The 144,179-nt window shown below is 40.2% G+C and overlaps 2 protein-coding genes across 2 annotated transcripts in view; one reads left to right on the top strand and one right to left on the bottom strand.

The window, feature by feature from the left end:
- Positions 1-22,689, bottom strand: part of LOC128657920 (zinc finger protein 557-like) — a 41,148-nt gene extending 18,459 nt beyond the window's left edge. The window contains exons 1-4 of the mRNA XM_053712347.1: positions 22,544-22,689; positions 13,345-13,506; positions 11,775-11,901; positions 10,055-10,138 (exon numbers count right to left, since the gene is read on the bottom strand). Of these exons, the coding sequence (XP_053568322.1) occupies positions 10,055-10,138; positions 11,775-11,901; positions 13,345-13,359 (226 nt within the window). The 5' untranslated portion in view covers positions 13,360-13,506; positions 22,544-22,689. The remainder of the gene's footprint in view (positions 1-10,054; positions 10,139-11,774; positions 11,902-13,344; positions 13,507-22,543) is intronic.
- Positions 22,690-27,051: 4,362 nt separating this feature from the next.
- Positions 27,052-142,363, top strand: LOC128657919 (uncharacterized). The gene is made up of 6 exons (XM_053712346.1): positions 27,052-27,103; positions 32,445-32,552; positions 39,130-39,234; positions 39,563-39,676; positions 48,104-48,211; positions 142,248-142,363. Exons 1-6 carry the CDS (start codon positions 27,052-27,054, stop codon positions 142,361-142,363), a joined length of 603 nt encoding a protein of 200 aa, XP_053568321.1.
- The last annotated feature ends 1,816 nt before the right edge of the window (positions 142,364-144,179 follow it).

Below are 144,179 nucleotides of genomic sequence, written 5' to 3'. Positions count from 1 at the left end.
ATAATCCCCATTCCACTGTTTGAGCATGCATAGTTGCAGTGGTCTGAGGTGTAGGCGGGCAAAAGGAACTATGTCAATTGCCGCTACCATGAGTCCGATTACCTCCATACACTGAGCCACTGATGGCCGAGGAATGGAATGAAGAGCTCGGCAAGTGTTTAAGAGTTTTGAATTTCTGACCTCCGTCAGAAATATTTTCATTTCTACCGAGTCTATCAGAGTCCCTAGGAAGGAAACTCTTGTGAGAGGGAAGAGAGAACTCTTTTTTATGTTCACCTTCCACCCGTGAGATCTCAGAAAAGCCAATACTATGTCCGTATGAGACTTGGCTAGCTGGAAAGTCGATGCCTGAATTAAGATGTCTTCTAGATAAGGCGCTACTGCTATGCCCCGCGGTCTTAGAACCGCCAAAAGGGACCCTAGCACCTTTGTGAAAATTCTGGGAGCCGTGGCCAACCCGAAGGGAAGGGCCACGAACTGGTAATGCCTGTCCAGAAAGGCGAATCTGAGGAATTGATGATGATCTCTGTGAATAGGGATGTGTAGATACGCATCCTTTAAGTCCACGGTAGTCATATATTGACCCTCCTGGATCAACGGTAGAATAGTCCGAATAGTCTCCATCTTGAATGATGGTACTCTGAGGAATTTGTTTAGAAATTTGAGATCCAAGATTGGTCTGAAAGTTCCCTCTTTTTGGGAACCACAAACTGGTTTCAAATTATTGAAAGGGTCCATACACCTAGGAGAGGGGGTGATAAAGAAAATATTCTAACCAGGAGGGAAACATACTGGATTAATGAATTATGTACTCTGTGGCCAAAAGGCTTAAATAGGGAATGCAATTGGACTGCCTTTTGGTAACTTAATAAAATAGAATGAAAAATTTCTTTATAGTATTGTACTGTTAAAATCATGTATTGATGAATGTGCAAATATATGTAGATATTAATATGAGATTTGATGTCTCTGGAAATCTGCAAATGAATGCCCTAGTTGAATACCCAATATTGACTAGATATGTAGGTGTGTCTGTCTCTTGATGGATTGTGACTCGTGAGTTAAGATATTATAAAATTGAGTTAACTGATAAAAATAATTTATCCATCTAGAGCTAGACACACCAGACACATATATATGTTTTTAAATTTAAAATATTTTGATTATTGGAAACAATGATTAATTCAATTATGATAAATTTATGATGCATTTTTAAACTTGTATTAATGTAGAAATGTATGTCATTTATATATTGATGAAATGTTTAAAACATTTATTATTCTTAAATATATGAATTTTCACATATGATATGAAATCTATATATTGGTTAGATAACATGATGATTCACTAGGTGGCAGTATCACAGGCCATCAAAATGCACTTTAAAACACATTTTTGTATGTTATATTATTGCTCGCCATTAGAGGGCAACATTGTATCACTTTTAATCACAATATTTGGCGCCAGTATGGCTATTTAAATGTTTGTTCACTAATCTATTGTCAAGCTTGAGAAAGGGCCAAGTTTGGGCCTGAAACGTTGCTTGTTGATCCCTGTTTTGCACAATAAAAGTCTTATTTTGCACCAGCTAGAACAATTTGATTTCTTTGTATCGATGCTGGGTTTGGTGAGCCTGTTCCTGGCTGTGCAGTGAGTGCTGTGCTTCACGCTACATTGTTGCAGTATTATCCTGAGGGAAGGCATAGCCTTTCCCTCCAGTGATGTCTGAGATAATCTCTTTCAGTTCAGGCCCGAATAGGGTCTTTCCTTTGAAAGGGATGTTCAAAAGTTTAGATTTTGATGACACATCAGCAGACCAGGACTTAAGCCATAACGCCCTGCGTGCTAAAATGGCAAAACCTGAATTCTTTGCCGCTAATTTAGCCAGTTGAAAAGCGGCATCTGTAATGAAAGAATTAGCCAACTTAAGGGCCTTAATTCTATCCATAATATCCTCTAATGGAGTCTCCATCTGAAGAGCCTCTTCTAGAGCCTCGAACCAGAAAGCAGCTGCAGTAGTTACAGGAACAATGCACGCAATAGGTTGGAGAAGAAAACCTTGATGAACAAAAATTTTCTTCAGGAGACCCTCTAATTTTTTATCCATAGGATCTTTGAAAGCGCAACTGTCTTCGATGGGTATAGTTGTATGCTTAGCAAGAGTAGAAATAGCTCCCTCCACCTTAGGAACCATCTGCCCCGAGTCCCGCATGGTGTCAGATATGGGAAACATTTTCTTAAAAACAGGAGGGCCTGGTCTATCCCACTCCTTAGTAACAATATTCACAATCCTCTTAGGGACTGGAAAAACATCAGTGTAAACAGGAAGCTCTAAGTATTTGTCCATTTTACACAATTTCTCTGGGACCACTATAGGGTCACAATCATCTAGAGTCGCTAATACCTCCCTGAGCAATAAGCGGAGGTGTTCAAGCTTAAATTTAAAGGCCGTCATATCAGAATCTGTCTGAGGGAGGGGTCTTTCCTGAATCAGAAATGTCTCCCTCAGATAACAAATCCCTTACCCCTACTTCAGAACATTGTGAGGGTATATCGGATACGGCTACTAAAGCGTCAGACGGCTCAGCGTTTGTTCTTAACCCAGAGCTGTCACGCTTTCCTTGTAAACCAGGCAGTTTAGATAAAACCTCTGTGAGGGTTGTATTCATAACTGTGGCCATGTCTTGTAAAGTATATTAATTTGATGCACTAGAGGTACTTGGCGTCACTTGTGCGGGCGTTACTGGTTGTGACACTTGGGGAAAGCTAGAAGGCAAACCCTCATTTCCTTCTGTCTGAGAATCATCTATTGCTATATTTTTAAGTGCTAAAATATGCTCTTTATAATTGATAGACATATTAGTGCAAGTGGGACACATTCTAAGAGGGGGTTCCACAATGGCTTCTAAACACATTGAACAAGGATTTTCCTTGATGTCGGACATGTTAAACAGGCTAGTAATGAAACAAGCAAGCTTGGAAAACACTTTAATCAAAGCAAATAATACTTAGAAAAAAACGGTACTGTGCCTTTAAGTGAAAAAAAGATGCACAAACTCTGCAAAACAGTGTAAAAAAAGCAGTAAACTTTACGAAATTTTTACAGTAGCATCATAAAGCTTTAGTAAATTTGCACAGCTAAACAAATAAACGATTAACCCCTTAATGTAAAAACCGGATTGACAAAACGTCAAAAAACTGTAAAAAACGTTCAGCACCTTGCCACAGCTCTGCTGTGGTGCCTGAAAAAAAGGAGGATAGGGTCCAATGGCACTACTTTCAATGTAATAAAATTATCCCCTTTATTCTTAATTAACTTATGTGCATACAGCACATTAGTATAGTAAAGGAAAACGGTGCTATGTAGTAGAGCAGAATTTAAGCAAAAAACTGACAGATAGGATATGTCACCCTATCTGAGATAGACTACATTTGTAGCACTCAGGGGATTGTTTAATTAAATAACTTGTGGTAACAGAGATAGACGTGCAAAGATGTGCAGAGAACAAAGACAAAACTGTCTGAGTAAACTAAATACCATTAAAAATTAACTTTTATTAAGGCTTGGTTAAAATTGGAAAACACACACTTAAAAACACTCTTAGGAGCCAAGATAATATTACTTGTTGATCGTATATTGGTTGGTGTGGTGGGTAAGAAATTATCTATGAATAGATAACTTGATAACTTGTAAGGTATGGGGGCTACTAACAATTCTATATATTCAATATATACCGGAGGTGGCAACTCAAAATATGATTGATCAGTATGTTGTTGCTGGTAATTTATTGAATAGTTTTATACTTAGGTTCACTGCAGTTAAATTTTGTGAATTTGCTGTGGGATTAGCTCAATACGTTACAGTACACTTGTACATATATAATTAAGAGGCTTAAGTAATTATACTCTTATATTCATTGTGCGTACAGTCAGGGACTTTATATATGATCCCTTTAGCTTTCACTTAATTTTCTATACGTATCTTGTATATGAGGCTATGTTCAAGCCTGCACTACAAAAATAAAGGCTCAATGCTTTATATTTAATAATGTCTTTTATATTAGATATACAAAGTCCGGCGGGTATATACTTTGTTATATAGAGTATCTGTGATATTGGAGATCACCCCTTATTGTGATATACAAAGTCCGGCGGGTATATACTTTGTTATATAGAGTATCTGTGATATTGGAGATCACCCCTTATTGTGGTGTTATCACCGTTAGTAGTAAGGTATTTCGATATTAATGTTTATTGCAGGGTGATAGACACTGGGTAAATAGCGTTCCTGTTCTTATATAGAGCAGACAGATCTAGTAACTTAGTTCGAGATATGCCTTTAAGTAAATGGCAAATTATCAACTGCTCTGAGTGGTAACAAAAATGACCGCTATTTTATAAGCTGCACGGTACCTGCGTAATGTTATAACACTACAGACATATTTGGTAAAAAATATATATAAGATTTCAATTTAGCATAACAAAATGAGACATTATTAGTGCGGTATTGAGCCCTGTGTAGTCACAATTTACTACAAGTGGTATGAGTACTGCTAACGGTTAAATTCTCCAGCAGCTTATGTGAACGTCAGCGTTCTGCCCCCATTAACCACTCGCAACTGTTAAGGTATATAGCGGTTAAATTTATCTTAATCTATCGAGGTTCCTAAGGCTAGCTAAAAATACATGAGCTCCAAGGGCTCATCACCAGTACCCTAGCGTCCCTAACATGTTTCGCCTCGCGGCTTTTTCAAAGGGTGAAAGACATTATTAAATATAAAGCATTGAGCCTTTATTTTTGTAGTGCAGGCTTGAACATAGCCTCATATACAAGATACGTATAGAAAATTAAGTGAAAGCTAAAGGGATCATATATAAAGTCCCTGACTGTACGCACAATGAATATAAGAGTATAATTACTTAAGCCTCTTAATTATATATGTACAAGTGTACTGTAACGTATTGAGCTAATCCCACAGCAAATTCACAAAATTTAACTGCAGTGAACCTAAGTATAAAACTATTCAATAAATTACCAGCAACAACATACTGATCAATCATATTTTGAGTTGCCACCTCCGGTATATATTGAATATATAGAATTGTTAGTAGCCCCCATACCTTACAAGTTATCAAGTTATCTATTCATAGATAATTTCTTACCCACCACACCAACCAATATACGATCAACAAGTAATATTATCTTGGCTCCTAAGAGTGTTTTTAAGTGTGTGTTTTCCAATTTTAACCAAGCCTTAATAAAAGTTAATTTTTAATGGTATTTAGTTTACTCAGACAGTTTTGTCTTTGTTCTCTGCACATCTTTGCACGTCTATCTCTGTTACCACAAGTTATTTAATTAAACAATCCCCTGACTGCTGTGGTGCCTACCTGTCCTTTAGGAAAGATTTGTGGGGAAAAAAACTTCTTTTAAGCTCTCAAACACAACAGGACCCTCTGGAGAAGCAGCTGGATGTCTCTGAGTAAAAGAAACTGCGCAACTGAGGCGCGAAAATAGGCCCCTCTCACCTCACTCAATGTTATGGGGCCTAAAAGAAACACACCAGAGTGTTTCTAAACTAGCCATGTGGGTTAATAACCCTTAAACAAGCCACAATGACCCCTTAAAGTCCCTCAAAAGATTTTATGTTTGCAATAAAAAAACGTTTTTTCCTATCAGTGTCACCAGTAACCAATGAGCCCTTTATGCAAGCTGGGATTCTTACTAAGTGTCTGAATACAGCTTACCCTTCCCTCATGGGGATATTGTCAGCCTTTTCTAGAATTATCACAGTCTGTCTAGAAAAAAATAGACTGAACATACCATAATGCAGCTTAGCAAGCAAACCGTTCCCCCAACTGAAGTTTTCCTGTACTCTTCAGCCCTTGTGAGAACAGCAGTGGATCTTAGTTACAAAGTGCTAAGATCATTATCCTCCTTGCAGAAATCTTCATCCCTTTTCTGCCAGAGAGTGAATAGTACACACCGGTACCATTTAAAATAACAAACTTTTGCTTGAGAAAATAAAAACTAACATTTTGTCACCACACTCACTTTACCTTCCTAGTACTTAGCGTAGGCAAAGAGAATGACTGGGGGTGGAGCTAAGAGAGGAGCTATATAGACAGCTCTGCTGTGGGTGCTCTCTTTGCCACTTCCTGTAAGGAAGGAGAATATCCCACAAGTATGGATGAATCCGTGGACTCGATACATCTTACAAGAGAAAATTTAAAACGGATTTACAAGTTAATGAGGCTTCGTTTTGAAAGAGTTTGAGGTTGGTAATTTTAATTTCATAAATGTAATTTAAAATGTGTTTTAAATCAAACAAAAAAATGGTAAAAGTTTGTAATTCTTTAAGCACTTTAGGTCCAGAATCGGACGGAAAGTTCCCTCCTTTGGGACCACGAAAAGATTTTAATAGTATCCAAAACCTCTGACTGCGATAGGCACCGGGACAATAACTCCTAAGAGGACACATTCCATACACACCCCAGAATGGCTTCCCTCCTTTTTGGTCAGGAAGACGGGAGAGAGAGAGGAGGAATCTGCCCTTGGGTGGCTGAGACTTGAAACCTATCTTGTAACCCTATGCTATGACCTCCAGGGCCCATAGATCCTGCACGTCCCTGAACCAAGCGAGTAAAAAGAGCAACAGTCTGCCACCTACACGATCCATAAGAGGACCGGGGACTGCTCATTCATGCCGACAGACTCAGTCGGCTTCTTTCTCTGCTTAGATTTATTCCAGGACTGTGCTGGCTTCCAAGAGTTCTTGGTTTGCTCTGGCTTAGCGGAGGACTGCTGACATGGGCTTTATTAGAACAAAAATTTCCCTTAGACTAGTTCATATTCTCTTGCGGTAGGAGGGCACCCTTGCCTGTGACCGTGGTGATAAGGTAGTCCAGCTTGGACCAAACAAAATCATTCCCTTAAAGGGGAGGGAAGGAAGTCTAGACTTAGAAGTCATATCCGCAGACCATGACTTAAGCCAGAGCCCAAAGGGCCTGAACAGAAAAAACAAAAGCCTTAGCATTCAGGCGAATAATCTGCCTAATAGCATCACAAATAAAAGAATTAGCAACCCTCAAGGCCGTAAATCTTTCCTGAGTAACGTCGAGGGGACCCTCCACGCCGATCAAATCCTATAAGGAGTCACACCAGAAGGTAGTTTCTCCAGCAACCGTGGCAACAGCCGCCGCCGGTTGAAACAAATATCCTGTATGTTGAAACATCTTTCTTAACAGAGTTTCCATCTTTTTTCCATGGGCTCTTTAAATGAAGAGCTTTCCTCAAGCGGGGTAGTAGTATCTTTAGCAAGAGTAAAGATAGCACCATCCCTTTTAGGAACGGACCCCACAACTCCATTGAGAGTCCAGGACCGGGAACAATTTGTTAAAGAGAGAAGAGGGGAAAAAGGAATCCAATCCTGTCCCATTCATTCTTAATAATGTTCGCCATCTAACAGGTGAAGGGAAGGATAAGGTACCACCCTGTCCTCAAACTCTATCCAATTTAGGAATCAAAGGTTCATCAGGCAATTTGGCCTCTGGGACATCTGAATTCGCCTAAAATGTCCTTTAGAAGAGAGCGCAAATTCCTAAAACTAAAGTCTAGTTCCTCCGCAGCCGGAGGTTTAGAGGCAGCAGACTCCGACCCAGAATGTTCATACTCTGAAGTCTCAGAAAGAACTTAATCCTTGGATAACCCTATCCGTTAAATCCAATAAATTATCTGATGTATTCTGGGAAGGAGTGCAATATGTAACCTTTCACTTGTGCTTAGCAGGGCAAGGTAAAGCATTAAAGGCTGCAGGCACCGCCGTCTGAACTTCGCAGAAATGTCTGGTGAAAAAAAGGTCCCCTCCAGATGGAGGATAAGCAATGCTATGGGAAACTGCATGTGTAGAGAGATCAGAATGTAGGGTACGCACCTCACTGGACGACAACTACTCAGAGGTGGACAGCTCGGTGGTATCAAACATGTTTGATATTATCACGGCATATGGAACATAATTGAGAAGGCGGACCTAAGGCCTCCTCACAATATAAACAGGAATTACTCTTTAGGAATAGAGGGAGTACCTTCTAAAGTAACAGAATCCTCCATCGCTAGTGCAATAACCGGAGAACTATAGAAATAAAACAATCTTATTTTATTGAAAAAACGGCACCTTTATACCCCAATGGCTGTGGCACTCATCACCTCCTATGAAACAGACTCTAGTGAAACACTCTCTCCGTCGCCACACGGTCAGGAATACAGAAATGGAGAACAAAAACGTGACCACGCCCAGTCACAAGGCTGGATTGAAGACTTCTGCTGCTTCCTTAAGGATGGATGTCCAGTCTCCAGAACTGTAAGTCGATCTTCAGGGGGTTAGTGTTAGGTTTTTTTTAATGGTGTATTGGGTGGGTTTTATTTTTAGAGTAGGGTTTGGGCGGAAAAAGAGCTGAATGCCCTTTTAAGGGGAATGCCCATCCAAATGCCCTTTTCAGGGCAATGGGGAGCTTAGGTTTTTTTAGTTAGTTTTTTTTTTTTTGGTGGGGGGGTTGGTTGTGTGGGTGGTGGGTTTTACTGTTGGGGGTGTTTGTATTTTTTTTACAGGTAAAAGAGCTGATTTCTTTGGGGCAATGCCCCGCAAAAGGCCCTTTTAAGGGCTATTGGTAGTTTAGGCTAAGGGTTTTTTTTTATTTTGGGGACTTTTTTTATTTTGATAGGGCTATTAGATTAGGTGTAATTAGTTTAAATATCTTGTAATTTGTTTTTTATTTTCTGTAATTTAGTGGGGTTTTTTGTATTTTAGCTAATTGTATTTAATTTAGATAATTGTATTTAATTTATAGGTAATTTATTTAATTGTATTGTAAGGTTTGGTGTTCGTGTAGAAAAGGTTAGGTTTTATTTTACAGGTAAATTTATAATTATTTTAGCTAGATAGTTATTAAATAGTTCATAACTATTTAATAACTATTCTACCTAGTTCAAATAAATACAAACTTGACTGTAAAATAAAAATAAACCCTAAGCTAGCTACAATGTAACTATTAGTTATATTGTAGCTAGCTTAGGGTTTATTTTACAGGTAAGTATTACGTTTTAAATAGGTTATTTATGTAATAATTGTAAGGTTTATTTAGATTTATTTTAATTATATTTGTTAGGGGGTGTTAGGGTTAGACTTAGGTTTAGGGGTTAATAAATTTAGTATAGAGGTAGCGTCGTTGGGGCGGCAGATTAGGGGTTAATAAATGTAGGTAGGTGGCGGCGATGTTAGGAACAGCAGATTAGGGGTTAATAATATTTAAATAGTGTTTGTGATGCGGGAGTGCAGCGGTTTAGGGGTTAATATGTTTATTCTAATGGCAGTGATGTCCGGATCGGCAGATTAGGGGTTAATATTTTTATTTTAGTGTTTTGATGCGGGAGGGCCTTGGTTTAGTAGTTAATATGTAGTTTATGGGTGTTAATGTACTTTTTAACCCTTTAGTTATGTTTTATGTTACAGCTTTGAAGCGCAAAACTCATAACTACTGCTTTTGGAATGCGTTACGGATATTGGCGGTAAGGGCTGTACCGCTCACTTTTTGGCCTTCCAAAACAAGCTTGTAATACTGGCGCTATGGAAATCCCATGGAAAAAAATCCTTACGGAAATTGCGTAAGCTGATGTGAGGTATTTTCAGGTATGGCCAAAAAAGTGAGCGGTACAGCCTTTTTGCCAAGGCTTATAATAGCAGCGGGCGTTAAAAAGCAGCGTTATGACCTGATAACGCTGCTTTTTACATTACCGCAAAAACTCATAATCTAGCCATAAATATGTTACCACATAATAGTCCTAACTGTCCATTTTATTAGGAGAGAGGAACAAAAAGAATACCATCAGGTATCAGGAGAGGTCCTTTATTTCTGTCCATCCTTCTTAAAAGGAAACAACTCTTTGTTGGTGAGTGCTATTAGGGTGAGCCAAGATATTTGGTCCACAGCAGATCAAGTTACTAAACAAGAAATGTTACTTTATAGTAAACTGTCACTGTAGGAATTTACTACTCACCTTTGGTAATTGGAAAACTGCTCACATACGGCTCCTCTCTATGCTCAATCTTTGTAACAAGTAAAGGTTTCATATGAACATATCCTGTATGGACAGAAATAACAGGTTATGCGAGACAGAAATCACTATATGGAGTCAGTAAAAGTCAGTAAAAGTATCAGTAAAAAGAATTTTTAACCGCAAATAACTTTTGAGTAAAAGAAAAATGTATAGAAAAAAAAATACATTTGCAATTATGCTTCCCACACCTAGAACTATTATGAAGAGCCTATGACTGGGCACTCACTGTGTATTATGACATCACACACAGTACACAAACAGAAAGAGAAGCAGTCTGCCAGGAACAAACAACAGCTCAGTGGTTTGTTCTATGGCCCAGTTACCACCTGAGTGTAGCTTCTTTTAGCCCAAATTGTGCTTTTCACAGAGAAAAAAAGCTCCTGATGTAAATCAGTCTGATCCAGCCTAACAAGGTCAGTCCAGCCCTGAAATACCAGGCAATGCTCCTCTGAAGAAGGGAAATGGCAACCCAAGATGATTGTTTTAGCTTCCTTTGAGCCTCATCAATGAGGTGCATCCATATCCCTTTAAGCACATTGAGCAAGGAGTCCATGTCTCGTTTCTCCCATCGCCCTTAGTGAGACTTTGCCCAGGGTCATAATACTAATAAATACAGAACGAGAAGCAGTCTGCCACACACATGCATGACAGGATCACTATGGGCCAGTAGCACAGTGTGTGATGTATAAATGGTTATGGGACCTCAGCTAGATGAACAAGCAGGGAGCAGTGCAAGGGAAGGTTACACAGGGCTGTGTATCTCATGAATAATTTTATTAAGCAACAAATCCCTGTTATAACCAACTCACAGATTTTATAGATAACAAACATAAACAGGGGCATCACATGGCCAAGTACAGTAGGATCTGGACTATTAGATGATATAAGATAATTTAATGCACTCACATGTAATGTTGCACCAAAAGCAAAAGGTGCAAATCAGACAGGCTGGATTCTTACAGTCATCAAGCAGACTGATCTACTGCAAAACACCAATAACGTTGTCAGTAATCCCCCAGCAGACTTGTGTGTCAGGGGAACGATGAGTTTACAGCAAGTTTTAAAATCAAAACTACATTTATTGAAAACAATTAGGTAAAAAAAACTTACTATACACTCATCGTTCCCCTGACACACACACAAGTCTGCTGGGGGATTGCTGACAACGCTATTGGTGTTTTGCAGTAGACCAGTCTGCTAGATGATTGTGAGAATCCAGCCTGCCTGATGTGCACCTTTCGCTTTTGGTACAACATTGCATGTGAGTGCATTAATTTATGTTATATCATCTAATAGTACAGATCCTACTGTACTTGGCCATGTGAGCCTCTGTTTATGTTTGTTATCTACAGATTACTGATTTTGGGAGATGAACCTTATCCCACTACAGTGAGCAGACTGGGCCTGGACTCATCTTCAAACTTATAAGACTCTGCACATTTTATACTCAGCTCACTGACACATTAGACAGTGTTTGCTATCGCTATTGGGACGGTTTGCTTTTGTAACCATAAGCTTATTTCTTGCTTTCTTATGAGGGCGCACTATAATTTTGTTGTTTGTACCCAGATTGTATACCTGTTTAACACAAGCCCAGCTTATGTGTCACTTATATGTTTCCTCTTTGTCCCATTCCCTGTAGAGTTATATAAATTATTACCTAGAGACCTGAGGGTCTGGTAATTCTCCATCATCACATCCTTATAAAGCTCTTTTTGTTCTTCAGCTAAACAGCCCCACTCCTCCTCCGAGAAATAAACTGCAACTTCATCAAACTCCATTTGTTCCTTAAAATAAAAAAAATCTCAAACCATAAAAACAGGATTTATATTGTAAAGTATAAACCACACAGACTGTGTCAATGACCAAATCCAGAGATTGTCTGATGACCCTGGGGTATTGCTGTGTGTGTTGTATAAAGGGCGCTCAGCATCAGACGATCACCCATATACGCATAAGGCAATTTCAGTGGTGAAACAGTCAATAGAGAACAATCTGAAGAATCACAGACAAGAACCAGGAGAAATGTTTGGGGATATCAGAAATGTAGAGGATCAGATACAGGAAACTGAGACAGGAATTTAAATGGTGATATAAACAGAAGAGAAAATAAGGTTGAGGACAGATGGGAGAAGCAATTAGGCCAACTTAAGTTATTGGGATCTCAAGGAACAAAACAGGAGAGCAAGAGAAGAAATTGAGTTTCTAAAGAAACAGCTGACAGAGCTGGAGTGCTCAACTTAAATAAAAAAATGTAAGCAGGTTTGTTTGCACTGCATTTTTATTATGTAATGTGTACTTTTAGTTTTAAAGACAATGACTATTTTTAAGTTTTTTAATAATTAAAGTGAATGTCAATTTTTATGAATTAGTGCCCGGTTTTTAATAATCCTATTAAAAACAAGGGCACTTTAATTCATCAAAATTGACATTTCACTAGTTTTCTTCAAAAACGTACCTTTTATTCCTGGCAGCTGCTCCACCACTTCCTCCGCCCGTCGAAAGCCGTCTTCGCGGGTCAAAAAGGACGAATCCGGCTTCCTCCAATCACGGCGTTGCAAGATTCCCCTGGGGTAGCCGTGATTGGAAGAAGCCGGATTCGTCATTTCTGACGTCACAGAGGCTTCCGACGGCCGGGGGAATCGCTGGAGCAGCTGCCAGAATTAAAACGTATGTTTTTGAAGAAAACTAGTGAAATGTCAATTTTGATGAATTAAAGTGCCCTTGTTTTTAATAGGTTTATTAAAAACCGGGCACTAATTCATCAAAATTTACATTCACTTTAAGTTTTAAATATGCCAATATTTAGAATGCATAGTTAAAGGGACACTAAACCCAAATTATGTCTTTAATGATTCAGATAGAACATGCAATTTTAAGCAAATTTCTAATTTACTCCTATTATCAATTTATCTTCATTCTCTTGCTAATGTTTTTTAAAAGGCAGGAATGTAAAGCTTAGGAGCTGGCACACTTTTGGTTCAGAACCTGGGTTTTGCTTGCTTATTGGTGGCTAAATGTAGACACCATGAAGCAAGATCTATCCAGGGTGCTGAACCTAAAATGGGACGGCTCTTAAGCTTTACATTTCTGCTTTTTAAATGGTTAAGTGTTTTTTACCATAGACTAAAAATATAAGTAATATTACATTTATAATTCCAGATACTTTAATAACCACACACACACACACACAACAGCAGATAAGTGACAATATGACTTATCATCCTCACCTCCCCAGTCAGCATGTACAGTAGATCTCTGAGGTTCTTCTCAGTCGTCTTCTTGTTGGTCACACGTGAATTAGCACCAATGCTCCAATAACTGGTTTTGATCCTTAATGACACTGAACAACAGGTATTCACCTTGTCAATGAGAGTAACACTGACCTATAACTAGAGAGGAGGGTGTAAATGTCACATATTAATGCACAGATCTGTTTCTACATCTCTCAAACCTCACTTATGTCTCAATAATTCAGGAAAACTGCAGAATGTGTGACGTACAGGTTTAATTTCCTTTTTAATGACATTTCTGTAGATTCTGTAAGACTCGAAAATCCTCTCTGCTCTCTCTAACGTATATTGTTTAAACTTTATTACAAGAAAAGGCTAATAAGCTCTCACATGTCCTGATCCCTGCTACGCCCAATGAGTTCTCACAGTATTAACAAGGTGAGGCCAGATGAGACAGTCCTAAACCCCTTAATAAAGGGATCAGTGAGAAAAATGTTATACCCTGAGTGGGTTTTATTGACCTCTGAGACACTCAGCACTCACCCCAGTAGCAACAGTGTGAGTGACCCTAATAAACAAATTACATACACTGGCAGGGTCTAAAAATACTGTGGTGCTCGGTATTCTGGTTACACTAAACCCTAAAGGTTTATACCCCAATGCCCGATACACACTGTATAAGCACACTGTGTATGAGGCAGAGGGTACCTCTCTATAATATTATATATCTGTACACAGTCCCCTCCCCAGTACCTTATATATAGATATATAATTATAATAGAGAGGTTCCCTCTGACACACACAACACACCCCTCCCCAGTACCTTATACATAGATATATAATATTGTAGAGAGGTTCCCTCTGCCTCACACATAGTCCCCTCCCCAGTACCTTATATATAGATATATAACAATACTGCAGTGTTTGTGTCTCCAGGAACATAAAGGGGAGCCATATTTTGGGGTATAAAGTCCCTGCTTTCCCCATAGACTTTTCCCAGCCTGCTCTGCTCACCTACATGGGTATATTACATCAAACCCTCAGCCTACAGGTCTTTATACATTTGTAACTGTTTACTGTACACAGACACTTACAGTAGCCCTGTCATTACCTACTGTACAAACTGTTGAGAAAATAATGTTCCCACAGCACAGCCTTAAAGGGACAGTCTACACCAAAATTGTTCTTATTTAAAAAGATAGATAATCCCTTTATTACCCATTCCACGTTTTTGCATAACCAACACAATTATAATAATATACTTTTTACCTCTGTGATTACCTTGTATCTAAGCCTTTGCAGACAGCCTCCTTATCTAAGTGCCTTTGACAGACATGCAGTGTAGTCAATCAGTGAAGACTCCTAAATAACTTCACGGGAGTGAGCACAATGTTATCTATATGACACATGTGAACTAGCACAGTCTAACTGTGAAAAACTTTTAAAATGCTCTGAGCTAGGAGGCGATTTTCAACTGTTTAGACATCTTTTGAGCCTAGCTAGGTTTAACTTTTCAAAAATACCACCAAGGGAACAAAGAAAATTTGATGATAAAAGTAAATAGGAAAGTTGTTTAAAATTGCATGCCCTATCTGAATCATGAAAGTTTAGTTTTGACTTTACTGTCCCTTTAAAGGGCAGCTCACTGCGTGGTCACACAGTCTTAAAGTGACAGGCAAAACCCCACACAGCCTTTAAATGGTCAACTAGCACCACATACACACCGTCTTAAAGGGATAGATCACAGTAATCTTCACACAGCACAGTCTTAAAGGGCAGCTCACCGCCTGGTCACACAGTCTTAAAGGGACAGGCAAAAAACACACAGCCTTCAAAGGGTAAACTAGCACCACATGCACAGACAGTATTAAAGGGACAGATCACAGTAATGTTTACACTGTGCAACCTTAAAGGGCAGCTTGGCACCTGCTCACACAGTGTTAAAGGGGCAGGTACACACAAACTTATTGGGTAAACTCACACCACACGCACAGTCTTAAAGAGGCAGGCACACACAACCTTTAGTGGGTAAAGTCACACCACATGCTCAATCTTAAAAGGACCAGTAAGTACCGTAGATTTGCATAATCAACAAATGTATGATAAAAAGGCAATACAATAGCACTTAGTCTGAACTTCAAACGATTAGTTGATTTTGTTTTGACAAATTTCAACATTAAAGGGACACTCAGGTCAAATTAAACTTTCATGATCCAGATACAGCATGTTATTTTAACCCTTTGAGTGCTAATGACGGCTCTGAGCCGTTAGAGTTTCCCACTCTGGTGCACACGCTCAGCACCTTATACACAGACATATAACACTACAGAAAGGTACCACCTGCACACGCTCAGCACCTTATACACAGGCATATAACACTACAGAAAGGTACCACCTGCACATGCTCAGCACCTTATACACAGAAAGGTACCACCTGCACATGCTTAGCACCTTATACACAGACATAACACTACAGAAAGGTACCACCTGCATACGCTCAGCACCTTATACACAGACATATAACACTACAGAAAGGTACCACCTGCACATGCTCAGCACCTTATACACAGAAAGGTACCACCTGCACATGCTCAGCACCTTATACACAGAAAGGTACCACCTGCACATGCTTAGCACCTTATACACAGACATAACACTACAGAAAGGTACGACCTGCATACGCTCAGCACCTTATACACAGACATATAACACTACAGAAAGGTACCATCTGCACATGCTCAGCACCTTATACACAGACATATAACACTACAGAAAGGTACCACCTGCACATGCTCAGCACCTTATACACAGACATATAACACTACAGAAAGGTACCACCTGCACATGCTCAGCACCTTATACACAGACATAAAACACTACAGAAAGGTACCACCTGCACATGCTCAGCACCTTATACACAGACATATAACACTATAAAAAAGTACTATCTTTCACACACACACAAACACCTTATACACAGACATAACACTGTGGAGAGGTACCATTTGTCTCTCACACACACACACACACAACACTGTATACACAGACATATAACACTTTAGAGAGGTACTATCTGTCTCACACACAACCCCTTATACACAGACATATAACACTATAGAGCAGGGGTCGCCAACCTTTCGGGCCTCAGGGACCACTAAACTCACCATTTTGAATCCCGTGGACCACTAACATTACTTTTTTTTTTTATATATATATATACATACACACACATACTGTACATAACTAGTATAACCATAGCTAAGTTTACATTATGAATATATTTACACATTTTTAAGAATTATTTTTTGGAATTAACTAACTGAATGACAGAACTGAGAATACTTCCAAATGACAGATGAAGGGTGAGTGACAACTTTTTAGCTGGAAACAGAGAGGCAGAAAGTGGGGTAAAAGAATATTTAAAGGACCACAAGACTTCCAAGTCACCTCCCCAGTTAGGAATTATTCAAAACTACTTATGATCATGGACAGACATTGGAGTCATAAATTAAGTTTATATCAGAAAACTCTCAATATGGATGTGAGCTAACCACGACTGATGTTACTGGCAATTACTATAATACTGGTGGGATATGGCTGATCAGCTGGATGGCAATTAGTGGAATTCAGGTGGAATGGCTTTGTGCGCTGGAAAATTATTAGAATGAAAAATAATTAATATTAAATAAAAAAAAAAAAGAAGATGGAGGGTAGGAAGACAAACAGTGATGTAAGTCTATCTGAAGGAATTAGGAAAACTACTACAAAGAGACAGGTAAAGGGAAGAAAATAAATGAAATATGAGAAAACATTTTTAAGATTTTCTTTTTTTATAAACTTTAATTCCACTATTTCAAGCCAAGACTATACCAACCTCTGCTGGACTTAGAATGGAAGCATCTTTCTCTGAACAGTGCGCCGGGCGGGAGGAATTAAAAACACAATCTATTTGCGCAGTACTATGCAATGTGCGTAGGGAGATTGTAATTTAACTCCTCCTACGTCGGTTTTCACTGATGTCCAGGCAGGTACTGTAGGGAGTTGCGGCATGACAGGGGTGACACCATCAGAGTAGATTAATTCCTGCTTGATGGTGTCAAGGACTACCAACATCTTCTCGTGGACCACCAGTGGTCCATGGACCACTGGTTGGCGACCGCTGCTATAGAGAGGTACCATCTGCCTCACATACACAGCTCCTCCCCAGCACGTTATAAACAGACACATAACGCTATAAACAAGTGCACCATATGTTACACACACACAGCACCTTATTCACAGGCAAATAACACTATAGAGAGGTACCATCTGTCTCAAACACAGCACCTTATACACAGATATATAACACTACAGAAAGGTACCACCTGCACACGCTCAGCACCTTATACACAGATATATAACACTACAGAAAGGTACCACCTGCACACGCTCAGCACCTTATACACAGACATATAACACTACAGAAAGGTACCACCTGCACACGCTCAGCACCTTATACACAGGCATATAACACTACAGAAAGGTACCACCTGCACACGCTCAGCACCTTATACACAGACATATAACACTACAGAAAGGTACCACCTGCACACGCTCAGCACCTTATACACAAGCATATAACACTACAGAAAGGTACCACCTGCACACGCTCAGCACCTTATACACAGACATATAACACTACAGAAAGGTACCGCCTGCACACGCTCAGCACCTTATACACAGACATATAACACTACAGAAAGGTACCGCCTGCACACGCTCAGCACCTTATACACAAGCATATAACACTACAGAAAGGTACCGCCTGCACACGCTCAGCACCTTATACACAAGCATATAACACTACAGAAAGGTACCATCTGCACACGCTCAGCACCTTATACACAGACATATAACACTACAGAAAGGTACCATCTGCACACGCTCAGCACCTTATACACAAGCATATAACACTACAGAAAGGTACCATCTGCACACGCTCAGCACCTTATACACAAGCATATAACACTACAGAAAGGCACCACCTGCACACGCTCAGTACCTTATACACAGACATATAACACTACAGAAAGGTACCACCTGCACACACTCAGCACCTTATACACAGGCATATAACACTACAGAAAGGTACCACCTGCACATGCTCAGCACCTTATACACAGACATATAACACTACAGAAATGTACCACCTGCACATGCTCAGCACCTTATACACAGACATATAACACTACAGAAATGTACCACCTGCACACGCTCAGAACCTTATACACAGGCATATAACACTACAGAAAGGTACCACCTGCATACGCTCAGCACCTTATACACAGACATATAACACTACAGAAAGGTACCACCTGCACACGCTCAGCACCTTATACACAAGCATATAACACTACAGAAAGGTACCATCTGCACATGCTCAGCACCTTATACACAAGCATATAACACTACAGAAAGGTACCGCCTGCACACGCTCAGCACCTTATACACAAGCATATAACACTACAGAAAGGTACCACCTGCACACGCTCAGCACCTTATACACAGACATATAACACTACAGAAAGGTACCGCCTGCACACGCTCAGCACCTTATACACAGGCAAATAACACTACAGAAAGGTACCACCTGCACATGCTCAGCACCTTATACACAGACATATAACACTACAGAAAGGTACCACCTGCACACGCTCAGCACCTTATACACAGGCATATAACACTACAGAAAGGTACCGCCTGCACACGCTCAGCACCTTATACACAGGCATATAACACTATAGAGAGGTACCATCTGTCACATACACACACACAGCACCTGATACACAGACATATAATGATATAGAGAGGTACCATCTGTCTCTCACACACACATAACACTATAAAGAGGTACAATCTGTCTCTTAGACAAACAGCACCTTATACACAGACATATAACTCTATAGAGAGGTACAATCTATCTCACACAGCACCTTATACGCAGACACATAACACTATAAAGAGGTACCAACTATCTCTCACACACACATCACCTTATACGCAGGTATGTATCTTATAGATAGATAACATCTGTCTCACACACACACAGCACCTTCTACACAGATATATAACACTATAGAGGGGTACCATCTGTCTCACACACACACCCCTTTACCACCACCTTATAACAGACATATAACACTATAGACAGGTGTCTCACACTCAGACCAGGGCGCTCCCCAGTACTTGATACACAGACATATAACACTATAGAGGGGTACCATCTGTCTCACACACACACCCCTTTACCACCACCTTATAACAGACATATAACACTATAGACAGGTGTCTCACACTCAGACCAGGGCTCTCCCCAGTACTTGATACACAGACACATAGCACCTCTCTAAAGTGTTATCTATCTCACATACACATACCCTCACTAGCACCTTATACACAAACATATAACACTATAGAGAGGTATCATTTGTCTCAAACACAGCACCTTATACACAGACATATAATGATATAGAGAGGTACCATCTGTTTTACACATCACCTCTCCCCAGCACATTATACACATTCATATAACACTATAGAGAAGTGCCACCTGTCTCACGCATAGCCCCTCACTGGACCTTATACACAGACATATAATACTATAGAGAGGTACCATCTATCTCAAACACACACAGCCCTTTATACACATACATATTACACTATATAGAGGAACTTTATGTCTCATACACACAACCACTTATACAGACATATAATACTACATAATGGTACAATCTATCATACACACCGCCTCTCCCCAGCACCTTATACACAGACATATAACACTATACAGAGATACCATCTATCTCACACTCACATTACCTCTCCCCAGCACCTTATACAAAGACATATAACACTATACAGAGGTACCATCTATCTAACACTCATATTCCCTCTCCCCCGGCACCATATACACAGACATATAACATTGTAGAGAGGTACCATCTATCTAACACTCACATTCCCTCTCCCCCGGCACCTTATACACAGACATATAACATTGTAGAGAGGTAGCATATATTACACTCACATCCAACCTCTCCCCAGCACCTTATACACAGACATATAACACTGTAGAGAGGTACCATCAATCTCACACTCACATCCCCTCTCCCCAGCACCTTATACACAGACATATAACACTATACAGAGGTACCATCTATCTCACACTCACATCATCTCTCCCCAGCACCTTATACACACACATATAACACTGTAGAGAGGTGCCATCTATCTCTAACACACACAGCCCTTTATTGACATATACCAAACACTATACAGAGGTACCAGCTATCTCACGCTCCCACACCCTCTCCCCAGCACCGTATACACAGACATATTACACTATAGAGAGCTACTTTATGTCTCATACACACAACCACTAATACACAGACATATAATGCATCATGATACAATCATACACACCACCTCTCCCAAGCAACTTATCCACAGACATATAACACTACACAGAGGTACCATCTATCTCACACTCACATCACCTCTCCCCAGCACCTTATACACAGACATATAACACTGTAGAGAGGCACCATCTATTTCACACTAACATCATCTCTCCCCAGCACTTTATACACAGACATATAACACTATAGAGAGGTACTATCTATCTCATAGTCACATCCTCTCTCCCCAGCACCTTATACACAAACTATAACACTGTAGAGAGGTATCATCTATCTCAAACACACACAGCCCTTTATACACATACATAAACACTATAGAGAGGTACTTTAAGTCTCATACACACAACCACTTATACACAGACGGCAGTGTATAAGGTGATGGGAAGAGGTAATGTGAGTATGAGATAGATGGTACCTCTTTATAGTGTTATATGTCTGTGTATAAGGTGTGGGGAGAGGTGGTGTGAGATAGATGGTACCTCTCTATAGTGTTATATTTCTGTGTATAAGGTTCTGGGGAGGGAGGTGTGTGTGATAGCTGTTACCATTGTGTAGTATTAATATGTCTGTGTATAAGAGGTTGTGTGTATAGACAGTACCTCTCTATAGTGTTATATATGTGAATAAAGGGCTGTGTGTGTTTGAGATAGATGGTATGGCTCTATACTGTTATATATCTGTGTATAAGGCCCTGTGAGGGGCTGTGTGTGAGACAGATGGCGCCTCTCTATAGTGTTATATGAATGTGTATAAGGTGCTGAACACAGGAATGGACTGCACTCACAGACTGGACACACATCCTAAGCCACTGACAGCCCTGAACACTGACAGACAGCTGCACATTTGTCAGAAACCCAGGCAGTCAACCCCTGAGTGTTGTGTATAAGGTGCTGGGGAGTGGTGATGTGTGAGACAAATGGTACCTCTAAATATTGTTATATGTCTGTGTATAAATTACTGTGTGTGAGACAGATAGCACCTCTCTATAGTGATATATGTTTGTGTATCAATTACTGGGGAGAGCTTGTCTGAGTGTGAGACACCAGCACCTTATACACATACATATGACTCTATAGAGAGGTGCCATCTGTCTCACACACAGCCCCTCACAGGGCCTTATACACAGAAATATAACACTATAGAGAGGTACCATCTGTCTCACACCACCTCTCCCCAGCACCTTATACACAGACATATAACACTATAGAGAGGTGCCATCTGTCTCTAAAACACACAGCACCTTATACACATACATATAACACTATAGAGAGGTGCCATCTGTCTCACACACAGCCCCTCACAGGGCCTTATACACAGATATATAACAGTATAGAGCCATACCATCTGTCTCACACCACCTCTCCCCAGCACCTTATACACAGACATATAACACTACAGAGAGGTGCCATCTGTCTCTAAAACACACAGCACCTTATACACATACATACATACATCTGTCTCACACACAGCCACTCACAGGGCCTTATACACAGATATATAACAGTATAGAGCCATACCATCTGTCTCACACCACCTCTCCCCAGCCCAGCACCTTATACACAGACATATAACACTACAGAGAGGTGCCATCTATCTCATACTCACATCACCTCTCCCCAGCACCTTAAACACAGAAATATAACACTATACAGAGGTACAATCTATATCTCTCACACACACAGTGATTTACACACATAAGCTACACTCTGTGAATTACACATATCACATCATGTACTTACCACGCTATAAACACACCAGGCAAGAAGGAACAAAGCTGCTGAATCAAATATCTCCACCCACTCCCTTCCCTGTACCATGTGACACATTTAGGTCCTTTAGCTTTATGGGATCTAGCTGCTACCAGACAACTGTGTGTGTGTGTCGTGTATAGTGAGACCTTATAAGTTATTTGAGTTAGCGGCTGTGTGTGACACATGAAGCGGCGTGACGGACAGGTAACGGCGGCAGCTGAGCTTATTGTCTGAGGGTGAGGAGGGGGCTTTTTGTGAGGGAAAGGGGTTAAAGGGTGAGGAGGGGGTTGTTAGAGGTTGAGGACTAGGAGAGAGGTGTGTGTGAGGGGTCTTGAGGAGGTGAAGATGCAGTTATGTGTGAGGGGGCTGTGTGTGAGGTGGAGACTGTGTGAGGGATAGGGGGATTAGAGGTTGAGGGGGGTGGGTTAGAGGGTGAGGAATAGAAGGGAGTTGAGGATGCAGTTGTGTGTGAGGGGGGCGGGAGCTGTGTGTGAGGGAGGGGGTTTATGGATTGGGGGCTGTGTGTAAGAAAGAGGGGGAGGGGGCTGTGTAAGGGATTTTACCAACCTCTCTATAATATTATATATCTGTATATAATGTACTAGAAAGGGGTCTCGGTGTGCATGAGACAGATGGAACCTCTCTATAAAATTATATATCTGCATAGTTGCCAACAGTCCCTGATTTCCAGGGACAGTCCCTGGATTTTGCTGTATGTCCCTGGATTTTTTTTGTCCCTGGAAATGTCCCTGAAAATCTCTTTTGCACAACATTTGTTGTTTGCATATATATATATATATATATATATATATATATATATATATATATATATATATATATATATATACACACATACATATATACAGATAGATAGATGATAAATAGATATAGTGTATTATTTAAATATAATTCATTCCTAATGGAATATTGTTATTATTATTGAATGGGTTCACATATTATTTGTCTTTCTAATTTTGATGCTGTGTTGTAAAAATAACCATATGCCCAGAATATGTTCCAGAGACTGGGTAGGTGTAAGAGCTTGGTACTGTAATCTGTATAATAAACTATGGATAAGCCTTAATTATACTATTAGTTTCAAATGGGTGCGTTTTGATTGCAGAACTGAGTGGGCGGAGCAGTTGAACAGTAGGTCGTTAATACTCCAGTAACCCGCTGGCTTGCTCTGCTGCAAAGTGTCCCTGGAATTTTTTTGGAAATGTTGGCAACTATATATCTGCATATTAAGTAATGGGAAGGGGGCTGTGAGGGGGATGATCTAAAAGGAATGACAAAATAGAATGCCCATAGACTTTAATGGGATGTAAAGTTAAAAGTGATATAGCAATAAAACTATGAGACATATCAAGTAGATATTTACCAGATATGTTCCCTAAAGTAGATATTTACCAGATATGTTCCCTAGATACAGTAGCATATTCTGAAAGTGGGATTATTGCTGATTTCGATGGAATGACAAGGGTGAATGACAAAATGAGATGTCCATAGACTTTAATGGGTTGTAAAGTTAAAAGTCATTCTATAGAAAGCATCTAAAATCCCACATAATCTCACTTTCAGAATATGCTACTGCACACAGGGAATATATCTGGTAAATATCTTCTTGATATCTTCTAATAGTTTTGTTGCTATAGCACTTCTAACTTTACATCCCATTAAAGTCAATGTGCATTCCATGTTGTTATTCACCCTTGTTATTCCAAAGAAAGCAGCACTAATCCCACATATCACTTTCAGAATATGCTACTGTACTTGGGGAACAGATCTGGTAAATATCTATTTGCTATATTGTATGGCTTTGTTGCTATAGCACTTTTAAATAACTTTACATCCCATTGAAGTCTATGGGCATTTCATTTTGTCATTCACCCTTGTCATTCATTTTAGAACATCCCACATAAAGTGCTGAAGGTAGAGCTGTGTATAAGTGAGACAGAGGGATGGAGCTGTGTATGAGTAAATTAGAGGGAACCTCTCTAATATTTCTCAAGGTACTATGGAGGGGGCTATGTGTGAGGCAGAGGGAACCTATCTATAATATTATATATCTGTATATAAGGTATTGGGAACAGCTGAGTGTATAAGGCAGAGGTAACCTCTCTATTATATGTATCTGTATATAATAATGGGGAAGGGGTTGTGTTTGTGAGTAATTAAATGGAACCTCTATATTATCATATATTACATATGTGTGTATATAAGGCACTGGGGAGCCTGAGGGACCCTCTTTCTAATATTAAATATCTATATATAAGGTATTCAGGATGGGACTGTGTGTGTGAGGTAGAGGGAACCTCTCTAATATTATATATATTTATATACAGTACTGGGGAGGGGTTGTGTTTATGAGTCAGAGAGAACCATATAATATAATACATTTGTGTATATGGTACTGGGGAGGGGTTTGTGTGTGTAAGTCTGAGGGAACCACTCAATAATATTATATCTATGTATAAAAGGTACTGGGGAGGGAGCTATATGTGTGTGAGTCAGAGGGAATCTCTTTAATATGCTCATATAGAAGGTACTGGGGAGGGGGTGTGAAGCAGGAGAAACATCTCTATATTATTATATATCTTTATATAAGGTACTGGGCAGGGTGCTTTATGTGTGAGTCAGAGGGAACTACTTTATAAATTATATTCCTGTATATAAGGTACTGGGAGGTAGCTGTATGTATGTGAGTCAGAGGGAACCTCTTTAATATGCTCATATAGAAGGTACTGGGGAGGGGGTATATGTGTGAAGCAGGAGAAAAATCTCTATAATATTATATATCTTTATATAAGGTATTGGGGAGGGCTCTTTATGTGCGAGTCAGATGGAACTACTTTATAATATTATATTCCTGTATATAAGGTGCTGGGTAGGGTGCTGTGTGTGTGTGAGCCAGAGGAAACCGCTGTATAGCTTTAAATGTGTAAATATAAAGTGCTGGAGACATATGGCACCTCTCCATAGTACTGTATATCTCTACATAAGGTAAGATAGGAAAGGTGGTGTATGTGAGGCAGAGAGAATCTCTCTATAATGTTAAGTGTCTGCATATAAGGTGCTAGGGAGGAGGCGTGTGGGAGAGGCAAATAAAGGGGATGTAAAGGACATTAGTGATAGAAGTTGTGGATAAATACATTTATTAGTTATATAAAGATTAATTAAAAATGTTTTATACAAACAACACCAATGTCTCCTATACCCCCTGCAGTTCATCAGCTTTTAGTTTAGTTCTACAGTGTAGCAATGAATAATTAGAGACAATGTGCTGCAATACTAACCATAAAGCCTGATGTGCTGCAGAGGATGATGGGAAATAATAAAGATTTAGTTATTTCTAGTGTCACCCACTGCAGTGTAATGTACAGCTGTATGAGCACAAAATATATTTTTTTAAAGAGGATTATCACCAATTTGGACACGTGCTTTCAAAAAAGATTCACTGCCCTTGAGGAAATAACTCCTGTTCTATTGCATATTATGTACGTTAGTGAAAAATGACTAAAAAATCAAACTTTTTTCTATAAATGCTCGGTCTGAAAAAACTGCTTATAATTTGTGTGGGTAATTCACAAAAAATAAAACACTGGAATTGATATTTAAACATAAAAATGTGCAAATTGTTAGCAAAAGCTTCAACTCAGGGGTGTCAAATGGCTCAGAAAAGAAAGCAATAAAGATCTGCATTTAGTGACATAAATAAAAACTATTTAATTGTTAGAACACTTTGTGTGTGTGTGTGTGTGTGTGTGTATGTATATATATATATATATATACCATTATTTATACTTTTTCTTTTTTCTTTTACATGGACAATCACTGTCACCTGTTGTATTCAATTTAATCTCTTTATGACTAAATTGAGTGATTGTTGTATCTTAGTTTGTGTATGATGCTCAGACACAGGTATTTGTCACCCATAATGCACAGCATCTTCCCCCTATGATAATGATCAGTACAAGAGACCTCTCTCCCTGTCTCTCTCTCTCTGTGTAGGCTCCTGTTACTGTGAAGATCAGGTACAATACACGTCACTGCGTTTGTCAGTAAAGGAGAAACATTATAAGAATATCTGACAAATCAAGTTCTGCTGAACAAGACTAGGGGGCCCATTTATCAAAGGGCTTGCGGACCTGATCCGACACTGCGGATCAGGTCCGCAAGACCTCGCTAAATGCGGAGAGCAATACGCTCTCCACATTTAACATTGCACCAGCAGCTCACAAGAGCTGCTGGTGCAACGCCGCCCCCTGCTGACTCGCGGCCAATCGGCCGCCAGCAGGGAGCTGTCAATCAACCCGATCGTATTCGATCGGGTTGATTTCCGGCGGTTCCTGTCCGCCTGCTCAGAGCAGGCGGACAGGGTTATGAAGCAGCGGTCTTTAGACCGCTGCTTCATAACTTGTGTTTCTGGCGAGTCTGAAGACTCGCCAGAAACACGGCCCTTCAAGCTCCATACGGAGCTTGATAAATGGGCCTGAATGTCTGAAAAGACTGAGACCCAAACCTCAGACCATCCTGATGCACATGGAGGTAAGCAGGACGTCACGTGCATGTCACCTGGTTTTGCTGTATATATGGCAGCAGTGCTTGTCATGAGAGCATACTGAGGTAGGCACAGGAGTGTGCTGTATATATGGCAGCAGTGTTTGTTATGAGAGTATACTGAGGTAGGCACAGGAGTGTGCTGTATATATGGCTGCAGTGCTTGTCATGAGAGCATACTGAGGTAGGCACAGGAGTGTGCTGTATATATGGCTGCAGTGCTTGTCATGAGAGCATACTGAGGTAGGCACAGGAGTGTGCTGTATATATGGCAGCAGTGCTTGTCATGAGAGCATACTGAGGTAGGCACAGGAGTGTGCTGTATATATGACAGCAGTACTTGTCATGAGAGTATACTGAGGTAGGCACAGGAGTGTGCTGTATATAAGGCTGCAGTGCTTGTCATGAGAGTATACTGAGGTAGGCACAGGAGTGTGCTGTATATATGGCAGCAGTGCTTGTTATGAGAGCATACTGAGGTAGGCACAGTAGCGTGCTGTATATATAGCAGCAGTGTTTATCACAAGAGCATACTGTGGTAGGCACAGGAGCGTGCTAAATATATGGCAGCAGTATTTGTCATGAGAGCATACTGAGGTGGGCATAGGCGTGTGCTGTATATATGGCAGAAGTGCTCATCACAAGGGCTTACTGTGGGAGACTCAGGAGTGTGCTTTATATATGGTAGCAGTGCTCATCACAAGAGCATACTGAGGTAGGTTGTGGAGCGTGCTGTATATAAAGTAACAGTGCTCGTCACAAGAGCATACTGAGGTAGGCACAGGAGCGTGCCGAATATATGGCAGCAGTATTTGTCATGAGAGCATACTGAGGTAGGCACAGCAGTGTGCTGTATATATGGCAGCAGTGCTTGTCACAAGAGCATACTGAGGTAGGCACAGGAGTGTGCTGTATATATAGCAGCAGTGCTTGTCATGAGAGCATACTGAGGTAGGCACAGGAGTGTGCTGTATATATGGCAGCAGTGTTTGTCATAAGATCATACTGAGGTAGGCACAGGAGTGTGCTGTATATATGGCAGCAGTATTTGTCATGAGAGCATACTGAGGTAGGCACAGGAGTGTGCTGTATATATAGCAGCAGTGCTGGTTACAAGAGCATACTGAGGTAGTCTCAGGAGTGTGCTTTTATATATGGCAGCAGTTCTCGTCACAAGAGCATACTGTGGTAGACTCAGGAGCGTGCTTTATATATGGCAGCAGTGCTCGTCACAAGAGCATACTGTGGTAGACTCAGGAGCGTGCTTTATATATGGTAGCAGTGCTCATCACAAGAGAATACTGAGGTAGGTTGAGGAGCAAGCTGTATATATGGCAGCAGTGCTTGTCATGAGAGCATACTGAGATAAGCACAAGAACAAACTTTATATTTGGCAACAATGTTTATCATGAGAGTATACTGAAGGAGGCTGAGCAGTGTGCAGTAAATACAGTGCTCCAGACACGTGCACGCTTCTGAGCATACTTAGATATTTTGTCATGGGAAGGAGCTAAATTTAAACAAAGGATACTAAGAGAAAAAAGTAAATGTAATAACATAAGAAGCATTGTTTGTTTTTACCTAGCTGTGTGCGTCTACAGACAACGTCACTATGTGCAGCACTGAGGCAGCTAATATTCTGTTACCGCTGGTTACATAAACTTATTATATACAATATGGTGCAGCTCTTCCGTGCGTAGCTGGGGGCAGAAGTATGTGCGGCACTGAGGCAGCTAATATTCTGTTACCGCTGGTTACATAAACTTATTATATACAATATGGTGCAGCTCTTCCGTGCGTAGCTGGGGGCAGAACTATGTGCAGCACTGAGGCAGCTAATATTCTGTTACCGCTGGTTACATAAACGTATTATATACAATATGGTGCAGCTCTTCAGTGTGTAGCTGGGGCAGAAGTATGTGCAGCACTGAGGCAGCTAATATTCTGTTACCGCTGGTTACATAAACGTATTATATACAATATGGTGCAGCTCTTCAGTGCGTAGCTGGGGGCAGAAGTATGTGCAGCACTGAGGCAGCTAATATTCTGTTACCGCTGGTTACATAAACGTATTATATACAATATGGTGCAGCTCTTCAGTGTGTAGCTGAGGGCAGAAGTATGTGCAGCACTGAGGCAGCTAATATTCTGTTACTGCTGGTTACATAAACGTATTATATACAATATGGTGCAGCTCTTCAGTGTGTAGCTGGGGGCAGAAGTATGTGCAGCACTGAGGCAGCTAATATTCTGTTACCGCTATTTACATAAACATATTATATACAATATGGTGCAGCTCTTCAGTGTGTAGCTGGGGGCAGAAGTATGTGCAGCACTGAGGCAGCTAATATTCTGTTACTGCTGGTTACATAAACGTATTATATACAATATGGTGCAGCTCTTCAGTGAGTTAAAGAGGAACCCCGAGGGGAACCGAGAACGGGGTGCGCTATAAAATGAAATGAAATAAAATCAATCGAAACTATGCACCAACCATGAACCTTCGTGAAAACGGATGGTGCTGGCTAAGTAATGTACAACCAAATGTACAGGCGGCAAAGCTCCTCTGGTCCTCGGAGTGAAGATTTCTGTAAATTAGAAGTAGAAAAGAGGGCGCCACATAGCGTGATACTGTTGACTCAAAGCAATGAGGGTGAATAATAATATAGGCTTACCGAAAGGTTATGCACCGTATTGTAACCGGTGCTAGCAGGCAGACTAACACTCTCAGTGGTTAGCACACTGGGTGGCCTCAGGTGTACTGCATACAGGTGATACTCTGCGTGGCTTAATTGGAAGTGCAAGAACGTCTGTGCAGCTTGTGTGTCAAAGACTGCGTGTCAAAGACTGCGTTCTTGCACTTCCAATTAAGCCACGCAGAGTATCACCTGTATGCAGTACACCTGAGGCCACCCAGTGTGCTAACCACTGAGAGTGTTAGTCTGCCTGCTAGCACCGGTTACAATACGGTGCATAACCTTTCGGTAAGCCTATATTATTATTCACCCTCATTGCTTTGAGTCAACAGTATCACGCTATGTGGCGCCCTCTTTTCTACTTCTAATCTTCAGTGAGTAGCTGGGGGCAGAAGTATGTGCGGCGCTGAGGCAGCTAATATTCTGTTGCCACTGGTTACATAAACTTATTATATGCAATATGGTGCAGCTCTTCAGTGTGTAGCTGGGGCAGAAGTATGTGCAGCACTGAGGCATCTAATATTCTGTTACCGTTAGTTACATAAACTTATTATATGCAATATGGTGCAACTCTTCAGTGTGTAGCTAGGGGCAGAAGTATGTGCAGCACTGAGGCAGCTAATATTCTGTTACCGCTGGTTACATAAACGTATTATATACAATATGGTGCAGCTCTTCAGTACGTAGCTGGGGGCAGAAGTATGTGCAGCACTGAGGCAGCTAATATTCTGTTACCGCTGGTTACATAAACGTATTATATACAATATGGTGCAACTCTTCAGTGTGTAGCTAGGGGCAGAAGTATGTGCAGCACTGAGGCAGCTAATATTCTGTTACCGCTGGTTACATAAACTTATTATATACAATATGGTGCAGCTCTTCAGTACGTAGCTGGGGGCAGAAGTATGTGCGGCGCTGAGGCAGCTAATATTCTGTTACCGCTGGTTACATAAACTTATTATATACAATATGGTGCAGCTCTTCAGTGCGTAGCTGGGGGCAGAAGTATGTGCGGCGCTGAGGAAGCTAATATTCTGTTACCGCTGGTTACGTAAACTTATTATATACAATATGGTGCAGCTCTTCAGTGTGTAGCTGGGGGCAGAAGTATGTGCAGCACTGAGGCAGCTAATATTCTGTTACCGCTGGTTACATTAACTTATTATATACAATATGGTGCAGCTCTTCAGTGCGTAGCTGGGGGCAGAAGTATGTGCAGCACTGAGGCAGCTAATATTCTGTTACCGCTGGTTACATAAACGTATTATATACAATATGGTGCAGCTCTTCAGTGTGTAGCTGGGGGCAGAAGTATGTGCAGCACTGAGGCAGCTAATATTCTGTTACCGCTGGTTACATAAACTTATTATATACAATATGGTGCAGCTCTTCAGTGCGTAGCTGGGGGCAGAAGTATGTGCAGCACTGAGGCAGCTAATATTCTGTTACCGCTGGTTACATAAACGTATTATATACAATATGGTGCAGCTCTTCAGTGTGTAGCTGGGGGCAGAAGTATGTGCAGCACTGAGGCAGCTAATATTCTGTTACAGCTGGTTACGTAAACTTATTATATACAATATGGTGCAGCTCTTCAGTGTGTAGCTGGGGGCAGAAGTATGTGCAGCACTGAGGCAGCTAATATTCTGTTACCGCTGGTTACGTAAACTTATTATATACAATATGGTGCAGCTCTTCAGTGCGTAGCTGGGGGCAGAAGTATGTGCGGCGCTGGAGGTGCTGCTAATATTGTGATGGTGTCTAGCCGGTACTTCCTGTCACTAGTATCCTGCTTGTCTGTCTGATCTTTCTGGTGCACACAACACGCTGACTCCTATTTGTCACTTTTATGTAGTTCTGAGCCGGCCTTTCCTCCTTTTTTAAATGGCACTAATTCTGACTAATTCTCATACAGTGTTATTAGCTATGCAGCTTCCCGGGCTTACTTCATGCTGACTCCTCTATTAGGATCACCTGCTTAGCCCTGTATTGTGTATATCACAAACCACAACTGTTACGTGGGTACAGATACAAAAGTAAAACAGACACCAAGCTCTTCCTTTAGGTTTATTTGTGCAGCTTTTATTATATCAGTCATGTAAACCTCACAGTGCGCTGCTATAGACTCTCTCATGTAAGGTCATTTACCAGAGAGTGTGAGATCAAGGAGTTACAAACAAAATAACTACACTTATCCAAGATGCTGGTTTATTTTTACCCATAGCTGGTTCCTGTTAACTTAAAGGGATATGAAACCCAACATTTTTCTTTTTTAATTCAGAAAATACAAGTTTAAAAAAAGTTTTCATTTTATTTCTATTTTCAGAATTGTTTTGTTCTCATGATTTTCTTTGTTGAAGAGATACCTATGTAGGTGACTGGAGCACTTTATGGCAGGAAATAGTGCTGCCATCTAGTGCTCTTGCAAATAGATAACATTCTTGTAAAACTGCTGCCATGTGTGCTCCAGACACAAACACTCTCCTGATTTATTTATTTGTGTGATACTTTTAGCTAAATGATTAGGTTTTCACTAATTGTGTAATAAACTAGAAAGTACAAACTGCTGTTATATAAGTTTATGTTACACCCTGTACTGTGCTCTATCGGGTAACTTCCTGCTGTAATTACAGGGCGTCTAGAGGAAAACCCGGGCACTGGGCTATTAAATGTGAAGGAAGAGGATGAGACAGATGACATGAATAGTCATCAGACTGAAATACATTGCTCCCTCCCTGCCGGTGAGTAGTAATACGTGAGAGTCTGCCGGGGCTGTGCACACAGTTACTTACTGCTCTCCCTCCCTGCCGGTGAGTAGTAATACGTGAGAGTCTGCCGGGGCTGTGCACACAGTTACTTACTGCTCTCCCTCCCTGCCGGTGAGTAGTAATATGTGAGAGTCTGCCGGGGCTGTGAACACAGTTACTTACTGCTCTCCCTCCCTGCTAGTGAGTAGTAATACGTGAGAGTCTGCCGGGGCTGTGCACACAGTTACTTACTGCTCTCCCTCCCTGCCGGTGAGTAGTAATATGTGAGAGTCTGCCGGGGCTGTGAACACAGTTACTTACTGCTCTCCCTCCCTGCTAGTGAGTAGTAATACGTGAGAGTCTGCCGGGGCTGTGCACACAGTTACTTACTGCTCTCCCTCCCTGCCGGTGAGTAGTAATACGTGAGAGTCTGCCGGGGCTGTATACACGGTTACTGCTCTCCCTCCCTGCTGGTGAGTAGTAATACGTGAGAGTCTGCCGGGGCTGTGCACACAGTTACTTACTGCTCTCCCTCCCTGCTGGTGAGTAGTAATACGTGAGAGTCTGCCGGGGCTGTTTACACGGTTACTGCTCTCCCTCCCTGCTGGTGAGTAGTAATACGTGAGAGTCTGCCGGGGCTGTGCACACAGTTACTTACTGCTCTCCCTCCCTGCTGGTGAGTAGTAATACGTGAGAGTCTGCCGGGGCTGTACACACAGTTACTTACTGCTCTCCCTCCCTGCCGGTGAGTAGTAATACGTGAGTGTCTGCCGGGGCTGTGCACACAGTTACTTACTGCTCTCCCTCCCTGCCGGTGAGTAGTAATACGTGAGAGTCTGCCGGGGCTGTGCACACAGTTACTTACTGCTCTCCCTCCCTGCCGGTGAGTAGTAATACGTGAGAGTCTGCCGGGGCTGTGCACACAGTTACTTACTGCTCTCCCTCCCTGCTGGTGAGTAGTAATACGTGAGAGTCTGCCGGGGCTGTGCACACAGTTACTTACTGCTCTCCCTCCCTGCTGGTGAGTAGTAATACGTGAGAATCTGCCGGGGCTGTTTACACGGTTACTGCTCTCCCTCCCTGCTGGTGAGTAGTAATACGTGAGAGTCTGCCGGGGCTGTGCACACAGTTACTTACTGCTCTCCCTCCCTGCTGGTGAGTAGTAATACGTGAGAGTCTGCCGGGGCTGTACACACAGTTACTTACTGCTCTCCCTCCCTGCCGGTGAGTAGTAATACGTGAGTGTCTGCCGGGGCTGTGCACACAGTTACTTACTGCTCTCCCTCCCTGCCGGTGAGTAGTAATACGTGAGAGTCTGCCGGGGCTGTGCACACAGTTACTTACTGCTCTCCCTCCCTGCCGGTGAGTAGTAATACGTGAGAGTCTGCCGGGGCTGTGCACACAGTTACTTACTGCTCTCCCTCCCTGCCGGTGAGTAGTAATACGTGAGAGTCTGCCGGGGCTGTGCACACAGTTACTTACTGCTCTCCCTCCCTGCTGGTGAGTAGTAATACGTGAGAGTCTGCCGGGGCTGTGCACACAGTTACTTACTGCTCTCCCTCCCTGGCGGTGAGTAGTAATACGTGAGAGTCTGCCGGGGTTGTGCACACAGTTACTTACTGCTCTCCCTCCCTGCCGGTGAGTAGTAATACGTGAGAGTCTGCCGGGGCTGTGCACACAGTTACTTACTGCTCTCCCTCCCTGCCGGTGAGTAGTAATACGTGAGAGTCTGCCGGGGCTGTGCACACAGTTACTTACTGCTCTCCCTCCCTGCCGGTGAGTAGTAATACGTGAGAGTCTGCCGGGGCTGTGCACACAGTTACTTACTGCTCTCCCACCCTGCTGGTGAGTAGTTATATGTGAGAGTCTGCCGGGGCTGTGCACACAGTTACTTACTGCTCTCCCTCCCTGCCGGTGAGTAGTAATACGTGAGAGTCTGCCGGGGCTGTGCACACAGTTACTTACTGCTCTCCCTCCCTGCCGGTGAGTAGTAATACGTGAGAGTCTGCCGGGGCTGTGCACACAGTTACTTACTGCTCTCCCTCCCTGCCGGTGAGTAGTAATACGTGAGAGTCTGCCGGGGCTGTGCACACAGTTACTTACTGCTCTCCCTCCCTGCCGGTGAGTAGTAATACGTGAGAGTCTGCCGGGGCTGTGCACACAGTTACTTACTGCTCTCCCTCCCTGCCGGTGAGTAGTAATACGTGAGAGTCTGCCGGGGCTGTGCACACAGTTACTTACTGCTCTCCCTCCCTGCCGGTGAGTAGTAATACGTGAGAGTCTGCCGGGGCTGTGCACACAGTTACTTACTGCTCTCCCTTTTAGTTTACTGTCTGCTTTATAAAGCGCAGATAACACAATGTTTTTTGTTTTTTTTTATTTATTGAGGTTCTTTTCAAAACAAACAATGGGTAATTGTCAATACAAAATATAAGGTAAAACAAATTTTTAGAGAATATGTTACCAAGCAAATCGGATAAAAACACAATATGGGTAAATGACAAATTACATTCTCAAAGCAAGTAATAAATGTTGCTCAAACAGTATACCCACAATATGATTGGAACGGCCACTCATGGACCATACAATTGCAGTAAGCATAGTACAAAGTAGGTAGACATTAATGTGGAAGGGCCACTCCTGGACCCTAAATGAAGAACCTTTTTTACCTTTTAATGTAATATTTAGGATAAGATGCTTAAAACCTTAAATTCGAAGTATATGGAATGTTGAATAATCTCGTTAAGCTTAAAAAGAGAACAAAAGGTTAACAATAAAGTGTGCTGCATATATGAAAAGGATTAAGGGTGCGGTATAGACTAGAAAAAACGCGTATTGAATTCACCTAAACTAGGTGGTATATTATTGCGTGTGGGTGGGGAGGTGGTCGGTTAAACTATGGTTTCACAGCTCGAGGCTGACAAGTTGTAATAAGACGGAACAACATAGCTATATATCACAAGTGGATACACAGAAATGAGCTAATTCTTGCTAGGGTAATGTTATACTTAACATATTAGAGTCTAGGAAGCTGCTAAACTAGGCATATATTTGGGAGGAGAAACTATACCCAAAGGTTACAGTGCAGGTCCAGCCTGCAGTAAAAAACATATCTAATACTTAGCAGGAGAGCTGCACACTACAGTAAAGCAATGGTCGTAGCCTCAAATTATGAGCTCTGCACTCAATGATACACCCTGAAAGTAGAGAATCCAGGACATGTATGGATATCCGCTGCGTCTCAGTAAACTTGAAAAGTTGCCAAGCATCTGAGCATTAAATGATTATATTCCTGCACTGGGTATGGAGTCCCTAATCTATATAGTCCATCAATCATGATTTCAAATAGAAGAGTGAGAAGGCTCAGACCTCCCGGCCGCTAACGCCTAAGCCCTTAGGGATATTCCAAAAATAACATTGTTATGAAGATACCCAGCGAGGAACATCCTTCCGAATATACTCAAAGGGGATAATACAATATGCTAAGCTTGGTCAGTCTTATACATTATTATAGAGGGTGTGATGGATACCATGGCAAACATTCTCATAATGTATAGACGCAGCAAATAGATTCACAGGAGGGGGCTCACAATATCAATATTAATTTACTAGATTATAAGCTAGAAATGCTTTGCCCCTAACATAATTTCCATGTCCATAAAAGCAAACAAATAGATAAGTAATAGAATAATACAGCAACCACAGGAAAGTTATATCTTTTAAAACTAGTAACTTCTGTAGGGAAAGCTATAATGGGGTTAACCGCCCTAGACCCCAAAAGCTTACCAACCAACAAGTAAAAACAAAATAAGACAAGTTTCTACCGGGATTCAGTGAGTTATTGTTTGCTTTGAAATATAGAATGATAGCTGCTCTGTCTCATTAATATATGGTATTAGAGCTATGTTTCTTTAATCATGAGCAGCTCAGAGCTTATAGGAGGAACCCATATATAAAAGTCTTGATATAGTGTAAGGTATATTTTTAGGCTAAATAAACCAAAAAGAAAAAAGTTTGTGAGTAATCAGGAAAATTAAGTGCTAAGGCTGCAAACAGTATTGGATTCAACATTGGAACACACCTTAGTCACTAGATAAACAGTTCCAGTTAGCATTCTATGGGATAGAGCCCTTTATAACAATAGAACAATATAGTGTGTAATGAATAAAACAGAATGCAATACATATTAACCTATCTAGATAGCACAAAACTGGGGATATTTAAGACGACTAATCAATAGTGAGCAGGCTGTAGGGGAGTTGGTAGCCACCAGAGCAATACCTAGGGGAACAAACAAATATTTCCAACCTGTGTTTATCGTAAAATGGCTGTTATATTATGGAAAGCAGTCAAAACAACAAGGTGCATTCTTTCTAAACCTCACATCTAACAGGAAAGCTGTACTATAGAATAAGAACAGTTGGGGTTAAAGTAGAAGAATATGTGCTTTTGCTGTAAAACACACTGTGGTATAAATACAGTCACATATTACCTTATCTATGTGGTGCAGCACTTCATGAATGCTCAATATCTACCATTATATAGTTACTTGTACTGTGGGAGGTACTCTCCACAAATGTGACAGATTATGACTGAAGTTTAATTTAGTGAAACAAAGAGGCTAGAATCTCTATAGATTAAGATTATAACAAAAGACATCTGACCAACACCGAGAGCAGAATGGGCCTCTATCACTTAGTGTGGGCTAAATATGGTAAAACAAACAACTCCTTAAGCAATTCCATTCATAACCTCATGAAATAGTTATATATAATGATCCTCATTTTGTGCTATTAACATTTTTAAGGTAACATAAAACTAAAAAGTAAGCAAGTGCATAGAGAGATGTCTAGAGACTTGTTAGAAAATTCTATAGAGAGGGTAGACAGTGCAAATCTAAAACGCTCCCAGAAATAGTGTTACTGTGAGGTTATCAATGTACGGTATCGCAAGCAATATTTAGACATAGAGTGGGACCCAGAGTAGGAAACGATCAAATAGACAATATAAATCAACCAGTCACAGGCATATTAAACAGTATAAACATTAGAAATAAAGTTAAGGTATTGCCTCAGAGTTAACGCATTAAAAATAAGATTATACACTGAATTGTTGCAGCTTAACCTAACATGTAAATACACACACATATATATATAGGGATCAAATCCTCATGCCCTAGTTAACAAAGGTATGATATATGAGCAAGATTGAACTGAAAATAGGGCACTAACTGAGTAAACTAACCAATATTTTTCGAGCATTATCTTGTCTAGAGACCTACATATAAGTGGTTTGTGAAAGACTGCAGGCATAGAGTTGTCTGTTGTTTGTTCCATAATAATGATACTATAACTAGCACTAAATAAAATAACCTGAACACTAGTCAAGTTAGACAGGTGCATAAACTTAAAGTGAAATGTCTCTTATTACAAGCAGAGAACGGCTAATACCCAACTTTGCTACAATGATGTCCATGAGTTGGAGAACAGTTATCAGTCCAAGTCAGAATTTATGCTATAGATTTAGCATGAGGAGTCTGTCCTAGAGACACCGCAAATTGCCATCCTAGCCCACTCCTAACCGCACTTTTAGGGCTGAAGGATCCAGCAGCCATTCCAAATCAGCATAAGGGTCGCAGATTAGATTCCTAGGAGGGTAGGTTAGTAGTAATAGTTCAAAATTTCTTAGTAGTAGGTCTATATTTTTCACCGCATTGCAATGAACCTGCAGCTGGGCCAGACAAAAATGCGGAGCAAAGCGAGCCCCAGGATCTATTTCATGGGTGCGCCATGTGGTTTTCTTTGGGGTTAACACCAGGCTATAGTGCTCCTCTGGACTGTCCCCTCCACGGAAAGTCACTGTGTGATCAGTGTCTACTGTTTCATAAGACACCAATATTCCATGTACCGTAGCTGTAGATGATTGAGGTGAGTTAGGTGTACTTGGGTCCTCGCTTCCACAAACACCACCAAAGGCCTCTAGCAAAACTCCAGTTTCGAGAAGTTCGCTTGTAGCATCTGTGCAATATTTTCTTTCAACGCAGTAAGGGGCATGGTGGTCACCTGTAATGTCATCAGTGTGTTGTGAGCCATCTGTAGTTGAGCGTAGGCAATCAGTATGCTATGGCGGCATCTCACTGCGCGTTGCAATCTGCTCCGGTATAAATATTCAGTGCACCTTAGTTCTCCGGACACCACAGTCACCACTTAGTGTGTACCAGACTCCCCTGGGCTATTTCCAGTCCTCCGTATATAATTTGTTCCATTTATAGGCAGTAATAAAGTACATTAGATTACTTGTAGCTCAGAGCTCCCATGAGATGCGACCATCTTGGTCGCTAGTTGGCTCCGCCTCCCCATAACTCAATGAGTTTAACCCTTGTTTAGTTCATGTTGTAGTTTTATACTGGATCATAGAGGCTCACAAAAAAATAGGATGAGAGGTGAAAGGAGGAGAATGTGTGAATTTGGTGCTATTGTCTGTCAGGGAAATAAACAAACTGTTTTATGGTAAAGTTATAAAAAAAACTAGATCATGTGATATAAAAACTGAATCTGCTTTATTTGTACAGATGAAGATAACGCTGATATAGTGAAAGTTGAGATAACAGAAGATCTGTGTGTGAGGCATCAGCTAGAAGCACCAGATGAGGAAACCAGGGACAGTATCAGTCAAGGTGAGTGTGCACGTGTGGTGTGTCTGAGGGACACAGGATACAGATGAGTGTGCTTGTGTGTTAAGTCTGAGGGACACAGGTTACAGGTGAGTGTGCACATGTATTGTATGTAAGGTAAGTGAGTTACCGGTGAGTGTGCACATATATTGTGTGTGTGAGGTATGTGGGTTACAGGTGAGTGTGCATAGTAAGTGTGATAGTCTACTAAATAATAGTCATTTTTGAATCATCACATGATTTGTATTTATATATAATGAGAGAGAAATTTATATATCCCATGAGCACTACAAATAACTTACACATATGCATGTGTATTCTTATTGTACAGGCCATATGACTGTGACACCTTCAGATGGCTCAGCAGTTGAGTACGGAGCAGAACCATATGTGTGTGATCACGTGAAGACTGAGGAGGATGAAGTTCCTATCAATATGGCTACAGGTGATTTGCACTAATTAACTCATTACCCTCAAATATCCGCCGGATATAGCGCAGGTCTTGCCTCCGGTGAAGCTGCGCTAGTTAAACCCTTAATGACCATGGACGTACAGGGTACGTCTGTCATTAAGGGGTTAAGTAAAGGGAATATTCTGTGATGGTGACATTTTGTCTCATGTAAATAAGTTATATTTCTCAGATGGTTACACAGCAGACACAAGTCAGTGAGCAGCTCATGTATGAATAACTAAGGGCTAGATTACAAATAAAGCCCAAAAATATAATCACTACTGAGTGCTAACACTGCTCAAGTTAAATCCATAGTGCTCCTATTCTTGTACTCGTATTACAAGTTTAAAGTAAAATGTTACAGCAATAGCCAAAGCGTCAGGCACGGTAATATCTAGCGGTTGGATATTGTGACCTCGCTGAGTCCCTTTCCCCATAGACATCTGTATATTTATACATATTTAAATAAAAACACACACATATATACACCTTTGTGCACCAGATCATAGACCATATCCCTTTAAATCACTGTTAGAACATTGATTTCAATAATAAACCTTGTTTTGTGTTAAATATGTATAACTATGAGTGAAATAGTTGATTTTAATATATTATACTTGTTTTATTGTACATATAAACATTTTAAACATACGTTTTAAAAAACTATCCAATTTACTTCTATTATATAATTTTCTGTGTTCTCTTGGTATCCTTTTTTGAAAAGTATACCTAGGTAGGCTCAGGGGCAGCAATGCACTACTAGCTAGCTGATGCTTGGTGTCTGCACATATATGCCTCTTCTCATTGGCTCACTAGATGTGTACAGCTAGCTCCTAGTAGTGCTTTGCTGCTCCTTCAACAAAAGATAACAAAATATGTTTCATTCTCTTGGTATCAGAAGTACATTGTAAAGTTGTATAAAATTACTCTCTGGAACCCTCGAGGCGGGAAAACTCTGCATGTCGACCCAAAATGGAGTTTATCCCACGCCACTGCCAACAGACAACTTCCGACACCGCCACAACACACAGGGATGTGTGGGGAACCAGCTTCTACAAGCGACAGAAGCAGGGATACACTGTATTTGCGGCTGTAAGTGCATCTAGTTTCCTGCCTCAAATAACCCATCCGAGCAAGACCCCGGACACCGCATTCTATGAAGGAGGACTAGCTATGAAACCGGGCATTACACCTGATCTATACTCCAAGATGGCCCTGTGTGAGCACCCGGACATGAACTATACTAACCAGGGGAAAAGATGTGTTGATGATACACCGCACATTAGTATGGCGGTCACAGAGGTTGATTTACCCTTTCTGTCACATTTTGAAGGGGGCTAATTTTTTCATGAGGGCTGGCTGGGTACGGACAAACATCGATAAAAGAAAATGACAAAATAAGTATTAATCAAGTTTGTTTTCTTTGTTTACGTGTCCTTTCTAAAATATAATTGTTAAGAGTTGTTATGCATGTATTTATTTAGACACTAGCTGCGTGGTTTGATAAATATTCTTCCTTGGGAGGCGCTGAAATGTTAGCAACACTGTTCTGTGACCCTGAATGCTATCTCCGGGGGAAGGGGAGGCCCCCATAGGGACTTTAACAGCCTGAGAGGGATCACATATGCAGAATATAGCCTTGGCTGGGGCTGCTCCTGGGTTCACAGCAATAAACTTTACACTTGTAAGGAAAGGAGCCAAACACTGTTGGTGCACCTTAGGAAAAACTGCTTAGTTCTGGCTCAATATAAAACACTGCCTGGAATCTTGACTCAGAAATAGCGCACTACTTTTTACATGTAGAATATAAACATAGCTAATTTAAAGCATACAAAGCAGCAGGATAAGGGAGATGCAGCTACGGTCTCCTTGTTGATTATCTGTATGTCTTAAGAAGTTACGAAGGCCATACAAATGTTTATGTGAGAGTCTAGTTAAAATGTGGAGACCAGCTCCGGTTTATGCATCTATAATATCAAAAGATGTTATGCTTTATATACTTTTTCTATTTTACTTAAGATGCATATTGTTTTCTGTTTGTTTTTTGTTTTTGTTTCTCTAGTGTTATGTAGGTATAATATAACCCCCTGGACATTCGCAAGAAAGCAGAAAGGGTCCAAAAGCGGTCTGTAATGATGGTATTAGGGGTAGAAAAATGAGGATTAGCATTATTCTTGTACATCAAATGATTGCTATATGGTTGACTTTATATGTCCTGTACACACTTGTATACTTATTTTTTCCTCAATAAAAAAATTGATATTAAAAAAAAATAAAAAAAATTACTCTCTATCTGAATCATGAAAGTTTAGTTTTTTACATTTTACTTCAGGTCTCTAAAAGCACTAAGTTTCCAGTGCTATTTTGTAATGTGCTCGAGTGTAACACTTATGTCGCCAATGTAATATGAGCGTTAGTAGCAAATCCTGCGCTCTTCATTCAAAGTATAGGCTCTGCTAAATAAATGTCAGCCTCGTTAAAGGGACATGAAACCCTTCATTTTCTTTCATGATTCAGAGATAGAGGGGTAGTTATCAACATGTCTACTTTTCCTGCCTTCGCCGGCCCAATACGCCCGCCTAAGCTCGCCTCACATCGCCACCACGGACCTGCAAAAATTTGCCTAAGTTATCAAAAAAGCTGTCAAAAAGCCGCGCACCAAGTACGGGGCGATGAGCAGCGGACTGTGAGAGTTATCACTCATCCGATCTCGCTGCTCTTCGGCTTTTTTACAGCTTTTTTGCTAGCCTGTCACTAAGCACCCACACTATACTATACTGTTCTACCCCCTATACCGGCGCCCCCGGAGCCTCCCGCAACTAAATAAAGTTACTAACCCCATAACCGCCACTCCTAGACCCCGCCGCAAACTCTTATAAATGTGTTAACCCCTAAACCGCCGCTCCTAGACCCCGCCGCAACTCTTATAAATGTATTAACCCCTAAACCGCCGCTCCCGGACACCGCTGCCACCTACATTATACCTAGTAACCCCTATCCTGCCCCCTTATACCGTCGCCCTCTATAATAAAGTTATTAACCCCTATCCAACCGATCAGCCAATAGAATGCAAGCTCAATCTGATTGGCTGATTGGATCAGCCAATCGGATTGAACTTGAATCTGATTGGCTGATTCAGTCAGCCAATCAGATTTTTCCTACCTTAATTCCGATTGGCTGATAGAATCCTATCAGCCAATCGGAATTGAAGGGACGCCATCTTGGATGACGTCCCTTAAAGGAGCCTTCATTCGTCGGTAGTCCGTCGGTAAAGAAGGATGTTCCGCGTCGGCGGGATGAAGATTGAAGACCCGGCTTGGAAGATGACATCGCCCGGATAGAAGACTTCTTCAGCGCCTCTTGGAAGATGACATCGCCCGGATGGAAGACTTCTTCAGCGCCGCTTGGAGGATCACTTCATCGGATGGAAGATTTCTTCAGCGCCCCTTGGATGATCACTTCTGCCGCTCCGGATGTCCTCTTCGGTTCCATCGCTGCTCGGCTGAGTGAACACGACTCAAGGTAGGATGATCTTCAGGGGATTAGTGTTAGGTTATTTTAAGGGGGGTTTGGGTTAGATTAGGGGTATGTGGGTGGTGGGTTTTAATGTTGGGGGGGTTGTATTTTTCTTTTACAGGCAAAAGAGCTGAATTCTTTTGGGGCATGCCCCACAAAAGGTCCTTTTAAGGGCTGGTAAGGTAAAAGAGCTTTGAACTTTTTAAATTTAGAATAGGGTAGGGCATTTTTTTATTTTGGGGGGCTTTGTTATTTTATTAGGGGGCTTAGATTAGGTGTAAGTAGCTTAACATTGTTGTAATATTTTTAAAATGTTTGTAACTTATTTTTTTTATTTTTTGTAACTTAGCTTTTTTTATTTTTTGTACTTTAGTTAGTTTATGTAATTGTATTTAATTGTAATTATTTGTAGTTAATTTATTTAATTAATGTAATGATAGTGTAGTGTTAGGTTTAATTGTAACTTAGGTTAGGATTTATTTTACAAGTAATTTTGTATTTCTTTTAGCTAGGTAGTTATTAAATAGTTAATAACTATTTAATAACTATTCTAACTAGCTAAAATAAATACAAAGTTACCTGTAAAATAAATATAAATCCTAAGATAGCTACAATGTAATAATTAATTATATTGTAGCTATCTTAGGGTTTATTTTACAGGTAAGTATTTAGTTTTAAATAGGAATAATTTATTTAAGTATAGTGTAGTGTTAGGTGTAATTGTAACTTAGGTTAGTTTTTAGTTTACAGGTACATTTCTCTTTATTTTAGCTAGGTAAGCTATTAAATAGTTAATAACTATTTAATAGCTATTGTACCTAGTTAAAATAAATTGAAAACCTGTAAAATAAAAATAAATCCTAAGATAGCTACAATATAATTATTATTTATATTGTAGCTATATTAGGGTTTATTTTAAAGTTAAGTATTTAGTTTTAAATAGGATTAACTTAGTTAATAAGAGAAATATTATTTAGATTTATTTAATTAATATTCAAGTTAGGGGGGTGTTAGGGTTAGTGTTAGACTTAGGTTTAGGGGTTAATAAATTTATTACAGTGGCGGCGGTGTAGTGGGGGGCAGGATAGGGGTTAATAAATGTATTTTAGGTGGCGACGGTGTAGGGGGGGCAGATTAGGGGTTAATAAATTTAATATAGGTTGCGGCAGGGTCCGGGAGCGGCGGTTTAGGGGTTAAACTATTTAGTTGCGGCGAGGTGCGGGATCGGCAGGATAGGGGTTAATAACTTTATTATAGAGGGCGGCGGTATAGGGGGGGCAGGATAGGGGTTACTAGGTATAATGTAGGTGGCGGTGGGCTCCGGGAGCGGCGGTTTAGGGGTTAATACATTTATTATAGTTGTGGTGGGCTCCGGGAGCGGCGGTTTAGAGGTTAATATGTATAGAGTAGCTTGCGGTGGGCTCCGGGAGCGGCGGTTTAGGGGTTAATATGTATAGAGTAGCTTGCGGTGGGCTCCGGGAGCGGCGGTTTAGGGGGTAATAACTTTATTTAGTTGCGGCGGTGTAGGGGGGACAGATTAGGGGTGTTTAGACTCGGGGTACATGTTAGGGTGTTAGGTGTAGACATCTCCCATAGGAATCAATGGGATGTCTGGCAGCAGCGAACTTGTACTTTCGCTATGGTTAGACACCCATTGATTCCTATGGGATCCGCCGCCTCCAGGGTGGCGGTTTAAATACCAGGTACGCTGGGCCGTAAAAGTGCCGAGCGTACCTGCTAGTTTTTTGATAACTAGCAAAAGTAGTCAGATTTTGCCGCACTTTTGTGCGGAACATCTGTAGTGACGTAAGAATCGATCTGTGTCGGACTGAGTCCGGCGGATCGAAGTTTACGTCACAAAATTCTACTTTTGACGGTCTCTAGCCTTTGATAACTAAGGCGAATCAGCCTCGCCACAAATACGTTGCGGAATTCCAGCATATTTGAGGTTGACGGCTTGATAACTAGGCCCCATAGAATGAAGAACAGAACTGTTAACGTTACCCTTAGTGTGACCTTGTGCACAATCATCAGACACATGAAATTTTCAGATAGTTTTAGAGAGAATACAATTTTAAATAACTTTCCAATTTACTTCTATAATCTAATTTTCTTCATTCTCTTGTTATCAAAGGATACCAAGAGAACAAAACAAATTAGATAATAAAAATAAATTAGAAAGTTGTTTAAAATTGTATTCTCTCTGAATCTATCTGAAAGCTTCATGTCTCTAATGATGATTCTGCACAAGATCACACTAAGGGTAACGTTAACAGTTTTATTCCACTTGTGCTTCATGAATGCAGCGCACAGGTGAGTGTACGTGTGTGATATGTCTGAGGGATACAGGGCACAGGTGAGTGTATGTGTGTGATGTGTCTGAGGGATACAGGGCACAGGTGAGTGTATGTGTGTGATGTGTCTGAGGGATACAAGGCACAGGTGAGTGTACGTGTGTGATGTGTCTGAGGGATACAGGACACAGGTAAGTGTACATATGTGATGTGCCTGAGGGATACAGTCCACAGGTGATTGTACTTGTGTGATGTTTTTGAGGGATACAGGGCACAGGTGTGTGTACGTGTGTGATGTGTCTGAGGGATACAGGGTACAGGTGAGTGTACATGTGTGATGTGTCTGAGGGATACAGGGTACAGGTGAGTGTACATGTGTGATATGTCTGAGGGATACAGGGCACAGGTGAGTGTACGTGTGTGATGTGTCTGAGGGATACAGGGCAGAGGTGAGTGTACGTGTGTGATATGTCTGAGAGATGCAGGGCACAGGTGAGTGTACGTGTGTGATATGTCTGAGGGATACAGGGCAGAGGTGAGTGTACATGTGTTATGTGTCTGAGGAATACAGTGCACAAGTTAGTGTACGTGTGTGATGTCTCTGAGGGATACTGGGTACAGGTCAGTGTACGTGTGTGATGTGTCTGAGGGATACAGGGCACAGGTCAGTGTACGTGTGTGATGTGTCTGAGGGATACAGGGCACAGGTGAGTGTACGTGTGTGATGTGTCTGAGGGATACAGGGCACAGGTGAGTGTACGTGTGTGATTTCTCTGAGGGATACTGGGTACAGGTGAGTGTACATGTGTGATGTCTCTGAGTGATACTGGGTACAGGTCAGTGTACGTGTGATGTGTGAGGGATACAGGGCACAGGTGAGTGTACGTGTGTGATGTGTCTGAGGGATACAGGGTACAGGTGAGTGTACATGTGTGACGTGTCTCAGTGATGCAGGGCACAGATGAGTTTACATGTAATGCATCCAATATAAGTAGAGCACAGGGGCGTGTATGTGTGACGTGTCTGAGGGATGTCGGGCTCTGGTGAGGTGTACATGAATTATATGTCTTGGGCACGCAGGATAAACGTGAATATATGTTTATGATGTGTCTGAGGGATGCAGGGTACAGGTGACTGAGGGGTGCAGGTGAGTGTATGTTGTCTGAGGGGTGCAGGGTTATTATTTTATATATAAATTATAGTTTATATATAACCCTGTCATGTTTCTGAAGCTTCTATTAAAGGCACATGTAAGTGTATTCATGTGAGGTGCCTGAGGGAAGCAGGTCACAGGTGAGTGTAAGTGTGGTACATGTCTGAAGGTTGCAGAGTACAGGTGAGTGTACGTGTGTGATGTGTCTAAGTGATACAGGGTACAGGTGAGTGTACATGTGTGATGTGTCTGAGTGATACAGGGTACAGGTGAGTGTACGTGTGTGTGTCTGAGGGATACAGGGCACAGGTGAGTGTACGTGTGTGATGTGTCTGAGGGATACAGGGCACAGGTGAGTGTACATGTGTGATGTGTCTGAGGGATACAGGGCACAGGTGAGTGTACATGTGATGTGTTTGAGGGATACAGGGCACAGGTGAGTGTACATGTGTGATGTGTCTGAGGGATACAGGGCACAGGTGAGTGTACGTGTGTGATGTGTCTGAGGGATACAGGGCACAGGTGAGTGTATGTGTGTGATGTGTCTGAGGGATACAGGGCACAGGTGAGTGTATGTGTGTGATGTGTCTGAGGGATACAGGGCACAGGTTAGTGTACGTGTGTGATGTGTGAGGGATACAGGGTACAGATGTGTGTACGTATGTGATGTGTCTGAGGGATACAGGGTACAGGTGAGTGTACGTGTGTGATGTGTCTGAGGGATACAGGGCACAGGTGAGTGTACATGTGTGACATGTCTGAGGGATGTCGGGCTCTGATGAGGTGTACATGAATTATGTGTCTTGGGCACGCAGGATAAACGTGAATATATGTTTATGATGTGTCTGAGGGATGCAGGGTACAGGTGACTGAGGGGTGCAGGTGAGTGTATGCTGTCTGAGGGGTGCAGGGTTATTATTTTATATATAAATTATAGTTTATATATAACCCTGTCATGTTTCTGAAGCTTCTATTAAAGGCACATGTAAATGTATTCATGTGAGGTGTCTGAGGGAAGCAGGTCACAGGTGAGTGTACGTGTGGTACAGGTGAGTGTATGTGTGTGATGTGTCCAAGGGACGCAGGGCGCAGGTGAGTGTATATATGTGTGTGTCTAATATTACAACTTTCTTGTGCAGTGCTAAACTGTGACCATATTTATACGATTTTAAGACTGAAGTCACACTTAATACGGATCAGACTAATGACCTGGATGCTCTGAAGCAGGAAATCAGTGACAATATCAGAATTGGTGAATGTACATGTGTGATTTGTCTAAGGGGCGCATTGTGCAGTTGAGTGTACGTGTGTGATGTGTCTGAGTGGTGCATGGACCAAGTGAGTGTATGTGTGTGATGTGTCTAAAGTATGAAGGTCACATGTGTGTGTCTAATATTACAACTTCCTTGTGCAGTTTTAAAAAGCTAAAATGGGACCATATTTATATAATCTCTGCAGGTGATGTTAAGACTGAAGTTACACTTAATGCTGAACAAACAAATGATCTGTATGTAAAGAGTCCACTGGAAGCTGTGAAGCAGGAAATCAGTGACAATATCAGTACAGGTGAGTGCACATGTGTGATGGGTCTGAGAGATCTAGATCATCTGCCTCATCTCTTTCCAGTAAAACACACAGGTGAAAACGTCCCTGTTATTTGTAGGTGATTGTGATATAATTTATATATGACTGAAATCCCAGTCTAAATTATTAAAGAAAAGTAAATATTTTTGTCTGAACTTTATTAAATCCCTTAACATGTTCTGTCATATAACTGTGTTCTATTCTCCCCCACTAGTAACACGTCAACATAACTTAACCCTTTGTTGTTTTTTTATTTTATTTAAATAATAAATTATAGTTAAGAAACTCTGTCATGTTTTAATAGCTTCTATTAAAGGGACATAAAACCCAAACTTTTTCTTTCATTATTCAGATTTAGCATACAATTTTAAAAAGGTTTCCAATTTACTTTTATTATCAAGATTGCTTTGTTGAAGAGATATCTAGGTAGGTAGCGTACACATGACTAGAGCACTTCATGGCTGTAAAAGAAAATGTGCTACCATCTTGTGCTCTTGCTATAATATTCTTGCTAAACTGCTGCCATATAGTTCTGCAGACTCGTGCACGCTTCTGAGCTTACCTCCCTCCTTTTTTAAAAAAAGAATACGAAGCGAACAAAGAAAATGTAATAATAGAAGTAAATTGGAACGGTGTTTAAAATTGGATGGTGTGTCTAAAATATGAAAGAGAACAATTTTAGAGGTTTAATATCCTTAAATAATATGTGTAATGTATTTGTAAAAATGTTGTTGGATCTGTGCACAGTATACAAGGTGTGATAAAGTGATGGGAATAAAGACATTTCTAGGTACTCACAATATTGCAAAACAATCTCACAATTAATATAATCAAAAATATATTTACAATCTTCTTTGGACCAATACCCAAGTTAGCATACTGTAATATGCTTATTACTATGATGTGACGTGCAGAAACAAAAAAGGCAACAAAACAATTGTCAAACCGTCCAAATACTAAGAAATATCATTAGACTCTTCTCATACTCTCGAAGCTCTTGGCTCATGCCTGACGTGCGTTTCACCAGTCAGAGCTTTCTCAAAGCCACCTTTGAGAATCCTAAGTTTATTGGATTTCACAGAATCATAGTGCTAATGGTATAGGGAATGTCCCCCGGTAGACTGTTTGTGCAGTAAACTTTGATATGTGATTAAATGAAGACCAGACAACTTTCCCTTTTATTGTCAATAGACTCAAAATAATTGCCTGTTAATTATTTTGTAGTTTGGTTATTTTAATTATTGTATTTTAAAATGTGTTGTGTTATCATTTTTATAGCTCTATTAATTAAAAGTTAAAGGGACATGAAATCCAAATGTTTTCTTTTGTGATTCAGATCGAGCATACAGTTTCTTTCTTTCATGTAATTGGCAAGAGTCCATGAGCTAGTGATGTATGGGATATACATTCCTATCAGGAGGGGCAAAGTTTCCCAAACCTCAAAATGCCTACAAATACACCCCAACCACACCCACAATTCATTTTTACAAACTTTGCCTCCTATGGAGGTGATGAAGTAAGTTTGTGCTAGATTTCTACGTTGATATGCGCTTCTCAGCATGCTGAAGCCCGGTTCCTCTCAGAGTGCAGTGAACGACAGAGGGATGTGAAGGGAGTATTACCTATTGAATACAATGGTCATCCTAACGGGGATCTATTTCATAGGTTCTCTGTTATCGGTCATAGAGATTCATCTCCTACCTCCCTTTTCAGATCGACGATATACTCTTATATACCGTTACCTCTACTGATTCTCGTTTCAGTACTGGTTTGGCTATCTACTTTATGTAGATGAGTGTCTTTTGGTAAGTATGTTTTCTTTTATTTAAGACACTCTCAGCTATGGTTTGGCACTTTATATGTAAAGTTCTAAATATATGTTTTGTACTTATATTTGCCATGATTCAGGTTAATCAGTATATTTCCTTCTTGCAGACTGTCAGTTTCATTTTGGGAAATGCAAATTAAAAAAAAAAAAAAAATTCTTACCTGAAATTTTTCAAATTGACTCTCTTTTCTAAATTGCGGGCTGTTAGGCTCGCAGGAGCACAAAATGCTATAATTTATTGCATCATTCTTGGCGTGAGACTTTTTTTGGCGCGAGAATAACGTTTATTGACATAATTTCGTCATTTCCGGCGTCTTAGTTGGCGCCGAGAGTTTTCACGTAGTTGCGTCATCTATGACACTCGTGTGTGTTGCAGACATTCTTGGCGCCAAAAAATATTTTGTCAGTTGTGGGCGTCATACTTGGCGCCAGATTTTTGACATTATTTAAGTCTTTATTTCATTTTGCTTCTGGTTTCCAGAGGCTTATTTTGTTTGCATTTTTTCCCATTCCTGAAACTGTCATATAAGGAAATTGATAATTTTGCTTTTTATGTTATTTTTTCTATTACATATTGCAAGATGTCTCAATCTGACCCTGTCTCAGAATCTACTACTGGAATCCTGCTGCCTGATGTCGGTTCTACCAAAGCTAAGTTCTTTTTGTTGTAAACTTGTGGTAACTGTTCCTCCGGCTGTAGTTTGTGTTAGTTGTCATGTTAAACTTTTAAATACAGACAATATTTCCATTAGAAGTAATCCATTACCTGTTGTTTTTCCTTCAACATCTAATGCTCTGGATATTGCTGTTAATGTAAGAGAATTTGTTTCTAATTCCATTCAGAAGGCTTTGTCTGTCATACCACCTTCTAATAAACGTAAAAGGTCTTTTAAAACTTCTCATAAATTCAATGAATTTTTAAATGACCGACAGCATTCTGATTTATCTATCTCTGATGAGGATCTATCTGGTTCAGAAGAGTCTGCCTCAGATATTGACACTGACAAATCTTCATACTTATTTAAAATGGAGTATATTTGTTCCTTATTAAAAGAGGTGTTGATTGCATTAGATATGGAGGAGACTAGTCCTCTTGATATTAAAACCAGTAAATGTTTAAATTCGTTTTTTAAACCTCATGTAGTTATTCCAGAGATTTTTCCAGTTCCTGATGCTATTTCAGATGTAATTTCTAGGGAATGGAATAGACTGGGTACTTCTTTTACTCCTTCTTCAAGGTTTAAGAAACTGTATCCTTTGCCGACTGATAGATTGGAGTTTTGGGAAAAGATCCCCAAAGTTGATGGGGCCATCTCTACTCTTGCTAAACGTACTACTATTCCTACGGCAGATAGTACTTCTTTTAAAGATCCTTTAGATAGGAAACTTGAATCTTATCTAAGGAAGGCTTATTTATGTTCAGGTCATCTCCTTAGGCCTGCTATTTCTTTGGCTGATGTTGCTGCTGCTTCAACTTTTTGGTTGGAAACTTTAGCACAACAAGTACCAGTTCATAATGTGTATAGCATTGTTAAGCTAATTCAACATGCTAATAATTTCATTTGTGATGCCATTTCTCCTGTTAAGTGTAGTCAGTCCACGGGTCATCATTACTTATGGGATATTAACTCCTCCCCAACAGGAAGTGCAAGAGGATCACCCAAGCAGAGCTGCTATATAGCTCCTCCCCTCTACGTCACACCCAGTCATTCTCTTGCACCCAACTAATAGATAGGATGTGTGAGAGGACTGTGGTGATTATACTTAGTTTTTATATCTTCAATCAAAAGTTTGTTATTTTAAAACAGCACCGGAGTGTGTTGTTCCTTCTTAGGTAGAATTTGAAGAAGAATCTACCTGAGTTTTTGTATGATCTTAGTCGGCGTAACTAAGATTCATCTTGCTGTTCTCGGCCATTCTGAGGAGTGAGGTAAACTTCAGATCAGGGGACAGCGGGCAGGTTCACCTGCAAAGAGGTATGTTGCAGTATATTATTTTCTGAGAAATGGAATTGACTGAGAAAATACTGCCAATACCGATATAATGTAAGTTCAGCCTTAAATGCAGTAGTAGCAACTGGTATCAGGCTGTTATGTATATATGTTTACACTTCAGTATTCTGGGGAATGGCACTTCACTGGGACAATACTGTATGCATATAACTTTTAGCCTAACTTGCAGTGGGAACGACTAGCAGCAGGCTTTTAATGACATTTCATATTATTAGATTTTAAACGTTTGCTGGCATGTTAAATCGTTTAATTATCTGAGGTACTGGGTGAAAAATTGTTTTGGGCACTTTTTTCCACTTTGCTGTCGTTTATTTTAAATTAAGACAGTTCACTGAACTTCCCTCACTGTTGTGTGTGGGGGGAGGGGCCTATTTTGGCGCTTTTGCTACGCATCAGAAATTCAGTCACAAGTCTGTTTCTCTCCCTGCATGATCCGGATCGTCTCTACAGAGCTCAAGGGTCTTTAAAAATTATTTTGAGGGAGGTAATCACTCACAGCAGATCTGTGAGATTGTGCATTTGACTGTGATAAAAAACGTTTATATTTTATACATTTTTTCTGCTATTAAGGGTTAGTTATCCATTACTAATGGGGGCAATCCTTTGCTAAATTTATGCCTTTACTGGGAAAAATTTGGTTTTTATAACTTCTCCGGTTCATTGTTATTCAACTGTCATAGTTTTTTGCTGTGCTTCTTAAAGGCACAGTACGTTTTACATATTACTTGTAAATTGAGTTGAAAAGTATTTCCAAGCTTGCTAGTCTAATTGCTAGTTTGTTAAACATGTCTGACTCAGAGGAATATCTCTGTGCTATATGTGCAAAAGCCAAGGTGGAGCCCAATAGAAATTTATGTACTAATTGCATTGATGCTACTTTAAATAAAAGTCAATCTGTACAAATTGAACATCATTCACCAAACAACGAGGGGGAAGTTATGCCGACTAACTTGCCTCACGTGTCAGTACCTGCATCTCCCGCTCGGGAGGTGCGTGATATTGTAACGCCGAGTACTTCAGGGCGGCCATTACAAATCACCCTACAGGACATGGCTAATGTTATGACTGAAGTTTTGTCTAAATTACCAGAACTTAGGGGTAAGCGAGATCACTCTGGGGTGAGAACAGAGTGCGCTGATAATAATAGGGCCATGTCAGATACTGCGTCACAATTTGCAGAACATGAGGACGGAGAGCTTCAATCTGCAGGTGACGGATCTGATCCAAATAGAGTGGATTCAGACATTTCAAATTTTAAGTTTAAACTAGAAAACCTCCGTGTACTGCTAGGGGAGGTGTTAGCGGCTCTGAATGATTGTAACACCGTTGCAATCCCAGAGAAATTATGTAGGCTGGATAGATACTATGCGGTACCAGCGAGTACTGACGTATTTCCTATACCTAAGAGGCTTACAGAGATAATTACTAAGGAGTGGGATAGGCCCGGTGTACCCTTTTCCCCCCCTCCTGTATTTAGAAAAATGTTTCCAATAGACGCCACCACACGGGACTTATGGCAGACGGTCCCTAAGGTGGAGGGAGCGGTTTCTACTCTGGCTAAGCGTACCACTATCCCGGTGGAGGATAGCTGTGCTTTTTCAGATCCAATGGATAAAAAATTAGAGGGTTACCTTAAGAAAATGTTTGTTCAACAAGGTTTTATATTGCAACCCCTTGCATGCATTGCGTCTGTCACGGCTGAGGCCGCATTTTGGTCCGAGTCTCTGGAAGAGACTCTTGACTCAGTAACTATAGATGAGATTTCAAATAAGCTTAAAACCCTTAAGCTAGCTAATTCATTTATTTCAGATGCCGTAGTACATTTAACTAAACTTACGGCTAAGAATTCCGGATTCGCCATTCAGGCACGTAGAGCACTGTGGCTAAAATCCTGGTCAGCTGATGTTACTTCTAAATCTAAATTACTTAACATACCTTTCAAGGGGCAGACCTTATTCGGGCCCGGTTTGAAAGAAATTATCGCTGACATTACAGGAGGTAAAGGCCATGCCCTGCCTCAAGACAGAGCCAAACCTAGGGCTAGACAGTCTAATTTTCGTGCCTTTCGTAACTTCAAGGCAGGAGCAGCATCAACCTCCTCTGCACCAAAACAGGAAGGAGCTGTTGCTCGCTACAGACAAGGCTGGAAACCTAACCAGTCCTGGAACAAGGGCAAGCAGGTCAGAAAACCTGCTGCTGCCCCTAAGACAGCATGAATTGAGGGCCCCCGATCCGGGAACGGATCTAGTGGTGGGCAGACTTTCTCTCTTCGCCCAGGCTTGGGCAAGAGATGTCCAGGATCCCTGGGCGTTAGAGATCATATCTCAGGGATATCTTCTGGACTTCAAGACCTCTCCCCCAAAAGGGAGATTTCATCTTTCAAGGTTGTCAACAAACCAAATAAAGAAAGAGGCGTTTCTACGCTGTGTACAAGATCTTTTACTAATGGGAGTGATCCATCCGGTTCCGCGTTCGGAACACGGACAAGGGTTTTACTCCAATCTGTTTGTGGTTCCCAAGAAAGAAGGAACCTTCAGACCAATCTTGGATTTAAAGATCCTAAACAAATTCCTAAGAGTTCCATCGTTCAAAATGGAAACTATTCGGACAATCTTACCCATGATCCAAAAGGGTCAGTACATGACCACAGTGGATTTAAAGGATGCCTACCTTCACATACCGATTCACAAAGATCATTACCGGTATCTAAGGTTTGCCTTCCTAGACAGGCATTACCAGTTTGTAGCTCTTCCATTCGGATTGGCTATGGCTCCAAGAATCTTCACAAAGGTTCTGGGCTCTCTTCTGGCGGTGCTAAGACCGCGAGGAATTTCGGTGGCTCCGTACCTAGACGACATTCTGATTCAAGCGTCAAGCTTTCAAACTGCCAAGTCTCATACAGAGTTAGTACTGGCATTTCTAAGGTCGCATGGGTGGAAGGTGAACGAAGAGAAGAGTTCTCTCTTTCCACTCACAAGAGTTCCCTTCTTGGGGACTCTTATAGATTCTGTAGAAATGAAGATTTACCTGACAGAAGACAGGTTAACAAAGCTCCAAAATGCTTGCCGTGTCCTTCTTTCCATTCAACACCCGTCAGTGGCTCAATGCATGGAGGTAATCGGCTTAATGGTAGCGGCAATGGACATAGTACCCTTTGCACGCCTGCATCTCAGACCGCTGCAATTGTGCATGCTAAGTCAGTGGAATGGGGATTACTCAGATTTGTCCCCTACTCTGAATCTGGATCAAGAGACCAGAAATTCTCTTCTATGGTGGCTTTCTCGGCCACATCTGTCCAGGGGGATGCCCTTCAGCAGGCCAGACTGGACAATTGTAACAACAGACGCCAGCCTACTAGGTTGGGGCGCTGTCTGGAATTCCCTGAAGGCTCAGAGATCATGGACTCAGGAGGAGAGTCTCCTTCCAATAAACATTCTGGAATTGAGAGCAGTTCTCAATGCCCTTCTGGCTTGGCCTCAGTTAACAACTCGGAGGTTCATCAGGTTTCAGTCGGACAACATCACGACTGTAGCTTACATCAACCATCAAGGAGGGACAAGAAGCTCCCTAGCGATGATGGAAGTATCAAAGATAATTCGCTGGGCAGAGTCTCACTCTTGCCACCTGTCAGCGATCCACATTCCGGGTGTGGAGAACTGGGAGGCGGATTTCCTAAGTCGTCAGACTTTTCATCCGGGGGAGTGGGAAATTCATCCGGAGGTCTTTGCCCAAATACTTCGACGTTGGGGCAAACCAGAGATAGATCTCATGGCGTCTCGCCAGAACGCCAAGCTTCCTTGTTAGGGGTCCAGGTCCAGGGACCCGGGAGCGGTCCTGGTAGATGCTTTGACAGCACCTTGGACCTTCGGGATGGCTTATGTGTTTCCACCCTTCCCGATGCTTCCTCGATTGATTGCCAGGATCAAACAGGAGAGAGCATCGGTGATTCTAATAGCGCCTGCGTGGCCACGCAGGACCTGGTATGCAGATCTAGTGGGCATGTCATCCTGTCCACCTTGGTCTCTGCCGCTGAGACAGGACCTTCTGATTCAGGGTCCTTTCAAACATCAAAATCTAATTTCTCTGAAGCTGACTGCTTGGAAATTGAACGCTTGATTTTATCAAAGCGTGGATTTTCGGAGTCAGTAATTGATACCTTAATACAGGCTAGGAAACCTGTTACCAGAAAGATTTACCATAAAATATGGCGTAAATACTTACATTGGTGCGAATCCAAGAGTTACTCATGGAGTAAGGTTAGGATTCCTAGGATATTGTCTTTTCTACAAGAAGGTTTAGAAAAGGGTTTATCTGCTAGTTCCTTAAAGGGACAGATCTCAGCTCTGTCCATTCTTTTACACAAACGTCTGTCAGAAGTTCCAGACGTTCAGGCTTTTTGTCAGGCTTTGGCCAGGATTAAGCCTGTGTTTAAAACTATTGCTCCACCATGGAGCTTAAATTTAGTTCTTAACGTTTTACAGGGTGTTCCGTTTGAACCCCTTCATTCCATTGATATCAAATTGTTATCTTGGAAAGTTCTGTTTTTGATGGCTATTTCCTCGGCTCGAAGAGTCTCTGAGTTATCGGCCTTACATTGTGATTCTCCTTATCTGATTTTTCATTCAGACAAGGTTGTTCTGCGTACTAAACCTGGGTTCTTACCTAAGGTAGTCACTAATAGGAATATCAATCAAGAGATTGTTGTTCCATCATTGTGTCCTAATCCTTCTTCAAAGAAGGAACGACTTCTACACAATCTGGATGTAGTCCGTGCCCTGAAATTTTATTTACAGGCAAATAAAGATTTTCGACAAACTTCTTCCCTGTTTGTCGTTTATTCTGGACAGAGGAGAGGTCAAAAAGCTTCTGCTACCTCTCTCTCTTTTTGGCTTCGTAGCATAATACGTTTAGCCTATGAGACTGCTGGACAGCAGCCTCCTGAAAGAATTACAGCTCATTCTACTAGAGCTGTGGCTTCCACTTGGGCCTTTAAGAATGAGGCCTCTGTTGAACAGATTTGCAAAGCTGCAACTTGGTCTTCTCTTCATACTTTTTCCAAATTTTACAAATTTGACACTTTTGCTTCTTCGGAGGCTGTTTTTGGGAGAAAGGTTCTTCAGGCAGTGGTTCCTTCCGTATAAAGATCCTGCCCGTCCCTCCCGTCATCCGTGTACTTAGCTTTGGTATTGGTAACCCATAAGTAATGATGACCCGTGGACTGACTACACTTAACAGGAGAAAACATAATTTATGCTTACCTGATAAATTCCTTTCTCCTGTAGTGTAGTCAGTCCACGGCCCGCCCTGTTTTTTATGGCAGGTCTAAATTTTTAAATCATACTCCAGTCACCACTGCACCCTATAGTTTCTCCTTTCTCGTTTGGTTCTCGGTCGAATGACTGGGTGTGACGTAGAGGGGAGGAGCTATATAGCAGCTCTGCTTGGGTGATCCTCTTGCACTTCCTGTTGGGGAGGAGTTAATATCCCATAAGTAATGATGACCCGTGGACTGACTACACTACAGGAGAAAGGAATTTATCAGGTAAGCATAAATTATGTTTTTTGATATCATTAGAATTGATGTCAGATATATGTCTTTAGCTATTTTAGCTTTATGGCTTAAGAGCTTTATGGCTTAAATCTTGGAATGCTGATATGACTTCTAAATCAAAGTTGCTATCTCTCTCCAAGGTAATAAATTATTTGGTTCTAAGTTGGATTCTATTATTTCAACTGTCACTGGGGGGAAGGGAGCTTTTTTGCCTTTCATCAAAATAAGGAACAGAAACCTGACCCTTCCCCTAAGGGAATGGTTTCCAATTGGAAGCCTTCTCCAGTCTGGAACAAATCCAAGCCATTTAAAAGATTAAAATCAGCCCCCAAGTCTGCATGAAGGTGCGGCCCTCATTCCAGCGCAGCTGGTAGGGGGCAGACTAAGATTTTACTAGGATGTTTGGATCAATTGAATCCAAAATCATTGGATTCAGAACATTGTTTCTCAAGGGTACAGAGTAGGTTTCAAAGTAAGACCGCCTGTGAAAAGTTTCTTTCTCTCACGCATTCCAGTGAACCCAGTAAAGGCTCAGGCTTTCCTGAAGTGTGTTTCAGACCTGGAGTTATCTGGGGTAATTGTGCCAGTTCCTTTTCAGGAACGGGGTCAGGGGTTTTATTCAAATCTGTTCATTGTTCCAAAGAAGGAGAATTCTTTCAGACCAGTTCTGGATCTAAAAATTTTGAATCGTTATGTAAGAATACCAACATTCAAGATGGTGACTATAATGACTATTCTGCCTTTTGTTCAGCAAGGGCATTATATGTCCACAATAGACTTACAGGATGCATATCTTCATATTCCGATTCATCCAGATCACTATCAGTTTTAGCAAACAAACGAAGACAAGTGTACTCACTGGGAAACTTCTGTAATGAAATTAAGCTTGTAATAAATCCTGCAGCGTTGTTGTTCCAGGTAAGCATGTGAAGTCACAGTTTTAAGTGATCAGGAGTTGGTTGTTGTTTCAGCGTTGTCTCAGCAGGTGTGCTGTTGGAGTTGAAAGACTTGTGCTGTGATAGAGAAAATACTCTGTTAATTCTGTTACAAAAGATTTAAAGGCTTGTATCTTTTAGCTAGGTGCTTGCAGGAAACTCCCTAGTTGCTCAATACTAAAGCAGTGTGGAAAGGGGCGTGTCCAGGTTATATAGACTTGGTTCAGGTAAGTTGAGAATTTAAAGAGACAGCGTCTAGTAAACAAAAGTATGTGCATGATAGCAAAGATAGTGAAATGAATAAGAGTCATGACAGAGTGTAAATAAGTTTTTTTGCAGATTCAATTTCTATTCACAATCATGCTGTTACTTTACACCTGTTTTTAGTGGTATTAGAGGGAATAACTTCCTCAAAACAAATCAGTAGAGAACTGAAAAAAGAGTACAAATATAGCACTCATAACGTTTGATAGAGATATAGTATGATATGCTAGAAGCAAAATATTTGAAAATTATAAAACTTAACTTTTACTTAGTATCTTAAAAACAAGGGGTACAAAAAATTCATGCATTTAAAATAAGCATATGCCTGCTAAGGTAGAACAAGGTCAGATCATAATTTGGAACCAAAATAATCAAGGAACCCCTAAATGGTATAAGACAGAAAGTCCCACTAAGTGTCCATTGTCTAATAACTCTGTAGGAGTTTCTAAGACCTATATAATCAAGTTTGTCAGATATATTAGATGGAAGAGCATATCTGTCTATGTATATTTATGAGTGGATATCTCTCTGGAAATACCAGAGTTACCAGAATATGTAAGGGTGGATACCTCTCTGGGAATCACCTGATTTGAATAAAAGTCTTGGAGATAGAATCTCTATCTGTTATAGAAGATCCAGAAACCTCAAGGATCGATTAGTCCAAAGTCATTTTGTTCAAAAAACAAAACAAAAATTACATATCCTGGTAACTATCCTTGTAGCAATAGCACTTATTGTTCTCATGCTGTTCAAACTGACCAAATCATAGATAGATTTTGTAAAGTACGCAAAATAAAACAACACATCACTTGTAACACCTGTGGCGTTATATACGCACTAAAATGTAATTGTGATTTGTACTATATTGGCATGACCACTCGACCACTGAAGAGAAGAGTAGGTGAACATATGAGCAATATAAGAAATGCAGAATCTGACTCACGTAAAGGCAAAAAAATCACACAGGTAGCCAAACACTTCTTGCAAAAACATAGATCCAATGTTGAGGCTTTATCATATTTTGGTCTAGAGAAAATTTCACTTGGCATCTGGGGCGGTGATTTAGAGCAGGCATTATTACAAGCAGAATGTAAATGGATTTATTTCCTAAACACTGTCAATCCCAATGGATGAAATGAAAATAATAACTACTACGTATTTTTACCTAAATAAGTACTCATATTTATTCAAGCATTGCTAAAACAACATTGCCATAAATATTTTTAAAAAATTCTAAAGTCCAAATTTAATTAAGGATCATCAGGGACAACAAACATATTAATAGTTAACCATACTTGTTTTTGGGAATATAGGGTTCTTTGTCAATAATATTTATATGAGGATATTTTCTCATCACTTATAATTGATGTTTTCAAGAAGGTTGTGCTATATTTGCACATTCCTTTTTCTTATGAATATTTTTATGTAATATTTTTTTATCACCACTTGTAATTGATGTCCTCCAACATATGTGGACAATATCTACACTCACTTTTCTTCTATCATGTTCACAAAGCATTTCAGATTTATTCCAAGATTCACAAATTATGAATACACAACATTAGAGGATTATCATTACATTATAACCTAAATTCACACATTTTGACACATTGTTTCTACTCATTTTTATTTTTTGCACTTACATTACTTCAGCAGTACATTTGAAATATATCACCATGTACAGGCTGTGTAATTTTTTAGTATCAGCACATACACCAACATTGTTTTTTCACTTCTTTTATATCTTCTACCTAGTTAATTTGTTTTAATCACACACATTGGTATTTTTTCTTCTCCTTTTTATTTTCTCCATGTCCTCCATGACTGATTTTTTTCTTGTCTGTTCTCTCCCCTTTTTTTACTTACCTGAATTTTGTATATCACACGCTCACTTCATAACAATAGTCATCCAGCTATATAGCAATTCTTTATATCAATCACTATGATTGACAGCAGCAAGACCAATAAAAAACAATGATACTCCAAAGAATAAAGATGAGATATATATTTAATATACTTCTTTTTCCAAGTAGTATGTTACATACACATATACCCCTTACACATATCGGTCTCATTTTTATTTTTATTCCACTTTCGGTAGATTGTGTATGTATAAAATATAATTTGGGATGGTAGGGTTATCTCAGCCAATTACAGAGGACTAAGATGATTGAAAGCTAAAACGCTCCAGTAGGAACAATGAATGACAAGTATCTGCACCAATGAGAACGGTTCTCATACAAATATTGATTATTTGGAGTTTATAGTCACCACACTATTCACTGTTAACCGATAGGCAATATTGCTACGCAATGCTGATTTTGGCATATATATATATATATTTCTGTCGTTTAATCGTTACTACACAAGATTGCATGATTACGTCATCTAATCACAATGTGCTACCATGATTGACATGTGTCTTATCCAATCCCTGTGTCAATGACATGACAGGTGATAAATCCAGCCAATCCTGATCAATCTTAGGGTATATAAATCCCACGAGAAGTAAGTGAGATTGCCCTTTGATACAGCCACTACGGCGAAACATTTAATTTACATAAATGTGAAAAAAGAGAAAGAGAACAGAGTGCTGTTCTCTTTCTCTTTTTTCACATTTATGTAAATTACTCTTGGGTCTCCCTAAGAGTAATGGGTAAGCCAGACGTGGAGCCCGTGCACACATGCCCTTAGAGAGATACAACTGCACCTCACTGACGAGGCCTACAGAAGGACGAAACGATCGTCTGGGGTATTTGCTTCCCTTGTTCAGAGAAGAATTGCCTGGTATTTCGGCGCTGGACTGTCATTGGGCAGGATCAGACTGATGTCCTACAGGATATTTTTTCTCTGTGAAGGGGCATAGTGTGCTAAAAGAACCTGCACCCTGAGTTGCAAATATAAATGAACAGGCATGGAAGTTATTCTAGCTTTTGTTCTATCTCAGCAGTGCTGTTCTCTTTCTCTTTTCTCCAACATAGGTGTGTCCGGTCCACGGCGTCATCCTTACTTGTGGGATATTCTCTTCCCCAACAGGAAATGGCAAAGAGCCCAGCAAAGCTGGTCACATGATCCCTCCTAGGCTCCGCCTACCCCAGTCATTCTCTTTGCCGTTGTACAGGCAACATCTCCACGGAGATGGCTTAGAGTTTTTTAGTGTTTAACTGTAGTTTTTATTATTCAATCAAGAGTTTGTTATTTTAAAATAGTGCTGGTATGTACTATTTACTCTGAAACAGAAAAGAGATGAAGATTTCTGTTTGTAAGAGGAAAATGATTTTAGCAACCGTTACTAAAATCGATGGCTGTTCCACACAGGACTGTTGAGAGGAATTAACTTCAGTTGGGGGAACAGTGAGCAGACTTTTGCTGCTTGAGGTATGACACATTCTAACAAGACGATGTAATGCTGGAAGCTGTCATTTTCCCTATGGGATCCGGTAAGCCATTTTTATTACAGACGGTAAATAAGGGCTTCACAAGGGCTTTTTAAGACTGTAGACATTTTCTGGGCTAAATCGATTCATATATAAACATATTTAGCCTTGAGGAATCATTTTAATCTGGGTATTTTGTAAAATAATATCGGCAGGCACTGTTTTGGACACCTTATTCTCTAGGGGCTTTCCCTAATCATAGGCAGAGCCTCATTTTCGCGCCGGTATTGCGCACTTGTTTTTGAGAAGCATGACATGCAGTCGCATGTGTGAGGAGCTCTGATACATAGAAAAGACTTTCTGAAGGCGTCATTTGGTATCGTATTCCCCTTTGGGCTTGGTTGGGTCTCAGCAAAGCAGATACCAGGGACTGTAAAGGGGTTAAAGATAAAAACGGCTCCGGTTCCGTTATTTTAAGGGTTAAAGCTTCCAAATTTGGTGTGCAATACTTTTAAGGCTTTAAGACACTGTGGTGAAATTTTGGTGAATTTTGAACAATTCCTTCATACTTTTTCGCAATTGCAGTAATAAAGTGTGTTCAGTTTAAAATTTAAAGTGACAGTAACGGTTTTATTTTAAAACGTTTTTTGGACTTTGTTATCAAGTTTATGCCTGTTTAACATGTCTGAACTGCCAGATAGACTGTGTTCTGAATGTGGGGAAGCCAAGGTTCCTTCTCATTTAAATAGATGTGATTTATGTGACACAAAATTTAGAGAAAATGATGCCCAAGATGATTCCTCAAGTGAGGGGAGTAAGCATGGTACTGCATCATCTCCTCCTTCGTCTACACCAGTCTTGCCCACTCAGGAGGCCCCTAGTACATCTAGCGCGCCAATACTCCTTACTATGCAACAATTAACGGCTGTAATGGATAATTCTATCAAAAACATTTTAGCCAAAATGCCCACTTATCAGCGTAAGCGCGACTGCTCTGTTTTAGAAAATACTGAAGAGCATGAGGACGCTGATGATATTGGTTCTGAAGTGCCCCTACACCAGTCTGAGGGGGCCAGGGAGGTTTTGTCTGAGGGAGAAATTTCAGATTCAGGGAAAATTTCTCAACAAGCTGAACCTGATGTGATTACATTTAAATTTAAGTTGGAACATCTCCGCGCTCTGCTTAAGGAGGTGTTATCCACTCTGGATGATTGTGAGAATTTGATCATCCCAGAGAAACTATGTAAAATGGACAAGTTCCTAGAGGTCCCGGGGCCCCCAGAAGCTTTTCCTATACCCAAGCGGGTGGCGGACATTGTAAATAAAGAATGGGAAAGGCCCGGTATACCTTTCGTCCCTCCCCCCATATTTAAAAAATTGTTTCCTATGGTCGACCCCAGAAAGGACTTATGGCAGACAGTCCCCAAGGTCGAGGGGGCGGTTTCTACTTTAAACAAACGCACCACTATACCCATAGAAGATAGTTGTGCTTTCAAAGATCCTATGGATAAAAAATTAGAAGGTTTGCTTAAAAAGATGTTTGTTCAGCAAGGTTACCTTCTACAACCAATTTCATGCATTGTCCCTGTCACTACAGCCGCGTGTTTCTGGTTCGATGAGCTAGAAAAGGCGATCACTAGTGATTCTCCTCCTTATGAGGAGATTATGGACAGAATCCGTGCTCTCAAATTGGCTAATTCTTTCACCCTAGACGCCACTTTGCAATTGGCTAGGTTAGCGGCGAAGAACTCTGGGTTTGCTATTGTGGCGCGCAGAGCGCTTTGGTTGAAATCTTGGTCAGCGGATGCGTCTTCCAAGAACAAATTGCTTAACATTCCTTTCAAGGGGAAAACGCTGTTTGGCCCTGACTTGAAAGAGATTATCTCGGATATCACTGGGGGTAAGGGCCACGCCCTTCCTCAGGATAGGGCTTTCAAGGCCAAAAATAAACCTAATTTTCGTCCCTTTCGTAGAAACGGACCAGCCCCAAGTGCTACGTCCTCTAAGCAAGAGGGTAATACTTCTCAAGCCAAGCCAGCCTGGAGACCAATGCAAGGCTGGAACAAGGGAAAGCAGGCCAAGAAACCTGCCACTGCTACCAAGACAGCATGAAATGTTGGCCCCCGATCCGGGACCGGATCTGGTGGGGGGCAGACTCTCTCTCTTCGCTCAGGCTTGGGCAAGAGATGTTCTGGATCCTTGGGCACTAGAAATAGTCTCCCAAGGTTATCTTCTGGAATTCAAGGGGCTTCCCCCAAGGGGGAGGTTCCACAGGTCTCAATTGTCTTCAGACCACATAAAGAGACAGGCATTCTTACATTGTGTAGAAGACCTGTTAAAAATGGGAGTGATTCATCCTGTTCCATTAGGAGAACTAGGGATGGGGTTCTACTCCAATCTGTTCGTAGTTCCCAAAAAAGAGGGAACGTTCAGACCAATCTTAGATCTCAAGATCCTAAACCAGTTTCTCAAGGTTCCATCGTTCAAAATGGAAACCATTCGAACAATTCTTCCTTCCATCCAGGAAGGTCAATTCATGACCACGGTGGATTTAAAGGATGCGTATCTACATATTCCTATCCACAAGGAACATCATCGGTTCCTAAGGTTCGCATTCCTGGACAAGCATTACCAGTTCGTGGCACTTCCTTTCGGATTAGCCACTGCTCCAAGGATTTTCACAAAGGTACTAGGGTCCCTTCTAGCGGTGCTAAGACCAAGGGGCATTGTAGTAGTACCTTACTTGGACGACATTCTGATTCAAGCGTCGTCCCTTCCTCAAGCAAAGGCTCACACGGACATAGTCCTGGCCTTTCTCAGATCTCACGGATGGAAAGTGAACGTAGAAAAGAGTTCTCTATCTCCGTCAACAAGGGTTCCCTTCTTGGGAACAATAATAGACTCCTTAGAAATGAGGATTTTTCTGACAGAGGCCAGAAAAACAAAACTTCTAAACTCTTGTCAAATACTTCATTCCGTTCCTCTTCCTTCCATAGCGCAGTGCATGGAAGTAATAGGTTTGATGGTAACGGCAATGGACATAGTTCCTTTTGCGCGCATTCATCTAAGACCATTACAACTGTGCATGCTCAGTCAGTGGAATGGGGACTATACAGACTTGTCTCCGACGATACAAGTAAATCAGAGGACCAGAGATTCACTCCGTTGGTGGCTGTCCCTGGACAACCTGTCACAAGGGATGAACTTCCGCAGACCAGAGTGGGTCATTGTCACGACCGACGCCAGTCTGATGGGCTGGGGCGCGGTCTGGGGACCCCTGAAAGCTCAGGGTCTTTGGTCTCTGGAAGAATCTCTTCTACCGATAAATATTCTGGAACTGAGGGCGATACTCAATGCTCTCAAGGCTTGGCCTCAGCTAGCAAAGGCCAAGTTCATACGGTTTCAATCAGACAACATGACGACTGTTGCGTACATCAACCATCAGGGGGGAACAAGGAGTTCCCTGGCGATGGAAGAAGTGACCAAAATCATTCAATGGGTGGAGACTCACTCCTGCCACCTGTCTGCAATCCACATCCCAGGAGTGGAAAATTGGGAAGCGGATTTTCTGAGTCGTCAGACATTACATCCGGGGGAGTGGGAACTCCATCCGGAAATCTTTGCCCAAATTACTCAACTGTGGGGCATTCCGGACATGGATCTGATGGCCTCTCGTCAGAACTTCAAGGTTCCTTGCTACGGGTCCAGATCCAGGGATCCCAAGGCGACTCTAGTAGATGCACTAGTAGCACCTTGGGCCTTCAAACTAGCTTATGTATTCCCGCCGTTTCCTCTCATCCCCAGGCTGGTAGCCAGGATCAATCAGGAGAGGGCATCGGTGATCTTGATAGCTCCTGCGTGGCCACGCAGGACTTGGTATGCAGATCTGGTGAATATGTCATCGGCTCCACCATGGAAGCTACCTTTGAGACGAGACCTTCTTGTTCAAGGTCCGTTCGAACATCCGAATCTGGTCTCACTCCAACTGACTGCTTGGAGATTGAACGCTTGATCTTATCAAAACGAGGGTTCTCAGATTCTGTTATTGATACTCTTGTTCAGGCCAGAAAGCCTGTAACTAGAAAAATTTACCACAAAATATGGAAAAAATATATCTGTTGGTGTGAATCTAAAGGTTTCCCTTGGGACAAGGTAAAAATTCCTAAGATTCTATCCTTTCTTCAAGAAGGACTGGAGAAAGGATTATCTGCAAGTTCCTTGAAGGGACAGATTTCTGCTTTGTCTGTGTTACTTCACAAAAAACTGGCAGCTGTGCCAGATGTTCAAGCCTTTGTTCAGGCTCTGGTTAGAATCAAGCCTGTTTACAAACCTTTGACTCCTCCTTGGAGTCTCAACTTAGTTCTTTCAGTTCTTCAGGGGGTTCCGTTTGAACCCTTACATTCCGTTGATATTAAGTTATTATCTTGGAAAGTTTTGTTTTTGGTTGCAATTTCTTCTGCTAGAAGAGTTTCAGAATTATCTGCTCTGCAGTGTTCTCCTCCTTATCTGGTGTTCCATGCAGATAAGGTGGTTTTACGTACTAAACCTGGTTTTCTTCCGAAAGTGGTTTCTAACAAAAACATTAACCAGGAGATTGTCGTGCCTTCTTTGTGTCCGAATCCAGTTTCAAAGAAGGAACGTTTGTTGCACAATTTGGATGTTGTTCGCGCTCTAAAATTCTATTTAGATGCTACAAAGGATTTTAGACAAACATCTTCCTTGTTTGTTGTTTATTCTGGTAAAAGGAGAGGTCAAAAAGCAACTTCTACCTCTCTCTCTTTTTGGATTAAAAGCATCATCAGATTGGCTTATGAGACTGCCGGACGGCAGCCTCCTGAAAGAATCACAGCTCATTCCACTAGGGCTGTGGCTTCCACATGGGCCTTCAAGAACGAGGCTTCTGTTGATCAGATATGTAGGGCAGCGACTTGGTCTTCACTGCACACTTTTACCAAATTTTACAAGTTCGATACTTTTGCTTCTTCTGAGGCTATTTTTGGGAGAAAGGTTTTGCAAGCCGTGGTGCCTTCCATTTAGGTGACCTGATTTGCTCCCTCCCTTCATCCGTGTCCTAAAGCTTTGGTATTGGTTCCCACAAGTAAGGATGACGCCGTGGACCGGACACACCTATGTTTGAGAAAACAGAATTTATGTTTACCTGATAAATTACTTTCTCCAACGGTGTGTCCGGTCCACGGCCCGCCCTGGTTTTTTAATCAGGTCTGATAATTTATTTTCTTTAACTACAGTCACCACGGTATCATATGGTTTCTCCTATGCAAATATTCCTCCTTTACGTCGGTCGAATGACTGGGGTAGGCGGAGCCTAGGAGGGATCATGTGACCAGCTTTGCTGGGCTCTTTGCCATTTCCTGTTGGGGAAGAGAATATCCCACAAGTAAGGATGACGCCGTGGACCGGACACACCGTTGGAGAAAGTAATTTATCAGGTAAACATAAATTTTGTTTTTTTCACGCACATATATATATATATATATATATATATATATATATATATATATATATATATATATATCTCAATTAGTGGTTCAAGTGAACAGAGGCACTCGCCGTGTATACATATATGCCTTATTACATGATAATTTAAAGGCATTACTGGGTAAACTAAAAGATTTCTGGCATTTCCAGAGTAAGAACGACTTTGTTTAACCTTGATCATTTTATATATATATACACATATGCCTTATCACTTGATATACTTAAAGGCATTACTGGGCAAATTAAAAGGTATAGGTCTCGGGTAAACTAAAAGGTATAGGTCTCTGGTATTTCCAGAGTTACAACTATCAGCCTTAACTACTTGCTCTATTATTTGGCATATTTTTGAGTGTCTTTTGGCAAACCTAAGGCACAGGCTTATGGCATAGATCTCCGGTATTATTCTGTAAACTAAAAGGTATAGGCCTCTGGTATTTCCAGAGAAACCACTATTTTGATTCAGCCTTTGATAGTGTTTTATATATATATATATATATATATACCTTATTACTGGTTAAATTATTGGTATAGGTCTCGGGTAAACTAATAGGTATAGGTCTCTGGTATTTCCAGAGTTACAACTTTTTGCCTAAACTACTTGCTCTATCTTTTGGCATACTTTTGAGTGTCTTTTGACAAACCCAGGCACAAGCTCATGGCATGGATCTCTGATACTACTTGGTAAACTAAAAGGTATAGGTCTCTGGTATTTCCAGAGAAACAACTATTTTGATTCAGCCTTGATCTTGCCATATATATACATATATGCCTTATCACTTGGTAAACTAAAAGGCATTATTGGGTAAACTACAATGGTATAGTTCTCGGGCAAACTGAATGGTATAGGTCTCTGGTATTTCTATAGTTGTAATTCCCTGATTTAACCACATGCTCTATCATTTGACATACTATACAGTGTTACTTGGTAAACCAAGGTACAAGATACATATATGCCTTATCACTTGATAAACTAAGAGGCATTATTGGGTAAACTAAAATGGTATGATCTCGGGCAAACTGAAAGGTATAGGTCTCCGGTATTTCCAGAGAAACCACTATTCTGATTCAGCCTTTGATCGTGTCATATATATACATATATGCCTTATTACTGGGTAAATTATAGGTATAGGTCTCGGGTAAACTAATAGGTATAGGTCTCTGGTATTTCCAGAGTTACAACTTTTTGCCTAAACTTCTTGCTCTATCTTTTGGCATACCTTTGAGTTTCTTTTGGCAAACCCAGGCACAAGCTCATGGCATGGATCTCTGCTACTACTTAGTAAACTAAAAGGTATAGGTCTCTGGTATTTCCAGAGAAACAACTATTTTGATTCAGCCTTTGATCTTGCCATATATATACATATATGCCTTATCACTTGGTAAACTAAAAGGCATTATTGGGTAAACTACAATGGTATAGGTCTCGGGCAAACTGAATGGTATAGGTCTCTGGTATTTCTATAGTTGTAATTCCCTGATTTAACCACATGCTCTATCATTTGACATACTATACAGTGTTACTTGGTAAACCAAGGTATAGGCTCATAGTATAGGTTTCTGTTATGTGTATTTTTTACATTTGCAGAACAAGACTATACATTCATATATATTCATATGCTATTATTTGGTTAATAACTGAGTATTATCTGGTAAACTAAAAGGTATAGGTCTCTGGTATTCCCAGAGAGGTATCTACCCTTACATACTCTGGTATTTCTAGAGAGATATCAATATATATATATATATATATATATATATATATATATATATATATATATATATAAAGAGAGAAGTGCACTCACAGGAACTAACAACTGGCTCAATAACATTGTTAGCCTGTTTTATGGCGATTTACCACCTGGGTGCAACTTTTTAGCCCAGTAATGCTTTTCACAGAGTAGAACTTTCCTGTAGTATATCAGTCTGATCCCGCCTATTACGGTCAGTCCAGCGCCGAAATACCAGGCAATTCCTCTCTGAACAAGGAACACAGCAACCCCAGACGATCGTTTCGGCCTTCATTGGGCCTCGTCAGTGAGGTGTAGCTATATTCCTCTAAGCACACTGAGCAAGGAGTCCACGTCTGGTTGCCCCTTTTTCCCATATGGAGACTAAATACATACAGAGAGAAGTGCACTCACAGGAACGAACAACTGGCTCAATATACATTCATATATATTCATATGCTATTATTTGGTTAATAACTGAGTATTATCTGGTAAACTAAAAGGTATAGGTCTCTGGTATTCCCAGAGAGGTATCTACCCTTACATACTCTGGTATTTCTAGAGAGATATCTATATATATATATATATATATATATATATATATATATATATATATATATATATATACATACATACAGATATGCTCTACCATCTAATATATCTGACAAACTTGATGATAGGTCTTAGAAATTCTTACAGAGTTATTAGACAATGGACATTTAGTGGGACTTTCTGCCTTATACCATTTAAGGGTTCCTTGATTATTTTGGTTCCGAATTATGATCTGACCTTGTTCTACCTTAGCAGGCATATGCTTATTTTAAATGCACAATTTTTGTACCCCTTGTTTTTAAGATACTAAGTAAAAGTTAAGTTTTATAATTTTCAAATAGTTTGCTTCTAGCATATCATACTATATCTCTATCAAACGTTATGAGTGCTATATTTGTACTCTTTTTTTTTTTTTTTCAGTTCTCTACTGATTTGTTTTGAATTAATGACCAGTACAAGCACATCCCTTTTGTAATTATTACTATTAAGTAATCACAGCTATGGGAACGTTTGTTTAATCATAAGTAGTGCCATTGACATTTTCTTGATAAAGGGAATAACTTCCTACCACAACTCCAACGTTATATCAAAAAGGGGTATATCAGTACAAGTTTAGCATATGACATAAAATTGAATCAGAAATGCCTTGTTTGATAACCCTATCCGATGAAAACATATATATGTCAATAGTGTAACATCACAATTGATGAACACTGATCATGCAGGGAGGTAAGAAAGTTGCTGCAGCAATGCACAAATAGGCCTCTTCAAACAGCCTCTTACTTCACTTTATAAACAGGAGGGGAGCTGCTTACCGGTCGGTGAGAGTGTACAATTCAGTCTTCTGTAGTGGTATGGGCTCTATTTCTTAACCCCCGCAGCTTCTCTTACCCTCCAGCGTTCTTCACACTGTGTGCCTAGTGATGAAAACCGGAAGTCCCTCTGGGAACAAAGAATCCTTGATCCGGTGCCTAGGACTAAGGGAGTCCCACCATGGCTCCCAAGCGAACAATGCAGCCACACAGTCAGAGAAAATCCCAGCACACAGACTTAGAAAAGAACATGCTCAATCCAAAAAATAGCTGATAAAACCAAAGCTATTTATTCCATGTTAAAAACAAATCAATTCCATAGGTGAGCAGAATAATAGTCAAACGCGTTTTGTCATTTATAACATACTTTCTCAATGACTCATAGATGTTAACACTGACTAAGTAACTTATATAGGCTATAAACACACCCCGTTCACATTAATTACTTTGTTAACCCTTAACATCCAAATATAGTATGACTCTTCATTGTCAAAAAGAAAACTTATTGAATCTTTGATATCTCATATATTTATACATATATTTAAATGCCTAAAAAGCTTTGTGATATTTGTTTAGACAATACATAGTTTCATGTTTGTGGTCAATTTACTTGTTGATTATTGATTCCCCTATTAAGCTACTTAAAGAGAGCTAACAGATAGCAATAAAAACAGGACAATATACACATACACACACATATATATATATATATATATATAAATATAGGTGTCTCCGCACTACCTGAGTGTTAATATACCTAAAGAATGCAGTGACAAAGGTATATATCTTAGAGAACAACATTTCATATATGATGCATAATCAAACAAAGATGCAAATACAAAAAAAAAAACCACAAAAATACTGGGCGTCCCCAGTCCTAGAAAATAAAATGTAAACGTCAGTCCAACCTATATGGTAAGCCAAGCCCATAGGCTGAAGAGTTCCATGATCAGGTTATATATGTTAAAGAAATATAAGCAAGCTGTGGGTTAAGAAGCAAATGCATGTACATTATCACTCTGCTCATAGATTTACTAGATACCTTCTTTAAAATACTTTCTTTGTGTAACTGTTCTTTTTCAGTGCAAGTACCATCACTGCGTTTCGTTGTTAACAGCTTTATCAAGATGGTTTGTTCAGTCATAGAGGCCTATTTATCAAAGGTCTGTCGGACCTGATCCCACAGTGCAGATCAGGTCCGACAGACATCGCTGAATGCGGAAAGCAATACGCTCTCCGTATTCAGCATTGCACCAGCAGCTCTTGTGAGCTGCTGGTGCAACGCCGCCCCCCAGCAGATTCAAGACCAATCGGCCGCCAGCAGGGGGGTGTCAATCAACCCGATCGTACTCGATCGGGTTGAATTCTGGTGATCACTTTCCGCCTCATCAGAGCAGGCGGACAGGTTATGGAGCAGCGGTCTTTAGTCTGAAGACTCGCCAGAAACACGGGCCCTCAAGCTCCATTTGGAGCTTGATAAATGGGCCTCTAAAGTTTTAAATTTATACACTCTCCTTAAATATTATTTGTTGATTCCAAACTTGGCTGATGTTATTAAGGTGGTATAGTCCACTTTATTTCTACTATACTTGATTCTGAATTATTAGCTCCTTTGATGCTACAAATCCAAAGGTGATTATAAAGAAATGTGATGTGTAGACAACAACTCTGCAATAACTCTGCAGGGAAAGTAAAACATACAATATATTGCAAAGCATAAGAACTCTATATGCATAAAAACAGTATACAAAAAAATAATATTACACAAATCATACACAAACGATAAAATGAAGATGTATAAAAATACGTAGATATATTAGGAAATCATCATATTAATCTATACTCATATGTTTCATGCAGTAAATTGATATAGATATCATAATATCTTTACTTTAACATATTACAGTATAGGAGCTTATATCTTTTCGATATGCACCCTTCTTGAATTTATGGATTCAAATTTAATTCTGAGTTTAACCCCAAAGGATATGTTTTTAACTCAGCAATTCTTTCAGCATCTTTCTTTAAAAGTTTTCTTTCAATATCTTCAAAATAAATAATTATCTTCTTAATAACATTAATACCATTGTATTTCTTATCAAACGGTAATTTTACAAACTGCAGTAATCCTAGTCATAGCCATGGTGAAAATACAGATACTCGTTTCAATCTTCTTCAAAGAAGCAATGTGGGAAATTTATGTTCTGAATATGGGAATTTTTTTACCAGGAAATCAAATCTTTTAATACTTCAGAAAACTCATACAGGAGAGAAAGCATTTTCATGTTCTGAATGTGGGAAATGTTTTACTCGGAAATCAACTCTTACTGCACATCAAAAAATTCATACAGGAGAGAAAGTATTTTCATGTGCTGAATGTGGGAAATGGTTTGTCGTGAAATCACGTCTTATTACACATCAGAAAATTCATACAGGAGAGAAAACATTTTCATGTGCTGAATGTGGGAAATGTTTTACTGACAAATCAAACTTTACTATGCATCAGAAAATTCATACAGGAGAGAAAGCATTTTCATGTGCAGAATGTGGGAAATGTTTTGTCGTAAAATCACGTCTTATTACACATCAGAAAATTCATACAGGAGAGAAAGAATTTTCATGTGCGGAATGTGGGAAATATTTTGCTCTGAAATCAACTCTTACAACACATCAGAAAAGTCATACAGGAGCGAAACCATTTGCATGTTCTGAATGTGGGAAATGTTTTGCTCTAAAATGTAATCTTAATTTACATCAGAAAACTCATGAAGTAAAGAAAGCATTTTCATGTTCTGAATGTTGGAAGTGTTTTGCTGTGAAATCATCTCTTATTACACATCAGAAAATTCATACAGGAGAGAAAGCATTTTCATGTTCTGAATGTGGGAAATGTTTTATTCAGAGATCAACTCTTATTAAACATCAGATAATTCATACTGGAGAGAAAACATTTTCATGTTCTGAATGTGGGAAATGTTTTGCTCTGAAATCTCATCTTATTACACATCAAAAAATTCATACAGGAGAAAAAGCATTTTCATGTTCTGAATGTGGGAAATGTTTTATTCAGAAATCGACTCTTATTAAACATTGGAGAATTCATACAGGAGAGAAAACATTTTCATGTTCTGAATGTGGGAAATGGTTTGCTCAGAAATCAACTCTTACTAAACATCAGACAATTCATACAGGAGAGAAAGCATTTTCATGTTCTGAATGTGGGAAATGTTTTGCGCTAAAATCCCATCTTATTATACATCAGAAAATTCATACAGGAGAGAAAGCATTTTCATGTTTTGAATGTGGGAAGTGTTTTACTCAAAAAGCAACTCTTATTACACATCAGAATGTTCATACAGGAGAGAAAGCCTTTTCATACTTTGAATGTGGGAAGGGTTTAACTAAGAAATCAATCTTATAACACATCAGAAAACTCATACAGGAGAGAAAGCATTTTCATGTTCTGAATGTCGGAAATGTTTTATTCAGAAATCAAATCTTGCTACACATCAAAAACTACATACAAGAGAGAAAGTATTTTTATGTGCTTAATGTTGGAAATGTTTTGCTCTGAAATCAATCTTATAAGACAGTAGAAAATTCATACAGGAGAAATCATTTTCATATTCTGACTGTGGGAAGTGTTTTAACGAGAAATCAATTCTTATTAGACATCCGAAAAAATCATACAGGAGAAAAAGTATTTTCATGTTCTGAATGTTTTACCAGGAAAGGAAATATTGTTACTCAACAAAAACTTTATACAGGAGAAAAAAGATTTCCATGTTCTGAATGTGGGAAAAGTTTTGTTCAGAAGTTACAACTTATTGTGCATCAGAAAATTCATATGGGAGAGAAAGTGAACTCCTATGTGAACATCAAAATTGCAAGAGCCTTTCAAAAACCCTTGTCTGGTTTAGGATAATCCCCCTAGCTGCATAAAGTGCAGTTTTCAATTATAACAAAAAATATATTATTATTTTTCTTATGAATTCCAATTAATATTTTTTTAAATAAACACTGAAATATTGTCTATTTCTGCTTACTTAAGGAAGGTTACCTAATATGTTTATAAATGTTTTAACTATATTTGAGAGAAAAAAACTCAATAATCTTGTGCATTGTAGTTGTAATAAAATTATGATTTCTTTCATACAGGTGGTGAGAGTCCACAATCCATTTGTTTCTTCAGTGAGAGGGGTTCTCAGACCGAATTGTGTCCCATTTCCCTCAGATTACAGTGATTTTTGGAGGGATGTATTTGGAGTATAGGTAGTGGCATATTTTTCACCTATTGGGATTTAGTCACAAGCCTTTCCTCATGTGTCACAGGGACATAACCCTTTGCGTCTTCCTGTTGGTTTGTTAATATACTCCTTTCTCTGCTGTTATATTTTAGCACTGGTTTTTGCTTCCTACTGATTTTCTCCAGTAGTTGGGTGCCTAAAGGAACATTAAACAATTTAAAAAAAAAGTTTCCAATTTACTTCTATTATTAAATTTGCTTTGTTCTCGTGTTATTCTTTGTTAAAGGGATACCTAGAATAGGTAGTGTGCACATGCCTGAAGCATTACATGACAGGAAATAGTGCTGCCATCTAGTGCTCCTGTTAATGTGTAACATTGTTGGAAAATGGCTGCCATATAGAGCTGTAGACACGTGTACACTTTTCCAGTTTTTTAACAAAGGATAACAAGAAAATGAAGAAAATTTGATAACAAAAGTAAAATGGAAAGTTGTTTAAAATTGTATTTTCTATCTAAATCATGAAAGAAAAATTTTGGGGTTTTTATGTCCCTTTAACCCTTTCACTACTGGGACTTTTGGACAAAAACTTGCCCAAAATACCAGAGAATTTTTAGCATTTTTGCTATCACTCCATTTAAACAGAAACAGGGCTTTGCTTTTTTATTTACCTGTCAAAAAAAAATAATATATATATATATTTAATACAACACACATAGAAAACCCAGCACTCACTTACAAGCTCTCAGCTAAGATTTAAAAGCAAAAATGGAAAGGTTAGTTACCGCATCTGACCATATGGGACAAGCTCAGGTACCACGTCAAGGTCCTTTCCAATACCTGAGACCCTAAAACAGCCACACAATGCAAGCTTTCAAATCCAAACTGAAAACAAGGGAAGGGTGCACATGAATATGTAATCACCCTAGACATATACAAAACACGGAAGGGAACTGCACTCTCATACCGGACCGGGTACACATCCCATGACCCTGCAACATGCTCAGCCCTGGGTGCCACAGGCACTCACAGGAAGCTGTGCTGTCCCCAGAGCCACAAGCAGTTAACCCCAGACAGGTCTGGGTGCAAGAACCATAGGGAAAATTACAAAACAAATTAATACAACACACAGAGAAAACCCAGCACTCACAAGCTCTCAGCTAAGATTTAAAAGCAAAAATGGAAAGGTTAGTTACCGCATCTGGCCAAATGGGACAAGCTCAGGTACCACGTCAAAGTCCTTTCCAATACCTGAGACCCTAAAACAGCCACACAATGCAAGCTTTCAAATCCAAACAAACTGAAAACAAGGGAAGGGTGCACAGGAATATGTAATCCCCCTAGACATATACAAAACACGGAAGGGAACTGCACTCTCATACCGGACCGGGTACACATCCCATGATCCTGCAACATGCTCAGCCCTGGGTGCCACAGGCACTCACAGGAAGCTGTGCTGTCCCCAGAGTCACAAGCAGTTAACCCCAGACAGGTCTGGGTGCAAGAACCATAGGGAAAATTACAAAACAAATTAATATAACACACAGAGAAAACCCAGCACTCACAAGCTCTCAGCTAAGATTTAAAAGCAAAAATGGAAAGGTTAGTTACCGCATCTGGCCAAATGGGACAAGCTCAGGTACCACTATATTTAAGTAGACAACCCAAGGTATTGATGTAGGCCCATTTTGGGATATTTCTTTTATATAGGTGGCGAGAGTCTATGAGCTAGTTTCTGATGGGATATACATTCCTACCAGGAGGGGACAAAGTTTCCCAAACCTCAAATGCCTAGAAATACACCTCCCACCTCACTCATACCTCAGTTTTAAAAACTTTGCCTCCTTAGGAGGTGGTGAGGCATGACGTGCTTGATTTCTTCAGTGAAAGACGCTTCTAAGCATATTGAAGCCCAGTTCCTAAGTGCAGTGTTTGAGGGATTGCTTGATGTTACCAAGTTTTTGCCTATGGGAAAGCTTTACATAAGGCTCTCTGTAAATCGGTGGCAGGGATTCATTTGCTGCCTCCCTTTATAGATCAACAATATACTCTTGTACCATTACTTCTGCTGATATTTTTCAGTACTGGTTGAGCTGTCTGCTATATTGGGATGGGTGTCTTACATGGTAAGTATATATTTTTATTATATAAGACACTCAGCTATGGATTGGGTGCTTTTTAAGTAAAGTTGTTAGATATTGTTTGTATACATGCCTTGAGTCAATAATTCAGTGCTCTTTTTTAGCGACTTTATTGGGCTAAATATTTGTCAAGGTTGGTAGAGTCTGAAACATACAGGTTTTTTTTTTTAGCTAGTAATTTGTTTATAAATTAGGATGCTAAGTATGTTAGTCTCATGGAATGTTGATAATCACTAATCACATTTTATACAGCTATATTAAAATAATCCATTAGGCTTTATTTAGTTACATTTTGTATATACAATCAAAATTCTTACCTGCTTTTTAAAGAGATAGATGTATTAGAAATCCACTACAGCTTTGCATGTTGTGCATGTAATGATGCTTTTTATGTCATAGCATGACGTGTCATAATTTTGTGCCTTTTTTTGGCACCAAAACATTCCAGCCAAAAATTTCCAGACAAAATTGATGTTATAAGCTCTGCCCCCAGCTAATTCAGTGTTCTCAGAAAACACTTAGAGAGCTTTCATGTAGCATTTTATACATCAGTTTTCTTTTTTTATATACATTTTCGCTCTGTTTCCCATTCTCTCAAGCCTGTTATATACAGTATATCATTCATAGGAGCATGGATATAAATTTGCAGAATTATTATTTTTTTTAATTTTGTTTTTTTGCAATTATGTCTCTTACTGAACCCGCCTCTGATATAACCATAGGATTTGAGCTGCATGAACACATATCTACAAAGGCTAAGTGTGTTTGTTACAATAAAGCTAAGCTAACTTCTTCAACTCAATTAGGTGGCTCTTGTTTTGACAAATTGTTAAACGCTGATAATATATCTATAAGTACAAATTAACCCACTTTTATTCCATCTCAGTCTAATGTACATAGCCTTACTGCAGAAATTTAAGATTTTATTGCTGCAGCTATATAGAAGGCAATGGCTGCTATTTCTCTTGTAAGATGTATCGAGTCCACGGATTCATCCATACTTGTGGGATATTCTCCTTCCCTACAGGAAGTGGCAAAGAGAGCACCCACAGCAGAGCCGTCCATATAGCTCCTCCCTTAGCTCCACCCCCAGTCATTCTCTTTGCCTACTCTAAGTACTAGGAAGAGCAGAGTGAGTGTGGTGACAAAAATGTTAGTTTTTATTTTCTCAAGCAAAAGTTTGTTATTTTAAATGGTACCGGTGTGTACTATTTACTCTCTGGCAGAAAAGGGATGAAGATTTCTGCAAGGAGGATGATGATCTTAGCACTTTGTAACTAAGATCCACTGCTGTTCTCACAAGGCCTGAAAAGTACAGGAAAACTTCAGTTGGGGGAACAGTTTGCAGGCTAAACTGCATTGAGGTATGTTCAGTCTATTTTTTTCTAGACAGACTGTGATTATTCTAGAAAAGACTGGCAATATCCCCATGAGGGAAGGGTAAGCTGTATTCAGACACTTAATAGGAATCCTAGCTTGCATTAAGGGCTCATTAGTTACTGGTGACACTGATAGGAAAAAACGTTTTTGTTTTTTATTAAAAAAAATGCAAATATAACGTTTTTTGAGGGACTTCAAGGGGTCATTGTGGCTTGGTTAAGGGTTATTAACCCACATGGCTAGTTTAGGAAACACTGTTGTGTTTCTTTTAGGCCCCATAACATTGAGTGAGGTGGGAGGGGCCTATTTTCGCGCCTCAGTTGCGCAGTTTCTTTTCCTCAGAGATATCCAGCTACTTCTCCAGAGGTTCCTACTGTGTTTGAGGGCTGTAAAGAAGTTTTTTCCCCACAAATCATTTATAAAGGGCAGGTAGGCGCCACAGCAGAGCTGTGGCAAGGTGCTGAACGTTTTTTACCGGTTTTTGACATTTTGCCAATCCGGTTTTTACATTAAGGGGTTAATTGTTTATTTGCATAGCTGTGCAAAGTTACTAAGGCTTTATGATGCTACTTTAAAAATTTTTTTTGAGTTTACTGCTTTTTTACACTGTTTTGCAGAGTTTGTGCAGCTTTTTTCTCTTAAAGGCACAGTACCGTTTTTTATTTGATTTGATTAAAGTGTTTTCCAAGCTTGCTTGTTACATTACTAGCCTGTTTAACATGTCTGATACCAAGGAAAATCCTTGTTCAGTGTGTTTAGAAGCCATTGTGGAACCCCCTCTTAGAATGTGTCCCACTTGCACTGATATGTCTATAAACTATAAAGAGCATATTTTAGCACTTAAAAATATTGCAATAGATGATTCTCAGACAGAAGGAAATGAGGGTTTAACATCTAGCTCTCCCCAAGTGTCACAACCAGTAACGCCCGCACAAGTGACGCCTAGTACCTCTAGTGCTTCTAATTCATTTACTTTACAAGACATGGCCACAGTTATGAATACAACCCTCACAGAGGTTTTATCCAAACTGCCTGGTTTACAAGGAAAGCGTGACAGCTCTGGGTTAAGAACAAATGCTGAGCCGTCTGACGCTTTAGTAGCCGTATCCGATATACCCGCGCAATGTTCTGAAGTAGGGGTAAGGGATTTGTTATCTGAGGGAGAAATTTCTGATTCAGGAAAGACGCTCCCTCAGACAGATTGACTGATATGACGGCATTTAAATTTAAGCTTGAACACCTCTGCTTATTGCTCAGGGAGGTATTAGCGACTCTAGATGATTGTGATCCTATAGTGGTCCCAGAGAAATTGTGTAAAATGGACAAATACTTAGAGGTTCCTGTTTACACTGATGTTTTTCCAGTCCCTAAGAGGATTGTGAATATTGTTACTAAGGAGTGGGATAGACCAGGCATTCCGTTCGCTCCCCCTCCTGTTTTTAAGAAAATGTTTCCCATATCTGACACCATGCGGGACTCATGGCAGATGGTCCCTAAGGTGGAGGGAGCTATTTCTACTCTGGCTAAGCGTACAACTATACCTATCGAAGACAGTTGTGCTTTCAAAGATCCTATGGATAAAAAATTAGAGGGTCTCCTGAAGAAAATTTTTGTTCATCAAGGTTTTCTTCTCCAACCTATTGCGTGCATTGTTCCTGTAACTACTGCAGCTGCTTTCTGGTTCGAGGCTCTAGAAGAGGCTTTTCAGATGGAGACTCCATTAGGATATTATGGACAGAATTAAGGCCCTTAAGTTGGCTAATTCTTTCATTACAGATGCCGCTTTCCAACTGGCTAAATTACCGTCAAAGAATTCAGTTTTTGCCATTTTAGCACGCAGGGCGTTATGGCTTAAGTCATGGTCTGCTGATGTGTCATCAAAATCTAAACTTTTAAACATCCCTTTCAAAGAAAAGACCCTATTCGGGCCTGAACTGAAAGAGATTATTTCAGACATCACTGGAGGGAAAGGCCATGCCCTCCCTCAGGATAGAACAAATAAAATGAGGACCAAACAAAATAATTTTCGTTCATTTCGGAACTTCAAGGGTGGTCCCGCTTCGGCTTCCCCTGCGGCAAAGCAAGAGGAGAATTTTGCCCAATCCAAGTCAGTCTGGACACCTAACCAGGCTTGGAAAAAGGGTAAACAGGCCAAGAAGCCTGCAGCTGCCTCTAAGACAGCATGAAGGGGTAGCCCCCGATCCGGGACCAGATCTAGTAGGGGGCAGACTCTCTCTTCGCTCAGGCTTGGGCAAGAGATGTTCACGATTCCTGGGCCTTAGAAATTGTATCCCAGGGATATCTTCTGAACTTCAAAGACTCTCCCCCAAGGGGGAGATTTCACATTTCTCAATTGTCTGCAAACCAGACAAAGAGAGAGGCGTTCTTACGCTGTGTAGAAGACCTACATACCATGGGAGTAATCCACCCAGTTCCAAAAGCGGAACAAGGGCTAGGGTTTTACTCAAACCTGTTTGTGGTTCCCAAAAAAGAGGGAACTTTCAGACCAATCTTGGATCTCAAAATTCTAAACAAATTCCTCAGAGTACCATCATTCAAGATGGAGACTATTCGGACTATTCTACCGTTGATCCAGGAGGGTCAATATATGACTACCGTGGACTTAAAGGATGCGTATCTACACATCCCTATTCACAGAGATCATCATCAATTCCTCAGATTTGCCTTTCTGGACAGGCATTACCAGTTTGTGGCCCTTCCCTTCGGGTTGGCCATGGCTCCCAGAATTTTCACAAAAGTGCTAGGGTCCCTTTTGGCGATGCTAAGGCCACGGGGCATAGTAGTGGCGCCTTATATAGACGACATCTTAATTCAGGTGTCGACTTTCCAACTAGCCAAGTCTCACACGGACATCGTGTTGGCTTTTCTGAGATCTCACGGGTGGAAGGTGAACATAAAAAAGAGTTCTCTCTTCCCTCTCACAAGAGTTTCCTTCCTAGGGACTCTGATAGACTTGGTAGAAATGAAAATATTTCTGACGGGGGTCAGAAAATCAAAACTCTTAACCACTTGCCAAGCTCTTCATTCCATTCCTCGGCCATCAGTGGCTCAGTGCATGGAGGTAATCGGACTCATGGTAGCGGCAATGGACATAGTCCCTTTTGCCCGCCTACACCTCAGACCACTGCAACTATGCATGCTCAAACAGTGGAATGGGGATTATGCAGATTTATCTCCTCAACTGCATCTAGACCAGGAGACCAGAGATTCTCTTCTCTGGTGGTTGTCTCAGGACCACCTGTCTCAGGGAATGTGTTTCCGCAGGCCAGAGTGGCTCATAGTAAGACAGATGCCAGCCTGTTAGGCTGGGGTGCAGTCTGTAACTCCCTGAAAGCACAGGGCTTATAGTCTCAGGAGGAAACTCTCCTCCCGATAAACATTCTAGAACTGAGAGCGATATTCAATGCGCTTCAGGCATTGCCCCAGCTTGCTGCGGCCAAATTCATCAGATTTCAATCGGACAACATCACGACTGTAGCTTATATCAATCATCAAGGAGGAACACAGAGTTCTCTAGCGATGATGGAGGTAACCAAAATATTCCGATGGGCGGAGGATCACTCTTGCCATCTCTCAGCAATCCATATCCCAGGAGTAGAGAACTGGGAGGCAGATTTCCTAAGTCGTCAGACTTTTCATCCGGGGGAGTGGGAGCTCCATCCGGAGGTATTTGCCAAGCTGACTCCGCTATGGGGCACACCAGAATTGGATCTGATGGCGTCCAGTCAGAATGCCAAACTTCCTCGTTACGGGTCCAGGTCCCGGGATCCCCAGGCGGTACTGATAGATGCTCTAGCAGTGCCCTGGTCCTTCAATCTGGCCTATGTATTTCCACCGTTTCCTCTCCTCCCACGTTTGGTTGCCAGAATCAAGCAGGAGAGAGCTTTGGTGATTCTGATAGCACCTGCGTGGCCACGCAGGACTTGGTATGCAGACCTAGTGGACATGTCATCGGTTCCACCGTGGACTCTGCCAATGAGGCAGGACCTTCTAATCCAAGGTCCATTCACACATCCAAATCTAATTTTTCTGCGTCTGACTGCTTGGAGATTGAACGCCTGATTCTATCAAAGCGTGGTTTCTCTGAGTCGGTCATTGATTCCCTGATTCAAGCTAGAAAGCCTGTCACCAGGAAGATCTATCATAAGATTTGGCTCAAAATATTTTTATTGGTGTGAATCCAAGGGTTACTCATGGAGTAAGATTAGGATTCCTAGAATATTGTCCTTTCTCCAAGAAGAATTGGAGAAGGGATTATCAGATAGTTCCTTAAAAGGACAAATATCGGCTTTGTCTATTCTTTTACACAAACGTCTGGCAGATGTCCCAGACGTTCAAGCGTTTAGTCAGGCCTTGGTTAGGATCAAGCCTGTATTTAAACCTGTTGCTCCGCCATGGAGCCTAAACTTAGTTCTTAAAGTTCTTCAAGGGGTTCCGTGTGAACCTATGCATTCCATAGATATTAATCTTCTATCTTGGAAAGTTTTGTTTTTAGTAGCTATCTCTTCGGAGTTTCTGAGTTATCTGCTTTACAGTGTGATTCACCTTACCTTGTTTTCCATGCAGATAAGGTGGTTTTGCGTACCAAACCTGGGTTTCTTCCTAAGGTTGTTTCTAATAGGAATATCAGGAGATTGTTGTTCCTTCACTGTGTCCTAATCCTTCATCAAAGAAGGAACGTCTGTTGCACAATCTTGATGTGGTTCGTGCTTTAAAGTTCTACTTACAAGCAACTAAAGATTCCCGTCAAACATCTCCATTGTTTGTTGTTTATTCTGGTAAACGGAAAGGTCAAAAGGCTACGGCTACCTCTCTTTCCTTTTGGCTGAAAAGCATCATCCGTTTGGCTTATGAGACTGCTGTCCAGCAGCCTCCTGAATGAATTACTGCTCATTCTACTAGAGCAGTGGCTTCCACATGGGCTTTTAAAAATGAGGCTTCTGTTGAACAGATTTGTAAGGCGGTGACTTGGTCTTCGCTTCATACTTTTTCCAAATTTTACAAATTCGATACTTTTGCTTCTTCGGAGGCTATTTTTGGGAGAAAGGTTCTACAAGCAGTGGTGCCTTCCGTTTAAGGTACCTGTCTTGTCCCTCCCTTCATCCGTGTCCTAAAGCTTTGGTATTGGTATCCCACAAGTATGGATGAATCCGTGGACTCGATACATCTTACAAGAGAAAACATAATTTATGCTTACCTGATAAATGTATTTATCTTGTGATGTATCGAGTCCACGGCCCGCCCTGTTTATTTAAGACAGGCAGTATATTTTTATTTAAAAACTTCATTCACCACTGCACCCTATAGTTTCACCTTTTTCTTCCTAGCCTTCGGTCGAATGACTGGGGATGGAGCTAAGGGAGGAGTTATATGGACGGCTCTGCTGTGGGTGCTCTCTTTGCCACTTCCTGTAGGGAAGGAGAATATCCCACAAGTATGGATGAATCCAAGGACTTGATACATCACAAGAGAAATAAATTTATCAGATAAGCATAAATTATGTTTTTTCCTTTAAATAACCGTAAAAGGGTTTTGCAACATTTCCTAAACCTAGTGAATTAAGTTCTGACCTTCAGCATACTGATGTATCCTCTACTGATGGGGTTTCCTCTGATTCAGAGGATGCTACGTCAGAGACAGATATAGACATCCTTTTTTTTATTTAAGATATAATAATATATTTGTTCTCTCTTAAAGGAAGTTTTGTTTACTTTGGGTATTGAGGAGTCTAAATCCCATCATGGTAAAGTTAGTAATTGTCTAAATTCTGTATTTAAGACTACTGTTATTACTCCTGAAGTATTTCCTATTCCTGAAGCTATCGTTAATGTGATTGCTAAAGAATGGTCTAAGCCTGGTACCTCTTTTAACCCTTGTTCTAGGTTTAAGAAATTGTAGCCTTTACCTGTAGCCAATTGCAGAGAGAGCCACTCTGTGGCCCTCTCTGCATCGGCCATCAATGGCTATGTTCGTTGGTGGGTGGGAGCTGATCCAGGGAGGCGGGTGTGCGGCCATCGGTAAAGGAGGGGGGGGGCGTGATCGCGTGTGGGTGCGAGCACACAAGCGGGTGGGAACCCTACACTATGGAACAAGTGTAAGGAGGGACAAGGTGGGACTCGGTGGGAGAGAGGGTGGGAATAAAAAGTATTAAGCGATCTGAGAGAGGGTGGGTGTTGGGTGTTTAGGGGTGGCAGCTACACTACAGAAAATTTGATTTCAAACTGGGTAGTGGTAGGCAGCTGCCATTACCCAATATGGCACACAATAAGGCAGGGGGGTAGAGAGCTGTTTGGGGGGTGGTCAGGGAGGTTGGGGGCTAAGGGGGGATCCTACACAACAAAATTATTATTTAAAAAAAATCCCCCAAAATGTTTTATTTTAGTACTGGCAGACTTTCTGCCAGTACTTAAGATGGTGGGGACAATTGTGGGGTAGAGGAGGGAAGAGAGCTGTTTGGGAGGGATCAGGATGTGTGATGTGTCAGATGGGAGGCTGATCTCTACACTAAAGCTAAAATTAATCCTGCAAGCTCCCTAATTAACCCCTTCACTGCTAGTCATAATACACGTGTGATGCGCAGTGGTATTTAGCAGCCTTCTAATTACCAAAAAGCAATGCCAAAGCCATATGTCTGCTATTTCTGAACAAAGGGGATCCCAGAGAAGCATTTACAACCATTTGTGCCATAATTGCACAAGCTGTTTGTAAATAATTTCAGTGAGAAACCAAACGTTTGTGAAAAAGTGAACAATTTTTTTTATTTGATCGCATTTGGCGGTGAAATGGTGGCATGAAATATACCAAAATGGGCCTAGATCAATACCTTGAGTTGTCTACTAGACTAAAGCTAAAACTAACCCTACAAGCTCCCTACATGCTTCCTAATTAACCCCTTCACTGCTGGGCATAATACACATGTGGTGCGCAGTGGCATTTAGCTGCCTTCTAATTACCAAAAAGCAACGCCAAAGCCTTTTAAGTCTGCTATTTCTGAACAAAGGGGATCCCAGAGAAGCATTTACAACCATTTGTGCCATAATTGCACAAGTTGTTTGTAAATAATTTCTGTGAGAAACCTAAAGTTTGTGAAAAAAATTGTGAAAAAGTGAACAATTTTTTTAATTTGATCGCATTTGGCAGTGAAATGGTAGCAAGAAATATACCAAAATGGGCCTAGATCAATACTTTGGGATGTCTTCTAAAAAAATATATATACATGTCAAGGGATATTCAGGGATTCCTTAAAGATATCAGTGTCCCAATGTAACTATCGCTAATTTCAAAAAGAAGTGGTTTGGAAATAGCAAAGTGCTACTTGTATTTATTGCCCTATAACTTGGGTATTTCTAAACTCAGGACAAAATTTAAAAACTATTTAGCATGGGTGTTTTTTGGTGGTTGTAGATGTGTAACACATTTTGGGGGTCAAAGTTAGAAAAAGTATGTTTTTTTCCATTTTTTCCTCATATTTTATAATTTTTTTATAGTAAATTATAAGATATGATGAAAATAATGGTGTCTTTAGAAAGTCCATTTAATGGGGAGAAAAACAGTATATAATATGTGTGGGTACAGTAAATGAGTAAGAGGAAAATTACAGCTAAACTCAAACACCGCAAAAATGTAAAAATTGCCTTGGTCCCAAACGGACAGAAAATGGAAAAGTGTGGTGGTCATTAAGGGGTTAAATGACCCAGTAACGCTCTCTATCGATACTCAAGCTCTGATATTGAAATTAGCAGAAATGTTCTCCCCTCAATTTGAGGCAATTAAGAAAGAATTAGGTACTATTTCTACTGAAATAGGTGCATTGTCCACTGAAGTTAAACAATTCTCCACCAGGATATTAGAGTCAGAGAGCAGAATTTCGGATCTAAAAGATCTGGTTAATGTACATGAGAATAAAATTCTAAAACAAGATGCAAAAATAAACAACATACAGCTACGCCTGGTGGATCTAGAGGATCACTCTAGGCGTAATAATATTATACTAGTGGGTTTACCAGAATTGCCAGAATATGATGATTTAATAAAATTTACCTCTACCACACTCCCCCAGGCTCTAGGTATGCTATTACAGCTCCTACCACTTGTTATTGAGAGAGCACATAGAATTGGGCCCAAAAGAAATCTCTCTCAGATGGGTCTACAAAGAACAGAATTTGTATATTTAAACTTTTAAAATTTCAAGATAAGATAGAATTACTGAAATTATTTAAAAAAGCTGACCCACCAGTATTTAGAAAAAACAGGGTTCTAATGTTCCAAGATTTCTCCAGTGAGACTTTATCTAAAAGGAGGTTAATGGCCCCGTACTGTACTCAACTGATTAATAAAGGTATAAAAGCACGATTGATTTATCCAGCCCGAATTATAATAGAAGATAATGGTGCGTGTCTCTCTTTTAATGATGTGGCCGAAGTTAAAAAAATGTATAATTCCAAATAATCATGTGAATGGTAATGTGGTGAATCATGGGCCTAAGATAATCAAAAGGAAGATGTTCCAATGATAGCTATTATAGATATATATTTGTATATTGATGGGCTTTTTCTGACATATGTGCTATTCCTTCTTTTTGTTTTTATTCTATACATTTTTTTTCTCCTTGTTCATGCTTTCTCTTCTCCTCTTTCCCCCGGTCTCTCTCCTGCTCTTGCCCTCGCTTCTCCTTCCACTTTTTCCTTGTTTAGAAACATTATTATGTCCTAAAATACAAGATGTTTATCCATCGACATGGATTGTTAATTTTGGTGAAATTCATTAAAGGAAGGATGTATAGTGGGTGAGGGGTGGGGGGAGAGAGAGTCTGAGAACATTTTGTTACACCCTTTTTTTCTGGTGTGCTTTTAGCAATCTTTCATGAAGGTTTTCACTTGTGATATAAAAAATAGTGTTCGATGTAGGGTAACTAATATATGTCTAGTACATAATGTATTTCCTGGAACTGTGATCTCCTAGAGTTAAGGATTAAGATAAATACTGTAGAGATCTCTAGGTCAGAAATGGTTCTTTTTTTTCCTTTTCTTTTTTTTTTTTTTTTTTTTACTGTTTTATTTAATTTAAAAAATCCCAACAGTGTAATAAGGAATTGCCTGACTTAAGTTTTATCTGAACTATGGTCCAAGCAGGACAGGTTGATACATATTGTTTCTATATATTGTTATGAATATGTCTTGTTTCATTTGTTATGATTTATTTTAATACACCCTGCAAAATCTCATTAAATCAATTTTTCCTCCTTGGAGTCTCAATTTGGTTTGTAACAGGCTTGATACAAATCAAAGCCTGAACAAAACAGTGAATAACAGGAAGATTAACAATCTTTCTATGAAATAATACAGAAAAATCAGAGATTTGTCCTTTCAAAGTATTTACAGACAAAAACCTGTATCCAAACCAACCTGAAGAAACTGTAAAATCCTAGGAATTCAAAAGAATGCCAAGAATAATCATGAGTGGAACACCATAAAATATAGGACTTCCAAACCCTATGATAAAACTTCCTTGAAACAGACTTACAAACCTGTATCATAGAGTTAAATAACTTCTATGACTAAGAACTAAGTGTTCAAATTCCATGTCTTCAAAGTTAGAAATTTGAGATCATAAATGGAAAACTGGGCCTTGAGACAAAAAGGTCTGGTCTTATAAAAAGTGACCAAAGCTGGTAACTGGACATTTGGACAAGGTCTGCCTACTAAAACCTGAGAGGCCATGCTGGTGCTATCAGAAACACATAAGATTGTTCCATTATGATCTTGGAGATCACCTTTGGAAGAAGAACCAGAGGGGGAGTAAGCAGGTAGATAAAGCAGAGAACTGCTAGAGCATCCATCAATTCCACCTGGGAATCACTGAACCTGGAAAGGTATCTGAAGTTTTTGTTCAGACGAGAGGCCAACAGATCTATTTCTAGAAGAAGCCACATCTGTACAAGTTACATCCGCTTCCCAATTGTCTACACCTAAATAGGCATCAGTGTATACCTGAACAACATTTAAACAATATGCTTAGTAATTAAACGTTATTTGCTAAGGGTGCAAGACAATGTACTTAAATATTATAATCAGAGAGAGGGTTTGCACTTAATTTTGTCCATGAATCAATCCACTGGAAAAATAAAGTTATCCAACGATAACTACAAATGATAGATGGTATATCCAGAAACAAAAGTTCCTTTTGAAGCAACAAAGCAAGCTTTATGGATGGTAGAATGCACACTTTTTTTTAATACAGCAAAGGCTTCCATAGCTGTCAAACCATCCTAAAGCTGTAGCAGGTGTATAGTCCAGTATACCAGTGTGCATATATGAAATGCTGAGTGTATTATAAGCAACAGTTTAGCAACAATGTAACTTTTTCAAAAAGGAAACAGTCACCAATTCTCCAGTGAATAGGTTTATTCCCCAAAACAGCTGCACACAACGGTAAGGATTTCTCCACTCACATACCTAGGTGCTGGGGATATCTCAAAGACTTCTGTATCCACGTGAAACTTGAACACCTTTGTTTATTGCTAAAGGAGGTACTGGCTACTTTGGATGACTCAGATTCTTCTGTTACTGTCAACTCTAAGAAATCAATAAGCTTAACAGATACTATGATGTTCCTTCCTCTGTGGAAGTGTTTCCTGTTCCAGACCTTGTGTCGGAGATCATTGCACAGGAATGGGATAAGTCAGGGATACCTTTCTCCCCGTCTCCCGTTTTTAAAAAGATGTTTCCTGTTGCTGACTTCATTTGAGACTCATGGCGCACAGTGCCTAAAGTAGAAGGGGCTATTTCTACTCTGGCTAAGAGAACCACGATTCCTATTGAGGATAGCTGTTCTTTTAAGGTTCTCATGGACAAAAAGCTGGAGGCTTATTTAAAGAAAATGTATGTTCATCAGGGTTTACAATGGCAACCTGCAATTTGTGTTGCCACAGTAACTAGTGCAGCATCTTATTGGTGTGATGCTTTTTCTGAATTGATTTTAGAGGAGACTCCATTGGAGGAGATCCAAGATAGGATTAAGGCTCTCAAGCTAGCCAATTCCTTTATCTCTGATGCTAACATGCAAGTCATGAGACTAGGAGCCAAGATGTCTGGCTTCACTGTCCTAGCTCGCAGAGCTTTGTGGCTTTGTGGAGCTTTGTGGCTACTGTCGTTACCTTACAAGGGTCCTGGTCTGGCAGAGATAATTTCTGAAATTACGGGAGGAAAGGGGTCTTTTCTACCACAAGATAAGAAGAATAGACCTAAGGGACATCAGAGTTCTAATTTTCATTCCTTTCGTAACTTCAAAGGTCAAAAGTCTTCCTCTCCCTCCTCCAAGTAGGAACAGTCCAAGTCTTCTTGGAGACCCAATCAGACTTGGAATAAGGGGAAGCAATCTAAAAAGCCCTCAGCTGAGAATAAGTCGGCATGAAGGTTCTGCCCCCTGTCCAGGATTGGATCAAGTGGGGGGCAGATGTTCGTTGTTTCTTCAAGCATGGATACAAGATGTCTCAGATCCTTGGGTTATGGACATAGTATCTCAGAGTTACAAAATAGAATTCAAATCTCATCCTCCCAGGGGCAGATTTCTCCTCTTAAGATTATTTGCAGATCAGGTTAAAAAGAGAGGCATTCTTAAGCTGCCTTCAAGACCTTTGCTCACTGGGAATGATAGTTCCAGTTCCAGTTAGGGAACAGGGTCTAGGATTCTATTCAAATATGTTTGTGGTTCCCAAAAAAGAGGGAACTTTTCGACCCATTTTAGACCTAAAGTGTCTCAACAAGTTTCTCAGGGTACCGACCATTCTTTCCATTCTTTTCTTTGTCCAAGAGGGTCAGTTCATGATGACCATAGACCTGAAGGATGGCTATCTTCATGTTCCCATCCACAGGGATCATCACCAGTTCCTGAGATTCACTTTTCTAAACAAGCACTTTCAATTTGTTGCTCTTCCATTTGGCGTTGCCACAGCTCCCAGAATATTTTCAAAGGTACTGGGGGCTTTTTTGGCAGTTGTCAGGTCGCAGGGAATTGCAGTGATGCCTTACCTGGACAACATATTGGTTCAGGCGCCATCTTTTCAACAAGCAAACTCTTATACAGAGAGTCTTTTCTATGTTCCCATGGATGGAAACTGAATCTGGAGAAGAGTTCCCTTGTTCCAGCTACAAGGGTATGCTTCTTAGGGACCATCATAGATTCCCTATCTATGAAGATTTTTCTGACGGAGGTAAAAAAATCCAAACTTCTCTCTTCTTGCCTCTCACTACAGTCTACTGTTCGGCCATCAGTGGCTCAATGCATGGAGGTAATTGGTCTAATGGTCGCTTCCATGGACACCATTCCCTTTGCTCAATTCCATTTGAGAGCTCTGCAGATATGCATGCTCAGACATTGGAATGGAGACCATTCAGATCTGTCCCAGAGGATAGATCTGGACCAGTTGACAAGAGACTCTCTGTCGTGGTGGATTTTTCAGGATCATCTGTGTCAGGGCACATGCTTCCAGAGACCCTCCTGTGTGATTGTGACCACGGACACCAGCCTTCTAGGCTGGGGAGCAGTCTGGGACTTGTTAAAGGCTCAGGGCCTATGGACTCGGGAGGAGTCTTCTCTCCCCATAAACATCTTGGAGTTGAGCACGATCTTCAATGCGCTGATGGCTTGGCCTCAATTGTCCTTAGCCAAGTTTATCAGGTTCCAGTCAGACAACATCCCCTCAGTGGCTTACACCAACCACCAGGGAGGAACTTGGAGTTCCTTGGCCATGAAGGAGGTTACTTGGATTAATTCGGTCGGCGGAAGCTCACAATTGTCTACTATCTGCCAACCACATTCCAGATGTGGACAACTGGAAGGCGGATTTTCTGAGCAGACAGACTTTTCATCCCAGGGAGTGGGCTCTCCATCTGGAGGTGTTCTCCAGGTTAACCCTCAAGTGGGGGGATGTCGGAGTTGGATCTGATGGCGTCTCATCAGAACGCCAAGCTTCCAAGGTATGGTTCAAGGTCAAGAGATCCTCAGGCTGTCCTGATAGATGCTCTGGCGATTCCTTGGGATTTTGGTCTAGCATACCTGTTTCCTCCGTTTGCACTCCTTCCATGAGTCATTGCTTGTATCATACAGGAGAGAGCGCCTGTAATTCTAATAGCTCCTGCATGGATCTGGTTTGCAGACTTAGTGAAGATGTCCTCTCTTCCTTCTTGGAGGTTACCTCTGAGGAAGGACCTTCTAACTCAGGGTCCATTCCTCTATCCAAATCTTGCTTCTCTGAAGTTGACTGCATGGAGATTGAACGCTTAGTTTTGTCTAAGCATGGGTTTTCTTAATCAGTCATTGATACCATGATTCAGGCTTGCAAACCTGTTACTCGTAAGATTTATCATAATGTATGGCAGAAATACCTTTATTGGTGTGAATCGAAGGGCTACTCTTGGAGTAGAGTCAGGATTCCTAGAATTTTGTCTTTTCTCCATGAAGGTCTGGAGAAAGGGTTGTCAGTCAGTTCTCTGAAAAGTAAGATTTCTGCATTATCTATTATTTTACATAAGCATCTGGTGGATGTGCCAGATGTTCTTCTTGTCAGGCCCTGGTCAGAATCAGGCCTGTGTTTAAACCTGTTGCTCCTCCTTGGAGCCTTAACCTAGTTCTTAGAGTTTTGCAGCAGGCTCTGTTTGACCCAATGCATTCCATAGATGTCAAAAAGTTAACGGATCCCAGTTCAATAAGTTAAAAGGTTTTTCTTTATTCGTATATAATATGGTAAAAGCAATACATCCCAGGTGGATAACGTGAGACACACACTGTTAAATGAAAGTAGCAGAAGGTTCGTCTTACGCGTTTCGGCAGGAACCTCTTTTACCTGTTGCTTAAACCTTTTTCCAGGTATACACCCATTTGTTTCTACTCCAATCATTAGTATACAATAGGGAGGTTCTAGACATAGACTTTTCCATTTGATCACATAGATTGACAGTTCTCATTACATATTTAACAGACTAAAAGATTTTTCACTGTGTATTACATTTTTACCTTCAGCATTTACAAGGTGTTAATATATTGTTAATACTTTTCTTATATATAATATTTACAGATTGATACATTATAGTTAAAGGTTGTTCACAGAGTTTTTACATTTGTTTGAGTGTAAGCCGTTTTTCATCTGTTTATACCATGAGCTGATAATTTAAAGTCCCAGCTCCAGTTGGATTATACTGTGCTCTTCCTTAGAGAGGAACTATCTATAAATTTAAGATTACTAAAAATAGGGATTAGGTATCAGATTATGTATTCATTAGAGTGTACAATGATCTGTTTATATTTGGTTTTATTTAGTTTAAAGTTAGTTATACCCAGCAGTTTAATGTCATGCTCAGAGTTAAATCCTTCTGGGACTAACGTTTTAAAGATAAAGATCCAATAGGCCTCTTGTTTCTTAAGGAGGTTGAGCCTATCACCCCCTCTGTGTGATTTGCGTATGTGTTCTATTGCAGACCAGCTAAATGTTTTTAAGTTTTGTTCATGCTCTTCAATAAAATGAGCTGCTAAAGCAGAGCAAGAAATATTCTCAATATAAGAGATGTGTTCCCGAATCCGGGTCCTCACCTCCCTAGTTGTCATTCCAATGTATTGTTTTTTATGCTCTGTACATTCCACCAAATAGATAACATGGTCTGTGGAACATTTGATGCAACCTTTTGTGTTGTATTCTATTCCTGTTGTGTATGATTTACATGTTTTGGTTACTTTAATATAACCACAGGCTCTACATCTTTTGTTCCCACATTTGAATGTGCCATTGGTTTGTAACCAGGCACTTCCTGCACTTTTTTCTTTGTTTTTTAGCTCACTTGGAGACAGGATATTCGCTAGTGATTTACCCTTTCTGTACACATATCTGCAACCTTTTTCTATTTCAGATTTCAAAGCACTATCTCCATATATTAATGGCAGATATTTCTTAATAATGTCACAGATCTTAGTGTACTGATTTGAATATTGGGTAATAAAAATCGGTCTTTCGTCATCCCTTTTGTTTTTATGTTTGACCTGTAAGAGCGCTTTCCTATCTATCTGATTTACTTTTTCACCAATGTTAGCTATTTGGTTACGATTGTATCCCCTGGCTACCATTCTTTCTGTTAATTCAGATTTTGCTCTTTCATAACCTTCTTTCTAGGAGCAATACCTTTTGGTGCGAATCATCTGACCTTTTATTATTCCCTTTATGACATGTCTTGGGTGGTTGTTTTTTTTTTTTTTTTCCTGCTATTGGTTTTCTGTACAGATCTGTTACTACTCTGTTTTTTAACTTATCTGCACTCAACACTAGATCAAGGTAATTAATTTTATCTCTGTTCCATTCCGAGGTAAATTTCATTCCCATTTTGTTGTTGTTAAGGTACACCAGAAACATATTTTTACTTTGTTCGTCTCCATCCCATACAAAGAGCAGATCGTCTATAAACCTCTTATAGACGATTATAGAGTCTCTGTATGGGTTAAGATCAGTTGTGATCAGATTTCACTCAAGCCATCCCATGAAGAGATTTGCATATGAGGGCGCAAACCGCGCCCCCATAGTAGTCCCTTGCTTTTGTAAAAAGAATTCTCCCTCGAACATAAAATAATTATGTTCGAGGAGAAACTCAATGACTTCCAAGATATAATTCTTAAAGTAGGAATCAAAGGAGGTATCCAGATCCAAAAAGTATTCCACTGCCTTTAGGCCCAATTTGTGTGGAATCATAGAGTACAGTGACACTACGTCCACAGACAGCCAGCTGAATGTCTCCATCCATTCAAACTCTTCAAAAATATTTAAGACATGCTTTGTGTCTTTTAGTTGACTATCAAGATTCAAAACAATAAAAGTCCGAGAGGGGAACAGCACCTGGGAGTGTGGAGTGTGCACGGTAGACCAAGGGCGCTGCCAAGCCCCAGACACATAGAAAAGATAAGCAAGGTCTCCAGCACTTTGTCAAACCAACTTTATTCAGACACAAATAGCGACGTTTCGGTGTCACAGCACCTTATTCATGCTTGATATTAATACAATGGCCATATTGCATCTTTAAATACCCAAATTTTGGCGCCCTCTCAAATTGTTGTGTGGAGAGGGCTCCCACTAGTGGCCAGATAATATACATACACGTACAAAACTTATGTACAAATTGAATCATTTAATTTGAATATATTACTAAGTCCTAAAGAATACATAGAATTTCACTAAAAAAATTACCTAATACTATATATGAAAATTTCATTTAACTACAATATACATATTGCCTATTAACTTTCACTGACATTTAATTAGTCATTTCATAAACATTTTACAAAAAAAAATTTTCATAGGAAATTAAAAAGATTTTTTTATATATATGTGCAGACAATTGAGAACAATTAAAAACAAGGGAAGGGCCTAGAACTACAGCAAAGGTACTTAATATTTGATAAGGCTAAAGATACTTAGAGGAACAGTCAAGTCACAGGAATAATTCAGAAAAAATTCAGAAAAAATTCAGAAAAAACAGCTTAGATCAAATTCTCTGTTAAGCCCCTTAGGGTGCATACTATCTAATTTATGCACCCACCACATCTCTCTTTGTTTTAATAGACGCTCCCTATTCATGCCTCTTCTATTTGGGGGGATATGGTCTATTATTTGCCACCTAAGCTGGCTGATGTGGTGTCCTTTCTCCAAGAAATGGTTGGAGACAGGGGCATCCCTGTTGTTGCATCTAATATTGGACCTATGCTGACCAATGCGGTCTTTCACCTTGCGGGTGGTCTCACCTATATAGATGCAAGAACAGGGACACTTGATCAAGTATACCACGTGAGTGGTCTCCCAGGTATAGTACCCCTTAATGGAAAACTTTTTTCCGCTTTGGGGATGATGGAAGAATGCTCCTTTTATTACCGAATGGCAGCTCATACAGCCAAGGCAGGGGAAAGTTCCCATATTTTTCTTGCCAATTAGCTGTTGTCTGGTTTGTCTGGTAGGGCCTATGTCAGTCCTCACAAGGAGATCCCTCAGGCTTTTTACTCTCTTGTGAGCCATGATGGGAGGCTCCTGGAGCTGAACTATATTGGAATTGCATTCCTTTAGGATGTACCAATTCTTACGGATTAGCCTAGCAACTTTGTCACTAAGAGGATTGTACTGGCTGACAAACACAAGCCTGTTTTCTTTAGATGTTCTTTCTTTCTTTTTATCCAAAGAGGCTATAGTGTCTTCAAGGAGTTTTTTGGGGTATCCTCTATCAATAAACTTTTTGGACATTTCTTTAAATCTTACCCTCCTTGTCTCTCCATCATCCACAATCCTATTAACCCTCAACAGTTGGCTCCTGGGGAGTGAATTTACCAATGGCCTAGGGTGAAAGCTGTTAAATTGCAGTATACTGTTTCTGTCTGTCTCTTTTCTATACAGGTCAAATTCAAGATGGTGGCCCTTCTTAAGAACTAACATATCGAGGAAGGACACAGATTCCTCACTGATACTCACTGTAAAGAAAAGATCCCTTACTTCAGAATTTAAATCCTGTACAAAGTGCATGAGGGACTCAACGTCGCCCCACCATACGCCAAAAATATCGTCTATATATCTCCACCATACGGCTCCAAATTGTTTAAATAACTGGTTTCTATAGACGACATTCTCCTCAAACTCACACATGAAGAGATTGGCGTATGATGGGGCGACGTTAGAGCCCATGGCAGTCCCCCTCACCTGGACATACCAGCTGTCCTGAAAGATAAAATAATTCCAATATAGGACAATACGTAATGGATCTTCCAAAAATGATACTTCAATCTCATTGTACCTCCTGTTCACCATCAATGTTTTTCTTATAATGGATATACCTGTTTCATGTTTTATAGATGTATATAAACTACGTACATCCATGGTGAACAGGAGGTACTTGTCACTAGGAAAAACCAAATCCCTTGCCTTCTGCAAAAAACTGTTAGTGTCCTGTATGTAACTTGACATTCTAGTGACCTCAGGCTGCAAGATTTTATCCAAAAATTTGGAAATGTTTGTAAATACTGACTCCACTGAGGAAACAATAGGTCTCCCCGGGGGTCTCTGTTTGTCCTTATGGACTTTGGGGACAGTATAAAACACAGGTGTCCTAGGGTTCACAGCACACAGATACTCAGATAGCTTTTTATCAATAATGCCTTGACTAAGGGCTCTCTGTACAACTGTATTTATCTCCTTCTGTATGTTACCTAGAGGATTTCCCTGTAGTGGCTTATATGTATTTGTATCACTCAACTGAGAGAGGGCTTCATTCACATAGTATGTTTTATCTAGCAAAACCATTGCTCCACCCTTATCAGCCCCCTTAAAAATGATGTTTTTATTGCCCTTCAATTCCTTTAGTATCATATTTTCACCTTTAGTAAAATTAGTCAAATTGACACGCTCATTTTTATGCCACATAGAAGTATGTTTTTTATTTTTATATTCATCACGTAACTTTTTAACCCCTTGTTGTATTATGTTAACAAATGTACTGACACTATTATTATTAACATTGGGGTTAAATGAACTTTTTTTAATAAGACCCAACTTCTTTAACCCCTTAGTGACCAGACCACTTTTCAATTTGTTGACCATCTGGGACCAAGGCTATTTTTGCATTTCTGCGATGTTTGTATTTAACTGTAATTTTCCTCTTACTCATTTACTGTACCCACACATATTATATACTGTTTTTCTCGCCATTAAATGGACTTTCTAAAGATACCATTTTTTTCATCATATCTTATAATTTACTATAAAAAAAAATATAAAATATGAGGAAAAAATGAAAAAAAATGCACTTTTTCTAACTTTGAGCCCCAAAATCTCTTACACATCTACAACCACCATAAAATACCAATGCTAAACAGTTTCTAAATTTTGTCCTGAGTTTATAAATACCCAATGTTTACATGTTCTTTGCTTTTTTTGCAAGTTATAGGGCAATAAGTACAAGTAGCACTTTGCTATTTCAAAACCATGTTTTTTCAAAATTGGCGATAGTTACATTGTAACACCAATATCTGTCATGAATCCCTGAATAACCCTTCAAATGTATATATTTTTTAAAAGAAGACAACCTAAGGTATTAAACTTGGGGTATTTTGACTTTTTTCATGCAACCATTTTACCACCAATCTATGCCAAAGTTTGGGGGGGAAAAAAAAATAATTTGATTTTTTGACAAAATAGCAATTTAAGAATACATTTACTGATAATATTAAGGGTTACTGCCAAATAACACCCTCATATGTCTTCAGCAGCATCTCCTGGGTACAGTGATACCACCCATGTATAGGTGTGTCGGGTTCTCGGGGGGCTAAAAGCTCTTATTTTTAGGGAGCGCATTCCAGTTTTTCAACTTGGAATTTTCACATCGGTCATCATGCACCCATGTCCTATTTGGGACATTTCTGAAGCTGGTCAATGGAATTTACCCCCATCAAACCATATATTTTTGAAAAGTAGACACCCTAGGGTATTTCAAATGCTTGTATTTTAACACTTTCCATGCACTAATTCAACCACCAGTCTTTGTCAAACTTTTGGGTAGTCATTATTTTGTGTTATTTTTCACACACATTGTACTTTAGGCATGGATTCTCAGTTCCTGTTATGTGTTACTGCCAAAAAAAACCTCAATATGTGTTCAACAACATCTCCTGAGTACAGTGATACCACCCATGTATAGGTGTGTCGGGTTCTCTGGGGGCTAAAAGGCCTTAATTTTAGGAAGCGCATTCCAGTTTTTCAACTTGGAATTTTCACATCGGTCATCATGCACCCATGTCCTATTTGGGACATTTCTGAAGCTGGCCAATGGAATTTACCCCCATCAAACCATATATTTTTGAAAAGTAGACACCCTAGGGTATTTCAAATGCTGGTATTTTAACACTTTCCATGCACTAATTCAACCACCAGTCTTTGTCAAACTTTTGGGTAGTCATTTTTTTTGTGTTATTTTTCACACACATTGTATTTTAGGCATGGATTCTCAGTTCCTGTTATGTGTTACTGCCAAAAAGCACCTCAATATGTGTTCAACAACATCTCCTGAGTACAGCGATACCACCTATGTATAGGTGTGTTGGGTTCTCTGGGGGCTAGAAGGCCTTATTTTTAGGAAGCGCATTCCAGTTTTTCAACTTGGAATTTTCACATCGGTCATCATGCACCCATGTCCTATTTGGGACATTTCTGAAGCTGGTCAATGGAATTTACCCCCATCAAACCATATATTTTTGAAAAGTAGACACCCTAGGGTATTTCAAATGCTTGTATTTTAACACTTTCCATGCACTAATTCAACCACCAGTCTTTGTCAAACTTTTGGGTAGTCATTATTTTGTGTTATTTTTCACACACATTGTACTTTAGGCATGGATTCTCAGTTCCTGTTATGTGTTACTGCCAAAAAAAACCTCAATATGTGTTCAACAACATCTCCTGAGTACAGTGATACCACCCATGTATAGGTGTGTCGGGTTCTCTGGGGGCTAAAAGGCCTTAATTTTAGGAAGCGCATTCCAGTTTTTCAACTTGGAATTTTCACATCGGTCATCATGCACCCATGTCCTATTTGGGACATTTCTGAAGCTGGTCAATGGAATTTACCCCCATCAAACCATATATTTTTGAAAAGTAGACACCCTAGGGTATTTCAAATGCTTGTATTTTAACACTTTCCATGCACTAATTCAACCACCAGTCTTTGTCAAACTTTTGGGTAGTCATTATTTTGTGTTATTTTTCACACACATTGTACTTTAGGCATGGATTCTCAGTTCCTGTTATGTGTTACTGCCAAAAAAAACCTCAATATGTGTTCAACAACATCTCCTGAGTACAGTGATACCACCCATGTATAGGTGTGTCGGGTTCTCTGGGGGCTAAAAGGCCTTAATTTTAGGAAGCGCATTCCAGTTTTTCAACTTGGAATTTTCACATCGGTCATCATGCACCCATGTCCTATTTGGGACATTTCTGAAGCTGGTCAATGGAATTTACCCCCATCAAACCATATATTTTTGAAAAGTAGACACCCTAGGGTATTTCAAATGCTTGTATTTTAACACTTTCCATGCACTAATTCAACCACCAGTCTTTGTCAAACTTTTGGGTAGTCATTATTTTGTGTTATTTTTCACACACATTGTATTTTAGGCATGGATTCTCAGTTCCTGTTATGTGTTACTGCCAAAAAAAACCTCAATATGTGTTCAACAACATCTCCTGAGTACAGTGATACCACCCATGTATAGGTGTGTCGGGTTCTCTGGGGGCTAAAAGGCCTTAATTTTAGGAAGCGCATTCCAGTTTTTCAACTTGGAATTTTCACATCGGTCATCATGCACCCATGTCCTATTTGGGACATTTCTGAAGCTGGTCAATGGAATTTACCCCCATCAAACCATATATTTTTGAAAAGTAGACACCCTAGGGTATTTCAAATGCTTGTATTTTAACACTTTCCATGCACTAATTCAACCACCAGTCTTTGTCAAACTTTTGGGTAGTCATTATTTTGTGTTATTTTTCACACACATTGTACTTTAGGCATGGATTCTCAGTTCCTGTTATGTGTTACTGCCAAAAAAAACCTCAATATGTGTTCAACAACATCTCCTGAGTACAGTGATACCACCCATGTATAGGTGTGTCGGGTTCTCTGGGGGCTAAAAGGCCTTAATTTTAGGAAGCGCATTCAAGTTTTTCAACTTGGAATTTTCACATCGGTCATCATGCACCCATGTCCTATTTGGGACATTTCTGAAGCTGGTCAATGGAATTTACCCCCATCAAACCATATATTTTTGAAAAGTAGACACCCTAGGGTATTTCAAATGCTTGTATTTTAACACTTTCCATGCACTAATTCAACCACCAGTCTTTGTCAAACTTTTGGGTAGTCATTTTTTTGTGTTATTTTTCACACACATTGTACTTTAGGCATGGATTCTCAGTTCCTGTTATGTGTTACTGCCAAAAAACACCTCAATATGTGTTCAACAACATCTCCTGAGTACAGTGATACCACCCATGTATAGGTGTGTTGGGTTCTCTGGGGGCTAGAAGGCCTTATTTTTAGGAAGCGCATTCCAGTTTTTCAACTTGGAATTTTCACATCGGTCATCATGCACCCATGTCCTATTTGGGACATTTCTGAAGCCGGTCAATGAAATTTACCCCCATAAAACCATATATTTTTGAGAAGTAGACCCCCTAGGGTATTTGAAATGCTGGTATTTTCACACTTTCCATGAACTTATTTAACCACCAGTCTTTGTCAAACTTTTGGGTAGTCATTTTTTTGTGTTATTTTTCACACACATTGTACTTTAGGCATGGATTCTCAGTTCCTGTTATGTGTTTACTGCCAAAAAACACCTCAATATGTGTTCAACAACATCTCCTGAGTACAGTGATACCACCCATGTATAGGTGTGTTGGGTTCTCTGGGGGCTAGAAGGCCTTATTTTTAGGAAGCGCATTCCAGTTTTTCAACTTGGAATTTTCACATCGGTCATCATGCACCCATGTCCTATTTGGGACATTTCTGAAGCCGGTCAATGAAATTTACCCCCATAAAACCATATATTTTTGAGAAGTAGACACCCTAGGGTATTTGAAATGCTGGTATTTTAACACTTTCCATGAACTTATTTAACCACCAGTCTTTGTCAAACTTTTGGGTAGTCATTTTTTTGTGTTATTTTTCACACACATTGTACTTTAGGCATGGATTCTCAGTTCCTGTTATGTGTTTACTGCCAAAAAACACCTCAATATGTGTTCAACAACATCTCCTGAGTACAGTGATACCACCCATGTATAGGTGTGTTGGGTTCTCTGGGGGCTAGAAGGCCTTATTTTTAGGAAGCGCATTCCATTTTTTACACTTCCCATTTTCACATCCCATGCACCCATGTTCTATTTAAGACATTTCTGAAGCCGGCCAATGTAATTTACCCCCATAAAACCATATATTTTTGAAAAGTAGACATCCTAGGGTATTTCAAATGCAGGTGTTTTAACACTTTCCATACACTAATTCAACCACTAGTCTTTGTCAAACTATTGGGCATTCATTTCTTTGTGTTATTTTTCACATACATTGTACTTTAGACATGGATTCACAGCTCCTGTTATGTGTTACTACCAAAGAAGACACCAATATGTGGTCACCAACATCTCCTGAGTTCAGTGATACCACCTATGCATAGGTTTGGTGGCTTGTTTGGGCGGTGCAATGCCAAATGTCTGACATGTGTTTGTGATTTTTTTTCACATTTAACATATTTTCTTTGCCTATCGTCTTTTTTTGGGGGTCTTTTAACATACCCCAATTTATTTGTTTTCCATAAATGTGATTATATTTAAAAAGTTGACCCCCCAAGGTATTATACATGGAGTGGTTTGATGACTTTGATGCAACCGTTTTAGCCCAAAAAATTGGAGAAAGTATATGGTGGTAATTTTTCAATTTTCATTGTTACAGACACATTGCTTTTTTACTATGATTTAGGAGAGACTGTTGTAAGTTATTGCAAAAGAATACTTTAGGTTGTTTTCTGCAAGGCACCCTGAGTACACCTATGCCCCCCATGCATAGGTTTGCCAGGATTTTGGGAAGGTTATGTTACATGATTTTAGTTATTAAAAATGAGAGTATTTCTTCTGATAGGCCTATCTTTAGTTTGGGGCCTATCACATACCCCACTTTTATTTATTGCATTCAAAGTGTATATTTTTTAAATGTTGACACCCCAAGGTATTGTATATGGTGTGCTTTGATGCCTTTGAAGCAACCGTTTTAGCCCAAAAAATTGGAGAAAGTATATGGTGGTAATTTTTCAATTTTCATTTTTACAGACACATTGCTTTTTGACTATGATTTAGGAGAGATTGTTGTAAGTTATTGCAAAAGAATACTTCAGGTTGTTTTCTGCAAGGCACCCTGAGTACACCTATGCCCCCCATGCATAGGTTTGCCAGGATTTTGGGAAGGTTATGTTACAATTTTATGACTTGTGATTTTAGTTATTAAAAATGAGAGTATTTCTTCTGATAGGCCTATCTTTAGTTTGGGGCCTATCACATACCCCACTTTTATTTATTACATTCAAAGTGTATATTTTTTAAATGTTGACACCCCAAGGTATTGTATATGGTGTGCTTTGATGCCTTTGAAGCAACCGTTTTAGCCCAAAAAATTGGAGAAAGTATATGGTGGTAATTTTTCAATTTTCATTGTTACAGACACATTGCTTTTTTACTATGATTTAGGAGAGACTGTTGTAAGTTATTGCAAAAGAATACTTCAGGTTGTTTTCTGCAAGGCACCCTGAGTACACCTATGCCCCCCATGCATAGGTTTGCCAGGATTTTGGGAAGGTTATGTTACATGATTTTAGTTATTAAAAATGAGAGTATTTCTTCTGATAGGCCTATCTTTAGTTTGGGGCCTATCACATACCCCACTTTTATTTATTGCATTCAAAGTGTATATTTTTTAAATGTTGACACCCCAAGGTATTGTATATGGTGTGCTTTGATGCCTTTGAAGCAACCGTTTTAGCCCAAAAAATTGGAGAAAGTATATGGTGGTAATTTTTCAATTTTCATTTTTACAGACACATTGCTTTTTGACTATGATTTAGGAGAGATTGTTGTAAGTTATTGCAAAATAATACTTCAGGTTGTTTTCTGCAAGGCACCCTGAGTACACCTATGCCCCCCATGCATAGGTTTGCCAGGATTTTGGGAAGGTTATGTTACAATTTTATGACTTGTGATTTTAGTTATTAAAAATGAGAGTATTTCTTCTGATAGGCCTATCTTTAGTTTGGGGCCTATCGCATACCCCACTTTTATTTATTGCATTCAAAGTGTATATTTTTTAAATGTTGACACCCCAAGGTATTGTATATGGTGTGCTTTGATGCCTTTGAAGCAACCGTTTTAGCCAAAAAAATTGGAGAAAGTGTATGGTGGTAATTTTTCAATTTTCATTTTTACAGACACATTGCTTTTTGACTATAATTTAGGAGAGACTGTTGTAAGTTATTACAAAAACATACTTCAGGTTGTTTTCTGCAAGGCACCCTGAGAACACCTATGTCCCCCATGCATAGGTTTGACAGGGGTTTTGGTTAAAAAAAAAAACAGGCCCAATTTTAGAAAAAAATAGAGTAGTGAAATGTAAAAATCTGGCACAGTAAAAGTAAAAAAAACAAAAAAACATCTAACTATAAACATAACCAAAAAAATATATATATATGTAACAGCAAATGTATTTATTTTTTTTAAAAATTGACCATTGTATGGTACCGCTTGAAGCAGTCCCCAATGCAGAGTGCAGGCTGTCCAGGGCAATCAGGACAGTAATATATGGTGTCCCTTCTCTTCCCCCTCTTGGTACAGACTCTGCATTTTTTTTGTGGTTTCTGCTTTGTGGCATTAGGGGGGATTTTAAAAATAAAATGGGTAGCCCCAACTCTGCTCTCTCCCATCACCGCCCGGGGAGCAGGTGCATCATGGTACAAAATCCCCGTAATAATCTGGAGCTGAAACTGTAAAAAAGTCTTTTTAACTCTGGGGTTTGCTTTTTTGAACAACAAAAAAGCGTTGTGGGTTGCAATCTGCATTAGGTAAATTGCAACCTTTTTGTACCAGGCCCTTGTCTTCCGCATAATTAGATAGGGCTGCAGCAGCTGATCAGCCAGATCAACCCCACCCATATGCCGGTTATAAGACTTGATGCACACTGGCTTCCTTATGATCTCAGCTCTGCCACGTACAGAAACCGCCACCGTCCTCTCTGTGTGGATGGTGGTAAGAAGGTATACATCCTTCTTGTCTCTGTACTTCAGTGCCAACAGCTCCTCTTGGCGCAGAGCTGAGGTCTCCCCCCTTCGTAGCCGGGTGCGTACAAGCTGTCCTGGGAAACCTGCGCGGTTCTTTTTAATTGTACCGCAAGCTACTGTATCAAAGCAATACAGTAGCTTGAACAAAAGGACACTTGTATAAAAATTGTCTAAGTACAAGTGATACCCTTTGTTCATTAGGGGTAATATCAGGTCCCAGACAATCTTGCCAGTGGTTCCCATATGTTCTGGGCAACCTGGAGGGTCAAGGTGGCTATCCTTTCCCTCATACACCCGGAAGGCCTGAGTATACCCAGTCTCGCTGTCACAGAGCTTATACACCTTTACCCCATATCTGGAGCGTTTGGAAGGAATATACTGCTTGAATCCCAGCCTTCCCTTATACTTCATTAGGGATTCATCAACGCATATATTCCTTCCAGGTGTATAAGCCTCTGCAAACCTGGCAGAAAAGTGGGTTATCAGGGGGCGGATTTTATACAGCCTGTCAAATTGGGGATGCTCCCTAGGGGGGCACAGGCTGTTGTCGCTGAAGTGCATGAAATGCAGAATCATTTCATACCTCTTCCTCGACATAGTCTGGGAGAAAATGGGGGTAGAGCAGATGGGGCTAGTACTCCAGTAGGAGCGAATGGAGGGTTTCTTTATGATGCCCATCAGCATAGTCAATGCCCAGAATTTTTTGAATTCTGGCACATTGATGGGGGCCCATTGCTGCTTTGCCAAATATGTTCCAGGCTTTGCAGCACGGAACTGATGGGCATATAAATTAGTTTGGGCGACAATGTTCCCCAATATATCATCGCCCAGAAACACTTCCAGAAACTGCTGGGGGCTAAAACCTGCCACATCTATATTTATGCCAGCATTTGCTGTGAAGGGTGGGATATCTGGCCTCTGGAGATGAGGCGTTACCCACTCTTCAGCAGCAATGGCAGCAACACGCCTCCTTCTGGCAGGGGGGCTAGCAGGGGGGCTGGCAGGGGGGCTAGCAGCCACAGATACATCACTATCAGTTGAGACTGCATCTAGTGATGTATCTGAGCACATGGCAGGGTCAAAATTGGGGTCTGAGTCAGAAATAGAGGCATCTGACTCTGACGCAAGGATGGCATACGCCTCCTCAGCACTATATCTTTTCTGTGACATTTTTGTATCACAGAAAACAATTACTAAAAAAAATTAAATTAACTAAATTAATTAACTAAATTAACTAGCAAAAAAGTACAGCTATGCTACTGCCAGTGATTTATAGCGATCACTGGCAAGCTAGAGGTTAATGGCTCTGAAAATTAAATTAAATTAACTAAATTAATTAACTAAATTAACTAGCAAAAAAGTGCACCTTTGCTACTGCCAGTGATATATAGCGATCACTGGCAAGCTAGGGGTTAATGGCTCTGAAAATTAAATTAAATTAACTAAATGTTTCTGAAAAGAGCCTTTGGGTTTTTAAAAAATTACAACAACAAAATTAACCCCTAAAAAAATGCACAGACAGCAAAATGCAGCAAAAAAAAAGTGCACCTTTGCTACTGCCAGTGATATATAGCGATCACTGGCAAGCTAGGGGTTAATGGCTCTGAAAATTAAATTAAATTAACTAAATGTTTCTGAAAAGAGCCTTTGGGTTTTTAAAAAATTACAACAACAAAATTAACCCCTAAAAAAATGCACAGACAGCAAAATGCAGCAAAAAAAAAGTGCACCTTTGCTACTGCCAGTGATATATAGCGATCACTGGCAAGCTAGGGGTTAATGGCTCTGAAAATTAAATTAAATTAACTAAATGTTTCTGAAAAGAGCCTTTGGGTTTTTAAAAAATTACAACAACAAAATTAACCCCTAAAAAAATGCACAGACAGCAAAATGCAGCAAAAAAAAAAGTGCACCTTTGCTACTGCCAGTGATATATAGCGATCACTGGCAAGCTAGGGGTTAATGGCTCTGAAAATTAAATTAAATTAACTAAATGTTTCTGAAAAGAGCCTTTGGGTTTTTAAAAAATTACAACAACAAAATTAACCCCTAAAAAAATGCACAGACAGCAAAATGCAGCAAAAAAAAAAGTGCACCTTTGCTACTGCCAGTGATATATAGCGATCACTGGCAAGCTAGGGGTTAATGGCTCTGAAAATTAAATTAAATTAACTAAATGTTTCTGAAAAGAGCCTTTGGGTTTTTTAAAAATTACAACAACAAAATTAACCCCTAAAAAAAACGCACAGACAGCAAAATGCAGCAAAAAAAAAGTGCACCTATGTTACTGCCAGTGATATATAGTGATCACTGGCAAGCTAGGGGTTAATGGCTCTGAAAAGAGCCTTTGGTTCTATATTTTTTAACAAATAAAAGAAATAAATCTCTCTCTCTGCTAAATACAGGTCTCTCTCTCTCTCCAACAAAATGGCAAGTGAGGAGAGGGAGGGAGATCCACACTGATCATAGTCAATATTTACAAATATTGACATGATCAGACAAATGGGGTATTTTATTATTATTTTTTTTTTTAGGGTGGGAGGCTCAGATTGGGTGACCCTAGCTTGCCCCTATGATGATGCAGGCTAGGGACACCCCCAGAGGCCCCATGATGCACTGGGCATCGCCATCTTGGATGCCTAGTGAAGGGGGAGGGGGGGGGGCTATTTAGGGCTTTTTTTTTTATTATTCGTTTTTTTTTTTTTTTATTTTTATTTTAATTTATAACTAACTAAGTGCCTCGACCCACCGAGGCACTTAGCAAACAAGCAGAGCATCGGAAGCGTGTCCGATCGCTTCCGATGCTCTAAAACACTGCCGGGCTCCACGTGGAGCGAAACCGGAAGTGATCACTCGTGGGGGAGTGATCAATCCGGTCCCGGCACTCGGGAACAGTATTGCAGGATGCCTAGACCTCAAGGCAAGCCTGCAATACTGTTAGAGCAGCTGGAAGCGATTTCGATCGCTTCCAGTGCTCTGTTAAACCGACGACGTATGCCATACGTCCTCGGTCGTTAAGTGCTTTTTTTTTGAGGACGTATGGCATACGTCGTCGGTCGTTAAGGGGTTAAAGACAATTCCGGAGTCTGGGCTTGGCTGTCTGCCAAGTAATGTTCATTGCTAAACCAGACTTTAAGTTTGATATTGCGGTATAGTCTTTGCAAATCTTTTTCCAGCTCGAAAAAGTCTGTGTCACGAAAGGGGCAAAAGGAAAGTCCTCTATTAAGCATCATGGTCTCTTTTTCATTTAATGCATAGTCTGACGTATTTATTACAATATCATTATCTCCCCCCGCCAATGCGGGGCATGTATGGCTGTCTTTACTAATAGGTATAGAATTGCTTACTTCTTTGGTGCTTTCTTCCGGTTGGATCTGCGGATCGAGTTTCCCCTTGTAGCGGCGGTGTTTCTTGCCGCCCCGGTGGATCCGCTGCTGCACTCGCTGTTGCTCGATCCTAAAGGGGATGAACCAGGGGACGAGCCATCTGACGTATTGGACACGTCATCATGTTGTTCCCTCCTTGTCGGCCTGTATCTACGTCTGCCCCTGGGTCCTGATGCTCCCCGGTTGCTATAGTTACCGGATCTCCAGCGGTATACTCGACCCAGGCGGTAGTCCTCTTCGTCACGGATGAACTTTGCCCTTTTTGTTTCTTTTATGACTTTCTGTTCTTCTGCAATCACCGTAGCGATCCTTTTCTCCATCTCCTGGAATTCATCATTTGACAAACAGGTCTGTAACTCATCTTTGCATTTTTTTATGTTCACCTCCTGCAGCTCCATCTCAGACTGCAAGCATTCCACTGTCCATACGATTAAATCATATGAACACTTGTTCAAAATAGCCTCAAACTTATCGCAGTAGATTTTATTGTTGCTTAATAGGGTAGGGCGAGTATTCATTCGTAGCCCTCTGGGAATTCTTTTGACACGATAGTATTCTGCTAACGTATTAGCATGTAGTTCCCATTTCATTTGCTTGAGTTGCAAAGCTTCATATTCCTTGCCACTTGTTTCACCCGGTACAGTCCTCAGGTAATCTCTAGTGCCTTTCATCAATACTGTAATTCTGGCCGCCTCTATGTCCGTATATGCAAACATAATGCTACCATCCGTTTTCTGTGTCTCATTGCCTTCAGCAGGCATGTTACTCCTCATATGCACAGTATCCCAGCAGCTACAAGTAACAAAAGTCCGAGAGGGGAACAGCACCTGGGAGTGTGGAGTGTGCACGGTAGACCAAGGGCGCTGCCAAGCCCCAGACACATAGAAAAGATAAGCAAGGTCTCCAGCACTTTGTCAAACCAACTTTATTCAGACACAAATAGCGACGTTTCGGTGTCACAGCACCTTATTCATGCTTGATATTATCTGGCCACTAGTGGGAGCCCTCTCCACACAACAATTTGAGAGGGCGCCAAAATTTGGGTATTTAAAGATGCAATATGGCCATTGTATTAATATCAAGCATGAATAAGGTGCTGTGACACCGAAACGTCGCTATTTGTGTCTGAATAAAGTTGGTTTGACAAAGTGCTGGAGACCTTGCTTATCGATTCAAAACAATAGGTTGTAAGATTTCATCAATCCAGTTTGACAAGGGCTCCAGTACAGATTCTAGACCAGATATGATCGGTCTCCCTTTTATGTCAGATATCCCTTTGTGTGTCTTTGGAAGATGGTAGAAAATGGGTATTTTTGGATTTTCAACGTATAATGAGTCAAAAGTTACTTTGTCCATATACCCATTTTCTAAACCATCATCCAACAAAGACAATAGTTTCTCTTGGATTCTCTGAGTGGGGTTCCTATCAAGTTTTGTGTATACTTTGTTGTCATTCAGTTGTCTATTCGACTCATTAATGTACCAATCTTTATCACATACAACAATACTATTAACCTTGTGTGACCTTTTAATAACGATCTTATCATTCTCTTTTAGTTTTTTTTAGAGCTTCCCTTTCTCTTTTGCTAAGGTTTTGTCTAGAGCGCACCTCTTTTTCCGATTCTTTTAGGGTTGTTAGATCTTCTAGTACTCTTTTATGAAAGAGTTCAAGTTGTGTGCCTCTGGCTCTTGTCGGGTAAAAATTTGATCTGGATCTTTTCAATCTAGGTCCTTCTTGATACCATGATTCAGGCTCGCAAACCTGTTACTCGTAAGATTTATCATAATGTATGGCATAAATACCTTTATTGGTGTGAATCGAAGGGCTACTCTTGGAGTAGAGTCAGGATTCCTAGAATTTTGTCTTTTCTCCATGAAGGTCTGGAGAAAGGGTTGTCAGTCAGTTCTCTGAAAAGTAAGATTTCTGCATTATCTATTATTTTACATAAGCGTCTGGTGGATGTGCCAGATGTTCTTTTTGTCAGGCCCTGGACAGAATCAGGCCTGTGTTTAAACCTGTTGCTCCTCCTTGGAGCCTTAACCTAGTTCTTAGAGTTTTGCAGCAGGCTCTGTTTGACCCAATGCATTCCATAGATATCAAGCTGTTATCTTGGAATGTTTTGTTTCTTATCGCTATTTCTTCTGCTCAGAGAGTTTCCGAACTCTCGGCTTTGCAGTGCAATTTGCCTTACCTTATTTTTCATGCAGATAAGGCGGTCCTTTGTACTAAATTGGGTTTTCTCCCTAAGGTGGTTTCAGATAGAAATATTAATCAGGAAATTGTTGTTCCTTCTCTCTGTCCTAATCCATCTTCTCATAAGGAATGTCTGTTGCATAACTTTGATGTTGTGCGTGCCCTCAAGTCTTCTGCCCTGTTTATTTGTTTCTAAGGAAAGCGTAAGTGTCAGAAGGCTACTTCTACTCTTTCCCTCTGGTTGAGAAGTATGATTCGTTTTGCTTATGAGACTGCTGGACAGCAGCCTCCTGAGAGAATTACAGCTCATTCCACTTGGGCTGTCGCCTCTTCTTGAGCTTTCAAAAATGAAGCTTCTGTGGAACAGATTTGCAAAGCGGCAACATGGTCCACTCTGCATACTTTTTCCAAATTTGATATTTTTGCCTCAGCTGTGGCCTCTTTTGGGAGAAAGGTTCTTCCAGCGGTGGTGCCTTCTGTTTAGGTATACCTGTCTTGTTCTCCCTCCCTGTTCATTTCATGTCCTCTAGCTTGGGCATTGATTCCCACTAGTAATTGGAATGACGTGGACTCTCCATGTCTTAAAAAAGAAAATAACATTTATGCTTACCTGATAAGTTTCTTTCTATCCAGACATGGAGAGTCCACGACCCCACCCTTAACCCCTTAATGACAACTGACGTACCAGGTACGTCATGCAAAAACTAACTGTTAATGACAATAGACGTACCTGGTACATCAGTTGTCTAACAGAGTGCTAGAAGTGATTACAATCGCTTCCAGCAGCTCTGAGGGTATTGCAGTGATGCCTCGATATGGAGGCATCCTGCAATACCCCTTTACAAGCCTCTGATGCAGAGAGAGCCACTCTGTGGCCCTCTCTGCACCGGTAGCGATGGTGCCGTTGTCCGGGTGGGAGGAGGGAGCGTGTGCGCGTGTGGGCGCGTGCACGCGTGCACGATGCGCGTGCACGTGCGCGCATTAGCCACACTGACACCAATGAAGGCAGGAAGGGGAAAAAATGTTTTGTTTTTTTTTTACATATAAAAGGATCTGGGAGGGGGAGAGGGAGGGTGTGGGGGTATTGTGGGGGGGCTGCTACACTACAGAAATAATTAAAAAAAAAAAAAAGTTATAAATAAAATTAAAATAATTTGGTTTGTGGGGCCAAACTGGGTACTGGCAGACAGCTGCCAGTACCCAAGATGGCGGTAATTAGGTAGGGTAGAGGGTTAGAGATCTGGAGGGGGGGGGATCAGGGAGGTTGGTGCTAAGGCATGGGTCCATCACAACTAAAATATTTTATTATTTTTATTTCAAAAAAAAAAAAAAACTCTTTTATTTAGTACTGGCAGACTTTCTGGCGGGAACAATTGTGGGGTGGGGGAGGGAAGAGAGCTGTTTGGGAGGGATCAGGGGGTGGGATGTGTCAGGTGGGAGGCTGATCTCTAAAATTAACCCTGCAAGCTCCCTACAAGCTACCTAATATAACCCCTTCACTGCTGGGCATAATTCACTTGTGGTGCGCAGCAGCATTTAGCGGCCTTCTAATTACCAAAAAGCAACGCCAAAGCCATATAAGTCTGCTATTTCTGAACAAAGGGGATCCCAGAGAAGCTTTTACAACAATTTCTGCCATAATAGCACAAGCTGTTTGTAAATAATTTCAGTGAGAAACCTAAAATTGTGAAAAATGTAGTTTTTTTTTTATTTGCTCGCATTTGGCGGTGAAATGGTGGCATAAAATATACCAAAATGGGCCTAGATCAATACTTGGGGTTGTCTACTACACTACACTAAAGCTAAAATTAACCCTACAAGCTCCCTACAAGCTCCCTAATTAACCCCTTCACTCCTGGGCATAAAACACGTGTGGTGCGCAGCGGCATTTAACGGCCTTCTAATTACCAAAAAGCAACCACAAAGCCATATAAGTCTGTTATTTCTGAAAAAGGGGATCCCAGAGAAGCATTTACAACCATTTGTGCCATAATTGCAGAAGCTGTTTGTAAATAATTTCAGTGGGAAACCTAAAGTTTGTGATAAAATTTGTGAAAAAGTGAACTTTTTTTTTTTTAATCGCATTTGGCGGTGAAATGGTGGCATGAAATATACCAAAATGGGCCTAGATCAATACTTTGGGATGTCTTCTAAAACAAAATATATACATGTCAAGGGATATTCAGGTATTCCTGACAGATATCAGGGTTCCAAAGTAACTAGCGCTAATTTTGAAAAAAAGTGGTTTGGAAATAGCAAAGTGCTACTTGTATTTATTGCCCCATAAATTGCAAAAAAAGCAAAGAACGCGTAAACATTGGGTATTTCTAAACTCAGGACAAAATTTATAAACTATTTAGCATGGGTGTTTTTTGGTGATTGTAGATGTGTAACAGATTTTGGGGGTCAAAGTTAGAAAAAGTGTGTTTTTTTCAATTTTTTCCTCATATTTTATCATTTTTTTTTAGTAAATTATAAGATATGATGAAAATAATGGTATCTTTAGAAAGTCTATTTAATGACGAGAAAAACGGTATATGTGGGTACAGTAAACGAGTAAGAGGAAAATTACAGCTAAACGCAAACACTGCAGAAATCTAAAAATAGCCATTGTCATTAAGGGTAAGAAAATTGAAAAATGGTCCGGTCATTAAGGGGTTAAAGGGACACTGAACCCAAATTTATTCTTTCGTGATTCAGATAGAGCATTCAATTTTAAGCAACTTTCCAATTTACTCCTATTATCAAATTTTCTTCATTCTCTTTGTATCTTTATTTGAAAAGCAAGAATGTAAGTTTAGATGCTGGCCCATTTTTGGTGAACAACCTGGGTTGTTCTTGCTGATTGGTGGATAAATCCAATAACCAATAAAAAAAGTGCTGTCCAGGGTTTCTGAACAAAAAAAATACTTAGATGCCTTCTTTTTCAAATAAAGATGGCAAGAGAACGAAGAAAAAATGATAATAGGAGTAAATTAGAAAGTTGCTTAAAATTGCATGCTCTATCTGAATCATGAAAGAAAAAAACATAATTTATGCTTACCTGATAAATGTATTTCTCTTGTAGTGTATCCAGTCCACGGATCATCCATTACTTATGGGATATTCTCCTTCCCAACAGGAAGTTGCAAGAGGATCACCCACAGCAGAGCTGCTATATAGCTCCTCCCCTAACTGTCATATCCAGTCATTCGACCGAAAACAAACAGAGAAAGGAGAAACCATAGGGTGCAGTGGTGACTGTAGTTTAATTAAAATTTAGACCTGCCTTAAAAGGACAGGGCGGGCCGTGGACTGGATACACTACAAGAGAAATAAATTTATCAGGTAAGCATAAATTATGTTTTCTCTTGTTAAGTGTATCCAGTCCACGGATCATCCATTACTTATGGGATACCAATACCAAAGCTAAAGTACACGGATGATGGGAGGGACAAGGCAGGATTAAGCGGAAGGAACCACTGCCTGAAGAACCTTTCTCCCAAAAACAGCCTCCGAAGAAGCAAAAGTATCAAATTTGCAAAATTTGGAAAAAGTGTGAAGCGAAGACCAAGTCGCGGCCTTGCAAATCTGTTCAACAGAGGCCTCATTTTTAAAGGCCCAGGTGGAAGCCACAGCTCTAGTAGAATGAGCTGTAATCCTTTCAGGGGGCTGCTGTCCAGCAGTCTCATAGGCTAGGCGTATTATGCTCCGAAGCCAAAAGGAAAGAGAGGTTGCCGAAGCTTTTTGACCTCTCCTCTGTCCAGAGTAAACGACAAACAGGGTAGATGTTTGACGAAAATCTTTAGTAGCTTGTAAGTATAACTTCAAGGCACGGACTACGTCCAGATTATGTAAAAGACGTTCCTTCTTTGAAGAAGGATTAGGACACAATGATGGAACAACAATCTCTTGATTGATATTCTTGTTAGAAACCACCTTAGGTAAAAACCCAGGTTTGGTATGCAGGACTACCTTTTCTGCATGAAAAATCAGATAAGGAGAATCACATTGTAAGGCAGATAGCTCAGAGACTCTCCGAGCCGAAGAAATAGCCATCAAAAACAGAACTTTCCAAGATAAAAGTTTAATATCAATGGAATGAAGGGGTTCCAACGGAACTCCTTGAAGAACTTTAAGAACCAAGTTTAAGCTCCACGGGGGAGCAACAGGTTTAAACACAGGCTTAATTCTAACCAAAGCCTGGCAAAATGCCTGGACGTCTGGAACCTCTGCCAGACGCTTGTGCAAAAGAATAGACAGAGCAGAAATCTGTCCCTTTAAGGAACTAGCTGATAATCCTTTGTCCAAGCCCTCTTGGAGAAAAGACAATATCCTAGGAATCCTAACCTTACTCCATCAGTAATTCTTGGATTCACACCAATAAAGATATTTACTCCATATCTTGTGGTAGATTTTCCTGGTAACAGGCTTTCGTGCCTGTATTAAAGTATCAATGTCTGACTCGGAGAAGCCACGCTTTGATAGAATCAAGCGTTCAATCTCCATGCAGTCAGTCTCAGGGAAATTAGATTTGGATGATTGAAAGGACCTTGCATCAGAATGTCCTGTCTTAGAGGCAGAGTCCATGGTGGAAAGGATGACATGTCCACTAGGTCTGCATACCAAGTCCTGCGTGGCCACGCAGGTGCTATCAGAATCACTGATGCTCTCTCCTGTTTGATTTTGGCAATCAGTCGAGGGAGCAGAGGAAACGGTGGAAACACATAAGCCAGGTTGAAGAACCAAGGCGCTGCTAGAGCATCTATCAGCGTCGCTTCTGGGTCCCTGGACCTGGATCCGTAACAAGGAAGCTTGGCGTTCTGGCGAGACGTCATGAGATCCAACTCTGGTTTGCCCCAACGATGAATCAACTGAGCAAACACCTCCGGATGGAGTTCCCACTCCCCCGGATGGAAAGTCTGATGACTTAGAAAATCCGCCTCCCAGTTCTCCACGCCTGGGATATGGATTGCTGACAGGTGGCAAGAGTGGTACTCTGCCCAGCGAATTATATTTGAGACTTCTAACATCGCTAGGGAACTCCTGGTTCCCCCTTGATGGTTGATGTAAGCCACAGTCGTGATGTTGTCCGACTGAAATCTGATGAACCTCAGTGTTGCTAACTGAGGCCAAGCCAGAAGAGCATTGAATATCGCTCTTAACTCCAGAATATTTATTGGAAGGAGTTTCTCCTCCTGAGTCCACGATCCCTGTGCCTTCAGGGAATTCCAGACTGCACCCCAACCTAGAAGGCTGGCATCTGTTGTTACAATTGTCCAATCTGGCCTGCGAAAGGTCATACCCTTGGACAGGTGTACCCGAGACAACCACCAGAGAAGAGAATCTCTGGTCTCTTGATCCAGATTTAGCAGAGGGGACAAATCTGTGTAATCCCCATTCCACTGACTCAGCATGCATAATTGCAGCGGTCTGAGATGAAGGCGCGCAAATGGCACTATGTCCATTGCCGCTACCATTAAGCCGATTACCTCCATACACTGAGCTACCGAAGGGCGCAGAATGGAGTGAAGAACACGGCAAGCATTTAGAAGTTTTGATAACCTGGACTCAGTCAGGTAAATTTTCATTTCTACAGAATCTATAAGAGTCCCTAAGGAGGAGACTCTTGTGAGTGGGGATAGAGAACTCTTTTCCTCGTTCACTTTCCACCCGTGCAACCTCAGGAATGCCAGAACTATCTCTGTATGAGACTTGGCAACTTGAAAGCTTGACGCCTGTTTCAGGATGTCGTCTAGACACGGAGCCACCGCTATGCCTCGCGGTCTTAGAACCGCCAGAAGTGAGCCCAGAACCTTTGTAAAGATTCTCGGGGCTGTAGCCAACCCAAAGGGAAGAGCTACAAATTGGTAATGCCTGTCTAGAAAGGCAAACCTTAGAAACCGATGATGATCTTTGTGAATCGGTATGTGAAGGTAGGCATCCATTAAGTCCACTGTGGTCATGTACTGACCTTCTTGGATCATGGGTAGGATGGTCCGAATAGTTTCCATTTTGAAAGATGGAACTCTGAGGAATTTGTTTAAGATCTTTAGATCCAAAATTGGTCTGAAGGTTCCCTCTTTTTTGGGAACCACAAACAGATTCGAATAAAAACCCTGTCCTTGTTCCGTCCGCGGAACTGGATGGATCACTCCCATAACTAGGAGGTCTTGCACACAGCGTAGGAATGCCTCTTTCTTTATATGATTTGCAGATAGCCTTGAAAGATGAAATCTCCCTTGTCGAGGGGAAGCTTTGAAGTCCAGAAAATAATCCTGAGATATGATCTCCAACGCCCAGGGATCCTGAACATCTCTTGCCCACGCCTGGGCGAAGAGAGAAAGTTTGCCCCCTACTAGATCCGTAGCCGGATAGGGGGCCGTTCCTTCATGCTGTCTTAGAGGCAGCAGCAGGCTTTCTGGCCTGCTTGCCTTTGTACCAGGACTGGTTAGGTTTCCAGGCCTGCTTAGATTGAGCAAAAGTTCCCTCTTGTTTTGAAGCGGAGGAAGTTGATGCTGCACCTGCCTTGAAATTTCGAAAGGCACGAAAATTAGACTGTTTGGCCTTTGCTTTGGCCCTGTCCTGAGTAAGGGTGTGACCCTTACCTCCAGTAATGTCAGCAATAATTTCCTTCAAACCAGGCCCGAATAAGGTCTGCCCCTTGAAAGGAATGTTGAGTAATTTAGACTTCGAAGTCACGTCAGCTGACCAGGATTTAAGCCATAGCGCCCTACGCGCTTGGATGGCGAATCCGGAATTCTTAGCCGTTAGTTTAGTCAAATGAACAATGGCATCAGAAACAAATGAGTTAGCTAGCTTAAGTGTTCTAAGCTTGTCAATAATTTCAGTCAATGGAGCTGTATGGATGGCCTCTTCCAGGGCCTCAAACCAGAATGTCGCCGTGGCCGTGACAGGCGCAATGCATGCAAGGGGCTGTAAAATAAAACCTTGTTGAATAAACATTTTCTTAAGGTAACCCTCCAATTTTTTATTGATTGGATCTGAAAAAGCACAACTGTCCTCAACCGGGATAGTAGTACGCTTTGCTAAAGTAGAAACTGCTCCCTCCACCTTAGGGACCGTCTGCCATAAGTCCCATGTAGTGGCGTCTATTGGAAAAAAATTCTAAATATAGGAGGTGGGGAAAAAGGCACACCCGTTCTATCCCACTCCTTGCTAATAATTTCTGTAAGCCTTTTAGGTATAGGAAAAACATCAGTACACACCGGTACAGCATAGTATTTATCCAGCCTACACAATTTCTCTGGTACTGCAACTGTGTTACAGTCATTCAGAGCAGCTAATACCTCCTCAAGCAACACACGGAGGTTCTCAAGCTTAAATTTAAAATTAGAAATCTCTGAATCAGAATTCCCCGAATCAGAGATGTCACCCACAGACTGAAGCTCTCCGTCCTCATGATCTGCATATTGTGACGCAGTATCAGACATGGCCCTTACAGCATCTGCGCGCTCTGTATTTCTCCTAACCCCAGAGCAATCGCGCTTGCCTCTTAATTCAGGCAACCTGGATAATACCTCTGACAGGGTATTATTCATGATTGCAGCCATGTCCTGCAAGGTAATCGCTATGGGCGTCCCTGATGTAATTGGCGCCATATTAGCGTGCATCCCCTGAGCGGGAGGCGAAGGGTCTGACACGTGGGGAGAGTTAGTCGGCATAACTTCCCCCTCGTCAGAATCTTCTGGTGATATTTCTTTTATAGTTAAAGACTGATCTTTACTGTTTAAGGTGAAATCAATACATTTAGTACACATTCTCCTATGGGGCTCCACCATGGCTTTCAAACATAATGAACAAGTAGTTTCCTCTGTGTCAGACATGTTTAAACAGACTAGCAATGAGACTAGCAAGCTTGGAAAACACTTTAAACAAGTTTACAAGCAATATAAAAAACGTTACTGCACCTTTAAGAAACACAAATTTTGTCAAAATTTGAAATAACAGTGAAAAAAGGCAGTTACACTAATGAAATTTTTACAGTGTATGTAACAAGTTAGCAGAGCATTGCACCCACTTGCAAATGGATGATTAACCCCTTAATACCCAAAAAATAATAAAAGACAAAAACGTTTTTTTTTTTTTTTTTTCAAAAAGTCACAACAACTGCCACAACTCTACTGTGGCTTTTTACCTCCCTCAAAAACGACTTTGAAGCCTTTTGAGCCCTCCAGAGATGTCCTGGATCATGCAGGAAGAAGCTGGATGTCTGTGTCTGTAATTTTTGCTGTGCAAAAAAATGGCAAAATAGGCCCCTCCCACTCATATTACAACAGTGGAAAGCCTAAGGAAACTGTTTCTAGGCCAAATTCAAGCCAGCCATGTGGAAAAAAACTAGGACCCAATAAGTTTTATCACCAAATACATATAAAAACGATTAAACATGCCAGCAAACGTTTTATATTACATTTTTATAAGAGTATGCATCTCTATTAATAAGCCTGATACCAGTAGCTATCAGTGCATTTAAGGCTTTACTTACATTAGTTCGGTATCAGCAGCATTTTCTAGCAAATTCCATCCCTAGAAAAATATTAACTGCACATACCTTATTGCAGGAAAACCTGCACGCCATTCCCTCTCTGAAGTTACCTCACTCCTCAGAATATGTGAGAACAGCCATGGATCTTAGTTACTTCTGCTAAGATCATAGAAAACGCAGGCAGATTCTTCTTCAAAATACTGCCTGAGATAAACAGTACACTCCGGCACCATTTAAAAATAACAAACTTTTGATTGAAGAATAAACTAAGTATAAAACACCACACTCCTCTTACGACCTCCATCTTGGTTGAGGCTTGCAAGAGAATGACTGGATATGACAGTTAGGGGAGGAGCTATATAGCAGCTCTGCTGTGGGTGATCCTCTTGCAACTTCCTGTTGGGAAGGAGAATATCCCATAAGTAATAAATGATCCGTGGACTGGATACACTTAACAAGAGAAAATTGGGTTCAGTGTCCCTTTAAGATTAGACAGTATTTTTTCTTACTAAACCTCAGGCACCTCTACACCTTTGTGTTATCTTCTTTTTCTATTTCCCTTTGACTGAATGACTGGGGGTTATGGGTAAGGAAAGTGATACATCACAGCTTTGCTGTGGTGCTTTTTGCCTCCTCCTGCTGGCCAGGAGTGAATATCCCACTAGTAACTGGAATGACGTTGTGGACTCTCCATGTCCGGAAAGAAAGAAATTTATCAGGTAAGCATACATTTTTATTTTTATTCCTCAGAACAAGAAGTCTAAGGGTAAATTTAAAGCTCCTAATAGTTTTTGTGCCTTTCATTAGAACAGGGCACAGAAATCCGATTCCTTCACTCAGAAGCAAGGTTCCCTCTGGAAGCCAAATCTTAACTGGAAAAAGTCTAAGTTGTCCAAGAAATCCACTCTCCTTTATCCAAGTTTGCATGAAGGTGCAGCCCTGATCCAGAGGCTGTGGTGGGGGGCAAGTTATGCCTTTTTTTTTAGGAAACTTGGTTTCAGTCTGTCCAAAATCCTTGAATAATATAGGGGAATGAAAAACATGGGCAGCAGCACCTCTTGATATAATTTCCAATTTATTGGAAGTGCAACAAGATAAAAAACAGCAACGTTTCGGACTCACAAGTGCTTAACTTGTGATTAAGGACTTGTGAGTGTGAAACGTTGCTGTTTTTTATCTTGTTGCACTTCCACTAAATTGGAAATTATTTCAAGTGGTGCTGCTGCCTATGTTTTTCATTTATATGTTTGGGTCTTTAGTGTGAGGCCTGGCAGTGAGCACACTACACTGGTGCTGGATTACTTTGGACTTTCATAATAAATATAGGGGAAAGTTTCTTTATGTCCAATGTTCTAAGAAATCCTTTGAAGACTCCTACCTTTTTTTCAGTTGTTCCTGCTGCTTTTTTTGGAATAGGGGATTGGGTTTTTTTCCAATCTCTTAATTGTTTCAGGGAAGGAGGGAACTTTCAGAGCAGTTCTGGAACTAAAGGTCCCTACTTTCAAAATGGAGACTATTCAGAATATTCTACCTTTTTTTCAGCAAGGTTAGTTTTTGTCCACAATCAAATTATATTATCCATGCCTTCATGTTCCTATTCACAAAAAACAATATAGTTTCTAAGGATTACCTTTCTAGACAAGTATTTTCAGTTTGTTGCTCTACCATTTAGTCTGGCTACAGCTCCCAGAATATTACCTAAATTATTGGGTACCCTTTTTTCAGTGATCAGAACTCATGTTATTGCAGTGTTTCCTTACATGGATGATATCTTGGTTCAAACTCCACCTTTTAATTTAGCAGAATCTCACACCAGAGATTGTTGTGGTTCCTTAGACAAAGGTTGTTTTTCTGGGGGTTCATATAGATTCAGTTTCCATGAGACTTCACTTGTCAGATCTATGGAGGATGGAGTTAGTGTCCCCCTGTCTAAACCTTCACTCTCTTTCTTTTCCCTCGGTTACCCTTTGCATGGAGGTGTTAGGTCTTATGATTGTGGCTTTGTATGCTATTCAGTTTGCTCGTTTCCACAAGAGGTCTCTCCAGCTTTGAATGTTTTGACAGTGGTGCAGGGATCATTCTCAGCTATCTTAAATTACTCATCTAGATTTCAGAACAAGCCAGTCTTCTTTTGTTTGTCCTACTTGGTCTGTGATCACTAAAGATCAAGTCTTTCAGTTTCGTAGGCTGTCTAAGTCATAGAGAGCGCAAGGCGTTTGATCTCCTCACAAGGCAAGGTTACTTATAAATGTTTTAGAACTCCATGCAAGTTACAGAGCCCTTCAGAGTTGACCTCTTAAAAATATTAGTCTTATCCGATTTAAAAAAGACATTGTTACAGCAGTAGCATATATCACTTATCAAGTGGGAACTAACAGTTCCCTAGCCATGAGGAAAGTAACACAAATTCTTTCCTGTGCAGAAATCAGTTATCACATTTCTGCTGTTCGTATTCCTGTTGTTAGTCCTATCAGTGAGGAAAGTGGCTCTTCATCTGGATGTTTTCAATCAGATAGGGGATATTTGGGGCCTCTCAGGAATAGATCTTATGGCCTCTCAGTTGAATCACAATTTTCCCAGGTATTGTGTGAGGTGCAGTGATCCTCAAGCAGTCATTTTAACTAGCTTATGTTTTTCCACCTCTTGTTTTTTTCCCAGGGTGATTTCCAGGATTAGACAAGAGGAAGCATCAATAATTCTAATTTCTCTAGCTTGGTCTTGCAGAATTTGGTATGCAGATATGGTTCAGGTGTCCAGTTGTCCTCCATAGCCACTTCCTCTGTGTCTAGACCTTCTGCCTCAAGGTCCGTTTTCCACCCGAATTTCAGATCTCTAAGCTTGAGAGTGTGGGGATTGAACAAATAGTTCTTAAGTAGAAATGGTTCTCTGATTCTGTTATTAAGACTCCTATACAGGCTTGTAAGCCTATGACCAGGAAGATTTATTATAAGATTTGGAGGACTATTTATTGGTGTACAGATCTTCTTTTTTTTCTGGCATTCTTTTAGAATTCCTAGATTGTTAATCTTCCAGACATTCATGGTTTTGTTCAAGCTTTGGCTAGAATTAAGCCTGTAGTTAAACCATTTTCTCCTACTTGGAGTCTTAACTTGGTTTTGAAGATTTTGCAGGCTCCTCCTTTTGAGCGTTTGTATAAGGTGGATATTAAGCTTTTCCCTTGGAAGGATTTGTTTCTTTTGGCTATTTCTTCTGTTAGAAGAAGCGTCTTTTGAGTTATCTGCTCATTTATATGATCTTCATCTTATTTTTCATCAAGATAAGGCAGTTTTATAGTCCACATTCAATTTCTTGCCTAAGGTTGTGTCTTCAGACAATATTAGTCTGGAAATTGTTGTACTTTCTTTGTGTCCTAATCCTAAAAAATCTTCAGAAGGACCTTTGCATAATTTGGATGTTGTTAGAGCATTAAAGTATACACTACTAAAGATTTCCGACAAACTTCTAGTTTGTTTGTTCAATTTTCTGGTTCCAGGAAACGGCAGAAAGCTTCTTTAATTTATTTGGCTTCTTGGTTGAAACTTCTGATTCATAAGGCTTACTTGGAGGCAAGTCAGCCTCCACCTAAATAAATTACTGCTCATTTTACTAGACCAGACGCCACTTCTTGGGCTTTTAAGAATTAGGCTTCAGTTGACCACAACTTTGTCTTCTTTGCATACTTTTACTAAATTCAACCATTTTCTCTTCTGAGGTAGCCTTTGGTAGGAAAGTCCTTCCAGCAGTTGTCTCGGGTTGATTGATTTTGCCAGTTGATTAATTTTAATTGCATTTAAAAAAGAGTGTTGTACCCTTTTTAAGTTCTTTTGGGGTTGTGGATTTAGTTTTTATGTTTCATTACTTGTGGACTTCACAGCTTGGGCTTTAGTACCCAGGAGTAATAGATCATGGACTCTCACCACCTGTATGAAAGACAACATAATTTATGCGTACATGTTAAATTCATTACTTTCATGGTGCTGTTCGTTTATTCTTGCACACATCTTTTTTCCCTGCTCCTATTTCTGTTCTTATTTCTTTTCCTACCTCTTTTGCTTTGCTAAACGTTAGAATGAGGTGGGAGGGATTTTGTAGAGCTTTAGTAGTTTGTGAATCTTTGTCTCCTAGTGGCAGGGAAGTGTTGTTCCCAGATGTAATTTATTTGTGGACTCTCACCACCATAAAATAAATTAATTTATCAGCATAAATTATGCTTTTTTCCAACATTTTTGTTGTAGATTTCTCACTGAAAAATTACTTCCAGTAGAGCTTAAATGTAAGAAGCATCTGAAAGCTCAAAAACAGCTCAGCAGAGGGGTTTGAAATCGTTCAGTAGTTAAGTGGTTAAATGGGCATTAAACACTTTGAGATTGTGTTATAAAATACTTAGTTATGTGTATTAAAACTATTTTGCCTTATAATATAATTATTTATTTTGTCCCCTTTTCCTGTAATGTAACTGTCCAATCCCCATGAGTTTCTATAAAGTAACGATAGCCACCACGTTGAAACCTATGTTTTTCTTATCTAATCTCTTCTGCTGAGGATAATTTGGGACAGATAAAGTATACAGACAATGTCTGTGTAATATAGAGACTAGTTCATGTGTAATATAGTAGTCACTATAACACTTTACCCAACTTTTGCACACTCTCCATAATGGTTCACAGCAGATGAGATAAGACAAGGGAAACCTTAGGTATACTTATTTCTTCAGCATTTAAACATCTTGCATGATTTAGACAGAACATGCCATTAAAAAAAAATCCAGTCTACTTCTATTTAAAAAAACATTGAGAGGTACCAGTTCCTACTGAGCATGTGCAAGATTTGGTTTATGGCTGTCTTAATGTCACATGAAGGGCAAGGGAATGAAAGGAAACTCATCAAAATGACTGCTCATTTGAAATGTAATGTTTTGCTATTTTGGGGCCCATTTATCAAGCTCCGAACGGAGCTTGTGGGCCCCTGTTTCTGGCGAGTCTTCAGACTCGCCAGAAACACAAGTTATGAAGCAGCGGTCTAAATACCGCTGCTCCATAACCCTGTCCGCCTGCTCTGAGCAGGCAGACAGGAATCGCCGGAAATCAACCCAATCAAGTACGATCGGGTTGATTGACACCTCCTGCTGGTGGCCCATTGGCCGCGAGTCAGCAGGGGGCGGCGTTGCACCAGCAGCTCTTGTGAGCTGCTGGTGCAATGTTAAATGCGGAGAGCGTATTGCTCTCCGCATTTAGCGAGGTGTTGCAGACCTGATCCGCACTGTCGGATCAGGTCCGCAACACCTTTGATAAATAGGGGCCATTGTCTTTTTATTATGCATTTGTTGATTATGCTGTTTGTTTTTGCAAATGTTACCTTTTTATCTATAGGAATACATCTGTTTAGATCCACAGATGTAATAACTGGTGGAGTAAAATAGTTATATTTGTGTCCCACAAGCAGAAGAAGGGATTACAGTTTTAAGGAAGGAAAACATGTTCATGTAACCTGTACATCATTTGGCTGAACCAGAGACCTTATTGCCTTGGCATAGCTCACACTATTCTTTTCATGTTATGTGTGCTCTGGTGGGCACATATAACCTATTGAAACTCATCACACAATACTGAATCACAAAGTCACATTTCTTGTACTCTGGTGGGCATATATAACCTATTGAAACTCATCACACAATACTGAATCACAAAGTCACATTTCTTGTGCTCTGGTGGGCATATATAACCTATTGAAACTCATCACACATGATCACACAATACTGAATCACAAAGTCAGATTTCTTGTGATCTGGTGGGCACATATAACCTATTGAAACTCATCACACAATACTGAATCACAAAGTCACATTTCTTGTGCTCTGGTGGGCATATATAACCTATTGAAACTCATCACACATGATCACACAATACTGAATCACAAAGTCACATTTCTTGTGCTCTGGTGGGCACATATAACCTACTGAAACTCATCACACATGATCACACAATACTGAATCACAAAGTCACATTTCTTGTGCTCTGGTGGGCATATATAACCTATTGAAACTCATCACACATGATCACACAATACTGAATCACAAAGTCACATTTCTTGTTGAATCTGCATTTTTTCTACTGTCACAAATGTAAGCCTGATCCAGACGCCATTTAATACATATTTATTTTATCTTGGGGGTCCACATTCAAAATTGTGTTCCATATGATATCTAATAAAATAGCAATATTGGCTACATAAAGCACACTGGCAATTTAGTGGTACAAACCTAACTGATGTGCAAACAATATGCACGATAATGATAAAGTGTAACACTGTGCACTTAAAGGGACAGTCAAAACCAGAATTTTTGTTGTTTAAAAAGAAAGATAATCTCTTTATTACTCATTCCTCAGTTTTGTATAACCAACACAGTAATATAAATACACTTTTTACCTCTGTGATTACCTTGTATCTAAGCTTCTGCAAACTGCCCCCTTATTTAAGTTCTTTTGACAGACTTGCATTTTAGCCAATCAGTGCTCACTCCAGGGTAACTTCACGTGCATGAGCTCAATGTAATCTATATGAAACACATGAACTAATGCCCTCTAGTGGTCAAAATACATTCAAATTAGAGGCAGTCTTCAAGGTCTAAGAAATTAGCATATGAACCTCCTAGAATTAGCTTTGAACTAAGAATACCAAGAGAACAAAGCAAAATTAGTGATAAAAGTAAATTGAAAAGTTGTTTAAAATCACATGCCCTATTTAAATCATGAAAGTTTTTTTTTTAACTTGACTGTCCCTTTAAGTTGAAGCAAAAGATACTTAAAGGGCCATTAGACACTCATTTTTTCTTTGCATAAATGTTTTGTAGATGATCTATTTATAAAGCCCATAAAGTTTTTTTTTTTTTTTAAATTTATAATTTTGCTTATTTTTAAAGAACATTGCTCTTATTTTCAGACTCCTAACCAAGCCCCAAAGTTTTATTTGAATACCGTCAGCTACCTTTTCCAGCTTGCTCCTGTTTGTGCAAAGGGTCTTTTTATATGCAAAAGAAGGGGGAGGGGGGAGTGTCTTATTTCCCACTTGCAGTGGGCTTTCCAACTGCCTTTTCAACAGAGCTAAACTGAAAGCTTCTAAGTACGTTTTTAAATCATTTTTATACTGGATTTTTATATCAGTATCTGTGCATCGTATTCTTTATAGTAGTGTCTATTACATGCAGTTATATGAAAATGAGTGTATACTGTCCTTTTAAAGGAACAGTCTAGTCCAAAATACACTTTCATCATTCAGATAGGGCATGTAATTTTAAACAACTTTCAATGTACTTTTATCACCAATTTTGCTTTGTTCTCTTGGTATTCTTTGTTGAAAACTAAACCTAGGTAGGCTAATATGCTTATTTCTTAGACCTTGAAGTCCACCTCTTATCTGAATGTATTTTGACTTTGAATTTATGATTCAAATAGAACATACAATTTTAAACAACTTTCCAATGTAATTCTATTATCAAATTTTCTTAATTCTCTTGTTATCCATTGCTGAAGGGACATCATTGCACTACTGGAAGCTGAAAATATCTATTTAGCCAATCACAAGAGACAAATGTGTGCCGGAACCAATTAGCAGCAGCTCCCACTAGTGTATGATATGTGCGTATTCATTTTTTAACAAGGGATACTAAGAGAACAAAGCACATTTGAAAATAGAAGTGAATTTAAAATTACATGATCTAAATCATGCAAGTTTAATTTTGACTTTCCTATCCCTTTAAGGCTGGCAACTCTGGCGGGCCCCAGCAGTACTTGTGACCTGAAGTGTGTGTGCGCAGCGCGTGCCTTTGTAAAGGGGAAGCGCACACAAGTTTTTTAACAGTGCAAGCGAGGTGTGCATGTGTTGAGTGGTGGCAGGGCTCTAGCCACTGTCCCACTGTAGGGATACGCTCTGTGCGGACAGATCTGCTGGTGCTGCTATTTTCAAGCAGGCAGAGGGATAGAATCAGCAAGCTGTGGGGACCAAAAAAAGGTGATGTTATGTATTCAATACTATAATGATCAGCTGCTGGAATAAGGTGATTACATAACAAAGAGTAGCACATTGCCTTATAGGCCACATCCATATTTCATGTGATCTTCTGTTGACTAACAATGTAGGAGACTTGATCAATAAAACACAACTTTTCAGCCGCTCTTTATCTCAAGAGCCTCTTTCACACGTTTCATAGTAATGTATCAACCAGATTCACAACTTATTTCATACATATATTTTCTCATTTTGATGAAGTAAGAATATGATATTCATATAGCAAGATAATAAGCTAATTCTTACATGGGGATCATACTAATATAAACTATGGCACATCTGCAAACTATAGACACTGTACTAAAAGATATTGATGCCACTTAATTGGCATATGAAGCTCCATTTGGGACACTTTACAAAACACCATCTGTACCATGCCCAGTATTAGAGAGTTGTACACAATTCCTCCACTTTAGACCATACAATAGATTAACTTTCTCAAATTCAAAGAAAGTAAAGACCTTTATAAAAGTTTGTCAAATTGACCATATAAACAATATATCTGAAAGATAATGTCTGTACCAGCCAATTTCACTCCCTTGCTTTCAGAAATGAAGCTTCCATCTTGAATATATATTTTTATTTCTTCAGATGTCATCATCCAAGCCAGCCCCTTAAAATGGTTGTGTCCCACGGCCGTCCACCTTTCAAAGGTTTCTCAGCCTGTAAAGCATAGGTGACTTGCTTGTTATTGAGTTTTAAACCTATACACTATGATTTATTTGTGCAAAACTATTGTAAGAAGTGAATCATGAGCAGCTGCTGTATATTTGTGTATACTGCACAGTTTTTATATATATATATATATATATATATATATATATATATGTATGTGTATGTGTGTGTCAGCTATATATATGTGTGTATACAGCACAGTCAGATATATCTAATATATATATATATATATATATATATATATATATATATATATATATATGTGTGTGTGTGTGTATACAGCATAGTCCGATGTGTATATATATATATATAAAAGCAACAATAACCAAGAAAGAAGAAATGGCACATGATAGTGACATTCAAAAATGACTGGGAATACAGCACTCTTTTAAAAAACAGACAAAAACACTTGTAGAATTTTTTTTTGGTACTCTGGTGGATGAAGTAGAGCATATAAATGTATATATTTTTCTGATTACTTTTCCTAATTGTGGTTGTTGTGCGGCTGGCTGGCCTTGCGACTGAGTCTAGAATCTTGCCTTTAGGCAATGGCATATGAACTTTCGGATGAAACATGGGAAGCAGATCTAATATCGACCTTGTCGGTGCCTGGCACCCTAGAAAGTAAGAATGGAGAAGTAAATCCATTGAACATTTTTACAGCATTCAAAGAGAATAAAAAATTGCTTGTCAAACAGATTAAATTACGGGCAGAAACAGCTAGCCTAGAAAATTATGTAAAGAATGGGATTATCCCGAGGGGGTTAAGACTACGACTAGACCCAGGTACAAATTTGAGGGAGGATGAAGGTGGTGATATTTTTTTGGAAGACTTGAACTCCAGTCTTACAGATTGTTCAATTATCCTCATGAAGAAAATGATTAAAAGAAATAAGGAGAGATTTGAGAAAACAAAACAACCGGTAGAAGATGCACTCAAAGTGGTAAACACTTTTGAACAGAACACTAATTTTGACAAATTAAATAGAGAAATACAGGAGCAATTAGCTAGACTTCAGTCAGATATTAAATCTAGGAAGAGTAGAAAAGTAGCCAGAGACAATGATGACTACTTAAAAAATCGGGTATATAACTACCAAACTGTTAGAGGCTCTTATGATTCGGGTACTGACAGTTCAGATGTAGAAACCGAAAAGCAGTTGTCAAAAAACGAACTTCACCTAGCCAGAACTGGTCTAGAAGAAGGAGAGGAGGCAGGAATAGACACAGGAGGAGGGAGTACTCCTTCAGAAGGAAGGAGATATCCTTCCAGACAGAACAGGCAAGGGGATTACAGCCAGGAGAGGGGACACAGGGGACGTCCACGGAGGTTCCGCAGCAGAAGGGGCTATTGATATCACCAGACAATGATCTGCAAGTGATAAATTTGTCCTCTTTTAAACTCAATCAAGCACATATGAGTGTCCTTAAGAAAGGCTTATCTTTTTGCCCTACAAATGGGCTTAATAAATTTGAATTCATTAAAGACTTGCATTACTTTGCAAGACGCCTTGTCCTTTCCCAAATGTTTAAAGGTAAGGGCAATAGACATATAGTTGATTTGGCACTGAGCAAAGAGGACGGAGGAGCACTTGCTGATCTTGAAGAACTCTTAACTGAACAAGCTGAAATCTCTGATTTTGACCTTACTCCTGGAAGCACTCAAATTAGAGTTAAATCAAATTTGAGAGCTAAATCTAAATACATGTCCCAGCTAGCATACCCTCTGTCAACCTGTTTGTAAAACTGGTTGAGAAGGATATAAATAACTTAATGCTTACAGGGATCACAAAAGATAATTTGTCTAAAGTAGAAAGGAAAGCACTGAATGAATTAATGTATGCTGAAGACATTGTAATTAAATCTGCCGATAAGGGCGGAAATGTAGTCCTCTGGGATGCCAAATGTTATGTCTTGGAAGTAAAAAGACAATTACTAGACAAAAATCAATATTTTCGCCTCCAGGAGAACCCCATTCCCTCCCTGAAAATCGAACTGTTCAAACTATTAAATGATGCTAAATCAAAGGGCATCATTAATCTATCTGAATTCAAATATTTATTCAATGACTTTCCGGTGATGCCGGTCTTCTACTGCTTATCCAAAATCCATAAGAACTTTATGAATCCTCCTGGGCGTCCCATTATTTCAGGGATAGGCAGCCTTACAGAGAATTTGGGTAACTATGTAGACTTTTTTCTCAAACCCTTTCTTGAAACTATGCCCTCCTATGTGATCGATAAATCCGATCTTCTAAGAAAGATATAAGGCATTACAATACCCAATGGAGCAATTCTAATGTCCCTGGATGTGGAGGGCCTTTATTCCTCTATTCCACATACAGTTGGAATAAGGGCAGCAAAACATTTTTTGGACACTAGAGGTATATCATATTCTGAACATACAGATTTTGTTGTCAATTTGCTAACTTTTGTGCTTGAAAATAATGTTTTCTCCTTTGATAACAAGCTGTATAAACAGAATAGGGGTACAGCAATGGGGGCCACTTGTGCCCCCACATATGCATGCCTACATTTGGGCTTGTGGGAAATGGAAGAAGTCTTCCAGAAACAAGCTTTCAACGAACATGCTCAACTCTGGTTACGCTATGTGGACGACGTCTTGCTGATTTGGGAGGGTACAGAGAATGAATTAAAGAGTTTCATTTCAGAACTTAATAATAACAATAGGAACATTGTTCTGACCCTCAATTTCAGCAAGACGGACCTGTCCTTCCTTGATGTACACATCAAAATTGAAAGAGATATTCTTGTAACTGAGAATTTTAGAAAGGAAACAGCCACTAATAGTGTACTAGAGGCATTTAGCCATCATCCGGAGCATTTAAAGAAAGGCATGCCAAAAGGTCAATTCCTGCGTTTACGCAGGAATTGTTCCTCAGTCTCGAAATACAACGAACATGCCATCTTTATGGAGAAACGTTTCAAAGCAAGGGGCTATTCAAAGAGAATAATAGCGCACGCCAGAAATTCTGCACAGAAGACAGAAAGAAGTGCGCTGTTATTCCCCAAAATAAGAGCTAATGACAACAGAATTAGACTTATTACAGAGTACAACTGCCACTGGGATCATTTAAGAAATATACTCAAGAAAAACTGGAGTGTTCTCTTAAATGATGAGAATATTGCTAAAGAGATAGGTGAAGCTCCCCTTATAACAACAAGGAGAGCCCCAAATCTAAAAGACAAATTAGTCAAGAGCAAATTTGTCACTCCCCAAAAGAACTAGTTGTCTAGGCAAAAGCTGATAGGTAACTTTCCCTGTAAAAGATGTGTGGCCTGCAGATTTATGCTGCAGACCAAGGTCTTTTCAGTGAATGAGGATAAAATTTACAGGTTAAAATATTTTTTTAACTGTAATACAGAAGGTGTAATTTATCTTCTCTCCTGTAATTGCCCTTGTTTTTATGTCGGGAAAACGAAACGGATCCTGAAGGACAGAATCCTGGAACACAATAAACAGAATACAAACTAGCAGTGTAGCCAGACACTTTGAAATTTGTCATAACAGTTTACCTGACTGTATGAGGGTGACAGGCATTGACAAGGGAATTACCAATGGTAGAGGGGGGAATAACGATAAAATCCTCCTGCAAAAAGAATGCAGGTGGATTTATAATCTTTCTACCATTGGTCAAGGTGGTCTAAATGAGAAGCTTGATATGTGAAGCTTTCTCTAGCTTTCGCGTGACCCCTTAATTTTTGATCCTTTTCATCTGATCGTTCAATAAGTAGTTTTTATTAACCTAACCTCCAGCATATTTGGTTTATAGTAACATGCAGAACGTTAATTGTATATATGTAAATGCTGTATAACAATAACTTTTAATTTTGTCACTTTTCGTATGTGCTTATTATTTTTTCATCTCCTACTATGGGCGTTATTCGAATCTCTCTATAAAAAAGCACGTATGACGTGCAAAAGAACATGCCCTGATGAAGCCCTGTCTCTTCTGATGATGTAGGGGTGAAACACGTGTCAACGTTTTGTTAGCCGTCCCACGTGATGTCCATGCTGTTTGGTGGAGCTTACTGTTGAACCTGGTCGCGCTACAGTGAAAAAGAGCAGGAGACTAACCGGTGTGACAGCGTGCATATGGAGATCACACGAGCACGCTGCTGAGGTAAAGCAGTTACTACCTGGAGGACAACTGATGATCGTTGATTGCTCTAAGCAAAGAAATTGTTGGAGAGAGGTCCCAAAAAAAGGCGATTTGGAGTTCCGACAAGGCTGTGGGTAAACTGAGGCCACTTTGAAAGGGTGCAGTTGACAGAGGGGTTCTATTAAAATAAGCTAGTATCCTCCTGTACCCTTCCTTTTCCCAGCTTGATATATTTGCTTTTGTCTTGCCTGCTACCTTACGCTGCATTAACTTGACCTCTCGCTACATACATGCTCTAGTTCTTGCTTGAGTAACTTTGCTTACTTTCACCTGCTTTACCTGCTACCAGCTTACAACCGCATACCGCTTGTAATTGCTCTTATGACGACGACCTGCTCTAATACTTGCTGTTGGGCACCTAACTGAGTAGTGCATTATAAATCCTGGGGACTTTGTACCAGCTACATTGGTATCAGTCTGGAGGACTGTGAAACATCTATAGTCTCTTAAAGGATATTACTACTAATACATCTTAATGCTTACCTGACTAGTATTACATGTTGATTGCTTTATTTTGTGCTGTTTTACTCTATCTTGTCATGCTTTGAACTAATTCTGTACATTACAGTCATTACTTGTATGACAAGTACTGTATTCTGGAATGAAAGCTGCTTATTTTATGGTTGTCTCAGTTTTTACTAAAACCTTTATTAGGTCTGATGTACACCAGAAAGCATCCCTTCCACCTGCAGCACTGTGTCTAGCTATTTGCTAATTGCTTCACATGTTAAAAACTTTTCTTAGCTACATCCTGCATGGGTAACACTTGGGCCGGCCCACTGGTGAAATTATTCGTTTTGATTGAAGGTTTAACCACTTGTTATTATATTTTGGTTATGGTTTGTACTATTCATGCCACTGCCCAGTGGCGTCACTAGGGGGGGCGGGCCGCACCCGGGTGACACCCTCCAGGGGGTGACACCAAAAAAAAAAAATTTTTTTTTTTTTTTTTACATTTTATTGAAATTCAAAGAAATACAATGTTGAGATGCATAGATTATTTTATTAGAGGCTGGCATTTGTGAACATTAGTGGGACTGGGGAAGTTGTAGACTCACAATTTTTTTGCCCCTTGAGCCAGTGCTGCAATTTCAACAAATAGTTTTCCCGGCTGCTTTTGCTTGTTTGTACTTTGCTCCTCCCCTGCCCAATTTCACTATGAATGTTGTGGGTGTGCCGTGGGGCTTGCAAAGTTGCGCTGCTAGCCTAAACCTGCCTGCCTATCTGTGCTCACTGCTCAGTGACATGCGGCCCAGGGCTGTGCACTGACAGACTTGGAACAGAGTCAGAGAGCAGAATTTTCATAGTTTGTGCGCCTAAACCTTTTCTTCAGTGATTTATTTTAGAGTGCTCTGTTTATCTTTCATTTGATGTTCTGCTGAGCCAGGGAGCAGCTCCAGGCATGAGCTTCATAATTAATGCAGTGCAGTTTACATATTTTGTATGTGTGTCTGAGTTTTTGTGTGTGTGTTTTTGTGTGTGTGTCTGAGTGTGTTTCCGAGTGTTTGTGTGTGCATCTAAGTATGTTTTTAAGTGTGTCTGAGTGTTTGTATGTGTGTGTCTGCTTTCTGGGGGGGGGGGGTGACACCATGACTTACCGCACCGGGTGACACCAACCCTAGTGACGCCACTGCCACTGCCTAGGTAGATCTGGACTGGTCCGGACCTGCTGGTCGCACAATAAAACCATTTTTTTTTATAGTAAAATTCTACAAGTGTTTTTGTCTGTTTTTTAAAAGAGTGCTGTATTCCCAGTCTTTTTTGAATGTCACTATCATGTGCCATTTCTTCTTTCTTGGTTATTGTTGCTTATAATAACTGTATGGGTCTGCACCAACAGTATTTATTATAATACGTATAGGAAGATTGCTTTCTAATTTTGAGAAAGAAGTGTATGAGTATTCTCTTCACTTCAACACTTGGTCTCCCTGCTATTTTTTCCATCCACCCACTATATATATATATATATATATATATATATATATATATATATATATATATATATATATATACATACAGTATCTCACAAAAGTGAGTACACCCCTCACATTTTTGTAAATATTTTATTATATCTTTTCATGTGACAACACTGAAGAAATAACACTTTGCTACAATTTAAAGTAGTGAGTGTACAGCCTGTATAACAGTGTAAATTTGCTGTCTCCTCAAAATAACTCAACACACAGCCATGAATGTCTAAACCATTGGCAACAAAAGTGAGTACACCCGAAGTGGAAATGTCCAAATTGGCCCCAATTAGTCATTTTCCCTCCCCAGTGTCATGTGACCCATTAGTGTTACAAGGTCTCGGGTGTGAATGGGGAGCAGGGGTGTTAAATTTGGTGTTATCGCTCTCACACTCTCTCATACTGGTCACTTGAAGTTCAACATGGCACCTCATGGCAAAGAACTCTCTGAGGATCTGAAAAAAAGAATTGTTGCTCTACATAAAGATTGCCTAGTCAGCCTGTCAGTGCTCAGACCATACACTGCACACTGCATCAAATTGGTCTGCATAGCTATCATCCCAGAAGGAAGCCTCTTCTAAAGATAATACACAAAAAAGCCTGCAAACAGTTTGCTGAAGACAAGCAGACTAAGGACATAGATTACTGTGGTCCTGTGGTCCGATGAGACCAAGATAAACTTATTTGGTTCAGATGGTGTCAAGTGTGTGTGGTGGCAACCAGGTGAGGAGTACAAAGATGTGTGTCTTGCCTACAGTCAAGCATGGTGGTGGGAGTGGGCCTGCATGAGTGCTGCTGGCACTGGGGAGCTACAGTTCATTGAGGTAACCATGAATGCCAACATGTACTGTGACATACTGAAGCAGAGCATAATCCCCTCCCTTCAGAGACTGGGCCACAGGGCAGTATTCCAACATGATAACAACACCAAACATACCTCCAAGATGACCACTGCCTTGCTAAAGAAGCTGAAGGTAAAGGTGATGGACTGGCCAAGCATGTCTCCTGACCTAAAACCTATTGAGCATCTGTGGGGCATCCTCAAATGGAAGGTGGGGAAGCACAAGGTCTCTAACATCCACCAGCTCTATGATGTCGTCATGGAGTAGTGGAAGAGGACTCCAGTGGCAACCTGTAAAACTCTGGTGAACTCCATGCCCAAGAGGGTTAAGGCAGTGCTGGAAAATATTGGTGGCCACACAAAATATTGACACTTTTGGCCCAATTTAGACATTTCCACTTAGGGGTGTACTCACTTTTGTTGCAAATAGTTTAGACATTAACGGCTGTGTGTTGAGTTATTTTGAGGGGACAGCAACTTTACACTGTTATACAGGCTGTACACTCACTACTTTACATTGTAGCAAAGGGTAATTTCTTCAGTGTTGTCACATGAAAAGATATAATAAAATATTTACAAAAATGTGAGGGGTGTACTCACTTTTGTGAGATACTGTATATATATATATATATATATATATATATATATATGTGTGTGTGTGTGTGTATACAGCACATTCAGCTATATGAGTGTGTGTATACAGCACAGTCAGCTATATATATGTGTGTATACAGCACAGTCAACTATACATATATATATATATGTATGTGTGTGTATACAGCACATTCAGATATATATGTGTGTGTATACAGCACAGTCAGCTATATATATGTGTGTATACAGCACACACAAAAATGTTTTTGTTTTATCTGTGTTAAATTTTGGGGGAAAAATGCCCTGCTTGGTTTCTGCACCTAGGCCCTGTGGTTTCTAGTTACACCTCTGCTCATTGCGCTCAACTTGTAATTACAGAGCACGTTTGCGTGTGCGGGTATTAATGAGTTGAGCACAAGTATTGTGCTTGTGAAAGCACAATTTTGCGCTCCATTTGTAATCTGGCCCTTCTCCCTGTGATGTAATAGTATATCGCTTGGACGTTTTGCTGTAAATGCTTTCTCAAGGATGTTCATCCAGTCCAATCTTTCTTTTTCACTACTTGGTTTAAATTGTTTGCTTCATCTGTATATATGCTCCTGAAACTAATATTCAGTATGTATTTTCTCAAAAAAAAAAAAAAAAGGTTTATTTGATTATAAAATATTTATACATCCATTTGTTTTATGTATATATATGACACCAAAACATATTAAAAAGGTACAAGAAAAAACTTTAAAATTAATTGTAGCAATTATGTTATATTCAACACATATAGAAAATCTCTTAGAAATAATATTATCTCTTTAATTGCACCATATGGGATTTGAACTCAAGACTCTTCGGTGCTAATCTGTATCTTTCACTATGAGCCATCGCAGGTGTAATAATTTAGCAACATCAAAATCGTTACTTAGCAAATAAAAATGAAAAAGTGTTTATTTTCCTTATTCCCTGTCTTTATTGTCAAAAAATGCCACACTGTGAATCTTGTAGTAAACATAAACTGAATTTAAAAGATGAACGAGCAGCTATAAAATAATTAAACGAAAATAAATAAATTACCATAAAGCCGGCCGATAAGGTAGGTGTCGTGGTAATTAAGGACACCACCCATTATGTAGAAGAATGCTTGAGACAATTAAAAAACACCGGAACATATAAAAAGTTAGAGGCCCAACACATATTTACAAGAAAAAGCTAATGGATTATACTGAGAGATCATAACTGTGGATTATTAAAGATGTAAAATTTAGAGATAAAAAATCCTGCCATGTAAACAAGCTTGTTTATGAATGTTATAAAATTGCTAGACAAAGCTGAATAATTACCATATATAACATATATTTATAATCATATGGCCAGTCAAATATGTGTATATACAGTACATAAAATCAATTATTGTTTAACTTTTGAATAATCACAGCATAAAAAACAGAATTTATGTTTACCTGATAAATTACTTTCTCCAACGGTGTGTCCGGTCCACGGCGTCATCCTTACTTGTGGGATATTCTCTTCCCCAACAGGAAATGGCAAAGAGCCCAGCAAAGCTGGTCACATGATCCCTCCTAGGCTCCGCCTACCCCAGTCATTCGACCGACGTTAAGGAGGAATATTTGCATAGGAGAAACCATATGAAACCGTGGTGACTGTAGTTAAAGAAAATAAATTATCAGACCTGATTAAAAAACCAGGGCGGGCCGTGGACCGGACACACCGTTGGAGAAAGTAATTTATCAGGTAAACATAAATTCTGTTTTCTCCAACATAGGTGTGTCCGGTCCACGGCGTCATCCTTACTTGTGGGAACCAATACCAAAGCTTTAGGACACGGATGATGGGAGGGAGCAAATCAGGTCACCTAGATGGAAGGCACCACGGCTTGCAAAACCTTTCTCCCAAAAATAGCCTCAGAAGAAGCAAAAGTATCAAACTTGTAAAATTTGGTAAAAGTGTGCAGTGAAGACCAAGTCGCTGCCCTACATATCTGATCAACAGAAGCCTCGTTCTTGAAGGCCCATGTGGAAGCCACAGCCCTAGTGGAATGAGCTGTGATTCTTTCGGGAGGCTGCCGTCCGGCAGTCTCGTAAGCCAATCTGATGATGCTTTTAATCCAAAAAGAGAGAGAGGTAGAAGTTGCTTTTTGACCTCTCCTTTTACCGGAATAAACAACAAACAAGGAAGATGTTTGTCTAAAATCCTTTGTAGCATCTAAATAGAATTTTAGAGCGCGAACAACATCCAAATTGTGCAACAAACGTTCCTTCTTCGAAACTGGTTTCGGACACAGAGAAGGTACGATAATCTCCTGGTTAATGTTTTTGTTAGAAACAACTTTTGGAAGAAAACCAGGTTTAGTACGTAAAACCACCTTATCTGCATGGAACACCAGATAAGGAGGAGAACACTGCAGAGCAGATAATTCTGAAACTCTTCTAGCAGAAGAAATTGCAACCAAAAACAAAACTTTCCAAGATAATAACTTAATATCAACGGAATGTAAGGGTTCAAACGGAACCCCCTGAAGAACTGAAAGAACTAAGTTGAGACTCCAAGGAGGAGTCAAAGGTTTGTAAACAGGCTTGATTCTAACCAGAGCCTGAACAAAGGCTTGAACATCTGGCACAGCTGCCAGCTTTTTGTGAAGTAACACAGACAAGGCAGAAATCTGTCCCTTCAGGGAACTTGCAGATAATCCTTTTTCCAATCCTTCTTGAAGGAAGGATAGAATCTTAGGAATCTTAACCTTGTCCCAAGGGAATCCTTTAGATTCACACCAACAGATATATTTTTTCCAAATTTTGTGGTAAATCTTTCTAGTTACAGGCTTTCTGGCCTGAACAAGAGTATCGATAACAGAATCTGAGAACCCTCGCTTCGATAAGATCAAGCGTTCAATCTCCAAGCAGTCAGCTGGAGTGAGACCAGATTCGGATGTTCGAACGGACCTTGAACAAGAAGGTCTCGTCTCAAAGGTAGCTTCCATGGTGGAGCCGATGACATATTCACCAGATCTGCATACCAAGTCCTGCGTGGCCACGCAGGAGCTATCAAGATCACCGACGCCCTTTCCTGATTGATCCTGGCTACCAGCCTGGGGATGAGAGGAAACGGCGGGAATACACAAGCTAGTTTGAAGGTCCAAGGTGCTACTAGTGCATCCACTAGAGCCGCCTTGGGATCCCTGGATCTGGACCCGTAGCAAGGAACTTTGAAGTTCTGACGAGAGGCCATCAGATCCATGTCTGGAATGTCCCACAGTTGAGTGACTTGGGCAAAGATTTCCGGATGGAGTTCCCACTCCCCCGGATGCAATGTCTGACGACTCAGAAAATCCGCTTCCCAATTTTCCACTCCTGGGATGTGGATAGCAGACAGGTGGCAGGAGTGAGACTCCGCCCATAGAATGATTTTGGTCACTTCTTCCATCGCCAGGGAACTCCTTGTTCCCCCCTGATGGTTGATGTACGCAACAGTTGTCATGTTGTCTGATTGAAACCATATGAACTTGGCCCTCGCTAGCTGAGGCCAAGCCTTGAGAGCATTGAATATCGCTCTCAGTTCCAGAATATTTATCGGTAGAAGAGATTCTTCCCGAGACCAAAGACCCTGAGCTTTCAGGGATCCCCAGACCGCGCCCCAGCCCATCAGACTGGCGTCGGTCGTGACAATGACCCACTCTGGTCTGCGGAAGGTCATCCCTTGTGACAGGTTGTCCAGGGACAGCCACCAACGGAGTGAGTCTCTGGTCCTCTGATTTACTTGTATCCTCGGAGACAAGTTTGTATAGTCCCCATTCCACTGACTGAGCATGCACAGTTGTAATGGTCTTAGATGAATGCGCGCAAAAGGAACTATGTCCATTGCCGCTACCATCAAACCTATCACTTCCATGCACTGCGCTATGGAAGGAAGAGGAACGGAATGAAGTATCCGACAAGAGTCTAGAAGTTTTGTTTTTCTGGCCTCTGTCAGAAAAATCCTCATTTCTAAGGAGTCTAGTATTGTCCCCAAGAAGGGAACCCTTGTTGACGGAGATAGAGAACTCTTTTCCACGTTCACTTTCCATCCGTGAGATCTGAGAAAGGCCAGGACAATGTCCGTGTGAGCCTTTGCTTGAGGAAGGGACGACGCTTGAATCAGAATGTCGTCCAAGTAAGGTACTACAGCAATGCCCCTTGGTCTTAGCACAGCTAGAAGGGACCCTAGTACCTTTGTGAAAATCCTTGGAGCAGTGGCTAATCCGAAAGGAAGCGCCACGAACTGGTAATGCTTGTCCAGGAATGCGAACCTTAGGAACCGATGATGTTCCTTGTGGATAGGAATATGTAGATACGCATCCTTTAAATCCACCGTGGTCATGAATTGACCTTCCTGGATGGAAGGAAGAATTGTTCGAATGGTTTCCATTTTGAACGATGGAACCTTGAGAAACTTGTTTAAGATCTTGAGATCTAAGATTGGTCTGAACGTTCCCTCTTTTTTGGGAACTATGAACAGATTGGAGTAGAACCCCATCCCTTGTTCTCCTAATGGAACAGGATGAATCACTCCCATTTTTAACAGGTCTTCTACACAACGTAAGAATGCCTGTCTTTTTATGTGGTCTGAAGACAACTGAGACCTGTGGAACCTCCCCCTTGGGGGAAGCCCCTTGAATTCCAGAAGATAACCTTGGGAGACTATTTCTAGCGCCCAAGGATCCAGAACATCTCTTGCCCAAGCCCGAGCGAAGAGAGAGAGTCTGCCCCCCACCAGATCCGGTCCCGGATCGGGGGCCAACATTTCATGCTGTCTTGGTAGCAGTGGCAGGTTTCTTGGCCTGCTTTCCCTTGTTCCAGCCTTGCATTGGTCTCCAAGCCGGCTTGGCTTGAGAAGTATTACCCTCTTGCTTAGAGGACATAGCACTTTGGGCTGGTCCGTTTCTACGAAAGGGACGAAAATTAGGTTTATTTTTGGCCTTGAAAGGCCGATCCTGAGGAAGGGCATGGCCCTTACCCCCAGTGATATCAGAGATAATCTCTTTCAAGTCAGGGCCAAACAGCGTTTTCCCCTTGAAAGGAATGTTAAGTAGCTTGTTCTTGGAAGACGCATCAGCTGACCAAGATTTCAACCAAAGCGCTCTGCGCGCCACAATAGCAAACCCAGAATTCTTAGCCGCTAACCTAGCCAATTGCAAAGTGGCGTCTAGGGTGAAAGAATTAGCCAATTTGAGAGCATTGATTCTGTCCATAATCTCCTCATAAGGAGGAGAATCACTATCGACCGCCTTTACCAGCTCATCGAACCAGAAACACGCGGCTGTAGCGACAGGGACAATGCATGAAATTGGTTGTAGAAGGTAACCCTGCTGAACAAACATCTTTTTAAGTAAACCTTCTAATTTTTTATCCATAGGATCTTTGAAAGCACAACTATCTTCTATGGGTATAGTGGTGCGTTTGTTTAAAGTGGAAACCGCTCCCTCGACCTTGGGGACTGTCTGCCATAAGTCCTTTCTGGGGTCGACCATAGGAAACAATTTTTTAAATATGGGGGGAGGGACGAAAGGAATACCGGGCCTTTCCCATTCTTTATTTACAATGTCCGCCACCCGCTTGGGTATAGGAAAAGCTTCTGGGAGCCCCGGGACCTCTAGGAACTTGTCCATTTTACATAGTTTCTCTGGGATGACCAACTTGTCACCATCATCCAGAGTGGATAATACCTCCTTAAGCAGAATGCGGAGATGTTCCAACTTAAATTTAAACGTAATCACATCAGGTTCAGCTTGTTGAGAAATGTTCCCTGAATCAGTAATTTCTCCCTCAGACAAAACCTCCCTGGCCCCATCAGCCTGGTTTAGGGGCCCTTCAGAACCATTATTATCAGCGTCGTCATGCTCTTCAGTATCTAAAACAGAGCAGTCGCGCTTACGCTGATAAGTGTGCATTTTGGCTAAAATGTTTTTGACAGAATTATCCATTACAGCCGTTAATTGTTGCATAGTAAGGAGTATTGGCGCGCTAGATGTACTAGGGGCCTCCTGAGTGGGCAAGACTCGTGTAGACGAAGGAGGGAATGATGCAGTACCATGCTTACTCCCCTCACTTGAGGAATCATCTTGGGCATCATTGTCATTGTCACATAAATCACATTTATTTAAATGAGAAGGAACTCTGGCTTCCCCACATTCAGAACACAGTCTATCTGGTAGTTCAGACATGTTAAACAGGCATAAACTTGATAACAAAGTACAAAAAACGTTTTAAAATAAAACCGTTACTGTCACTTTAAATTTTAAACTGAACACACTTTATTACTGCAATTGCGAAAAAATATGAAGGAATTGTTCAAAATTCACCAAAATTTCACCACAGTGTCTTAAAGCCTTAAAAGTATTGCACCCCAAATTTGGAAGCTTTAACCCTTAAAATAACGGAACCGGAGCCGTTTTTAACTCTAACCCCTTTACAGTCCCTGGTGTCTGCTTTGCTGAGACCCAACCAAGCCCAAAGGGGAATACGATACCAAATGACGCCTTCAGAAAGTCTTTTCTATGTATCAGAGCTCCTCACACATGCGACTGCATGTCATGCCTCTCAAAAACAAGTGCGCAACACCGGCGCGAAAATGAGGCTCTGCCTATGATTTGGGAAAGCCCCTAAAGAGAAAGGTGTCTAAAAAAGTGCCTGCCGATATAAACTTATCAAAATACCCAGATTAAATGATTCCTCAAGGCTAAATATGTGTTAATAATGAATCGATTTAGCCCAGAAAAAGTCTACAGTCTTAATAAGCCCTTGTGAAGCCCTTATTTACAATCTTAATAAACATGGCTTACCGGATCCCATAGGGAAAATGACAGCTTCCAGCATTACATCGTCTTGTTAGAATGTGTCATACCTCAAGCAGCAAGAGACTGCTCACTGTTCCCCCAACTGAAGTTAATTCCTCTCAACAGTCCTGTGTGGAACAGCCATGGATTTTAGTAACGGTTGCTAAAATCATTTTCCTCATACAAACAGAAATCTTCATCTCTTTTCTGTTTCTGAGTAAATAGTACATACCAGCACTATTTTAAAATAACAAACTCTTGATTGAATAATAAAAACTACAGTTAAACACTAAAAAACTCTAAGCCATCTCCGTGGAGATGTTGCCTGTACAACGGCAAAGAGAATGACTGGGGTAGGCGGAGCCTAGGAGGGATCATGTGACCAGCTTTGCTGGGCTCTTTGCCATTTCCTGTTGGGGAAGAGAATATCCCACAAGTAAGGATGACGCCGTGGACCGGACACACCTATGTTGGAGAAATGAGTTACACATTTGCAAACAAATTTTATTAATATTTTGTTAAAAATGTATCTATTATGTTTCTATGTAAAAATGACACTGTTACTATTTTACCCCAGCTAAAACCAACAGCTTCAATAAGGAAAGAGTTTCCCTCAAGTTAACAAATCACAGATTCATGATTGTTAATGGACCCGGAAAAAGCCACAGAGCCTTAGGGGTAAAACACGCGTAGCTGGGGTTTTGAGAAACAGACAAGCAGGTTAAAGTTATTTGGAGGCTGAAGCAGAGGTGTCAGGAGGTCTGAATACCTAGTTTGCATTAAAGTTGTTACAATCCAACACATACCACTGGAGGAGGTACCAATTGGGAAGAGTAACACACAAGGTGAATAAACCAAGCTACCCCAAAACGGATTGGTGTACCTAGAAGGTGTGGCACCTGACAGTGGGATCCCCACAGCTCTGAACGCTGACAGCTATGGTGGTGAAATCCAATGTAGCAGCGGAGAAGGATTGCTTCCATTGGGGTTTGAGTGAGTACCTAACTTGAAACTGTGGAATTGTTGCACAAGTATCACACACAGCCTTGATTGCCCGGAGATCCCTGGTGTTTCTGCGATAGCAAAGGGCCTATGCGGAATTCATATAGTTTGCTCCCTGACACACTCCACAGCCAAACCTCTTACTACTACTTCATATTTTCTGCCTCACCGGACACAAACTTTTTCTACTACAGTGCTTCTGTTTTGGGAACTGTTTTCACAGACTGTTGTCTCCTGTGCAGTAACAGGATTTGGAGACTTTATTTTTGTTAATTATTTTCTGAGAGCTCTTTTTTCCCATTTGTGCACTATGGTTTAATGTGGGGTTAGAATAATTTTAGTATAGCCGCTTCCTTGACTGTTATCCAATAAATGCAATTTCTCTTGTTAAGTGTATCCAGTCCACGGATCATCCATTACTTGTGGGATATTCTCCTTCCCAACAGGAAGTTGCAAGAGGATCACCCACAGCAGAGCTGCTATATAGCTCCTCCCCTCACTGCCATATCCAGTCATTCTCTTGCAACTCTCAACAAAGATGGACGTAGTAAGAGGAGAGTGGTGTATTATAGTTAGTTTTTTAACTTCAATCAAAAGTTTATTTTTAAATGGTACCGGAGTGTACTGTTTCATCTCAGGCAGCATTAGAAGAAGAATCTGCCTGTGATTTCTATGATCTTAGCAGAAGTAACTAAGATCCACTGCCGTTCTCACATATTCTGAGGAGTGAGGTAACTTCAGAGGGGGAATGGCGTGCAGGTTTTCCTGCAATAAGGTATGTGCAGTTAACATATTTCTAGGGATGGAATTTGCTAGAAAAATGCTGCTGATACCGGATTAATGTAAGTTAAGCCTTAAATGCAGTGATAGCGACTGGTATCAGGCTTATTAACAGAGATACATACTCTTATAAAAGTGTAATATAAAACATTTGCTGGCATGTTAATCGTTTTTATATATGTTTGGTGACAAAACTTATTGGGGCCTAGTTTTTTTCCACATGGCTGGCTTGATTTTTGCCTAGTAACAGGCTTTCCACTGTTGCAATATGAGTGGGAAGGGCCTATTTTAGTGCTTTTCTGTGCAGCTAAAAATACTAACAGAGACATTCAGCTTCCCTCTGCATGATACAGGACATCTCTGAAGGGCTCAAAAGGCTTCAAAGTCGTGTTTGAGGAGGGTAACAATCACAGTAGACTGTGGCAGTTGTTGTGACTGTGTTTAAAAAACGTTTTTGTCATTTATTATTCTGTTTTTGTTATTAAGGGGTTAATTATCCATTTGCAAGTGGGTCCAATGCTCTGCTGACTTGTTACATACACTGTAAAAAATTTGTTAGTGTAACTGCCTTTTTTCACTGTTATTTCAAATTTTGTCAAAATTTGTTTCTCTTAAAGGCACAGTAACGTTTTTTTATATTGCTTGTTAACTTGCTTTAAAGTGTTTTCCAAGCTTGCTAGTCTCATTGCTAGTCTGTACAAACATGTCTGAAACAGAGGATACTTGT

The sequence above is a fragment of the Bombina bombina genome, chromosome 4 (assembly GCF_027579735.1).
Source record: "Bombina bombina isolate aBomBom1 chromosome 4, aBomBom1.pri, whole genome shotgun sequence".
Classification (NCBI taxonomy): domain Eukaryota; kingdom Metazoa; phylum Chordata; class Amphibia; order Anura; family Bombinatoridae; genus Bombina; species Bombina bombina.
This window is presented reverse-complemented; position numbering and strand designations above follow the sequence as displayed.

Bases quoted from the DNA above. Each gene is read 5' to 3' on its own strand.
- LOC128657919 (XM_053712346.1), top strand. From the start codon at position 27,052: ATGTCTGAAAAGACTGAGACCCAAACCTCAGACCATCCTGATGCACAT. The intron at 32,553-39,129 runs GTGAGTAGTAAT...TTATTTGTACAG, and splicing joins ACATTGCTCCCTCCCTGCCG to ATGAAGATAACGCTGATATA. The intron at 39,677-48,103 runs GTGATTTGCACT...TAATCTCTGCAG, and splicing joins TCCTATCAATATGGCTACAG to GTGATGTTAAGACTGAAGTT.